This window comes from Nycticebus coucang, chromosome 22 (assembly GCF_027406575.1).
Source record: "Nycticebus coucang isolate mNycCou1 chromosome 22, mNycCou1.pri, whole genome shotgun sequence".
Taxonomy (NCBI): domain Eukaryota; kingdom Metazoa; phylum Chordata; class Mammalia; order Primates; family Lorisidae; genus Nycticebus; species Nycticebus coucang.
The window spans coordinates 20657342-20800100 of NC_069801.1; the positions used below are offsets into that span (position 1 = coordinate 20657342).

The following is a 142759-nucleotide window of genomic DNA, read 5'->3' on the forward strand; positions in this document are numbered from 1 at the left end:
CAGCCTTACCCACGTGAAGCCCTGAGCAATATGAAGATTTAAGAATTTGTTTTTTTCTCTGTTTGTTTTTTAAATTATAGAAGATTCTAATGCTGTCAATTGGTAAATGTTTAGAGTTTAAGGTAAATATCACTCTAACTTGTATAAATACTATAAACTAGCTTTAGATATGCCATTTTTTTAAACATCTTTTTTATAGGGAATTCTGTGGAAGACATATTTTCAAATTTGGAAAAGAAAACAAGGAGTTGTACATGATCAGTGCAACTTAGAAGGATTTCGTCACTTAACTTATCTGCTTTGTGTTGCTGCTAGTTGAGGTACTCAAAAGGCTAAACAGGAGGAACCAACCACCTGAAAGAGACAGCCATGCTTTTGTGGAGCCAGGAAGTGCCGGCGCTGTCTGGGACTTCCCAGGTCACTAATTTTGAAACCCATCAAAGACTGATATCAAGATCAAATTCTAATCTTTCAGTAGCAAGGATCAAAAAGTTGGAAAACTGTATTCTCTTTCTTTCTTTTTGTTTTTTTTGCAGTTTTGGCCAGGGCTGAGTTTGAACCCACTACCTCCAAGCATATGGGGCCAGCACCCTACTCCTTTGAGCCACAGGTGCTGCCCTATATTCTGTTTCTTAATCTAGCACCAGAATTCTGTTGGAGAATTACAATGAAATGGGCTCTAAGTAGGGCTTGCTTTCTTTTCTGATCTATCCAGTTAAGGACATTATTTAATTTGGTACATCTTAGCCATTCATTTTGGCAGGTGGACAGTTATTTCACTTGTTAGAAAGACCAAAGACCTAGCCAGGCGTTGTGGCGGGCACCTGTAGTCCCAGCTACTCGGGAGGCTGAGGCAAGAGAATCGCTTAAGCCCAGGAGTTGGAGGTTGCTGTGAGCTGTGTGAGGCCACGGCACTCTACCGAGGGCCATAAAGTGAGACTCTGTCTCTACAAAAAAAAAAAAGAAAGACCAAAGACCATTCTAAACGCAGAGTCAGATGAATAGGTAGAACAAATATCTCAGGATTCCACATGGCTGTGCTCAGGAGTACTGGGTTTCAAACCAAGCAGGAATCTCTGACATGAGCACCGCTATGTGCGGGAGGCTGAGCTTTAACAACAGACGGTATGGCATAAGTTGTACGTTGTGGACATTGTTGTGCCATTTCGTCTAAACACAGTTGTATAATGTAAGCCCCTAAGTGACCCTGATACACACACAAAAAAAAAGAAGACAAGAGAGAAAGAGGAGACGGAAGAGCATGAAGAGAGGAAAGGCAAGAGCCGGAAAACAGGAGGAAGAGAAGTTAACTTAATTCTCCTATCCTTTAGAGAAGTGTTTTTCAACCTTTTTTAAAATCTCACGGCACACTTGAACCTATAGATAAACTTCCACAGCATACTTAAATTCTGTTAATTAAAGAGTAAAGAACTACATACTTAGTGTGCTTTGAGCTTCTTTTGAAAATAACTTAATTAATGATCCTTAAAAATTTTTGAGGTGGGCTTGGCACCCATAGCTCAGTAGGGCACCAGCACATGCACTGAGAGGGTTTGAGCCTGGCCTGGGCCTGTTAAACAACAAGGACAAGAGCAACCCAAAAACAGCCGGGTGTTGTGGTGGGCGCCTGTAGTCCCAGCTACTTGGGAGGCTAAGGCCAGAGAATTGCTTAAGCCCAAGAGTTTGAGATTGCTGTGAGCTGTGATGTCCCAGTACTTTACCGAGGGCGACACAGTGAGACTCTGTCTCAAAAAAAAAAAAATTTTTTTTTTTTCGTGGTTTTTGGCCGGGGCTGGGTTTGAACCCACCACCTCCGGCATATGGGACCAGCGCCCTACTCCTTGAGCCACAGGCGCCGCCCTCAAAAAAAAAAATTTTTTTTTTTTCGAGGCATATTTAAGATCTTCTCACAGCACACCAGTGTGCCATGGTTGAAAATCAGTACTCTGGGGGGGAAAAAATGACCAAACTATGAACCTGAGTATAAGAGAATTAATACTTGTAATGTTAATAATAATACTTTTTTTTTTTTCAAGACAGAGTCTTACTTTGTCGCCTTGGTAGAGTACTGTGGTGTTATAGCTCATAGCAACCTCAAACTCTTGGGCTCAAGTGATCCTCTTGCCTTAGCTCTAGAGTAGCTGGGATTATAGGCGCCTGTCACAAGGCCTGGCAATTTTTAGAGATGGGGTATTGCTCTCATTTAGGCTGGTCTTGAACTTCTGAGCTCAGGCAATCCACTAGTCTTGGCCTCCCAGAGTGGTAGCATTACATGCATGAGCCACCCCACCCAGCCAATAATAATACCTTTAATAATTATGCCAGTGGTCTCAAAGTACTAAAAAAAATTTATTATTATCCTTGTGCTTGCCAAAATCTCCTTAAGGTCCCATAGAATGGGAATTGCCATTTCTTCAGTTTTCCCTTTTTTTTCTTTGCTTATCAGCTTTCTTGGAAAATGGGAGTTTTTTGTTTTTTTTTTTGACCAGGGCTGGATTTGAACCCACCACCTCCAGCATATGGGGCCGGCGCCCTACTTCTTTGAGCCATAGGCGCCTCCCTGTTTGTCTTTTTTTTTTTTGAGACAGAGCCTCAAGCTGTCACCCTGGGTAAAGTGCCATGGCATCTTAGCTCACAGAAATCTCCAACTCCTGGGCTTAAGCGATTCTCTTGCCTCAGCCTCCCAAGTAGCTGGGATTACAGGCGCCCGCCACAACACCCAGCTATTTTTTTTTTTGATTGCAGCCATCATTGTTGTTTGGCGGGCCCCGGGCTGGAGTTGAACCCGCCAGCTCAGGTGTATGTGGCTGGCGCCTTAGCCACTTGAGCCACAGGCGCCAAGCCTGTCTTTTTTTTTTTTTTTAAGAAATGGGGCTTACTATGTTTCCCAGGCTGGAGTTCTGTGGCTATTCATAGGCGTGATCATAGCGCACTACAGCCTTGAATTCTTGGCCTTAAAGGATCCTCCCCTCAGCCTCCAGAGTAGCCAGAACTCCAGGCATATGACACTGTACTTACTGACAAAATGAGGGATCTTGATTTGAGTATGAGGAACTTATAAATAAATTTTGAATGCAACAGGCCTATACCATTTTGGAAGTATGTTTATCCTTTCGTGTAGACATAGCCTATGATGTACTTTATGGGAGGTCCAAAGGTAGCAGACATACAATGTTTATATCATAGCAAGGCATTATAATTGTAAGAGGATCTCCCATTTATAGTAAACTGAATGAGAGGATTGACATCCCAAATTAAAAAGTGAAAAATTCCAAACTGGTTTCAAAACATCACAGTGAAGAGATGGTCATTTGACTGGGGGGAATCCCTGCTCTGAAGCTTTTCAGCGTACATAGTCCGTATGATTAGATTCTGTGAGTCTATTTGAAATCTTAGCATTGGCTGGGTGTGGTGGCTCATGCCTCTGTAATCCTAGCACTCTAGGAGGCCAAGGGGGGTGGATTGCTTGAGCTCAGGAATTCCAGACCAGCCTGAGCAAGAGTGAGACTCCATCTCTACTAAATAGAAAAAACTAACTGGGTATTGTGTTGGGTGCCTATAGTCCCAGCTACTCTGGCGGCTGAGGTAAGAGGATCTCTTGAGGCCAATAGTTTGAGGTGGCAGTGAGCTATGATGATGCCAGGGCACTCTACCAGAAAGACAGAGTGAGATTCTTCTCAAAAAAATCAAAACCAAAACAAACAAACAAAAAAAAACAACAACAAACTTAGCCATTACAGTTTAAAAATGGAGGGTGGCGCCTGTGGCTTAGTGGGCAGGACGCCGGCCCCATGTACCACGGGTGGAGGGTTCAAACCCAGCCTCGGCCAAACTGCAACAAAAAAATAGCCAGGGGTTGTGGCAGGTGCGTGGAGTCCCAGCTACTTGGGAGGCTGAGCCAAGAGAATTGCCTAAGCCCAGGAGTTGGAGGTTGCTGTGAGCTGTGACTGTACAGCACTCTACTGAGGGCGATAAAGTGAGACTCTGTCTCTACAAAAAAAAAAAAAAATGGATACAACCATTTGAACACCTAACTTAGAATGAGGGTCTAGATCAGCAGTTCTTAACCTGTGGTTCATGACCCTTTTGGGGGTTGAACAACGCTTTCACAGGGGTCGCCTGATATCAGATATTTACATTACAATTCATAACAGTAGCAAAAATTACAGTTACGAAGTAGCAACGAAAATAATTTTATGGTTGGGGGTCACCACAACATGAAGAACTGTATTAAAGGGTCACAGCATTAGGAAGGTTGAGAACCACTGGTCTAGATGCTTGTCTCAAATGTTGAGCTAGCTCTCAAGCTCCATGCTTTGACTAATAGATAGGCCATACTCCTTTAACTCTTGCTTTCCTTTCTTCATCCTCTACTCCCCATTACCTTCAGGAAGAACACCTCTGTAGAGTTTTCATCTTTGCTGTATTCCATTCCTGTATATTCCTTCTCCATGTTTTTGCTCTGTTTCACTTAGTTTGGAAAATGGCAGGGTAGAATACATTTGGTGTAACCTTAATCCTGGCCAGCATCTGTAATCTCTTAAAGAAAAAGTATGTGTGTATATGTGTGCATGTATCTGTTTTCTGGGGTTAAAAATACAGAAGTAAAAAACATTAAAAAAAAAAAAAGAAGTAAAAAACATTAACTAAAGTAGAAAATAAATGTCCCTTATTATCAGGCCTCCTCATATTTTTAGTTGTTAAGAAAATGTTTATTCTGTTGTTCTTGTTAAGTATTTCTCATATTTTGGCATCACACACCAAAACATGATGTCAGAAGTTTGTATGGATGTGTGTGGCAGAGGTAGGGGAGAAGGTTGGTCCAACAGCATAGCATATACAATGGTGAAGAAGTTACTAAATTAGGCTGGGCACGGTGGCTCATGCTTATAACCCCAGCACTCTGGGAGGCCGATGGGTGGGAGAGATCTCCTGAGCTCATGAGTTCAAGACTAGCCTGAGCAAGAGTAAGTCCCCATCTCTACAAATAGCCAGGCATAATCCTAGCACTCTGGGAGGCTTAGGCAGATGGATTGCCTGAGCAATCACAGGTTTGAGACCAGCCTCAGCAAGAGGGAGACCCCATCTCTAAAATTAGCTGGGCCTTGCGGTGGGTGCCTCTAGTCCTAGCTACTTGGGAGACTGAGGCAAGAGAGTTGCTTGAGCCCAAGAGTTTGATGTTGCTATGAGCTATGATGCCTTGGCACTCTACTGAAGGCAACAAAGTGAGACTTGGTCTAAAAAGCAACAACATGTCTGGTAAAAATAGTCAGGCATTGTGGCAGGCACCATAGTCCCAGCTACTTGGGAGGCTGAGGCAAGAGAACCAACCATTTAAGCCCAGGAGATTGAGGTTGCTGTGAGCTATGATGCCGTGGCATTCTACAACAGGTGACAAAGTGGGACTCTGTCTCAAAAAAAAAAAAAAAAGAAAAAGAAAAAGAAAAACTGAGGCAAGCAGTTAGCTTGAGCCTGAGTTGGAGGTTGCTGTGAGCTATGACGCCATACCACTCTACACAGGGCGACAGCTTGAGACTCTGTCTCAAAAAAAAAAAAAGTGATGTCAGTGAATGGTTATGACCCAGTGTGACTGTGACTGCATCTGTTTGTGTTGCGGGGTCTCCTGTGAGTTTTATTGTGGAACTTTAGAAATTTCTACTGCCAAGTAATAGGAATAAATGCAATTTTTATAGCATTAGTAAGCATTCTAGGAGATAGTTAAATCAAGGAACAAGGTACTTAATGAAGTTTATAAATATGGCTTTGCAATGCTTATTAACAATAGTCAGACTATTAATTTCTAGTTGAAAGAATAACATGTTCACAAAATTTCTAAGCCTCAGTAGAAGAAGAATTTTGGTGGATGTTGGGTCAGAACAGCACATGCAACTCAAGGATTGCTAAAGACGAGCAGGTGCATAGGTAAAGGTGTTTCAACATGAAGGGTGAATATAGACGGCATAGCCTTGGTGTACAATAGTTGGTTAAAGTTAAACTTAAGTGGTTTCCTTCTAATCTCTCTGCATTTGGTGACAAATTATGCCAATGATAGATTACTAAAAATCCTCAGTAGGCCAGATTACAACCTCCTGACCTCTAAGCTTTTTCGTTGAGAATATCTTCTTTTCCAAGGCCATGTGTTACCTCAACTCTCCTATGATTCCATCTTGGAAGTACTAGCTACTACTTTATAAAAAAGCAGAGGGTAGGTGTGGAGTCACCTACAATTCTTTTTTTCTAAACACATTGGACTTCTAACTTTAGCTGAGCTAAAAGGGCAAACAAATCAGCCACAAACTCTGGACAGGGTATCCATATTTTTCGGGAGCTATATTGATTGGGGAAATAAATACTTAAATGAGGTCTTGGACTTTGTTCTGAGGTCTGAAGGGAACATTAAAATGTATAAGCTATATCCTGATCTTGGTGTTTGGGAGCAAAAATAGCACCTAATATTGTATGGCACTACGTACTCTTTTTGTTGAAGAGTGTAGTTTGTGGATGGGCTCTATTAATGAAAGCACATTGTGGTGGAGAGAGGTGTGTGTTTCAGTGATTTTTTTTTTTTTCTTTTTTTTTGTAGAGACAGAGTCTTACTGTACCGCCCTCGGTAGAGTGCCATGACGTCACACAACTCACAGCAACCTCCAGCTCTTGGGCTTATGCGATTCTCCTGCCTCAGCCTCCAGAGCAGCTGGGACTACAGGCGCCCGCCACAATGCCCAGCTATTTTTTTGTTGCAGTTTGGCTGGGGCTGAGCTTTAACCCACCACCCTCGGCATATGGGGCTGGCGCCCTACTCACTGGGCCACAGGCGCCGCCCCAGTGATGTTTTTTTAAATGGCCTGCTGGATAGGCTTGATTGGAGCATGCTGGGTTATTTCATTGTCTCCTGTTCTCTCACTCCCACAGCAAGACTGGAAGAGCAAAACACACTGCTATCCAGGCCTTCAATAATCTCTTTGGAGGGGTAGGCCAGTAAGAACCAACTTTCTGATCTCTACCCCCTAACTTCTCAGGTGGCTAACTTCTGAATCCAATTTCAATGCTGTTAAATTTCAAAGAAGAAAGTGATAATGTGGAAAAGTGCCAAAACACACTGTAATTTTTCCTGGCAGCTTTCCCTTGGTGTCATTGGTAAGTTCTGCATTTCACTGGCGTGGAGTGCCATACCACCACTCCTACTACAGTAGTCAGTTCCCTGCCTGACTAATGTTTGGGCCACTTTATGGCAGAAGTAATTTTCTGTCAGGATGGATGGTTTAATCCTATTAAAGCTAGTCAGAATGCTTTCTCTTAGGGGTCATTTCATTTCCTGTCTTATACCTTTTTGTGTTGATTCTTAACACAAAAGATCTAGCATGATCATGCTGAAAGATTCTCTTGAAGTGGCTATGTTGCACAGAACAGGCAGCACATTTGCTTTTTAAGCCATCTATCCTATTTCAAAGGACTGCATGTCTACCTCCCTCCATTTTGTCTGTATTCACACTGTGTTTTTCCTTCTCTTTCCAACTCTCTTCTACAGAACTTGTGTTGGAACAAAAGGCTCCATTCCAGATCCGTTCCAGAGTTGCTGTGAGAAACTTCCCCATGCTGACTCTTTTTCCTATCTCAGTAAAATGGCAGTGTAAGAAAGCTTATACAAGCAAGGGCTGAAAGAAATCTCAACCTAGAATACAGTATTTGATTTTTCCTTTTGATTTTCTTCTCTATCCTCAACTCTCAAAAATTTCCTTTATCATCATTTTATATGTATGAATTTTTCCTACTGCAAAGAACAGAACAAAACAAAAGCAGCCTACATTGATTAACATGGAAAGTCAAAGATAACAGACTTTCTCTGTTCTTGGGCAATAGCAAGAATTTGTATTGATTGGTGACCTTATCTTTTCTTGTTAATATTGTTGGTACTTAGCTTTCTAAATCTAAAAGCAGCTTAGAGTAATAAGTACCAAGTACAAAATAGTTAAGTTTCTCTTTGATCGACTATGAAGTGACTATCAAGCTTCTTTGTATGTTTTTCACATATTATAATTTTTTGTACCGGCTGATGAATACAAACAAATCTTCAGTGAGACTCAGCAGAAATGAGAAATCCAAATTCCTGATCTGCCCAATGGTTTTACAAAACTCCAGTCTCATCTTTTTCTTTTTTAGTATTAGTGTAGTTTTACTCAGTCTTTTCCAAAAACAATAGTTAGCAAGCTCACCAGTGAGAGTAATGAATGAAGAGATGTACCCATTAGAGTGTGAGAGCCTTGGTACCTTTTTCCTCATGTTAGATTGCCCCCTGAGTGTTATGTTTTGTTTGAAACCTGCCATAAACCAGACCAGCCTGAACATTTATTTTATTTTTGATGTTAGTTTTGGGGGAGGTGGTGGTCAGGGTAGTCTTATTTTATTTTGGTACAAAATAAGCTAGTTGACCTATGCCTGAAGCTATTTTTTCATAGCTACTCTTGTGAAAAGTCTCATTCAGAAATTGTTTCTCAAAATACGTTCCTTGTCATTTCTGAAATGTAAATTCCCTCAAATTGCTTATTTTCAGGCTTTGAGATGAGTGGGGAAAGGATCTAGAAAATTCGTTGTTGAGCATTCACCAAGCTTAATGCCTCCTGGCTTGTTCCTTTGAGATTTCTGGGTCCCTGGCAAGCACAATTTTACTGGGAAGAGCTGTTGAGCGCCATTCTGACTCCGCTCCGTTTTTCTCTCCGTGGATCCACTTCGTAGTTTTCAGCTTCCGCCTGGGAGCCGGTAACATAATGAATTGACTCTCGCTTCAATCCACTTTCCTCGCTTAATATGCAGCCCAAAGTTTTGCAGCTCGCTGTCAGATGGTAGTGCTAGACTTTCACACTGATCCCAAAGCCTCCGCTGGGGCTGTTTCTTAACACGGAGTTACAAACTTTAAGAAACAGACAGCTCCTGACGAAAATCCACGCCAGGCTTTGAACTCTGCTTCTGGCTTCCGTCAACTGACATAGTTGCCCTTTTGCTCAAACTCGCAGCTCCAGTTCGCACTCCAGAGAGCTCTGCTGGGTGTCTGCTGCTTTGCCGCGGCGGGAATGTGTGGGGGCAGCCACCCGGTGGCTCCACCGATTTTTTACGCCTTAGTTCAGAACCCAACCCAACCCTCACTAAGGTCCTTGGGCTTAAGCCGTCTTCCCCTACAAGGAGTGGAAGAAAGAACAGAACTCGATCTTTTGTTTGTCGAGTTTCGTTATTTCAGACCTTTAGAGGAAGCAAACAGCGAGGGAGGAAGGGTTGTCCTCCCTGAAGACGTTTCTCTCTCCTAGCAAACCCTCAGGCCTCAGTTCCACATTTTGTAGTTCACTGTGTGAATTTTAATAGATTGTTCCCTTATTCTCGGGCCCAATCCGTGCACACTGTGCAGCTGGATGAAATGAGAGAACATCCTCTGCCATTTTCAGCCCGTTTGCACTGGCAGCCCTGCCCCCCCTTCCTTGGCTGCTCTGCTGCTGGAGTTAATGCGCGTAGAAATTCCGCCCGATCCTCTGGACCGCGGATCCAGTCCGCGTTTGCCACGCGCCGTACTGCCGGGGACGGTGATAAGAACTCTCTTGTGAGGGAGAGCTAACGAGACTTTAGTCCGGTTTCCATGTCAACGATTCAGTCCATATTTGCCATCAGGCTGTTGGTGGCAGAGGCGCTTTCGCGAGGGTAGCGCTGTCCTAGTCCTAGTTCTCTAATCTGCGCCGGGATTCCTGAGCTGCTTGGGTGTGGGGTTAAAAAGCAGGGGCCGTGGGGGAGAAAACTCCACTGAGGGGAGGACCCACGGCCCCAAGCCAGGGTCTCGCTGCTCCGGCCAGCCACGTGCCAGCTCTTCCCCTCCCCCCTTTCCCGTTGCCACTGCCCCTAGGGAAAGCTGGTGAGCCAGTTTCAGAGAAAGTTCCCTCAGCGCAGCAGTCCCAGGGATACTGGTGTGGGGCTCTAACGGTACGGGTGGAAGAGAAACCTAAAGGATTGAAAAAAACCAGAGGGAAAGAAATCACATGTTACCCCCCCAACCCAGGTGCATATATTTTTGTGCACCTCACCTTATTGCTAGATAAAAATGGTGACTGTTTTCAAAACACCGTGCCCACGTGTAGGGAAAGAGATTTTGGCGCTTTCCCTATTTCACAACCATTGAAGAAAGGGGGATGAGAGCTTTCTTTGGAGACAAATCCATTCTGGCTTCCAGATTTTCTCTGGGCTCCAGATTTCCCATTACACCCCAGCTCTGAGAAAAATAGCAGGGTAATTGCATGTAAAAAAATTCCTCATTTGTGTGCAGGACTCAGGACTGTTTGCCAGCTCAGAGGCAGTTTATTAAATAGCCAAGCTCTATTTATGAGGCAGCCTATAATTTGGTTTCTAGGACCTAATGCACCCAGAGAGTTGGTGCCCCTGAGGACTGTTGAGTGAAAAGAGGGCACTGGCCCACACCAGTCAGTGGGATGTTTGTGATAGGCTGGTTTGGTTCTTGGCTGGGAAGGGGGGATAAAGCTGTGGAGTTTTTTTTGGAGGGGGGATGTCACCACTCTTAGAGCAACAGAAAGGTTTTGTCTTTTAGTGTGGATTACTCTGAGTTTTCTTTCTTTCTTTTTTTTTTTTGTTTTTTTTGTAGAGACAGAGTCTCACCTTATCGCCCTCGGTAGAGTGCCGTGGCATCACACAATTCACAGCAACCTCCAACTCCTGGGCTTAAGCGATTCTCTTGCCTCAGCCTCCCGAGTAGCTGGGACTACAGGCGCCCACCACAACGCCCGGCTATTTTTTGGTCGCAGTTTGGCAGGGGCTGGGTTCGAACCCGCCACCCTCGGTATATGGGGCCGGCGCCTTACTGACTGAGCCACAGGCGCCGCCCTACTCTGAGTTTTCTTATGGGTAGAAATTATTTACTGTGATCCAGGACTCTGCAGAGTATGAAGTTCTAAGATTATGACTATGAAGTCTTCATTTATAAAATATGACGGGGGGTGGGGTGGGGAAGATCTGGTGTCTAGGTCTTGGGCCTTTCTCAAGACAGCCTTGGGTCTAGTGAAGAGCTAGAATCCCCTCTGGCTTTCACAGCCTTTCTGAAGTGACAGCCTTCCAAGTCAGCCTAAAGAGGAAAGGCCAGTGGTGGGATTTGGAGATGCCTATAGATCAAGACAATATTGGAGTTTTCTATGCATGCCTTGATCTTTTAAGATAAACCTGGCCTTATAGCCAACTCCAGATCAATCTGGATAAACTTTAAAGACTCTTTACATTGCAGGATAGAAAATATATCTGGGGTGGTGCCTGTGGCTCAAAGGAGTAGGACACTGGTCCCATATGCTGGAGGTGGCAGGTTCAAACCCAGTGCTGGCCAAAAACTGCAAAAAACAAAACAAAACAGAACATATCTGAAGCCTGGGTATGGTGGCTCACCTGTAATCTTAGTATTCGGGAGTGGCACAGGTGGGTGGATCGCCTGATCTCAAGAATTCGAGACCACCTTGAGCTATGATGCCATGGCTCTCTACTGAGGGCCACAAAATGGGCCCTCAAAAAACAAACCACATCTAAGTAGCATGCTTTTTCTTTGTGAACTAGTAGACTGTGCCTTTTCTTTGAGAAAATGATTTCCATTTTCTGCAACCCTCTTCTGCAGTGGTTTGAACACTCAGGTTCCTTCAGTCCCTGAACCTTCTTGGAGACTGGGGCTATTGGTCATCGTGGACTAAGTTCCCAGAAGAAGTGATAATAATGGGTCTTGGGTTCTCCTGTTGGAAGACTGTCTTATGCCCTCAAAGCAGCTTTAGTGGCCACCATTTTCAATCAGTGGTGAGATGACAAGCTTTGATTTCAAATCCGTTTTGATATTCTGATCCCATTGTTGACTTTCACAACTTGACCACCTATATTTTTATGGCTAAGTAGACAGAGGGCAGTTTTGGGACTCCATTTTCTTTTTAAAGCCACCCTCCTCGGCCCTCAGACTTTGAATGACAGGCATTCCCTTCCCTGTCTTTCAATTCTGTAAAATGGGGATAATTAGGACCTCACGTCCCTAGTGCCTTGTGAAGACCTGCTACTGAGGGCAGGCAAGTGGGAAAACGGATAGTCTGAACAATGATCGGTCACTCCTACAGGCTTGCAAAGGGGGTAAAAGGCAGAGCTAGCTCCGCTGGGTATTTAGAGCTGGTTTGCAGAAGGCTTTGAAGAAGAAAGTGCTGTGGAGGTGCTAAGCAGCGGCCAACAGACCAGGCCCGCTGCCAGGGGGTCAGGCCTGGGCCGAGGCGGCCGCGGTTTAGGGCTCAGGCCAATTTTGCAGCCGCGGGTAAAGTTCACGCTGCCAGCTCCCCTCGGAACCACCAGGAGGGGACAGACCAGGATAGGAACGCCGACAGGGAGGCGGCACAGGCTCCGGAGAGGAGCGAGCTCTGGGCCGGGTTTTCTCAGAAGCCTTCGGCGGCGGCGCTGCTGAGCAAAAGCTGCTGAGGGCCTGCCGCCGCCGCGGCTTGTTCTCTCCCCTCCTCCTTTGTGAGGGGAAGGGAGCGAGTCCGTTCCACCGCTGCGCCTGCTCCGCTCTCCACTCCGGGTTTGTCAGGCAGCCGCGACGGCGCTGGGTAAAATGGCAGTGCTGAGCCTCGTGTCGGAGTGAGGGGGACTCGGAGGAGAGTGGGGCGCTCTAGCCGCTCAGTCCCGCCGACTGCTTGGTCGCCTACCCGCTTCCGCGCAGCAGCCTCGGCCGGAGCCGCGGCCGGGGAGGGGAGGCAGGGCGCCTGGCCTGGCCCGCGCCCCGACTCTGCCTCCCGGCGCCCCGGCTGCTGCCGCGCGCCCTCCAGCCCGCCCGACCCGGGTCCCCCTCCCCCCGCTCCCTCCCTCCCCGCCCCCTCCCCCTCGCCTCCCTCCCTCCCTCCCTCCCTCCTCCTTTCTCCGGCAGCAGAAAGCGGAGAGTCACAGCGGGGCCAGGCCCTGGGGAGCGGAGCCTCCACCGCCCCCCTCATTCCCAGGCAAGGGCTTGGGGGGAATGAGCCGGGAGAGCCGGGTCCCGAGCCTACAGAGCCGGGAGCAGCTAAGCCGCCGGCGCCTCGGCCGCCGCCTCCTCCTCCTCCTCCTCCGCCGCCGCCAGCCCGGAGCCTGAGCCGGCGGGGCGGGGGGGAGAGGAGCGAGCGAGCGAGCGCAGCGCAGCAGCGGAGCCCCGCGAGGCCCGCCCGGGCGGGTGGGGAGGGCAGCCCGGGGGACTCGGCCCCGGGGCGGGGTGGGAGGGGGGTAGAAGACGAAGACAGGGCCGGGTCTCTCCGCGGACGAGACAGCGGGGATCATGGCCGCGCAGGTCGCCCCCGCCGCCGCCAGCAGCTTGGGCAACCCGCCGCCGCCGCCCTCGGAGCTGAAGAAAGCCGAGCAGCAGCAGCGGGAGGAGGCGGGGGGCGAGGCGGCAGCAGCAGCGGCCGAGCGCGGGGAAATGAAGGCAGCCGCCGGGCAGGAAAGCGAGGGCCCCTCCGTGGGGCCGCCGCAGCCGCTGGGAAAGGAGCTGCAGGACGGGGCCGAGAGCAATGGGGGTGGCGGCGGCGGAGCCGGCAGCAGCGGCGGGCCCGGCGCGGAGCCGGACCTGAAGAACTCGAACGGGAACGCGGGCCCTAGGCCCGCCCTGAACAATAACCTCACGGAGCCGCCCGGCGGCGGCGGCGGCGGCAGCAGCGATGGGGTGGGGGCGCCTCCTCACTCAGCCGCGGCCGCCTTGCCGCCCCCAGCGTACGGCTTCGGGCAACCTTACGGCCGGAGCCCGTCTGCGGTCGCCGCCGCGGCGGCCGCCGTCTTCCACCAACAACATGGCGGACAACAAAGCCCTGGCCTGGCAGCGCTGCAGAGCGGCGGCGGCGGCGGGGGCCTGGAGCCCTACGCGGGGCCCCAGCAGAACTCGCACGACCACGGCTTCCCCAACCACCAGTACAACTCCTACTACCCTAACCGCAGCGCCTACCCCCCGCCCCCCCAGGCCTACGCGCTGAGCTCCCCGAGAGGTGGCACTCCGGGCTCCGGCGCAGCGGCGGCTGCCGGCTCCAAGCCGCCTCCCTCCTCCAGCGCCTCCGCCTCCTCGTCGTCTTCGTCCTTCGCTCAGCAGCGCTTCGGGGCCATGGGGGGAGGCGGCCCCTCAGCGGCCGGCGGGGGAACCCCCCAGCCTACCGCCACCCCCACCCTCAACCAACTGCTCACATCGCCCAGCTCGGCCCGGGGCTACCAGGGCTACCCCGGGGGCGACTACGGCGGCGGGCCCCAGGACGGGGGCGCAGCTAAAGGCCCGGCGGACATGGCCTCGCAGTGTTGGGGGGCTGCGGCGGCAGCGGCGGCGGCGGCCGTTTCGGGAGGGGCCCAACAAAGGAGCCACCACGCGCCCATGAGCCCCGGGAGCAGCGGCGGCGGGGGGCAGCCGCTCGCCCGGACTCCTCAGGTACACAGTCGAGTGGGGAGGGGGCTGGGACGAGCGTGGTCTTGGGGGTGGGTGGCGGCTGCGGGGAGCGGGCCACAGCCGTGGACTCCCCTCAGCCCCGGGCCCCCAGTGCTGGGGAGCTGCCATTGTCTGGCTCTTCTCTCTTAAAATGGCTGCCTGTCTGCCTTCCTCTCCTTCCCTCTTTCAGCCTTTGTGTCGGGCTTTCCCAGAGGTGTCTGCTCCTCTTCTCCCTCTCCCCTGGCCTCTTCGAACTCCAGGGGTCTTCTGGGGTGTGCAGGCCAGTGTGTGCGGGAAAGGGCAGGCCCAGGGAGGTGGGGTGCTGGGGGTTTAGCTTAGGGGGTAGGCAGTGATAGGAACTTGGGAGTTGAGTGAACATTTCTTTGCTCACTTGCCGCTCCTCTCTGTGTCTTTGCTTTCCTCTAGGCCGCCCCCAGTCTGTGCTTTAAAGGAGGGGCCCCTCGGGCCCGGGGGACCTCGAGGGAGGGCAGGGACCTGTTTGGGGGCAGCTAGAGGCCGTCTGTGGTTCACCCAGGGCAGCCCTGGCCATCTCCTGTCTTGGGCTTCACTGGCCCAGTGGCCTGGGCTTCTCCCTGGAAGTGCTGGTAAACAGCTGAGTGATTGGAGTAGTAAGTGCAGATTGCTTTGGTTTGGGATTTGAATTATGGAGGTAAAATCCTTCTGTCAAAGCCAGGAGACAGTTGGTCTTAGGTTGACATCCTATCTGTGATCTGATTGGCTCCCCATCTCCTGCTCTTGGCCATTTATAATTGCCTCTGATGTAATGGTACAACAATCCTGATGAGCTCATAAACTTTTACACTCTGCTTTTCTGCCAGTGATAACCCAAACCATTGCTGCCACTATCTGCCTTTTATTCCAGAATTGAAATTGGCTGTGACCTTGAGGAGGGAGGTTTAAGCAGCAATACTGTATCAGCAGGAGCAGAGCCCCAGACAGGCTGCCCTTGTTACATTGTGCCTGAAACAAAAGAGGAGGCAATGGCATTTTGCTTGTACCTTGGATTTATTTTGCTTGTTATGTTTTATGCAGCCTGAAATGGATTCTGTGTTGTCAGAACAGTGGCTGAGTTTTTTTTTTTTTCTCTACAATGGGTTTGCTGTTTGTTTTGGTTTTGTGACTTTCCTGATGGTATAAATGACTTCTTTGATGGCTCTGAAGATGCATTTGTCTTGAGTAATTTTGACACTTCGTTTTTCAGAATTGAAATTATTTTACTGGGCTTTTTATTGAGTGGCAAATGTGGAGATCTTTATGGAGGAGAAAACATTTTTGTTTTTCTTTTTTTTTTTTAGAACCAGAGCTTTCTGAGGGAATTTCATATTGGGTTCAAGTGCTCTGTTTTAAGGAAGGTTGGCCTCACTCTTTGTTTACATGTTGAATCTTGTTAACACTTTCTTTTGTTAATTGAACTTTGGAATAGCAGCTTAATTTAAAAGGAAGCTGATGCCTTTCAGAGTCTTGAGAGACTTTCTCATCTTTCTCCCAGAGACTTGATTTGGTGAAATTTATTTTTCCTGGAATGTAAAAAAAGCTAGTTTTCTGTTTTGTCATCAGTCGTTTTAGAGCTTTGAAATAGAGATTGGCCATTTCTTTTCTTTGCATTTTAATATGTGTTCCATTTTTTTCTGTCTTCTAAAAATGTAAAGATACTACCTGGAATGACACTTGGGATTTGCTTAGAAATTGTAACTTTTGTGTACCTTTTTGCACATTCTATTCTATTTTGTTTGCTTTTTGTCCTTCATCATGCACTGTCTTCAGTACTTTGGTCAGGAATATTGGGTATTCTGTGCAGTTACATGTGTTTTCAAAGAAGAGCAAAGCTCTGATCACACAGCCCCCTTCCCCTGTGGCAGTTGTACCTTTGTGCTAGGAGGAGATTTTAGTCCATCACTTAGATGGACTAATTAGCTGTATTCGTCTCCATCCTAGAACTACTTCTCTACTCTTCCATTGAGCTGGGAATTTTGAAAATAGCTGTGTTAGATGATAAGCTTAGAGCTCTGTACCTGATTGCTCATCTTCCATGATGTTCTGCATCTTAGCAGGAAATAGGGGAATGTTAAATTGTTTTTCTAGTGTTGGGAGAAAAAAAATTGTCTTAGAAGACAGCATTCTCTTTTATTCTTTTCTTTTCTTTTTTTTTTCTTCCCAGTCCAAGTTCTCCTCTGATAGAGGTCACCCTTTCATCTCTGGGTCATTCTATAATCTATATCTCCTTCTTAATTCCCTGTTTTGTTTTGGCTGAAAACTATTAGAAGAAATAACTTGGGGTAAGTAAAGGCTCATTCAAAAGCAAAATTGATTTGAATCCTAATGGTTTTGGGTATACTTAGGCAAACTTTAAAGAAAAACACAGAAAACCAACTTTTGCCACATTGATTTATGTTTTCCAGTCATTACATTATTGAGCATTTTCTTTGTGCTAGATAGTATGTCCTGTACTGGGTAAATGATGGGAAAGTAGATACAGTTCCTGTTTAGAAGCTTTTCTGTGCTGCCTTTGGATGAATTTTCTGATCTCTATTAACATCACTAGACCTAGCACTTCACACAACATAGATTCCTATGTAATTTCAGTTCAGTTGCCTATTCCCTGGAGACCCAGGGAAAGGGTTGGTTAGCATTTATGTGGAAGAAACAGTGCAACTTATAGTTTTGTGGGCTTCCTCAGGTATGCAGCAGCATTTCAGGTGCATAGACTTGGTTGTGGATTCCTCTTTGCTACTTGAGGATAAACCTCTTCTCAGACCAGGATGCCCTGCTTTTAAGCATTCTTAAATAATAGGGTCTTGCTTTGCCACCTTTTTTCTCTGACCCAATCTTAGATTAAGGGTATGTTGTGGAGACTTAACACAGCTAAGGTACTAATGTTCTCATTCGATTTTGAGTTTATGAAATAAAGATTAGGTATTGTGGTTATGTCTTTTTCACAGGAGCTGAGAAAATTGCAGCAAACACACTTTTCCTTTATCCCTTTTCATAAGTAGTATTGTGCCTCAAGGTGTTGTATCCTGGTACTGATGAAATAGTTTTAGGCTGCCTATGCACTTGAATTTGATGTAAGGCTTTTTACTTTGGATGCTTTTGGTGGTAATACCTTCAGTTTATCAAGGTAAAAATTGAAATACAATAAGTAGTCCAGGATTAAGTTGGATTTTACTGTAGAAGTTTGGCTGTTTCTGCTATGGAAATATCAAATGATATTTCCGACTCCTGGGAAACAGATACAGGAATCCTGGATTTATTATGGGGATGCCTACTGGCAGAAATTCTGGGCTGGCTGAAATACAGGACTCTTGGAGCTCTCTCAAGTAGGAGGGATCAGGAAAACCACACTGAGATGGCACTTTAGTTGTGGGGGTTTCATGTTTCTCTGCTGTTCATGAGAGGACTGGGGATGATGGGGTTGAGATGGTGGTGTGAGAAAAGAGAAACCAGCCAGAATGAGGATTGGCTTCTTGTACATGGGACCCTGTGAAGACTTTTTAGGTTCTTTCCTTTTTATGTGACACAGAGTAATCATGACAAGCAGTGTCTGCTATAACAAGATGACTTGGATTACTTTAAACATTCTTATGTTGGATTGACTCCTGTAGAATGTGATGTTTACTGTACACCTTTTGCAGAGAGGTCAGTGAAATTTTTAAAAAATGTAGGAATAGCCTAACAAACGGGCAGGGCCCTTTCCTGTTCTGACCCCTTAAAAGGTTTACTGATTGGCTTTAAATCTCAAAATTTAGAAGCAACTAAAGCATGCAAATATGATTAAAATACAGTATTCAAAATAGTTGGAACTGAATAGTTCTTTCTTGCCAATGAACTATGACACCTGGGGCTCTGAAATGGAATCCTGATTCCTTGTAACTTTTTCCTTGTTTGGATGGGTCATTGTCATTACTGATGTACAGTGTATCTTGCATTGATTGCATAGTGATAGAAGGGTGAAGAGCACAGGAATTACAAGAGGAGGAGCGAACAAATTTAGATTCCACATGCAGCTCCACATTAAGCTGTGTGACGTTGGGCAAGTCATTTGCCGTCTGTTTTTCATTTTCTCATCAGTAAAATGAAGTTGGTGATCTGCATGAACTTCTCACTCTGATGCTACACATTCATCTATACTTCGATAACTGGCTTGTTATGAGGGAAGCTTTTTCCTGTCCATTTATCAGGGGTTTTGAGACTATCTTCTTCTGGGCATAAGGATCATATTTTCTCCTGAGGAGTCACAGGAACAAACTCCGAACAGTTGGTTGCCACAGTGGTCTGTGGACCTTTACAGAAAAAGTTCTATCAGACTGTTGCCTCAATACTTAATCTGTTTGTCATTAGTCATGCCACCTGGCTGGTGGTTTTAAAACGCTAAACAGTAATTGAAAAGTTAGGCAGACTTCATTAAAACAAGACAGGAAAAATATTTGCTTCAAGATCCCCAAGAGGCTTTACACTTGGGAGGGTAGGGTGGGGTGAGGAGTGGATATTCATAAATTCAGTGTTAACACTCTACTTATTTTGGGGGGGGTAGGGAGGTTGAGAGGTAGCATTAAGCTCTCTAGACTCCTTTGGTGTTTGGGCAGGTCTAGGTCTGGTTTGGGCAGTTGGTTGTAATCTAAGTGCCTGGACTTGCCCTGTAAGTTTTGCTGAGAGGGAGCAAAAGTTTCTGAGACTGGAAGAGGAAAAGTGTTTCAGGATCAATTTTGTCGATGTATTTGTCTTGTCTTTCCTTCATTTTTTTTTTTTTTTAGATAGAGTCTGATTTTTTCACCCTCGGTAGAGTGTCATGGCATCATAGCTCACAGCAACCTCAAACTCTTGGGCTCAAGTGACCTTTTTGCTTCAGCCTCACCAGTAGCTGGGATTATAGGTGCCCGCCACAACACCTGGCTTTTTTTTGTTTGTTTTTTGCAGTTTTTGGCCAGGGCTGGGTTTGAACCCACCGCCTCCGGCATATGGGGCCTACTCCTTTGAGCCACAGGTGCCGCCCAACGCCTGGCTATTTTTTTTGTTATTGTTGTTGCAGTTCGGCTGGGGCCAGGTTTGAACCCGCCACCCTTGGTATATGGGGCCGGTGCCTTACCGACTGAGCCACAGGCACCGCCCCATTGCCTGGCTATTTTTAAGAGACATGGTCTAGCTCTTGCTTGGGCTGGTCTGGAACTCCTGAGCTCAAGCAGTCTACCCACCTCGAGCCTCCCAGAGAGCTAGGATTACAGGTGTGAGCCACTACACCCAGCGTGTTTGTCTTCTCATACTCCTGTTTTTAAGAACTATGTGGTATGGTTTGCACATAGTCCTGGAAATGCTGTTCTTTTTCTTCTTTAGCACACTGAGTTTCCATTCTTTCTTCTCTGGCTTGGTAGTTTAGAAGTATAATTTAGGCATATTAGAGGTGAACTAGAATGAAGTTTCCCTTTATAAAGGAAGGAAAAAGGTAGAGGGAAAGGTGTTTGGTAATTCTCTGCTTGACATAGCATCTTCTTCATCTCTAAAGGAACCAAATGTTTCAGAGCTTTGTGTAAATACTTGCTGAGCTGTCAATATGTACCCAGGAGGCTTCTGTAGTAAGATGTAAACGGCTCTATAGAATGTTTGACAGGCAAATTAATAAACAGTTTTAGAGCAAAGATAATGCTAGTCTCTACATGTGGTGAAGTAAAATAACATTGGTGAAAAAGACTTGGGGATAAGGAAGATGATAGTGCTGGGGGGCAGGGAGTGTGGAGATAAGAAGAAGTGATCTAAAAAAGATTTAAAGTGGAAAGATGCTGCCCTGGCAGGGAAGCCAATGTGGCCCTGGCTCCTTGGCATGTGGCGCCCTGTTAAAAATCAATTGCAATTTCATAGTGAAAATAAGCAGAAGCTTGGAACAAAGGTTTTGAGTTTCAATAGTAAGGTAAGTATGCTCCAAAAGCTGGTTTATGAGACTTTGAGTTTTAAAGCTTGCTCCTTCAGAAAAGGTTTGTAGTTTGGTGAGATATATATATATATATATATATATATTTTTTTTTTTTTTTTTTGTAGAGACAGAGTCTCACTTTATGGCCCTCGGTAGAGTGCCATGGCATCACACAGCTCACAGCAACCTCCAACTCCTGGGCTTAAGCAATTCTCTTGCCTCAGCCTCCATAGTAGCTGGGACTACAGGTGCCCGCCACAACGCCCAGCTATTTTTTGGTTGCAGTTCACCCGGGGTCGGGTTTGAACCTGCCACCCTCAGTATATGGGGCTGGCGCCTTACCGACTGAGCCACAGGCGCCACCCTGGTGAGATATAGTTTGGGTTGGGTTTGCATTTTTGGAATACCAGAAAGCAGAAAAAAGATAGTGTAACTTCAGTATCATCCTCAGCCTCTGTTTTGCTGTTGATCTGGGGAATATAAACCACTACCCAAGGGCTAAGTTTATTTATATAGTTTCTATTGGACTTTGTTGTATCACTCACATATACATTAAAATTAATATCCTTGGGCGGTGCCTGTGGCTCAAGGAGTAGGGCGCCGGTCCCGTATGTCGGAGGTGGCGGGTTCAAACCAAGCCCTGGCCAAAAAAAAAAAAAAAAATTAATATCCTTAACCCCTGTTCTGGGTCAGTACAAAGTTCAAATGTTAGGGGACTAACTAAATCTTGTTCGAAGGGTTATGTATTTAGAATCTTTTTTTTTTCCTTCTTGAGAGAGTTTTACTCTGTCACTCTGGGTAGGGTGCAGTGGCATCATAGCTCACTGCAACATCAAATTTCTGAGCTCAAGTGATCCTTTTACCTCAACTTCTCAGCATACCACAATGCTGGTTAATTTTTCTATTTTTGATAGAGATGAGGTTTCTTACTCAGGCTGGTCTTTCTTTTTCTGAGACAGAGTCTCATTATGTCACCCTTAGTAGAGTGCTGTGGCGTCACAGCTCATAGCAACCTCCAACTCTTGGGCTTAAGTGATTCTTTTGCCTCAGCCTCCCACGTAGCTGTAACTACAGGTGCCTGCCACAACACCCAGCTATTTTTGTTGTTGTTGTTGCAGTTGTTGTTGTTTAGCTGGCCCGGGCTGGGTTCAAACCCGCCAGCCTCAGTGTATGTGGCCAGCGTTGTAACCACTGTGCTACGGGCTCTGGAACTCAGGCTGGTCTTGAACTCTTGAGCTCAAGGGATCTTCTACCCTGGGCCTCCCAGAATGCTAGGATTACAGGTATAAGCTACCACACCTGACCAGAATCTTTGTTTTTGTAATTGCCATTTTAGGTTTACAAAATATCTGGGTTCCTTCAGTGACACATTCTTTTTATGGAAGGAGTAGAAGAATCTATGACTATTTTAACTGTCTGTCTTGTGGTACTCTACTTTGAGAGCCCTGTGAAGTAACCAGATTTACCTTTTCAAAGTCTCTTCAAAATCAAATTTACAGATTTGATACAAGTTTTCTTCACAAGAAGTGTTTTTTAGACCACAGTCTATAAGTGTCTTTTTTTATCTTAGCACTATGGGGAGGCCAAGGCAGGAGGATTGCTTGAGTTCAGGACTAGCCTGAATAAGAGCAAGACTCATATTGCTACTTTAAAAAAAAAAGAAAGAAAAGCTAAAGAAAAATTAGCTGGGCATGGTGGCGTGTGCCTGTAGTCCCAGCTACTTGGGAGGCTGAGGCAAGAGGATCACTTTGAGCCCAAGAGTTTGAGGTTGCTGTGAGCTGTGGCACCATGGCACTCTACCCAGGGTGACAAAGTGAAACTCTGTCTCAAACAAAACAGAAGGGGAAATATTAGGTTGCCTTTTCATAATGCTACTCTGAGATCCATGGGGTTTATATAATCTGAATTGTACATCTATTCCTGGACCTGTAGTTGTCTCAAGTTTCTAGTGACTTTGAGAATTTGGACGCTGAATCATAAAATTTCTTGAAAAAGAGTTGTTCCAGGGTCTTAGTGTTTCCTGTGGCCATGTAGGGCCTTTGGTACAACCTGCTAATTTCTTGGGTAGTTCAGGGGCTTTTCAGCAGGAATTTTGGGTTTGGAAGGTCATGTCACCTTCAGAGTGCTATAGACAGTGATGTGGTTCAGCTTGGTTGGTGAACCTGGATCTGGTCTGCCCTCCCCTCCCCTCCTTCCTCCTCCTCTCTGCACCCCTCTGACAGAGTCTCACTTTGTTGCCCTCAGTAGAGTGCTGTGGCGTCACAGCTCACAACCTCAAACTCTTGGGCTAAAGCAATTCTCTTGCCTCAACTTCCCAAGTAGCTGGGAATACAGGTGCCTACCACACAGCACCTAGCTATTTTTGCTCTGGCTTAGGCTGGTCTCAAACTTGTGAGCTCAGGTGATCCACCCACCTTGGCCTCCCAGAGAGCTAAGATTACAGGTGTGAGCCACCGCACCTGGCCTTGGAAATTTACTTTCTTGGCAGAGTTAGTTGACCTTTTTTAAACAAAACAGGATTCATGAAGTATCTGTTGGGACTCTTTGGCGGCTGTTATTTCCGAAGAGCTGGGAGCTGTGTTCAATCTGAGTTGCTTGGATGAAACCTTATTTAAGGTTGATGGGTTGGACAGACCTGCACATAGGCAGTTTGCCTATCTGTTCATAGAAATGCCCTTTAATACATTTTTAATTAGATTGGCTATGGGCAAGAAGCTCATAAATGTTGCAAACACATGCTTATTTCTTATGGAGCCTCTGAAATGTAGTGATTTGGATTTCTCTTCATCTACTGGTCCATGTGTGTTTGGGTTTGGCACTTGTCAAGGACCATCAGTGGATGCTTAATAGCTGAGGATATATAGGGTGTTCTGTGCCATGCTATTCCAGTGCTTCTACCTGGAAAAGAAGGATGGATTGCATTGCTCCAGTATAGAACTATGGAGTCTGGAACACACGTTCTGGTTTAGAAATATTGCTCCCGCCTGTAGTCCCAGCTACTCAGGAGGCTGAGGCAAGAAAATCGCCTAAGCCGAAGAGCTGGTGGTTGCTGTGAGCTATGACACTACAGCACTCTACTGAGGGCGACAAAGTGAGACTCTGTCTCAAAAAAAAAAAAAAAAAAAAAAAGAAATATTGCTCCCAACTTTTTTTTTTTTGTAGAGACAGAGTCTCACTTTATGGCCCTCTGTAGAGTGCCGTGACCTCACAGCTCACAGCAACCTCCAACTCCTGGGCTTAAGGTGATTCTCTTGCCTCAGCCTCCCGAGTAGCTGGGACTACAGGCACCCGCCACAACGCCCGGCTATTTTTTGGTTGCAGTTTGGCCAGGGCCGGGTTTGAACCCGCCACCCTCGGTATATGGGGCCGGCGCCTTACCGACTGAGCCATAGGCGCTGCCCCCCAACTTCTTTTTTTGCCTTGTCACAGCATATATACCTTGTCATAGCTCACAACAACTTCAAACTCTTGTACTCAAGAGATCCTCTTGTTTCAGCCTCCCAAGTAGCTGGGACTATAGGCCTCTACCACAACACCTGGCTATTTTTAGAGACGGGGTCTTGCTCTTGCTCAGGCTGGTCTTGAACCTGTCATTTTGGCATTTTACAAATTCAGAATTGGACACAATAGTTAATTTGCCCTGGATTAGGTGATTAGGGGCTTGAGATGAACTTCTTAGCCAGTTGCGGGGTCCTCAAACTGCGGCCCATGGGCCACATGAGGCGGTGTGATGGTATTTATTCCCATTTTGTTTTTTTTACTTCAAAATAAGATATGTGCAGAGTGCATAGGAATTTGTTCATTTTTTTTTTTTAAACTATAGTCCGGCCCTCCAACGGTCTGAGGGACAGTGAACTGGCCCCCTGTTTAAAAAGTTTGAGGACGCCTATTCTAGAGGAATCAAAAGTTAGGGTGAACATTAACTCACCTGCCTTGGGTAGTCACGTTGCCTTTAAATGGATGAAATTAGTTTTTTTACTGAATTAAAAGGGACGTATGAGTGAACTTCAATTTGTTTTTGTTAGTCACTTATTCATAGCTGGAATATTGTCTTGGGACAGGTTGAGTCTTTATTTTCTAGTGGCTTCTGGATTTTCTAAGGGTGGACTGGAATAGGAAGAAGTCTAATGCCAAGAATGCATTCCAACGTGCTGCAGAGTAGGAAATTTGATCCCTAAAATGTTGATTTAGTATTGGTTATGGTACATATTAGAAATCACCCAGTAATCCAGGACAGATTTTTGTCACCCTCCAGAAAGTTATGTTGATATTAAATACTGAGGGGCTTTGGGTAGGGGCTAAGTGCTCTGCAGGCCCCAGGATTGCTTGAATTGCCACCCATGTGAAGGGGAAATGTGCCATGTGCCTTTTTTGTCTCTTGCATTTGGGCTTCCTTATGGCTTTGTTGCTTCTCTGTTCCCAAGTCTGCAATGTTGGATATTAGACTTCCTCCTCCCTTGGCACTGGAACATTCATGATTTTCTGTGGCTTATCACCAGCAGCCAAGATTTTTGTATGCTTTTCTCTCTTAAACTTGTTAGCTTTCAGCTTGCTTGTTTATAGGAATCTCTGTTAAAAGGAACTTAAGTTTCCCCCAAGATCTAGCTCTAGTATGACAGTAGCAGAGGAGTCTGGGTGGTCGGTATGGTAATTAGTCATTTAGAAAAACATTTTCTGTGCGCTTGGTGTTTTTACTTTGTCTCCTGTTTTCCTTGAGGTCACAACATACTTGCCAGGCATGAGTGCATTTGGGTCCAGCTGTTTACTCTCAACTGACTCAAACCTGGTGTACTTTGACTTTAAGGAAAATACAAGTTCACCCATGTGGTAGAGGATTAAAGGCTACATCAGGCTGATGCTTCCTTTTGGAGGAAACACATAATGTCTTTGGGCTCTTCTTACCTAGTGATTTCCCCTCTCTGGAGTAGACCTTACAGCTTTCTGGTGTCCTTAGAGAACAAGTCAGTTGGGCAGAAAAGCTGGGAATTAGTTGATGCTTTATTATTATATCTTCTCTGGCATACATGTCTTTTTCTTTTGCCTTTTGCTCATTCTGTTGTCCTAAGGTGACAGAGTTCACAGACTGGTACAGCATTAGTTCAGGAGTGTAAAACTCTTGGTAATTCAGTTTTGGATAACCTTCTTTTAGTCTCCAGTTTTCTAACATTTTGGTTGTTTATGAATATAGGCTGCCAAAGAGAAGTGTATTACAAAGCATTTGGGGAACAGTTCTATAGTTTATACACAGTATTGTCCTTAGTCAGGAATCCTCACCAGGATTCTGACTTTCACGTTTGCAAGCTGGAGGTGAATATTAACAATAGCTACTGTGCATTAGAGCCCTAACTACGTGCTAAGCACTGTGCTTGGTCCCCTCTTTGAATTTCTTCATTTACTCTTCAAAATTCCATAGAAGGTGGGATATATTATTATTCCTCTCACTTTGCAAACAATGCAATCGAGTAAGAATAAGAAATTTGTGTTGTGGGCAGCACCCATAGCTCAGTGAGTAGGACGCCAGCCACATACACCGAGGCTGGCAGGCTAGAACCTGGCTGGGCCAGCTAAAACAACAATGACAACTGCAGTAACAACAATAACAACAAAATAATAGCCAGGCACTATAGGGAGCGCCTGTAGTCCCAGCTACTTGGGAGGCTAAGGCAAGAGAATCACTTAAGCCCAAGAGTTGGAGGTTGCTGTGAGCTGTGATGCCATGGCACTATGCTGAGGGTGACAGATTGAGACTCCAAAAAAGAAAGAAATTTGTAGTGTGTGTGGTGGCTCACGCCTGTAATCCTAGCATTCTGGGAGGCCAAGGTGGTGGATTGCTTCAGCTGAGGAGTTTGAGCTCAAGAGACCCCATCTTCTAAAAATATCTGGGTATTGGGGTAGAGCCTGTGGCTCAACGGGGTAGGGCACTGGCCCCATACGCTGGAGGTGGTGGGTTCAAACCCAGCCCCCGGCCAAAAACTGCAATAAAAATATCTGGGTATTATAGCAGGTACCTGTAGTCCCAGCTACTTGGGAGGCTGAGGCAAGAGGATGGCTTGAGTCCAAGAGTTTTGGGATTTTTTCCTTTGAGACAGAGTCTCACTTTGTTGCTCTCAGTAGAGTGCTGTGACATCCTAGCTCACAGCAACCTCAAACTGTTGGACTCAAGCCATTCTCTTGCCTTAACCTCCCGAACAGTAGCTGGGACTATATGTGCCTGTACCCAGCTATTTTTAGAGATGAGGTCTCACTCTAGCTCAGGCTGGTCTTGAACCTGTGAGCTCAGGCAATCCACCCACCTGAGCCTCCCAGAGTACTGGGATTATAGGTGTGAGCCACTGAGCCCAAGAATTTGGGATTGCTGCGAGCTATGATACTACACTCTACCAAGAGAGACAAAGTGAGACTCTGTCTCAAAAAAAAAAAAAAAAAAATCACCTTAGGAGCTAAGTGTGGTGGTTGGTTTATGTGCCTGCAGTCCCAGCTAAGTCTGAGGCCAGGGGGATCACTTGAGTCTAGGGGTTGAGTATGGCCTGGGCAACATAGTGATGATCTATCTTTTTTTTTATTTTTATTTTTTGCAGTTTTTGGCCACGGCTGGGTTTGAACCTGCCACCTCCGGCATATGGGGCCAGCACCCTACTCCTTTGAGCCACAGGTGCAGCCCTCTTTTTTATTCTTCTTTGAGACAGGGTCTCACTCTTACCAACCAGGGCTGGAGTGCAGTGGCTCAGTAATAGCTCACTGCATTTTCAAGTGATCCAGGCTTAGCTAGGCCCATAGGTATGCGCCACCGTGCTTGGCTGATACTTAAATTTTTTTTTTTGAGACAGTCTTACTATGTCGCCCTGGGTAGAGTGTCGTAGTGTCGCAGCTCACAGAAATTTCTAACTCTTGGGCTTAAGTGATTCTCTTGCCTCAGCCTCCCAAGTAACTGGGACTGCAGGTGCCCGCCACAACGTCCAGCTATTTTTTGTTGCAGTTGTCACTGTTGTTTAGCTGGCCCACGCCGCTTTCAAAACCTCTAGCCTCTGTGTATGTGGCTGGCGCCATAATCACTGTGCTACGGGTGCTGAGCCTACTTAAATTTTTTTTGTAGAGATAGGTCCTGCTATGTTGCTCATCAAAGTACTAGCCTCAAGTAATCCCCCACCCCCATTCTCTACCTTCCAGGTGTGAGCCACTGCCCCAGCCTGTCTCTTAAAAAAAAAAAAAAAGTTTGGCTCAGCACCTGTAGCACAGTGGTTATGGTGCTAGCTAGCTTACATACACCAAGGCTGCAGGTTCGAACCCAGCCCGGGCCAGCTAACTAACAATGCTAGCTGCAACAAAAAATAGCCTGGTGTTGTGGCGGGCGCCTGAGGCAAGAGAATCACTTAAGCCCAGGAGTTTGAGGTTGCTGTGAGCTGTGATGCACTCTACCGAGGGCAACATAGTGAGACTCTGTCTCAAAACAAAACAAAACATTTGTCCTAGGGAAAATAGCTAGTGAAGGATAGAGTTGAAATTTGAATCAAGATTTGTCTCACAGCTGTAACACTATAAAATACTAATTTTGCTGTTAAAAAATAAATTATTCGAGCATCAAGACTGATTGGGACATTATTTTTGCAATACCCTGAAACTCTTAAATGAGATGAAAGTCCGAAAAGCCTTTAGTTATACTTTGACATCCTACCTAGATCTCCGTCCCATCAGTCCCTTTCATTCTTCAGATTTAGGGCTTTGTTATTTTAGATTTCTGATGAATAGTCATGGCTTGATTTATAGCTGTCTTATGATTTCTAGTGGGGAGAACTGGCAACATGTGGTGTTTAGGCTCCCCCTTAATAAGAGCGCTCTTTGGGGTTGGGATTCAGGCTCTGAGATAGATCTCTTCACTTTGACCTGTATGAGAGTGACTTGCATTATGAAAATATTTGCAGAGTGATTTTATTTTCCAGAAACTGTGAACAATTGCTAGAGAGGCAGGGTTATTGTATCAATTTGCAGTTTGAGAAGGTGAATGAATGCATTAAGTGCTAACGTATCACAGGAGAGTCAACTAACTCTAAAACCTAGTTTTAAAGTTCTCTTAGGCTGTATGACTTTAGACAAGTCGCTTTTCTTTTTTTTTTTTTTTTTTTTTGTAGAGACAGAGTCTCACTGTACCGCCCTCCAGTAGAGTGCCGTGGCGTCACACAGCTCACAGCAACCTCTAACTCTTGGGCTTACGCGATTCTCTTGCCTCAGCCTCCCGAGCAGCTGGGACTACAGGCGCCCGCCACAACGCCCGGCTATTTTTTTGTTGCAGTTTGGCCTGGGCCGGGTTTGAACCCGCCACCCTTGGTATATGGGGCCGGCACCCTGCTCACTGAGCCACAGGCGCCGTCCCAGACAAGTCGCTTTTCTAATTCTGAACTATGTAATGAAGAAAATTATCTACCTTGTAGGCTGTAGTAAATACTGAGTAAGATATGTGAAAATATTATTAGCTTTTCAAATGAAATTCTAATACATGTATTACTCCTCATTGGTAGAGGCCCTGGCTGGATAGAATTTAGTGATTAAAGACAGTGTTGGGCTTGGTGCCCATAGCTCAGTGAGTAGGGTGCCAGCCACATACACTGAGGCTGGTGGGTTCGAGCCCAGGCCCGGCCTGCTAAACAACAACGATAACTGCAACCAAAAAAATAGCCAGGTGTTGTGGCAGGCGCCTGTAGTCCCAGCTACTTGGGACGCTGAGGCAAGAGAATCGCTTAAGCCCAGGAGTTTGAGGTTGCCATGAACTGTGACAATACAGCACTCCTACGGAGTGTGACAAAGTGAGACTCTGTCTCAATAAAAAAATGAATAAATAAAGACAGTATTGGTCTTCACTGAATTAAAAATTATTTAATAGTTCTTAGTGACATCTGAATTATATTAATGCTTTTCAAAAAACATTTTGTTTTTAAAAATATATGTCTATGTTGCCCTGGCGGGAATGGGGGAACTGTGGCCTCAAACTCCTAGGCTCAAGTGATTCTCCTGCCTCAGCTTCCTTAGTAGCTTAGACTACAGGTGCATGCCACCATTCCTGGCTGCTAAACTTTAATGCTTTTTTAAAATCAAAAATCCAAATTTTATCAGGTACTTGTTATTCTGGCTTGAGAGGTAGATTAGTGCAGTCATTTTCAGTGCGGTTCCCCCACCCACCAGCATCAGCATTGCTAGGTCCTGTTTAGAAATGCAAATCCTCAGTGGAGATCTACTGAATCCAAAACTCTAGCAATATGTTTTATTTGTTGTTTTTTTTTTTTTAGATATAGAGTCTCACTTTGTCACCCTTGGTAGAGTGCTATGGCATCACAGCTCACAGCAACCTCAAACTCTTGGGCTTAAGCGATTCTCTTGCCTCAGTCTCTTGAGTAGCTGGGACTACAGGTGCCTGCCACAACGCCCGGCTATTTTTTTGTTGGTAGTTTGGCCGAGGCCGGATTTGAACCCGCCATCCTTGGTATATTGGGCTGGCGCCCTACTCACTGAGCCACAGGCGCTGCCCTCTGGCAATATGTTTTAACAAGCCCTCAGGCAATTTTGATGTACACTGAAGTTTGAGAACTACTGGATTTACGCATTTACTCTCAACTGGGCTACAGAGTATGTTTGAATTACTGGAGCGGCTGCTTCTAAATTATATCCATAGACTGATATTATCTATGTGTGTGCCCCTCCTGTGATAGAAATGTTACTAGATACAGAAAAGGTTAAAAATGGGGGGTTTCTGCTTGGACTGCTATAACAAAGTACTATGAAGTAGGTGGCTTAAAGAACAGACATTTATTCCTCACAACTCTGGAGGATGGGAAGTCCCAAGATCAGGATGCTAGCAGATTTAGTTCTTGGTGTGGGTCCTCCTCCTGGCTTGTAAGCAGCTGTATTTTGTCGTCTTTCTATGTGCTCACATGCCAGTCTCTAAACCCTGATAGAGAGTTGACAGAATTTGGGGGCTCCCAGCCTTTCGTTTCACTCATTTCTCTAAATCTGGAACCATAGTCCTAAAAGTTTGGTAAAAGTGGAAAAGATTATTTTAGGATGTCGAGTGTGATGGTCTCTTAAGTACAATCAATACATTAAACTTTGCTAAGAAAGTGATTCCTTTTTTTTTTTTTTTTTTTTTTAGACAGGGTCTCACAGTGTTGCCTGGGCTAGAGTACAGTGGTGTCATTATAGCTCACTGCAACCTCAAACTCCTGGGCACAAGCCATCCTTCTGCCTCAGCTTCCCAAGTAGCTGGGACTACAGATGCTCGCAGCAATGCCCAGCTAATTTTTTCTGTTTTTAGTAGAGACAGGGTCTCACTCTTTCTTGCTCAGGCTGGTCACAAAGGCCTGAACTAAAGGGATCCTCTCGCCTGGACTTCCCTGGGTGCGAGGACTACAGGCATGAGCCATATGCCTGACCACAAAGTGATTGTTGAGAACGCTACTTAATGGTCAGTGTTGGAGCTCTAATTAAATACCATGATTGTTTGCTGTAGTGCCTCACACCTGTGATCCCAGCAGGGGCAGGAGGATTGCCTGAGGCCAGGAGTTTGAGACCAACCTGGAAGGGAGGAGTCCATTACACACACAGACACACACACACACACACATATGGTGGTGTGCATCTGTAGTCGCAGCTACTGGGGAGGCTGAGGCAGAAGGGATCCTCTGAGCCTAGGAGTTTGAGGGTTCAAACTATGATCATACCTCACTGCATTCTAGCCTGGATGACAGAGGGAGATCCTATCTCTTAAAAAAAAAATAAAAATGCCACTATGTCCCTTCTGTGTATGATGGCCTGAACAGGGCCTTTGGTGATCTGGTGTTCTCTCAATCAGCCATCCTTGTTGACCTTTCTCTCTCTCTCACCCCCCCATTCCTTTGTGGCCAGCTTGAGTTTTGCTGTGAATTCCTTTCCTTGTGTCATTTATGAAGTTCTAGCAAATCTAAGTAGGTTCCTGGCAAGTCCCTCCATTGCTGGAGTGAATGAAGCCTCTATGGAGTAGACAGACATAGGAGCTAAGACCTGGCTCTAGTTGTATGTATGAGTTAATGAATAAGACTTGTGCTTGGTACAAATAGAAGTTATAGAAACGGTTAATAAACATTAAGAGCTCAAAGACAAGTGGAGAACCAGTATTCTGGTTCACTTGGACTTTCTGAAAACCTGATGTGGTTTCTCTAACCCTTCCATTAAAAACAAGTGTCCTACTACCAGACCTCTTTTCATTCTTGCCTGAGAAGTGTAGCTGTGATCCCTGTGACCCTGCGGATGAAGGCAGTGGTTTCAAGGAGGCAGTTTAGTCTGTGATTGGATATTGGTATGCACAGATCAATACTTTAGTAGGAAGTCTTATCTTATATTCTATGTGTGTATGTGGATTTTAAACTCATGTTATTATCCCTTTGCCTTTTAGCTTTATTTTCTCTGTTACTGTCCCCCCCCCCCTTTTTTGTTCTCCTTTGGTGTCTAACTAGTAGAATGCAAAGCTTATGGAAACTTTAGAAACTTTGCCGCACCAGAACTGGTAAAATGTCTTTTAAAATGCTAGAAATGTGATTTAAAAGGACGGGAGATGCAATTTATAACTACTTTCAGATCAATATCATTTCCTTGAAGATTACTAGTACCTCATTTTCCAATTTATTGCCTTTGGTCTGGATACAGATTCTTAGCCATCCTTAATCTGTTTTGGGGGTTCTGTTGGCCTAGGACAGATATGTAACATTCTTCTTTTTCTTTCCGGTTTGTTATTTAAATCCTCTGTTTCCCGAGTGCCACTTTGAATTGGCTTCTTTAAAACTCCAACATAAAACCTCAAGTGTATCTTGGGTTGAAATAGAATCAGATTGAGATAGCAAGGCTTCTGCACCCAGACACATTCACCAAGGGGAAATTCTGTGCCTTAACTAAGATAATCTTAAATGAATATAAGAGCCAAGGTAGACTCAGGAGAGAGGGAGTAGGGAAGAAGAAGGTTAAATGTTGGCTAGATTTTTATAGCTTGGTAGCCATCTGCATATGATTATACTGGCCAGAGCAGCAAATAAAGAGAAGACAGTAAGCTTCTGGAAAGACAGCTAATGACTTTGGTTTAGTTCTTTGTTTTCTGGTATAAATCATGAAGCCAATGTCTCCTATACACAATTGTTAGGACAGTGGTATAGAGGAGGTTGATAATGCCAACATACTTTTGAAGCTTTGAAAAGAGCTAGAGAATTTTTAGGATTCTGGTTTTCCATTCAGGGAATTGCTGACCTTAAAAACTCAAGATCTGGAGGCAATGATAATCTTTTCTTTTCTTTTTTTTTTTCCTTGAGACAAGAGTCTCACTATGTCATCCTCATTAGAGTGCTGTGCGTCACACTGCTCACAGCAACCTAAGACTCTCAGGCTTAAGTGATTCTCTTGCCTTAGCCTCCCAAGTAGCTGGGACTATGGGTGCCCACCACAACGCCCAGCTATTATTTTGTTGTAGTTGTCATTGTTTAGCAGGCCCAGGCTGGGGAACCTGCCAGCCCTGGTGTATGTGGCCAGTGCCCTAACCACTGAGCTATGGGCACCAAGCCAGAGGCACCTATAATCTTGATCAAGGTTGACTCTGTGGTGTGGGCCATTCTTTTTTTTTTTTTTTTTTTTTTTCAGAGACAGAGCCTTATGTTGTCATCCTGGGTAGAGTCACAGCTCACAGCAACCTCCAAGTCCTGGGCTTAAGCTATTCTCTTGCCTCAGCCTCCCAAGTAGCTGGGACTAAAGGCACCTGCCACAATGCCTGGCTAATTTTGGTTGTAGTTGTTACTGTTGTTTCACAGGCTCAGGCTGGATTCCAACCGCCAGCTCTGGCATATGTGGCTGATGCCTTAGCCACTTGAGCTACAGGCGCTGAGCCTGTGGGCCATTCTACTATTTAATTTTACCTGTTACAGTGGACTTAGGGGATCCTAGTGAAAGATTGGTATTTTGGGGAAGTAGTCCAAAGCAACCCTCTAATTAATGAAATAACGGTGTCATTGCTGCTGCTTCTTGCTGTCTTTATCCAAAATATGTAAAATACTTGATTGAATTGATGTAGGGAAGCATGATGACTCAAAAGGAATCCCTGAATGCTTGTAAATTAAGTCCCTACAACTCAGTGATATGTCACAGATACCTTTTTTTGTTTATTTTTTGAGACAGGGTCTCACTATGTTGCTCTCGGTAGAGTGCTATGGCATCACAGCACACAGCAACCTCAAATTTGCTGGGACTACAGGCGCCCGCTACAATGCCCAGCTATTTTTTGTTGTTTTTGTCGTTGTGTAGCAGCCCCGGGCCACGTTTGAACCCCCCATACTCTGTGTATGTGCTGGTGCTCTAACCACTGAGCTACAGGCACCAAGCCTCACAGATACCTTTTTTTTAGTATAGAAGGAAAGACTTTTGCAGAATGTATAACTGTGTATTGGGGAAATTTAGGATCATTTGGTATAACTTATGTAAGACTAGCCTAAGATTGGAGATGGAATTTATAGGTAAAATAAGAATGAGGGATATGAAAGCTTTTTAAAAGAGAAAGCAAATAAGGCTTTGAATTTTGCAGCTAGGGACAGTTTTTTGCCTTTACTTTTATTTACTTTGTTTTTGAGCAAAAACAAATCATCTGCAAATAATTTCCAAATCATGTTTGTTTGTTTATACAGTCTTACTCTGTTGCCCCAGGCTAGAGTACCATGCCGACACCCTAGCTCACAGCAATCTTGTTTCCTGGGTTCATGTGATTGTTCTGCCTCAGCTTCCCTGGTAGCTGTGAGAGGTGGCTGCTATCATGCCTGGCTAGTTTTTTCTATTTTTTTAGAAATGGAGGGGGATGTTGCTTTGGTTGGTCTGTAACTCTTTGGCACAAGGGATCCATGCGACTCAGCCTCCCAGAGTGCTAAAATTACAGATGTGAGCCACAGCACTGGCTGCAAATCATTTTAATATGGAAAACAGCAGAGTCTTTTAGAAACTGTAACATAAGATCGGGTGTGGTGGCTCACGCCTGTAATCCTAGCACTCTGGGAGGCCGAGGTGGGTGAATCACTTGAGTTTAGGAGTTGGAGACTAGCCTGAGTAAGAGCAAGACCACGTCTCTCTAAAAATAGTGGGGTGTTGTAGTACCGGCTACTCCGGAGGCTGAGGCAAGAGAATCGCTTAAGCTGAAGAGTTTGAGGTTGCTGTGAGCTATGATGCCATGGCATTCTACCAATCGCAACAAAGTAAGACTCCCTGCAAAAAAAAGATAAAAAAGAAAGAAAGAAAGAAACTAGAACAGAAAAGCTATGTGTGATTCATAACTGCATTATCTTTATTTATTTTTTATTTTTTTTAGAACAGCATTATCTTTAATGAAAAGTTGTAATGTGTGCTCTGTAAGGTTATACAACCCTTGCCTCTATGTATTTCTTAAGTGTACATATCATTTAATGATAGCTAATGACAAATAAGTAGGGCTGAAAATGTCAAAAGTACTGCCCCATTCAGTTGGGCTTATGGTCCATCCACACCAAGGTCCTTTTCCTAGTAGAAGCACCAGAGAATGGATTGTGGGAGGAGTTAATCTTTTGCTGGTGTCAACCTGTATCACCTCATATAGGATAACAAGGTCTGTACGTTATTTAGATTTTAAATTTTTCAGCATGTACTGGGATATAGTATACCAATTGTTGTCTTTGTATACCATCAAGATTTCCTAGACTTTGATTATATTTCCCACTTATCAGGATTTTTCAGGATGAGAACTTCATAAAGCTCACTTAATTGCTCAGTCATGTTACTAAAATGTTGTCTAATTTTTTTTTTGAGACAGGGTCCCACCCTATGCCCCTGAGCAGAGTGCAGTGGGCGTGGTAGCTCACCACAACCTCAGACTCGGCTGCGGGCACTCGCCATGGCGCCCGCCCGGCTGGGTTTTTCCATTTTTTTCATGAGTCAGGGTCTCACTGTTGCTCAGGCGAGTCTTGAACTCCTGAGCTCAAGCAATTCTCCCTCCTCAGCCTCCCACAGTGCTGGGATTAATTTTTTTTTTTTTTTAAAGACAGTCTCACTTTGTCACCCTCGGTAGAGTGCCGTGGCGTCACAGCTCACAGTAACCTCCAGCTCTTGGGCTTAGGTGATTCTCTTAACTACAGGCGCCCACCACAACACCCGGCTATTTTTTTGTTGCAGTTTGGCCAGGGCTGGGTTTGAACGCTTCACCCTCAGTATGTGGGGCAGGCGCTCTACTCACTGAGCCACAGGTGCCACCCAAAATGTTTAAAGCCTAAATTAAATTGGGCCAGCTATTGTGGTGTGCACCTGTAGTACCAGCTATTCTAGAGCGATAGCAGAATTGACTGGGTGCAGGAGTTTAACAGCAGCATGGGCAGCATAATGAGACCTGTGCCTCTAAACTCTAAAGAAAAATAATTGTTTTGGACTCAACCAATGTTGCCAAAGTCTTATGGCAAAATTATTTTTAAAAACCTCTGTCTACCATGTGCTAGTTGCTTAAATTAATGCAATAAATACTGAGTTTTTACAGTGTATTAGGTATTATGTTGTGAACATAGGATTCATAATTCTTGCTTTCGTGGAGTACTTTCTAGTGAGAAAGAAAGAAATATGTAAGCAAATTGGCTAGGTGCGGTGGTTCACTTCCCTGTAGTCCTAGCATCTGGGAGGTAAAGATCCAGGAGTTTGAGGTTGCTGTGAGGTAGGCTGTGCCACTGCACTCTAACCAGGGCAGCAGAGTGAGACTCTGTCCCCCCCCCAAAAAAAAGCAAATAATCCCAAAAAACTATTATATATAATTACAATCGTAATAAATGCATTAGAAGACAAATACCACTTCCAACCATTTTAATTTTTTTTTTTTTTTGTGACAAGAGTCTTGCTCTGTTGCTCGGAATAGAGTATCATGCATGGCCTCAGCCTGGCTTGCAGCAGCCTCCTCAAACTCCTAGGTTCAAATGATCCTTCTGTCTTAGCCTCCTGAGTAGCAAGAACTATAGGTACCTTCCATGACACCAGGCTAATTTTTTTTTTTTTGAGACAGAAGAGTCTTACTATGTTGCCCTCAGTAGAGTGTGGTAGCGTCATAGCTCACAACAACCTCAAACTCCTGGGCTTAAGCGATTTTCTTGCCTCCGCCTCCCAAGTAGCTGGGACTACAGGCGCTATTTTTTTTGTTGCTGTTGTTGTTGTTTTAGCTGGCCTGGGCCAGGTTCAAACCTGCCAGCGCCCTACCCACCAAGCTACCAGCACCACCCATAATTTTTCTATTTTTTTAAGTAGAGACAGGATCTTGGTCTTAGCTCAGGCTGGTCACAAACTCTTGAACTCAGGTGATCCTCCTGCCCCAGCCTCTCAGAGTGCTAGGATTATAGGCATAAGCCACTGCACCTGGCCTAAAATAGATCTTTGTTTATGCTTACCTTGGCTAGTGGGTGGCTTTGTACTGTTGGGCTCTTGGCGATGGGTATTGCTCCCCAGGTGATAAATGCTGTAGCACTACAAAGTTGTTGTGACAACCAAAAAAGGCTCTTTCATACATTTATTTCCAAATACTTCTCAGTGGTTGATATTGCCCCAGTTGAAAACTATTGGCTGTACTGTCAGGATTCTTGGAAGGAGCTATTGAACAAATTCCTCTGAGAGAACAGACCAAAAGTAGGTGGTACTTGAGACTTGGACTGGCCAACTCTTTTGGTGTTCGACTTAATGTGCTCATGTTTTTTAAGTAAGTATTTTGAAACTGTGCTTTCAATCCCATTCTGCCTTTTTCTGCCTTTCTCTCTCTCTCTTTTTTTTTTTTGAGACAGGGTCATTTTGTGGTCCTCTGTAGAGTGTTATGTTGACATAGCTCACAGCAACCTCAAAGTCTCAACTGATTCTCTTGCTTCAGCCTCTTGAGTAGCTGGGACAACAGGTGTCTGCCACAACACCTGGCTATTTTTTCTTTTTCTTTTCTTTCTTTTTTTTTTCCAGAGCTGGTGTCTTGCTCTTGCTCAGAGTGGTCTCAAACTCCTGAGCTCAGGCAATATGCTACCTTGGGCCTCCCAGAGTGGGAATATTATAGGTGTGAGACACCACACCCAGCTATGCCTTTTCTCCTATTAAGAATGGAGAAAGGTGACTCAGCACCCGTAGTTCAGTGGGTAGGGCACTGGCCATATACACTGAGGCTGGCTGGTTCAAACCTGGCCTGGGCCTGCTAAACAACAATGACAACTGCAACAAAAAAAAATAGCTGGGCATTGTGGCCGTTACCTGTAGTCCCAGCTACTTGGGAGGCTGAGGCAAGAGAATCGCTTAACCCCAAGAGTTTGAGGTTGCTGTGAGTTGTGACACCACCACACTCTAGGCACTCTACCAAGGGCAACACAGTGAGACTCTTGTCTCAAAAAAAACAAAAAATACAAAAAGAATGGAGAAAGGAAAGTAATGTCTGTTGTGTGTGTGCATTGTGGAGTGGCATTTTTTTTTTTTTTTTAGATAGACTCTCATTTTGTCATCCTTGGTAGACTTGGTAGAGTACAGTGGCATCATAGCTCCCAGCAACCTCAAACTACTGGGCTCAAGAGATCCTCTTGTCTCAGCCTCCCAAATGGCTGGGACTATAGGCACCCGCCGCAACTCCTGGCTATTTTTCTTTTTCTTTCTTTTTTTTTTTTTTTTGAGATGGGGTCTTTCTATTGCTCAGGAGGATGGAGTAGCACTGTTAGCAAACATTTCACATATTTATCATTTGAATTGTCTTGTAGGTTAAGCCATTGTAGGTTTTTGGTTGGTTGTTTTTTTTTTGGTAGAGACAGAGTCTCACCTTATCGCCCTTGGTAGAGTGCCATGGCATCACACAGCTCACAGCAACCTCCCAACTCCAGGGCCCAGGCGATTCTCCTGCCTCAGCCTCCTGAGCACCTGGGACCACAGGTGCCCGCCACAACACCCAGCTATTTTTTTGTTGCAGTTTGGCCGGGGCCGGGTTTGAACCCGCCACCCTCGGTCCGGCGCCCTACCCTCTGAGCCACAGGCGCCGCCCTGTTTGTTTTGTTTTTTAAAGACAAAGTCTCACTGTCACTGGTTATACAGTGCCATGACTTCAGCCTATCTCACTGCAACCTCAAACTCTTGGGCTCAAGCAAACCTTCTGCCTTAGCCTCCCTAGTGGCTGGGACCACAGGGGTGTGCCACCATGCTAATTTTTGTATTTTTAGTAGAGATGGGGTCTTGCTTTGCCCAGGCTGGTCTCTAACTCCTGGGTTCAAGTGATTTTCCTACCTCAGCTTCCTAGGGTGCTGGGATTATATTTACAAATACTATGCCCACCTGTTAATTATTTATTTATTTATTATTTCTTTAGAAACAGAGTCTCACCTTGTTGCCCTTGGTAGAGTGCTGTGGAGTCACAACTTATAGCAACCTCCAGCTCTTGGGCTTAGGCGATTCTCTTGCCTCAGCCTCCCGAGTAGCTGGGACTACAGGCACTCACCACAACACCCGGCTATTATTTGTTGTTGTTGTAGTCTGACCAGGGCCGGGTTTGAACCTACCACCCTCGGTATATGGGGCCGGCGCCCTACTTACTGAGCCACAGGAGCCGCCCTATTTTATTTTTTATTCGTAGAGACAGAGTCTCATTTTATCGCACTCAGTAGAGTGCTGTAGCGTCACAGTTCACAGCAACCTCCAGCTCTTGGGCTTAGGTGATTCTCTTGCCTCAGCCTCCCAAGTAGCTGGGACTACAGGCGCCTGCCACAACGCCCGGCTATTTTTTTTTTTTTTTGTAGAGACAGAGTCTCACTGTACCGCCCTGCCGTGGCGTCACACGGCTCACAGCAACCTCCAACTCTCAGGCTTACGCGATTCTCTTGCCTCAGCCTCCTGAGCAGCTGGGACTACAGGCGCCCGCCACAACGCCCGGCTATTTTTTTGTTGCAGTTTGGCCGGGGCTGGGTCCGAACCCGCCACCCTCGGCATATGGGGCCGGCGCCCTACTCACTGAGCCACAGGCGCCGCCCAACGCCCGGCTATTTTTTTGTTGCAGTTTGGCCAGGGCCAGGTTCAAATCTGCCACCCTCAGTATATGGGGCTGGCACCCAACCCACTGAACCAAGGTGCGGCCCTATTTATTTTTTAATTTTTATTTTTTATTATTTTTTTTTGAGACAGCCTCAAGCTGTTGCCCTGGGTAGAGTGCTGTGGCATCACAGCTCACAGCAGCCTCCAATTCCTGGGCTCAAGTGATTCTCCTGCCTCCGCCTCCCAAGTAGCCGGGACTACAGGCGCCTGCCACAACACCTGGGTATTTTTTAGTTGCAACTGTCATTGTTGTTTGGCGGCCTGGCTAGATGCGAACCCGCCAGCTCAGGTGTATGTGGCTGGTGCCTTAGCCGCTTGAGCCACAGGCACCGAGCCTGTTAAACAGCTTTTACCGTTTTTTGGCCAGGGCTGGGTTTGAACCCACCACCTTCGGTATATGGGGCTGGCGCCCTACTCCTTTGAGCCACAGGTGCCACCCTGTTAAACAGCTTTTAATCCTTACTTTGCAGGTAGTTCTGGTGCCAAGGGATGAATTGACTTTCTTAAAGTTGTGTCAAAGTCTGTAGTTTTTTCTTTTTTAAGAAAATAGAACCTTAATTCATTTGATTGTCAGGTAGCCTCTAGTTGATCACTTTGGATTCTGGTCTTTTATGTATGGACAGACCTTAATTGTTTTGGTTTTTGAGCTTTATTGCTAGAAATTTAGGACTTGTTTAGGATGATAATAGTAACATTCTGAGTGCTAGAGTATACAGCAGTGAATATACACAAACTTAATCATACCTCCTGGAATCTATATTCTAGTCTCAGGTGTAGACATTATTATTTTTTTATTATTATTATTTTTTATTAAATCATAGCTGTGTACATTAGTATGATCATGGGGCACCATACACTTGGTTCATAGACCGTTTGACACATTTTCATCACACTAGTTAACATAGCTTTCCTGGCATTTTCTTAGTTATTTTGCTAAGACCTTTACATTCCACATTTACTAAGATTCACATAGGTGTAGACATTAGACAATATTTTATTTATTTATTTATTTATTTATTTTGAGACAGAGTCTCACTATGTCACCCTCGGTAGAATGCCATGGCATCACAGCTCACAGCAACCTCAAACTCTTGGACTTAAGCAATTCTCTTGCTTCAGCCTCCCAAGTAGCTAGGACTACAGGCACCTGCCACAACACCCAGCTATTTTTTGTTGCAGTTGTCATTGTTGTTTAGTAGGAGGCTCGAGCCTGCCAGCCTCGGTGTATGTGGCCAGTGCCATACTCACTGAGCTATGGGCGCTGAGCCTAGACAATACTTTAAATAATTAAACCATGTACTATGTTAGTGAAATGGGCTTAGGAAGAAAAATCAGGGATCAAGTATAGGAGAACAGGTTTAAAATATTAGATGGGTTCACCTGGGAAGGCTACACTGAAGTGATATTTGATATGATAGCTGGGAGAAGAAAGAAAGACTGTTCCAGGTAGAGGGATCTGTGAATAGCTGATTTGAAGAACAGTGGCTTTTGTTTGTACTAACTCATTTCATGCAACCCTGATGTTATTCGTATTTTGCTAATGGAGAACCTGAGAGAAAGAAGTTGAAGACAATGTAGGGGTGGAGCTTTTAAACCACTGCCTATGACTGGCCTCGTACAGTAGTACTACTCCCTTATTCATGGAAGGGATACGTTTCAAGATCTCCAGTGGATGACTGAAACAATGGATAGTATAGAACTATATACACACACACCCCATGTCTCTTGGTAAATGTGGGGGATTGGTTTCAGGACCTCCAAGGATACCAAAATCTGTGGGTGCTCAAGTCCCTTATATAAGACGGCATAGTATTTTCATATAAGCCACGTACTGCCTCCTGAACACTTTAAATCATCTATAGATTACTTATAATACCTTATACAATGAAATTACTATGTGAATAGTTGTTATACTAATTTAGGGAATAATGACAAGAAAAAAAGTCTGTTCATGATCCATACAGATACAGTAATTGTAGGCCCAACTATATTTTTGATCCATGGTTGGTTCATTCTGTTGTGGAAATCATGGATACAGAGGGCCAGCAGGACTATGTGTTTTCCTATCCACACATACCTATGATAAAGTTAAATTTATAAATTAAGCATAGTAAAAGATTAACAACAATAACTAATGAGAAAGAAAACATACATGAATGTGTGCTTAGTTTCTCACCCAAAATATCTTGTTGTATGTAATATTTTGAGGCCTCAGTTGACCATGGGTAACTAAAACCTTAGGAAATGAAATCTTGGATAAGGAGGTACTGCTATAAATCCAAAGCATTTCTGGTTAGCATGAATATGAGGATAGGAATTACAAGGCCTTTAGAGTTTCTCTTTCTTTCCTATAGCCCCTATTCCTTTCCTACTTTACAGTGTGAAAATTTGTTTTGCAAACAGATCTCTACTTTTCTGCAACTTATATTCTAAGTCAGGGTACAGATAGTAAACAGGAGAAATAAGCAAAGCATAGATAGATACATGCTCAGGTGAACAGGAAAATTAGAGACCAAGTATGGGAATTTGGAGAAACTTGGCTTTGACTGAAAATGCTGCTTGTTTGGGAATCTGAGTCACATTTTGGGTTTTTCTCCATTGGCCAAGCACTGCCCTCTTCAGACCATTGTTTGGCTAACAAACATGCCTCTCAATGCTAGTGTCACTCTGTGCTGGAGATGGGCGGAGCTTTGGAGAAAAGCCATGTAGTCCAAATACTCCCAGACTGGACATAAGCTTCTCTTGAAATTAAAAATACAGATTCCTGCCCTAACTTTAGACCTGCTCATTGAGAATCTGAAGGTCAGGATTGGTTTGAGTAGTTGAGGAGGTTGAGGTGTAACCTGGTTGTCTTGACCACTTCCCATAGGAAGTTGGTTTGAGAACTTGGATCGGAATTCAGGTGTTTACCTCTCAGTTTAGTCAGTACTGCTTCCACCCAGGTGGTACTGGGGCTTCAGTCTTGAGATAGAAAATTATCAAGAGGATGTGTAATTTTATCAGATGGCATTTTGGTTTCTGTTTGATGGTCTTCTTGGGGCCTTTCCATTGCTTTTTATATCTTTGGGTTTTGAGCGGTACCTGAAGAATTCTTCCCAAAGAAGTTGTTTAGCTTCTTTAGAGGCTTCCTATAATTTGTTGGAAATAAGGAGAAATTGGTTAGCTGCCTTGGTTTTACAAAAAAGTGATCTTCATCGTTTTAGGAAGAGCATTTTCTCTGTAAAAGGTGGCTAGCAAAAGTGCTGTGGATGAAGAGAAGGACTTTATCATTTGTTGGGGGGAACTCATTAATTTGGTGCTCTAGCTGCTTTATTTTTGAGGGGCTCTCTCTGGAACCAAAGAAGAAGTAAAGAAATACCAGCCACCTGCTTGTGGTTTTTCTGGCATTCCTCTTTTAGGTGGACAGCTGTGAGGTGGTTAACTATGGTTGGCTCTCATAGTCTGATTGAGTTTTGCTAGATGATTCGATGGCTCTTCCCCTTTTGGTCTCCTTTTTCTAACCTTAGTGATTTTCTCTTGATCTTACAGAGCACAGTAGCCTATGTGTCTCTGAACCAGGGAGAGAACAAATCCTTTTGTCTTGGTTTGTATCAGTTTGAGATAGTGTGAGTTGGAAGGTCCAGAGTCTGCTGTCTGGTTACAGACCTTTATTGGGGGTTTGTTCAGACTGGTGCTTCAGATGGTATCTTTGAAATGGCTTTTAGTCTGCAAAGGAGAACATACCCAGATTTTCTAGAATGGTCTCTTTCTGTAAACAGAATAGAGTAGATAGAACTACTTCTCATTGACTTTGGATTATTTTTATGCAGTTTGGAAACTTAGAGAAGCTTGAAAGAATTTTTTTAAAAAGCTCTTTTTGGGGTGTGGTAGTTGCAAACCAGTTGTTGGTGATTCCTTTCTCACCAGAGGCAGATGATCCGTTTGTTTAGAACTTTAATTAACTAGAACTAGAATAAAGGAATTGTGAAGTAGAAAACTGGGGTGTGTTTCCCGGATTCTGAATAAAGAGAAACATAAGCTGAGTGGGTTTGATTGCCTGGGTCAGGTGTTGGTATAATCTGATGAGCTATTATCCTGTCACCAATTTAGCTTAAGGAAATCTTTAGTGATGTCTCTGGTGAACCAAATAGGTTAGGAATTTCTTATTGTCCTAGGTCACGTAAACAGTCACTTTTCCCCTTGGTTTAAAAGTAAAACAAATTGAGGGCGGTGCCTGAGGCTCAGTGAGCAGGGCGCTGGCCCCATATACAGAGGGTGGCAGGTTCAAACCCAGCCCCAGGCAAACTGCAACAAAAAAATAGCCGGGCATTGTGGCGGCTGTAGTCCCAGCTACTCGGGAGGCTGAGGCAGGAGAATCGCCTAAGCCCAGGAGTTGGAGGTTGCTGTGAGCTGTGTGACGCCATGGCACTCTACCGAGGGCAATAAAGTGAAACTCTGTCTCTAAAAAAAAAAAGTAAAACAAACTGAAAATAGTTTCCTTATTTTAGGCATGGTCTGGGGGTAGAACTAACAGGTTTTGGGGCAGTTTCTCCTCAGGTGGGGGAGGGTTTTTTGACCAGTCCTTAATGCCATGAGGTACTGGGTAAGCAAGGGGAAAAAAAGAAAGGATAAGGGGTCATTAGTTACAGATGTCTGTGGTTGGGGAAAGAAGGTCAGTAAGAATGATTTATGCTGGTTGGCTCTTGTGTACTAGGGTACCAAAGGTTAGTTCTTTTCTGTGGAAGCATACTCTGTCCTAGGTATCCCTCCTAATAAGATCTGAGAGAGCCACGTGGAGCTGGCAGGAATCTGAAAGCTGTTGGTTGGGAGCAGCTTTAACTTTTATACTTGTCCTGCCTAGAATGCTTCTTAACAGGGGAGGGTCCCATACTGGAAGTGGATCAACAGCTGCCGGCCGCCCCTGGAATCACAGGAAGCGGAGGCCGGGTGTCTTTGTATAGGAGCTCTGCAGCCAGACAATAGTTTGTGCTGGCGGGGCCATGTGGCGAGTCACGTGACCTGGGGCTGTTTTCTGCTGGGGTCCTTACCCATCTGTTCTCTCGGCTCTTTCTGGGTTATCAGGCGCCAGTCCAAGTCCTCCCAGGCAGCCAGCTTCATGGCCAGAGATTACGAGCACTAACCTTCCTGGCAGGGGCGGTGTGGCTTCCAGTTTATGCAGATTAGCCATGTGTTTCTCACTTGAAGGCGTTCCACAGGAAAAGCCTTTTCCTGTGTTTGGCTCTCAGTGGGCGGTTCCCAGCTTACTGTACTGGGACTCAGCAAGCAGCAGGCATGCACGAGAGGGATCACAGTACACTGGCCCCCCTCTCCCATTCCACCTCCAATGCTACGTCACCACAACACAACCACTTGCGCTCTCATACTGTTGGTGTCATTCATTCGGTGCCAAGATTGCTTTAAAAAATTCCCTTGGCCCCAGTTCAAACAGGAGTACAGCTGGGATGTGTTAGATTTTAGGCAGTCTGCCCTCAATTTGAGATGAGTTATAAATAGCAGTGCCGACTTCCTTAACTACCGCTCTCTGAGGTAAAATGCAGGTTAATTACTGTGGGAATCAATTAGGGGGTTCTTTTGGTTAAAGAGCCAGGGATGCATTTTTTTATTGTTATTATTAAAAGTCGTACAACAGATCTGGCCAGGAATAAATTGAAAGCACAAGGAGTAAAAAATAATATTTAAATGTCCAAAATCCAAGATTATGGCTGTAGGTTTACACTGGCCCCAACTAATTGGTGTTCAGGATGATGGAACGAGTGGTGGTCAAGACTTCTCCTTTCTGGATGGACATATTTTTGGCAGCCCCTGGCCGATCCCTTTCTATTCTTATTATTGCTAATCCTTGGCACTGTTGAGTACTAAATTTGGTTCCTTAGGGTTGCTGCCTGGTCACTTCCTTTCTGTATCTTTGGATTGAAAGTGGAGCTCTCCTCAGTTGGACTTTTAAGAAAATTATGAAGTTTCTCTTTCTTGGTGCCCCTGCCATGTACTGTGGTATATTCTGGTGAATGGTATAGCTCTCTGCTTAGAAGTTTTGAGTTCTTAGCCCTGCCCTGTCTTTTCTGAATCATAGTCAGATAAAGAAATTGTAGCTATTTTTAATCTGCATTTCATAAAGTTGGTTACTTCTAGTTTATATGACATTTAACCCAGATCCATCTTAAAAGTCTAGTTTGTTATAGCTACCAACCTCTGAGGGGTCATTAAGGCTTTCCTTGGCGCAGTAAGTTGTAAGAGAGTCCAGTTGCCAACTAGTCTGGAGGGTCTTGTTATTCTATTTGCTTGGAGCAGGGGAACTCTATATGAAAGTGGTAAGTCAACCACCTGCTTTTTCTGAATATATTAAGCAGGACAAGCCTTCTAGGCATCCTTGCCTTTGATGCCCCTAACCTGAATCTTTTGATGCATTTCATTTGGCAGGCAATTTATAACATGGCCAGTGATCTGGAAAGAGATAAGTGGTGGATGGAGATGAGGAGTTTTCTTATGGCTACTCCTTTTTTATTTTTTATGAATGCAGGAGAGTATATGGGGGGGGGGCTGACTTCGCTGATCAAGGGGTAGCATTTTCCTCTCAATTATGTGTCTCTGTGGCAGAGCCTTTGCTTTTGAAGTGTAATCACAGTAATCTACTCCTGTGGTTTCCCATTGAAAGGATTTCCTCTCTGTCTTTCCCAAAGTGGAATCTCTGGGTCTTTACAGCTAGGGTTTGGTGTTTCCCATCCCCTGCCTTATGCCTGCAGAGTGCTGATACTGGCTTTTCTATCTTGCATGTAGTAGAGATTTTTCTGGTCTGAAATTGCTACTTTCTAATAAAACTTATTAGTGGAGGGCGGCGCCTGTGGCTCAGTGAGTAAGGTGCCGGCCCCATATGCCGAGGGTGGCAGGTTTGAACCCGGCCCCAGCCAAACTGCAACCAAAAAATAGCCGGGCACTGTGACGGGAGGCTGAGGCAAGAGAATCGCGTAAGCCCAAGAGCTAGAGGTTGCTGTGAGTCCTGTGACATCATGGCACTCTACCAAGGGCGGTAAAGGGAGACTCTGTCTCTACAAAAAAAAAAACAAACAAAAACTAATTAGTGGAGATTTAAGGCCTCTTCTCGGTTATAAGAGACTGGAAGATGGTATAAGTACAAATCACAGATTTTGTAGTTTTAAATGTTAGAGGTATGAGTTAGGTTCCTACCCACCTCTCCTTTTTTTTTTTTTGAGACAGAGTCTCAAACTGTCACCCTGGGTAGAGTACTGTGGCGTCACAGCTCACAGCAACCTCCAACTCTTGGGCTTAAGCGCTTCTCTTGCTTCAGCCTCCCAAGCAGCTACACCACCTTCCCTTCTGATATGAGCAGATGTCTAACTCTGATGTAAGACCAGAGTAATCTGATTGTTTGAACTGAATATATTTTAGTTTGCCAAATAAGCTGTATACTTCTGTTATATTGATGATAAGCCATTGGGAAAGGAAGGGAGTCAGATATCTGGTGACCAAAAAAAAGAAATGTCTTTAATTTATTTTTAGAATAAGAATTTCTGGCTCGGTGCCTGTGGCTCAAGTGGCTAAGGCGCCAGCCACATACACCTTAGGTGGCAGGTTCGAATCTAGCCCAGGCCCACCAAACAACAATGACGGCTGCAACCATAAAATTGCCGGGCTTTGTGGCAGGCAACTGTAATCCCAGCTACTTGGGAGGCAGAGGCAGGAGAATCGCTTGAGCCCAGGAGTTAGAGGTTGCTGTGAGCTGTGATGCCATGGCGCTCTACCCAGGGTGACAGATTGAGGCTGTGTCTCAAAAAAAAAAAAAAAAGAAAGAATAAGAATTTCTTTGACATGCATTTATGTTTGGTCTGTAGGAGATTTCCTAAAGTTGAGCTCGACATTCCTTGAACCCTTTATAAGTCCCTATGTAAGTAGCTATACTTACTTGGAAGCACAGGCTTCCTGATATGAGAGAGGAAAAGGTGACTTGTCTTTAGACTTTTTTTTTTGTAGAGACAGAGTCTCACTTTATGGCTCTCGGTAGAGTGCCATGGCATCACACAGCTCACAGCAACCTGCAACTCCTGGGCTTAAGCAATTCTCTTGCGTCAGCCTCCCGAGTAGCTGGGACTACAGGCGCCCACCACAATGCCCAGCTATTTTTTGGTTGCAGTTCAGCCGGAGCTGGGCTTGAACCCACCACCCTCGGTATATGGGGCTGGCGCCTTACCGACTGAGCCACAGGCGCCGCCCATCTTTAGACTTTTTTTTAAGCAGTGTGTTTGGGGATGCCCATACAGTTTTGAAATCTTCCTTGGTGTAGGATGGTACATAAGGTTATTCTGAAAAAACCATGCTTGTTTTCCCTTGACTGTTCTCATCATCCTCTCTTTCTTTCTTTTTACTTTTTTTTTGAGACACAGTCTCACTATGTCGCCCTTGGTAGAGTGCTGTCGTGTCACAGCTCACAGCAACCTCCAACTTTTGGGGGCTTAAACGATTCTCTTGCCTCAGCCTCCCAAGTAGCAGAGACTACAGGTGCCCGCCACAACGCCTGACTATTTTTTGGCTGTACGTGTCATTGTTGTTTGGCAGGCCTGGGCTGGATTCGAACCTGCCAGCTCCAGTGTATGTGGCTGGTGCCCTAGCCACTTGAGCTACAGGTGCCAAGCCACTCTCTTCTCTTTTAGTTCAATCCAAATTTTTTTCTACCCTCACAGTTAACCTGTCTTAGTGTTAACTGGTACATACCCCTGGCCTTATGGCTGTATGGTTTGATCTGGTTTTTCTCCTCCCACAGTGTCCCCTACCTATTTGCACATTTGCAATAAGATGACACTGGGTGACACCTGTGGCTCAGTGGGTAGGGCGCCGGGCCCCATATACCGAGGGTGGGGGTTCAAACCCAGCCCCAGCCAAACTGCAACAAAAAAATAGCTGGGTGTTGTGGTGGACGCCTGTAGTCCCAGCTACTAAGGAGGCTGAGGCAAGAGAATTGCCTAACCCCAGGAATTAGAGGTTGCTCTGAGCTGTGCACCACGGCACTCTACTGAGAGTGACAAAGTGAGACTCTGTCTCAAAAAAAAAAAAGATGGCATTGAGCACTGAGTAGTTACTGAGGCCTAGGTATTTGGTATTGGGTATTTGGGGAACTTTGAAGTAAAATACCTGAAATTTAACTTTCTAGAACTTAAGCCTTGAGAGATGCAATCAGTTGGAATAGTTACCTACAACTACATGTTAAATCTGAGGATGCTAACTGAATTTACAGTAGGACTTTTTTTTTTTTTTTTTTTTATTGTCGGGGATTCATTGAGGGTATAATAAGCCAGGTTACACTGATTGCAATTGTTAGGTAAAGTCCCTCTTGCAATCCTGTCTTGCCCCCATAAAGTGTGACACACACCAAGGCCCCACCCCCCTTCCTCCTTACAGTAGGACATTTTAAAACATGAGAAATCAGGGCGGCACCTGTTGCTCAGAGGGGTAGGGTGCCGGCCCCCTATGCCAGAGGTGGCGAATTCAAACCCAGCCCTGGCCAAAGACTGGGGGAAAAAAAAAAAACAAAAACCATGAGAAATCTTGGCTTTGTGCCTGTGGCTCAAGTGGCTAAGGTGCCAGCCACATACACCTGAGCTGGTGGGTTCGAATCCAGCCCGGGCTGCCAAACAACGACGGCTACAACCAAAAAATAGCCGGGCATTATGGCAGGCGTCTGTAGTCCCAGCTACTTGGAAGGCGGAAGCAGGAGAATTGCCTGAGCCCAGGAGTTGGAGGTTGCTGTGAGCTGTGATGCTATGGCACTCTACCAAGGGCAACAAAGTGAAACTCTGTCTCAAAAAAACAAACAAAAAAAGAAACAAAAACCATGAGAAATCAAAATGTGCGGAAGATGTAGGAAGAGGCTTTGTGTTGAAAGATCAAGTTTCTGCTATTAGAGCCACTGTGGACAGGAGAGCAGGGCTAGATGCCATTGTATAGAGCTGAGAATATACATTATGTGAGGAATCTTGAAGTGAGACAGAAAAAATATGGTGAACTGGACCACATTTTAGAGGGCTTTGGAGCCAGGTAAAAGCATTATTTATAAAAAAAAAAAAAGCATTATTTATTATTATTGATAATAACTACCATTTATTGGACATTTAAATACTAGGTACTATGTGAAATATGTTATGTGCTTTTTAGGTAAAGAACTGGTGTGTTCAAGGTAGGATGGTGAGAGTTAGGATTTGAGACCAAGTCTAAATTACTACACTCTGCTCTTTCTATGTAATAATACAGGGTGTCCCAAAAGTCACCCTTAAAGTTGCCATGCATAGGGAAAATGGGAAATTGTATTTAAATGTACCTTTATTTATAAAATAAAGAATATTTACAAAATATTCTGTATGTGTTGGCCATCTCTTTGTAAAATTGTATGTATTAAAACTTACTGGGTAGCTTTTGGGATACCATGTACTATATAAGATTTAGTAGGCAAAAAGTTTAGAGCTATTATTGAGCAGTTAGTGATTAAAGTGATTGGGAACATTGCTCTAGAACTGCTCTAATATGATAGCCACTAGCCACATGTCATTATGTGAATTTAAATTAATTAAATGTAAATAAAAATTGAGTTCCTCAGTCATATTTCAAGTACTTAATAGTTACACATAGCAGAAAATGTTATTGGACAGTGATTCTTTAGATCACTGGTTCTCAGCTAATACAGTACATATATCAGAATCATTCAAGGATCTTAGGGCAAGAGGAGGAGCCCAAGCCCTTCCAGACCCACTAATTGGAATCTCTAGGGAGAGGTCTAGGCATTTGTGAAGCTTCACAGAAAATTCCAATCTGCAGCCCTAGTTAATAGCTACTGCTCTAGAAGCTCCATGGTAACTATGGTAATGACTGCCCCTCATGTTGTGGGGAGACTGAGACTGACAGAGATACCCAGAGCGGGCTGGTCTCTGTTCAACAAACATAGGCTCTTCATTTGGTGGCCACATGGACGGCAGCTGTGGTCTGGGATAAGATGCGAACACTGGGGTGATTTGAAGAATGGTGGGTGGTGTAAGCCCCTGAGCTCTTTACAAGAGAGAACAGTGATTTTTTTTTTTTTTAATTTTTAAATTTTATTTATTTTTTGAGAAGAGTTTCACTTTGTCGCCCTCGGTAGAGTGCCATGGCGCTTTAGCTCACAGCAACCTCAAACTCTTGGGCTCAAGCCATTATCTTGCCTCAGCCTCCCGAGTAGCTGAACTATGAGTGCCTGCCACAACACCAGGCTATTTTTAGATACTGTGCCCAGCCTGTTTCTTTTTTTGTTTGTTTAGTTTAGTTTGTTTTTGTTTTTGGCTCCATTGCCAGGTATATTGGGGAAGACCACATGGCTAAATATCAGCTCTCTAGTCTAATTGTTTTTAAGTAGTCCTGAAAGAATCCATGTAGCTCCAAAATTATGATTGGAAACATTATTGGAGCTTTGGATATAGATGTGGGACTTGAGGCAAAGGTTGTTAAAATTGTTGGAAACCTCAATAATTATATAGATGTGTAAGGATGATTTGGGACACAGTATTGCTATGATTCTCCACTGTTTAGAGATGTGGGGGAGAAGTACTCTCATCATCACTATTACCTTTTTCGCTAAGGTTTCAGCTGTATCCCAAAGAGAACTCTGTCCTTTTTTTCCTCTTGATACTTAGAAAAACATCCCCTTTTCCTTCATGAAAGCCCTACTTCCTCTATTATAAAACACTTGGTAGTATTCTTAAAAATAGGGCGCCGGTCCCACATGCCGGAGGTGGCAGGTTCAAACCTACCCCGGCCAAAAAAAAAAAAGAAAATATATATATATATATATATATTTGGCCAGGCGTGGTGGCTCATGCCTGTAATCCTAACACTCTGGGAGGCCAAAGTGAGTGGATTGCTTGAGCTCACAAGTTCGAGGCCAACTTGTGCAAAAGCAAGACCCCCATCTCTACTAAAAATAGAAAAACTGGCTCAGCGCCTGCGGTTTAGTGGTTAGGGTGCCAGTCACATACACCAGGGTTGGTGGGTTTGAACCCAGCCCTGGCCTTCTAAACAATAATGACACCTGTTGCGTGAAGGCAACAACAACGACAAAAAATAGCTGGGCGTTGTGACAGGCACGTAGTCCCAGCTACTTGGGAGTCTGAGGGAAGAGAATCACTTGATTCCAAGAGTTCTATGTTGCTGTACGCTGTGATGCCACAGCACTCTGAGGGCAACATAGTGATACTCTGTCTTAAAAATATATATATTTGGGGCAGTGCCTGTGGCTCAAGGAGTATGGCGCCAGTCCCATATGCCGGAGGTGGCAGGTTCAAACCTAGCCCCAGCCAAAAACCACACACACACACACACACACACACACACAAAAATATATATATATATATTTGAATAGAACCAGTTGTTCGGGTTTCCCCATTCCTTATTTTGAAGGTTTTGTGGTTATTCAAGGTCTTAATTTGTCTCAAGTTAACAGAACTAGAGATATCCTTAGGGATAACCCAAATCGGTGGTTTTTAAAAAAATTGGTCCCTGGACCAGCAGCATCAGTATCACCTGGTAACTTGTTACAAATACTTATGCTAAATCCCACCCCACTGAATCAGACTCTTGGGTGAAGAAGGTTCCCAGGCGTCTATGTTTTAACAAGCCCTGTGGGTAATTTTGATGAATGCTAAAATTAACCATTGAATTCCTTCATTTTGAGAGTTAATGATATTTAGGCTCAGAGTTTTAGTATCTATCCCCTAGCCTCAATTTAAGTAAGACTTAGTTTCTTCAACTTGGGTTCTTGTGTTATCTAAAAGGTTCCTGGGAAAACCCCCTTCCCTCCATACTACCAGTAGATACACGTAAATATCTGTTGCAGGGAAAATTGTGCTGGAGTCCTGTCCTGTGTAGATACAATAGGGTAAAGACATGTCAAAAAGTAAATGAGCTGATCCCAGCTACTTGGGAGGCTTAGGCAGGAGGATCACTTGAACTCAGGAATTTAAGGTTGCTATATGTCCTAGGTTGATGCCATGGCACGCTAACCTGGGCAACAGAGTGAGACTCCAAAAAGACAGTAGAGTTGATTGAACCTGTTGCTCCAGAAAGAGCTAAAAAGAAAGCTATGTTTATATCAGATACCTATGACTTACACTTTGAGCTTTTATTATTGGTGCTATGCTATACCTCTATCTTCTTGTTCTTTAAAGAGACAAAAGTTATATCTTTATATCCTCAGACTCTTTAATAAACGAGATGAACTTTTCAGTCAAGATGAACAAGGCCCTAAATTCAGAGTTACTATTCTCTCAGCTGTTGTAACTTACTTAACCTCATGGCTAATTCAGAAGAAAGTGTATATTTAACTGCTTGTGCCATGGTGCAAACAGACTACAGATGTGTAAAGAAAAAAAATTCCACTCTTGGAAGAACAGAAACATCTGGATGTTTGTGTTATTTGAATTCCCAGCCATCATATTAAAGCATTAGTTTTGGTATTGTTGAACAAGGTCACAGCAATGTGTGGCAGCACTGTCTTCTCCCAACTGAAGGGCATTTGTTCTGATTTTCTGTACTGCAAAATGCATATACTAATTGCTCCACACCTGGCCTGTCCCTTGGATCTCAAGCAGTACCACTCTTACAAAGCAGTTGTTAGCTTTCACAAACAGGTGGTATTATCATTTTCCATATGATGAAATCAAGGTTCTGAGGAGGTTTAATTCACTTACTTGAAGGTTACTTGCTCTGTCCCATGATATTTTTCATAGTAATTGGTTTCCTTTGTGGCATACAGACTCAAAAAATCTATATTCTTGAGTTGTATATTCATATTGGCCAGAGGCCATCAAAGCTTCAGGTTAATAAATTCCTCTTTATTTTGTAGCCATCCAGTCCAATGGATCAGATGGGCAAGATGAGACCTCAGCCATATGGCGGCACTAACCCATACTCGCAGCAACAGGGACCTCCGTCAGGACCGCAGCAAGGACATGGGTACCCAGGGCAGCCATATGGGTCCCAGACCCCGCAGCGGTACCCGATGACCATGCAGGGCCGGACACAGAGTGCCATGGGCGGCGGCCTCTCTTATGCACAGCAGGTAGATGGTGACTGATTTACTTGATCCTTATTGCTGTCCAGGATCTTGTCTGTGAGCTCTAGAATCAGAATATGTCCTTGGCTTCCAACCCTCTTGACAGGAGCATAAGCCAGCTGACTCAGTTAGTTCCCATATGCTACTAACAAGGCCAAAGTTGTGGGCACCATCCCATGTATGCTCCAAGGAAAACTGCTCTTTGGCCGCAGGCAGAACATGTCTGTTTTTTTCTCTTGACCTGCCTAGACTGCTTATACCCACTTAGTGGTGATCTGAAGGAGATGGGATGAAAGGGGGTGGCTTCGCACCTATCCACCCACTGCTACTGAGGAGAAAACTATTCACAATCTGTGCCCTGGGGACAGAAGAGACCTTTGTGTTTTTTAAGGCCATCAGCATATCAACTGTCCGTTTCAAAATGAATATTTAAGAGGGACTGGAAGTAGAAAAAAGAGGGAAGATTGAAAGATACTAAATGTTAAGATGTCTCCTCCTCTCCTTTTGTCTGGCCATCTATACCATTATCCTTTTTTCTTCTTCTTTTTTTCTTTTTTTTTTAGCCATTCTTCTTAGAAGAGCATGTACCATTATTTTTTTATTGTCACTTTTTATGTTGACAGAATTTGCTACTGTTTATATTTGAGTGATATTTCATCCTGAAAATGGATGGAATGGAGGAACAGAATATAAAACCTGACTTCTAAGACTTTAAAACAAAATATACTTTTTAATATAGAAAATGGGACTTTTTTTTCCAATGAGAAAATAGAGGAAAGATGACTAATGTGTGTGTGCTGTGAGTGTGTTGTCATTTGGGGTTTTTGCATGCTTATCAAATATATTCAAGTGCCTAAAATGGTGCCTGGTATAAGTAAACAAGTAGGCCCTCATATATATATATATATATATATATATTTTTTTTTTTTTGTAGAGACAGAGTTTCACTTTATTGCCCTCGGTAGAGTGCCATGGCGTCACACGGCTCACAGCAACCTCCAACTCCTGGGCTTAGGTGATTCTCCTGCCTCAGCCCCCCGAGTAGCTGGGACTACAGGCGCCTGCCACAACGCCCGGCTATTTTTTTGTTGCAGTTTGGCCGGGACTGGGTTTGAACCCGCCACCGTCGCATATAGGGCCGGCGCCCTACTCACTGAGCCACAGGCGCTGCCCATATATTTTTAATTGAAGACTAAATGAGAGAACCAAAGTTAACTTAGTGATTTGCACATTGTCTGGATTACTGAACCCTAGATTTTCAGTTAGCTGAGCCAGTCTACTATTAAAGATACGTAAATTCCTAACACTTCCAGGGCTATCCAGCACTGTGGGTCACATATGGTTTATGTGAGGACTATTTTGCTTATCTGTGGTGGCAGATTTAATGAAAATTATACACAGACCTTTTTTTTTTTTTTTTTTTGGCTCATCTTTCATTAATATTTGTGTGTTTAATGTGTGGCCCCAAGCTACTCTTCTTCCAATGTGGCCCAGAGAACCAAAGGTTAGATGCCTCTGGTAGGCTACGATAAAAAGAGTAGGCTCATTGGTGAAAACAGCTACTCTTAAACTCCTGTAAGTTACCCAGATATTAAATAGTGTAAATTTTCCATGGATGAATGTAATCCTCTTGTAAATAAGCCAACTAATTCAGCTTAACCATCCTTCCTGACAGTTTAGATAGGGATGGTAGAGAAACCCTGGGTTTTCTCAGTGTGAGACTAGGCTTGCCTGCTTTCTGTACTCATCCTCAGGGCATAGCTTCTGATAGATGTTTCACCTTTATTCCAGGAAAATCAGTGTTTAAAGTATCTTTTCCTTTCCTACAGATTCCTCCTTATGGACAACAAGGCCCCAGTGGGTATGGTCAGCAGGGCCAGACTCCATATTACAACCAGCAAAGTCCTCACCCCCAGCAGCAGCAGCCACCATATTCCCAGCAACCACCATCCCAGACCCCTCATGCCCAACCTTCATATCAACAGCAGCCACAGTCTCAGCCACCACAGCTTCAGTCCTCTCAGCCTCCATACTCTCAGCAGCCATCTCAGCCTCCACATCAGCAGTCTCCGACCCCATATCCCTCCCAGCAGTCCACGACACAGCAGCACCCCCAGAGCCAGCCCCCCTACTCACAGCCACAGGCACAGTCTCCCTACCAGCAGCAGCAACCCCAGCAGCCAGCACCCTCGACACTTTCCCAGCAGGCTGCCTATCCTCAGCCCCAGTCTCAGCAGTCCCAGTCAACTGCCTATTCCCAGCAGCGCTTCCCTCCACCACAGGTAAGATGCTCCTACCTCATGCCCTTCCCTGTGTGTTTCCACAACCAGCCTGGGAGGTGGTGTCATGAGAACTTTGCCATATAAAGTGGTTCTCTAATGTGCATTTAAATTGTAGGGAAACATGCTAACTGGATTGATTGAACTAATAAAGATAGAACCTTTAAAGAACTATAGCTCTCCTTAATGATGAAGAAATAGGCCAGTGGAAAGTTGCATAGACAGATAAGAAATTAAGTAGGACTGTCTTTTTTATTTTTAAACCAGCATATCAGAACTTGAGCATCCAAGTGAGTTTGGCCTTTTCTCAAAACAGTCACTTTTTGAGAGGCTTGTATGCTGATTGCCATGCCATTCTGCTATTACTCAAAATATTTGGATCCTTTTTTTTTTTTTTTTTTAAGAGAGACAGGGTCTCACTTTATGGCCCTCGGTAGAGTGCCATGGCCTCACACAGCTCACAGCAACCTCCAACTCCTGGGCTTAAGCGATTCTCTTGCCTCAGCCAAAATAGCCAACTTTTTTTTTTTTTTTTTTTTTTTTTGGCCGGGGCTGGGTTTGAACCCGCCACCTCCGGCATATAGGACCGGCGCCCTACCCGCTGAGCCACAGGCGCCGCCCAATATTTGGATCCTTTCATTTGAAATTGCCATCAGAGCTGGTATCACATTATTTGTGATGGCAAACCTTGTTTTTTGAAGATCAATTTGATTTTGGGAAATAGCAAAAATTTATCTGGAACTATGTCTAGTGAACAAGATGTAGGTATTGAAGCCTTCAAATAGCAATTTGGGCCTTATTCTTTTTTTTTTTTTTTTTTTCCTGAGGTAGAGTCTCTGCCTTCGCCCTTGGTAGAGTGCTGTGGCATTACAGCTCACAGCAACCTCAAACTCCTGGGCCCAAGCAATTCTCTTGCCTCAGCCTCCCAAGTAGCTGGGACTATAGGCGCCTGCCACAACACCCAGCTGTTTTTTGGCCCAGGCTCGATTCGAACCTGCTAGCTTCTGTGTATGTGGCTAGCGCCCTAGCCGACTGAGCTACGAGCACCAAGCGTGGGCCTTATTCTTTATAGAGCAAAAAAGAGGAGAAACGACTGAGTAATGATAGGGTCCACTAAAGATTTTGATCATTTGCGGCATCATTGGAATAAACATCTCATCCCTAAGTGATGTCTTTGAAGGACACAGTATTATTTTCATGCAGAGGTTCTAGCTTGTTTTTAAAACTGGAGGCCAGGATGGGAGGCGCCTGTGGCTCAAAGGACTAGAGCGCCAGCCCCATATGCCAGAGGTGGTGGGTTCAAACCCAGCCCCGGCCAGAAACTGCAAAAACAAACAAACAAACAAACAAAAAACTGGAGGCCAGGCATAGGGAGTCTCATACCTGTAATCTCAGCACTTGGGGAGACCAAGGGAAAGATAGCCAGAGGCCAGGAGTTTGAGACCAGCCTGGGCAACACAGTGAGACCCCACCTCTACAAAATATTAAATAATTAGTCCCAGCTGCTTGGGAGGCTCAAGTAAGAGGATCACTTGAATATGGCAGTTGGTGGTTCTAGTGAGCTGTGTTTATGCCACTGTACTCCAGCCAGGGCAACAGAGCAAGAAACTCACAAAAAAATTGAATTAATTGTCTTGGCTCCTGTAGGCTCAGCAGCTAGGGCCCCAGCCACATGCACTGGAACTGGCGGGTTTGAACCCATCCCGGGCCTGCCAGACTGCAATGGCAACTACAACAACAAATAGCTGGGCATTGTGGCAGGTGCCTGTAGTCCTAGCTACTTGGGAGGCTGAGGCAAAAGAATTGCTTAAGCCCAAGAGTTTGAGGTTGCTGTGAGCTGTGACGCCATAGCACTCTACCAGGGGTGACAAAGTGAGGCTCTTGTCTTCAAAAAAAAAAAAAAAAAATGTAATTAATTAATTGGTCTCATTTCTTGATAGGCATAACGTACAATTAATCAGATATTAGCATATAACCACAAGAAATAGCTCTCTGTGGGTAATATCATGTATAGCAATAAAATATACAACACGGCCCTGCACAGTGGCTCGCGCCTGTAATTCTAGCACTCTGGGAGGCCAAGGTGGGTGGATTGCTTGAGCTCACAGGTTTGAGACCAGCCTGAGCAAGAGTGAGACCTTGTCTCTAAAAATAGCCAGGTGTTGTGGTGGGCATCTATAGTCCCAGCTACTTGGGAGGCTAAGGCAAGAGAATCACTTGAACCCCAAAATCTGAGGTTGCTGTGAGCTATGATGCCACAGCACACTAGTGGGGGCAAGAAAGTGAGACAGATGCCACAAATGAACAAAAAAGGGGGGGAGGGAGCGCAGCGCCTATGCCTCAAAAGAGTAGGGCACCAGCCCCATATACAGGAGGTGGAGGGTTCAAACCTAGCCTTGGCCAAAAAAAAAAAGTGCAAAAAAAGGCGGGGTTTGGGGGGGAGAAACAGTTCCATCAGAATAGAAAGACTCTATTATGGACATTCTTGTCCTTTTTTCCCTTTTTTTTTTTTTTAAAGAGACAGGATCTTGCTTTGTTGCCCAGGCTGAGGTGCAATAAGCCAGTTATTTACTGTAACTTCAAATTCCTGGGCTCAAGCAGTCTTCCTGCCTCAGCCCCCTGAGTGACTGGGAGTACAGAGGCATGTTACCACACCCAACTTTTTTTTTTTTGAAATAGATAGGAGTCTCTCTATGTTGCTCTCAGGCTGATCATGAAAGACATTCTTAAGAGCCACAACTTATTTATTTATTTATTTTTCAGAGACAGAGTCTCACTTTGTCACCCTCTGTAGAGTGCTATGACATCATAGCTTACAGCGACCTCAAACTTTTGGGCTTAAGCAATTCTCTTGCCTCAGCCTCTCAAGTAGCTGGGACTATAGGTGCCCGCTACAACACTCAGCTTTTTTGTTGTTGTTGTTGTTGTTGTTGTCGTCGTCGTCATTGTTGTTTGGCAGGCCCAGGCTGGGTTCGAACCCCTCAGCCCCGGTGCATGTGGCTGGTGCTCTAGCTGCTGAGCTACAGGTGCTGAGCCAAGGTCCACAACTTTTATTTTTCTGATTTCAGATAACATTGTTCACAATTGGGCTTTCTCTTGCGCCCAACTTGTCTTGCAGGAGAGAGTCCCATACATAGCTCTTTTACCATGAAGTTTATCAATACCAGGTCCTCACAACTTTTGTTTTTCTTATTTTAGGAGCTATCTCAAGATTCATTTGGGTCTCAGGCATCCTCAGCCCCCTCAATGACCTCCAGTAAGGGAGGACAAGAAGATATGAACCTGAACCTTCAGTCAAGACCCTCCAGCTTGCCTGTGAGTATTTCTGCTACCCTCTCAGAAGTGATAGGGGCAGATAGGAAACCAAAGAAAATTAGTTTCTGCTTGGATGTTGTGGTGGTATTGATCTAAATGAAAAATAATTAGTTGAATTCAGGTTCAAAATTCTGAGTAGGTGCCAGGCGCGATGGCTCATGCCTATAATCCTAGCACTCTGGGAGGCCGAGGCAGATGGATTGCCTTAGGTCATGAGTTCGAGACCAGCCTGAGCAAAAGCAGGACCCCCACCTCTACTAAAAATAGAAAAACTGAGGCAAGAGGATCGCTTGAGCCTAAGAGTTGGATGTTGCTGTGAGCTATAACGCTACAGCACTCTACCCAGGGTGACAGCTTGAGACTCTTGTCTCAAAAAAAAAAATTCTGATTAGGCATTTAAAGACCGACTTGTAAAATATCTATTCTGTGTACCTGACCAGGAATAGGTTTGTGATCTGTTTAGAGTCTGTCATTTTTTTTGTTTTTAAAGCTTGGACTCCTAGGCATGAACTCATGAAGGACAGTGGAGATGGAGATGTTAGAAGCACTGCTCTTCATCAAAGTTGAGAAAAGTCTGTTTCTTGACTTTATTCTTAAAAAACTCTTTGGGTGGCACCTGTGGCTCAGCGGGTAGGGTGCCAGCCCCATATACCGAGGGTGGTGGGTTCAAACCCAGCCCTGGCTAAACTGCAACAACAACAAAAAAATAGCTGGCCGTTGTGATGGGTGCCTGTAGTCCTAGCTACTTGGGAGGCTGAGGCAAGAGAATCGCCTAAGCCCGGCAGTTGGAGGTTGCTGTGAGCTATGTGATGCCACAGCACTCTACCGAGGGTGATAAAGTGAGACTCTTTTCTCTATTTAAAAAAAAAAAAAAAAAAGGTTTATACTCTTTAAGGGTTTAAATTTTAGGTTTTTGGCTTAGTGTTTACCTAGGAGGTAGGTAAACAGTAAGCAGTTTTGCTGGTAGTGGTTTGTATGAATAGTTGCTTTTTGTAGTGTGCTTGATGCCCAGATGCTTGATTATGGAATCGGGGGCTTATTTATGAAATGGACTGAGCATATCCTGAGAAAGTCTGATGATTAAGAGCTTGGGCTCTGGAACCAGAAGTTCCCAAATCAGCATCTTGATTCTGCCACTAACTCTCTAACTTGGGAAAAGTCACTTAACCTCTGTGCCTCAGTTTTCACATCTGTAAAATGAACCTAAAAATACCCACTTCGTGGGGTGATGATTAACATTAAATAAGTTAATAGAGCAAGCACAGGCATTGGCACATTATAGGTACTTCATAAACATCAGACTTTATAATCATTATCTCAAGGGGTGTATCTCGGGGGACTGTGCTTGATACTGGAAAGACAGTTAACATCAACTATTGTAGGCTGGTTCTGGGAACATTTATCCTTAGTCTTAACTCTGCAAGCCACTCAGCCTCTGAAAATTAATCTGTTGGGCACACAAATAAAATAGGCTATTCTGAAATCTAGTAAGACGGTAGGTAACAAACCCTTCATTACAGATCCTGCTTCAGTTAGGAAATGGAAATTTAGCCACACATACCCAGATAACGGCTTTTTAAAATTTTGATTCCACTCGGATGTGAAGCCTGTTTCTTCATTTATTCTGACTTCGGAGTAAATGGTTTAAGTAATAGGTAGAAGATCTTTACCATAAAGCCTCCCCTGAAGGTGTCTGAGTTATAACCTTAGTAGGGCAAGATCTGTAGAGTCCTTAGTACCTGGTGTTCAGGCTTCCAAGGCCTGGATGAAGAGTCACTCTGTTAAATAGGACTTCTGTGACTTGACTTTCTCATCTGAGGAACTAGGGGGAGGAAGTGTCTGAATAAAGCGATCACTCTTTGTTCCCTTCTCATTAGTGTCTGTTGCAATCCTTTTCTGCATCCTGAACTTCACGGGAATGTGCTTTTTAACCTGATTCAGTCAGAAATGTATAACCACTCCCTCATCATCTATGATCTGTGGCTAAGTCGGGGTGAGGTGTTATTATGTCAAGAACCCAATCGGTGGATTTCTGTCAGTGCTGTAAGTTGCTTCCCTTCAAAAAGTTTTTGCTTGCTTCTGGTAACCTTTCGATAGGACTGTATTTGGTATTTTTCAGTCCTGAGAAGGCTCATATGCGAAGATCCTGCATGTATTCTAAGGGTTGGGAATCTAAGAGCTTCTGATTTGACCTACTGAAGTGAAAGTATTGGCAGCATTTTAGGCCTAGGGGAGGATTGTTCCTGGGAAGCCTGTTGAAAAGAACATTCCCAAGTTTAGACTTCTGCTAAAGATTCATCCAAATGGGTCATTTGTTCTGTGGTAGGAGCTCCATGTGGGAGGAGAGCTGGCTAGGTTATTGGCATCTTGTATTTTCAAATTGCTTTTTATCCCTTTGCTAGTTGGACAAGAAATAAAGAGTGATTATTCTTTGAAATTTTGATTTTATACCAGTTTGCCTACTCAAGTTAGGAAACACATCTGAAGAAATGAGAAGTCACATTCCCTACAAGGACTCTCTCCTTTCTTAACCAGCTGCGTTAAAAGATCCCTAAGTTGGGTGGCGCCTGTGGCTCAGTCGGTAAGGCGCCGGCCCCATATACTGAGGGTGGCGGGTTCAAGCCCAGCCCCGGCCAAACTGCAACCAAAAAATAGCCGGGTGTTGTGGCCGGCGCCTGTAGTCCCAGCTACTCGGGAGGCTGAGGCAAGAGAATCGCTTAAGCCCAGGAGTTGGAGGTTGCTGTGAGCTGTGTGAGGCCACGGCACTCTACCGAGGGCCATAAAGTGAGACTCTGTCTCTACCAAAAAAAAAAAAAAAAAGATCCCTAAGTTTGCCTATGTATTTCTTCACTAAAAAGGTGATTATGGGGCACCTACTAGTGTTTGGTACTAGAGCAGATTCTAGGCTGATGAGAGAGCAGCCCCTGCAGTTTCCCATTGTCCTCTTTGCTTAACCATTATGATTGTTACCTTGATTAATGAAAACATTAAATTTTGAGGAGTTTTTGCTTAACTATTAATGTCAAACTATTTAGCTACTATTATCCTGAACATGTATCAGGATACATGTGTTTTTTTTGTGTGTGTGTGTGTGTTTTTTTTTTTTTTTTTAATTGTTGGGGATTCATTGAGGGTACAATAAGCCAGTTACACTGATTGCAATTGTTAGGTAAAGTCCCTCTTGCAATCATGTCTTGCCCCCATAAAGTGTGACACACACTAAGGCCCCACCCTCCTCCCTCCATCCTTCTTGAGGGATACATGTTTTTAAAGGTCTTGATTATTTTTCCATTAATCTTAGAATAAAATCCAAAATCCTTAATATTACCCAGGCATTAGAGACACAGGTTGCTACTCCCCCTTCACGCACACACTTTTTTTTTTTTGAGACAGAGTTTCACTATGTCGCCCTTAGTAGAGTGCTGTGACATGGCAGCTCAGAGCAACCTCAAACCAAACTCTTGCGCTTAAGCGATTCTCTTCCCTCAGCCTCCCAAGTAGCTGGGTCTACAAGCACCAGCCACAACACCTGGCTATTTTTTTATTGTGGTTGTCATTGTTGTTTGGCAGGCCAGGGCCAAGTTGGAACCTGCCAGCCCCAGTGTATGTGGCTGGCACCCTAGCCGCTGAGCTATAAGCGCCAAGCCACAGACTTTTTTTTTTTTTTTTTTTTAAAGAGACAGAGTCTAACTTTATCGCCCTTGGTAGAGTGCCATGACATCACACAGCTCACAGCAGCCTCCAACTCCTGGGCTTAGGTGATTCTCTTGCCTCAGCCTCCTGAGTACTGGGACTACAGGTGCCCGCTGCAACGCCCAGCTATTTTTTTGTTGCAGTTTGGCTGGGGCTGGGTTTGAACCCACCACCCTCGGTATATGGGGCCAGTACCCTACCCATTTTTTTATTCAGTAGATCTGGAGTAAGTTGTATGGATGTGTATTTCTAACAAGTTTTTTGATGATTCTGGTGCTACCGGACCAGAGACGGCACTTTGAAAACCTCTGCTTTATCCTTCTTTTCTTTGCCTTGTTCTTGGCTTTCTTTAAGTTTCTCTAAAGTATTTTTGCTTTCATACCTTTGCACATACTCTTGCCTTTGTCTTTTACTTTCCCCCAACTCTTCCTATTCATTTTTCAGACTACATCTTACAGATCATTTCTTTACAAAACTCCTAATCAAGATTCAGCTTAAATAACTTCTATGATGACTTGACTGATTAAAGACAGTTTTTATCTTAAAACGCCTGCAATATTTAAGACATACAAAAAGGTACATAGAAGTTGGACATGGTGGTGCGTACCTATAGTCCCAGCGTCTAGGAAGGACAAAGCAAGGGGATCACTCGAGCCCAGGAGTTTGAAGCTATAGTGAGCTATGATTGTGCCATTGCACTCTAGTCTGAACAATGCAGTGTCTGAGTACCTATCTTTAAAAACCAAACTTTGCTAACACAGGTTACATGGCTTATGGGATGACTTCTCTCTCTCCTTACCCAGAGAAGAACTATCCTATATTTGAGGTTTCTTTGTTCCATGTTGACAGAGCATTTTACTGATGTCTCTACTTACTTGAATGGTAAGCTCCAAAAGGGTGGGAACTGTATTCTTGACTTCTGTGTCCCCATGATGTGATGCCCAAGGCGAGTGGTTGTCTACTATGGCTGCATGTTAGAATAACCTGGGGGAGTGAATTATTTTAAAAAAAAACAGTGTCCCAGACTGGGCACAGTAGCTCATGCCTGTAATCCTAGCACTCTGGAAAGCTGAGGCAGGAGGATTGCTTGAGCTCAGGAGTTCAAGACCAGCCTGATTAAGAGTAAGAGCCTTTCTTTACTAAAAGTAGAAAAATTAGCCAGGTCTGGTGCATGCCTGTAGACCCAGCTACTTTGGAGGTTGAGGCAGGAGGATCACTTAAACCCAGGAATTGGAGGTTACAATGAGCTATGATGATGCCACTGCACTCTACCTGGGGCAATAGAGTGAGACTCTGTCTCCAAAAATAAAAAATAAAATAAAAACTGCCAGGCATAGTAGCTCACACCTGTAATACCAGCACTGTGGGAGGCCAAGGAGGGAGAATTTGCTTGAGCTCAGAAATTCAAGACTTGCCTGAGTGAGAGTGAGTCCCCGACTCCTAAAAAAAAAAAAAAAAAAATGGAAAAACCCAGCCAGGCGCTTTGGCGAGCACCTGTAATCCCAGTGGCTTCCAGAGGCTGAGGCAGCGGGATGACCACAGCCCGAGTCTTAGATTTCAGTGAGCTATGATGCCATTGCACTCTGCTCAGGACATAGGGTGGGACTCTTATCTCAACAACAACAAAAAAAGTTATAAAATAAAATATAAACTAACATCCAAGTTCTCAGAGTTCTGATTTGTTTGATGTCGGTTGGGGCTTGGGCATTGGTATGATTAGAAGCTGTCCCAGGTGTTTGTCATTGGCCAGTGGACTAAAATTTCTTTGCTATAGTAGACTCTTAGCATCTATACTTGTCAGTGCTTACTTCAAATGTAATTTAAATTACTTATTTAATGCAAGCTCAGTGGGAGCTGATTTGTTGTCTTGCTTATTGCTACCATAGTATCTGCTACACAGTAGGTTCCAGCTCATTGGACAAATGAACCTGAGCAGATTCCTTACAGTGCTCATTCAGGTGCTAGGTAGAATGGCTCATGCCTGTAATCCTAGCACTCTGGGAGGCCGAAACAGATAGATTGCTTGAGCTCAGGAGTTTGAGACCAGCCTGAGCAAGAGACAGACCTCATTTCTACTAAAAATAGAAAAACTGAGGCAAGAGGATCTCTTGAGCCCAAGAGTTTAAGGTTGCTATGAGCTATGATGATGCTACAGCACTCCACCCAAGGCCACAGAGTGAGACTCTGTCTCAAACAAACAATGTTCATTTCAGGGAGTATACATTTGATAAGGGATAGCTTGACAGATTATTGTTTCCACTGCTGGGCAAAGCAGGTATCACAGATTATTATGGGAAGGCCTAAACTCCATTTTAAAGGATAGATTAATTTATTTGTGCCTATTGATGATGACCTCAAGAAGTGAGATTAGGGTTTGTCATCTGTCTTGCACTGTATCTACCACTTCACCTTATGTTAAGAAGGTTCTTGTAAGGAATGGGTGAGCAAATCGCTAGATGCTTCATTGAGTCCTTAATTTTCTACAATTGGGGGTAAAATCTTTAAAGAAACTTATCTGAAAATTGGTATTTGACTTTTTATTATAGTCCTTTTTGAGACTGACATGGAGTTGTATCTTTAAATCTTCTAAATCAATGATTCACCCAAGTGTATGTGGATTCCCTGGAATGATGAACGCTTTCCTAATTTTTCTCTTGGAGGTGCATTTGTAAATTTACATTTTGGTCTTGAAATCATACCTGGTATAGAGTGATGGAAAATGGGTATAGAATTGAAAGCCCTGATCTGGAGAGGTTAGCTTAGTGCTTCTCAAACATTAGCATGCATTAAGAATCACCTGGAAGTTAATCAAAACAGATTACTGAGTTCTACCTTAGATTCTGATTCAGAAGGTGTGGGTTGGGACTCAAGAATTTGCATTTGTAATAAGTTCTCAAGTGGTACAGATGCTGCCAGTTCAGAAAACCACAACTGGAATAACATCTCTAAACAGCTCTCTAAAAGGGTAAGAAAAATTTTATTTGACTTGGAATCAACAGTGGTAACTTGAACAATAGTGATGATTTATACTATAATTTGCCTTTTTTTTTTTTAATTTCAGATTAATGATATAGGGGTACAGTTATGTTTGCATTTGTTAGGTAGAGTCCAAGTTGTAGTTGAGCCCTTCATCCGGGAGGTGTGCCATATACCCTTACATTGTGCCCATTAGGTGATAGCACACCAAATCTCCCTCCTACCTTCTCTCCTCTCCCCTCCATTTGCATGTAGTTGTGTTTTTCTCTCCTGTAGGAGTGTAGTTATTCATCTATTGGTTTAATATTAGTATTGAATACATTGGGTACTTCTTCATTTTTGTTATAGTTTAGGAGGATGTTCTCCAAATACATCCAGGTAAATACAAAAGATTTAAAGATTTCATCTTTTTTATGGCTGAATAGTATTCCATGGCATACATATATTACAGTTTGTTTATCATTCATGAATTGATGGGCACTTGGGTTGATTCCACCTCTTGGCAATTGTGAATTGAACTGTGGTAAGCATTCTTTTTTTTTTTTTTTTTTTTTGAGACATAGTCTCACTTTGTTGCCCTCAGAGTGTTGTGGCATCACAGCTCACGGCAACCTCCAGCTCTTGGCCTTAGGCAATTCTCTTGCTTCAGCCTCCCGAATAGTTGGGATTACAGGTGCCTGCCACAATGCTCAGGTATTTTTTGTTGCAGTTTGGCCAGGGCTGGGTTCGAACCCGTCACCCTCATTATATGGGGCCGGCACCCTACTCACTGAGCCACAGGCGCTGCTTTGTGGTGAATATTCTGTTTGTAAATGTCCTTATGGTAAATAACTTATTTTCTTCTGGGTAGGTATCTGTTAATGGGATTGTAAGATCAAATGGAAGGTCTACTTTCAGCTCTTTGAGGACTCTCCATACTTCTTTTGAAGGAGGCTGCTCTAGTGTGCAGTCTCACCAATAGTGTAAAAGTATTCCTTTCTCTTCACAACCATGCCAAGATCTGCAGCTTTGGGACTTTGTGATGTGGGCTAGTCTGTCTGGGGTTAAGTGATATCTCAAGGTGGTTTTGATATGCATTTCTCTGATGATTAGAGAAGATGAGCATTTTTTCTTGGATGTAAAAGACTGAAATTGGACTTGCACCTCTCACTACTTAAAAAAAATTAACTCGTGGCTCAGCACCCATAGCACAGTGGTTACAGTGTTGGCCACATACCCCGAGGCTGGTGGGTTCGAACCCAGCCTGGGCCAGCTAAACAGCAATGGCAACTGCAACCAAAAAGAAGCCGGGTGTTGTGGCAGGCACCTGTAGTCCCAACTACGTGGGAGGCTGAGGCAAGAGAATCACTTTAGCCCAAAAGTCTGAGGTTGCTGTGAGCTGTGACACCATGGCACTCTACCAAGCGTAGCACAGTGAGACTCTGTCTCAAAAAATAATAATAACTCATGATGAATAAAAGATAGAAATCTGACATGAAATGATAGAAACTCTAGAGGAAAGTGTGGGGGAAACTCTTGATTATATTGGCCTTGGGAAAGATTTTGTGAAGAAGATTCCATCGGCAATTGCAGCAACAACAAAAATAAATAAATAGGACTTAAGCAAATAGCTTTTGTACAGCTGAGGACACAAAGCAAACAGCCAACTTTCAGAATGGGAAAAGATGTTTGCATATTATGAATCTGACAAAGGGCTGATAATCAGAATCTCTCTAGAGATTCAAACTAATCAACAAAAAAATATAGTCTGACTCTCGATCTAGAGTACAGGTAGTGGGTTAAGAATGGTGGAGGAAAAAGAAACTTAGAAGAAGCAAGGTTGCATTATAGCTGGGCCTCAGTGCACTTTATTAATGAGTTAGGGGAGCCCTTGTACTGCCAGTGCCACTGTGGGAGTTCTTCTGTGCTGTATGGTGCTCCTCACTTGATCCCTTCCATTACTGGGGCCACACTTAGTTGGTCACCAAATCCTCAGAAATGGCTTTTGAATCTGGTTTCCCCTCTTTTTCACTGCCTTTCCCCTCCAGATCCCTGTTTTATCTTACCTGTTATCTTGCCATAGACTTCTGACATGTTTTTCTCCCCTTTTCTTTCCAAACCTGGTCATGGTACATTACTGCTTTAACATCTCTGGCTAACTCCTATTTAGAAGTTTAAGTCCAAAGCATGACATACAAATTCCTTTGTAATCTGGAAAATAAGGATATTTAATAAGTAAATAAGTAAAATGTAGGTACGCTCCTTATCTTTTTTTTTTTTTTTTTCATGGTTTTTGGCCGAGGCTGGATTTGAACCCACCACCTCCAGCATATGGGACTGGCGCCCTATCCCTTTGAGCCACAGGCGCCGCCCAGTACGCTCCTTATCAATGGAATAAAACTTGGCACACTTTTTGCTATGAGTGTCTATATAGAAGGTGTCAAAAAGGCGTTTTACAAGGGTTAAACTTGAATGACTTGAGAAGTCATTTGAACTCTTTTAAGTCTGTGATTCTGAATATAACAGGGGTGTTGTCCTCAGGGATCTTCCTGTTTAATTAGTAAAAATAGGTAGACATAAGGAAAAGAACATTTGCCTGAATGTTAATAATGAGCATTGTCTGAGTTTGGGGAAGTCTGTGATCCATTTACCTCTAAGCATTAGAGGGATGATGTCATGAAAGAAGTTTGGTTTTATTTGAGTGACTGTAAAGGAAAAGTCCAGCATAAGCAGAGGCCATGGGAGAATGGGGATGAGCGTATAGGTGGTATTTGGGAGCTGGTTAAGCTTCCTGGGGTGAGAGGTAATAGGAAGGAAAGGTAGATCACAGGGATTGGATCCCTGGGGTCCTAAGTAAACCAATTGGATCTGGTCTTGCAGGCTTATAGATAGGTAGTTAGGTCAATAACATAATAAAACTAATGTTTTACAAAAATGATTCATCAATGTGTGATAAGATTTGAAAAAAGGAATGTCTGAGAGTGGCACCCGTAGCTCAGTGGGTAGGGCGTCAGCCACATACACCAAGGCTGACAGGTTCGAACCTGGCCCTGGTCAGCTAAGATCAACAATGACAACTGCAACCAAAAAATAGCCAGGCATTGTGGCGGGTGCCTGTAGTCTCAGCCCTATAATTGGAGGTTGCTGTGAACTGTGACACCACGGCCCTCTACCGAGGGCAACATAGTGAGACTCCATCTCAAAAAAGAAAAGGAAAGCCTGAAAGCAAAAGAATGAGTTAAATTGTTGAATTAATTCTGGCAAGAGGTATGGAGTTCTCCCTCTTCTATCTCATTTGCATAGCCACCTAGCCACATGTGAAACATGCAGGAGAGAATATAGAACTGAGAATAAGTACATTCTACTGGGTGGAATATTTGATCTTGATTGATCTTCAAATGAGTGGCGGGAAGAGGAAATCTCACTGATAGGAATAGAAAGGGAAACTCATTTTTGAGGAGAAGTTAAGTTCACTTTTATTTTGTGGAATATGATATAGTAAGATGTCCAAAAACAAATGCCTAATTATTTGCTGGAGATAATATGCTGAAACCTGCGTAAGAACTGAGTCCAGATAAGAACCATGGAATGAAATGTAGGGTAAGCCTCCCAGGCTGTGGAGTGTAGAGAGAGGAGCCAGATGCAGCCCTGGACAGTACCTGAAGTCATCAGGTAGAAGCAGCCAATAGGAGGTAGAGAGATTGTTGAAAGACCAGCATTGAATAATATTTCTGGAAGTCAAGGGGTGGGAGGGAGATGTCCACATTAAATGTATATTTCAAGGAAAATAGGTAGTTGGATTTGTCATGAAGCATTTTATTGGGATCCTTTTAGATAAGGAAAGAGATTTCTGAGGATGTGAGGAAAGAAAATGAACAAGAGGAAGGAAAAGAGTACTCTCAGAAGGCACTAGAAAAAAGAGGAGGTGGCAGAATCAGTCAGTACAAGTCCCTTAGCTTCATCTCAAAACCCACATGTTTATAAGGCAGATAGAAGGGTGACCAGGGAAAATGCTGGGAGAATATTAGAGGATAAGCAGGTACCTCTTTCTGGAGTTGTAAGAAAAAATAATCAAAGGCATCCACTGGACTAGTTTCTAAGGATTACTTGTACCCTTGGTTGAAAAAGTTTTTTTTTTGTTGTTGTTGTTTTTTGAGACAGAGTCTTACTTTGTTGCCCTGGGTAGAGTGCCATATCGTCATAGCTCACAGCAATCTCAAACTCTTGGGCTCAAGTGATCCTCTTGCCTCAGCCTCCTGAGTAGCTGGGACTACAGGTGCCCACCACAACCCCCAGCTATTTTTTTTTTTTTTTTTTGTAGAGACAGAGTCTCACTTTACTGCCCTCGGTAGAGTGCCGTGGCGTCACATGGCTCACAGCAACCTCCAGCTCTTGGGCTTATGTGATTCTCTTGCCTCAGCCTCCCGAGTAGCTGGGACTACAGGCGCCCGCCACAACGCCCGGCTATTTTTTTGTTGTTGCAGTTTGGCCAGGGCTGGGTTTGAACCCACCACCCTCGGTATATGGGGCCGGCGCCCTACTCACTGAGCCACAGGCGCCGCCCCCCAGCTATTTTTTTTAGACATGGGGGTCTCACTCTACCTCAGGCTGGTCTTGAACTCAAGAGCTCAGGCGATCCACCCCACCCACCTCGGCCTCCCAGAGTACGAGGATTACAGGTGTGAGCCACTGCGCCTGGCTGAAAAAAGATACTTAGAGGCTGCTATTGAAGATCTGGGTTATACGTACTTCCTCTGCTTAGGCAGGAGTGGATGTTATTGATGCTGGGAGGGACATGGAGGATAGGGTAATGTCTCTCAAACAGGCACCCGCCACAATGGGTTTCTGAGCCATTGTTTAGGTTTCACTTAACAACATAATTATTACTACTCATATTTTACTTCTGTGATTTCCTCAGACTTTCAGAAAAAAATTTTTTTTTTTTAAAGAGACAGTCTCAGTTTGTCGCCCTTGGTAGAGTGCTGTGGCGTCACAGCTCACAAGGAACTTCCAACTCCTGAGCTTAGGTGATTCTCTTGCCTCAGCCTCCTAAGTTCCTGGAACCGCAAGTGCCGCCACAATGCCTGGCTATTTTTTTTTTTTTGCAGTTTGGCCAGGGCCGGGTTCGAACCTGCCACCCTCAGTATATGGGGCCCGTTCCCTACTCACTGAGCCACAGGTACGGCCCAAACTCTCAGAATTTGGAGTTAGAGTGGTTTGGAAAGAGGAAATGAGAGGGAGCTATGCTGTTCTTGTAGAATCCAAATTGTAGAGGGAAAGGAGCTACAGTCAACCCCAGTTAGCCTGGAAGGACAGGAATTGAAACATACTGAGCACCCACTCCTGTGTTACATATGAAAAACTGAGAGTCAGAATCAAGATTTGAATTTAGCTCTGATATTTCAGATGAAATAATTCCTCTAGCATTTTAACAAGTCAGTATAGGATGACTTGGTATGAACAATCTGATCCTCTCTTCATTTTTAGACAAAAGCCTCAACTCTTTGTCATTTAACATTTATTTGACTTGTCCTAAAGGAAGAAATATATTAATTTCCATTTCACTTTTGTTTTCTCAGACCTTGTGACAAAGGCACAAATGAGTTGTGAAAAGGGAAGGGGGTGGCCAAACCTATAGGATCTGCTTAGAGGAATTAACCAACTGGAGAATCACCTCAAACTGTGGATAGTCTACTAGAGTTTGGTTATTTGGTTCCTGTGTTGAATGGGAGCAAGCCTTGCTCTGTGCTTTTCTTTCTTTTTTTTTTAAGAGACAGAGTTCTGCTTTGTTGCCCTTGGTAAAGTGCTGTGGCATTACAGCTCACAGCAACCTCCAGCTCTTGGGTTTAGGTGATTCTCTTGCCTCAGCCTCCCGAGTAGCTGGGACTACAGGCGCCCGCCTATTTTTTGTTGCAATTTGGCCAGGGCTGGGTTCGAACTTGCCACCCTTGGTATATGGGGCCAGTGCCCTACTCACTGAGCCGCAGGCGCCACCCTGTGCTTTTCTTCTTAGAACATACTATCCTAGTTAATGCTTACTTAATTTAAATTGTGGTCTATTGTCCAGCAGCACCAATACCACCTAGGAGTTGCTAGAAATGCAGATTTTCAGGCCCCATTCCAAGATCTAACTCTGTTACCAAGATCCCTGAGCTATTTGTTATGTCTAATGGTTTAGAAGCACAGTGTTAAACCCTAAGAGGCAAGACTAAAATTTTTTAATGAAATACCAAGCTAGAGACTTTGGAATACAGTATTTTACTTACTGTGTCTCTTAAGATTTAAATAATCTCCAAGTGTGGGAGATAGCTACCAATTGTTTTGTGGGTATTTCCTGGCTCTGCCTATGGTCCAGAGCCCATAGTGGAGCCTTCCATAACTCCAGTGTACCTCTGCAGCCTCATGCAGCTGTTCCTCTGTACCTTAAGCTGCTCACAACCAACTCCTGGTCTCTTGCTTAAGATACTCCTCTCTTTCTTTTTTTTTTTTTTTTGTAGAGACAGAGTCTCACTTTATGGCCCTTGGTAGAGTGCCGTGGCCTCACACAGCTCACAGCAACCTCCAACTCCTGGGCTTAAGCGATTCTCTTGCCTCAGCCTCCCGAGTAGCTGGGACTACAGGCGCCCGCCACAACGCCCGGCTATTTTTTGGTTGCAGTTTGGCCGGGGCCGGGTTTGAACCCGCCACCCTCGGTATATGGGGCCAGCGCCCTACGGACTGAGCCACAGGCGCCGCCCCCTCTCTTTTTTTTTTTTTTTTTTTTTTTTTGTGTGTGTGTGTGGTTTTTGGCCAGGGCTGGGTTTGAACCCACCATCTCCGGCATATGGGACTGGCGCCCTACTCCTTGAGCCACAGGCACCACCCGATACTCTCCTCTTTCTAATAGCCAGCAAACATCTACTTGAGTTTCAAAATCTAGGTGAAGTACCTTCTTTAGGACTTCTTCCCCATTTTCTTCATATTGTTGTAGTCTTATGCTGGTACCCCTGGTTGAGCACTGTATATATCTGACATAGGCTGACATTCAGTAAACATTTCTTGAATAGCCCCTAGGTTCTTGCTAACTAGCTGAGCTTGAGGCCAGCATTTTGTTGTCTGGGTTTATTGAGAGGAATGACAGAAATTCTCTGAATGCTTAAAAATTGGAATGTATGAACAATTTTAGTTATACAGTTTCTGTTTCTTTTATTATTTCATGGTACAAGGAGAGAGGGCCAGCAGTCCTTGCCTACGTTTTTGATGGTTTATTTTCAAAGGAATACCAACTGCCACTAGCAATTTTGATAACCAGAGAGGCTAGCCCATTGTGATATTGGTGACCTGTTTTCTTTATAGCTGACTGTGTGTCTGTGCTTGCTTCCCTTGAATTTGTAGCCCAGGTATTTTCACCAAGTCTTGAAAAGGAAATCCCCACCCCCTCTGTCATATTTGCTTGGATGGCTAAGAGTAACATGTGCACCGTGCTCTGTGCATGTAGTCATCCATTCTCTAGAACGCTAGTTCTCTGACAGGACTGACCAATCCTATTCTCCATCTTAGTCATGCTGCTCCAGCCCTGGTATTGCCTGGTGCCTGCTGGAGCCTGTGCTGCTTGCAGCAGATTACCCTATGCTTGTTCCTGGGCCCATTTCCTGTTTCTATTCTAGTCACTTATGGCTCAGCTTCCTGCCTGTGTGTCTCACACAGATTCCTCTTGCTGGAACCTTTTGTTTTCTTCAGAATAAGCTCGGTCTGAAAAGCAGTTGAGCCTTACTTCTAGTATGAAGGTTCCTGGAGTCATGTTAGTCCTACAAAGGACTGGAGGGAAGGAAGTGCCACCTCCCTGCCAAGCATACCATTTGAATTTGACCTTGTTTTTCAGTTTGTCCCCAGCTTTGCTACAGGAAGCTATAGACCAGAAATTGGTATTAAGAGATAAGTTGGGCCAGGGCCAGGCTTGGTAGCTCACGCCTATAATCCTAGCACTCTGGGAGGCCGAGGCAGGTGAATTGCCTGAGCTGAGGAGTTTGAGAACAGCCTGAGCAAGAGCAAAACTCCCATTTCTACTAAAAATAGAAAGAAAACTAGCTGGCCATTGTGGCAAGTGCCTATAGTTCCAGCTACTCAGGAGGCTAAGGCAAGAGGACCTCTTGAGCCCAAGAGTTCGAGATTGCTGTGAGCTATGACATCATGGCACTCTACCCCAGGGGTAACAGAGTGAGACTCTGTCTCAGAAAAGAAGAAAAGAGGTTAAGTTGGGCCAAACTTGCCCTCACTCCACTAGCCACATGGGGGTCAGAACTGGTATAACTAGTATGCCCTGGCTCTTTTGTACCATAAACGTATTTCCTGCTGCTAAGGAAGACATTCGGTACTCTTGTCTAGCTCAAGCTTTCCTGAAGCCCAGATGATACTTATATTGGGTTGGGCAGGTAATGCCGTCCACAGCAGAATAACAGCCTGCAGAGAACATAGAGATGGAAAAGAAAGCATGTGCTGACTCAACCTTCCATTCTGTGTGAGCAATTCATATCTTACCCACCCAATCCTCCTTCACACACACATACTCGAAGCTTAGGGTAAGAGAAAGTGCAAGGAAGGAGGTTATTCTGGACAAACATGTTTAAAAGTTTAGGCTCCCCCTCCGGAACACACACACTTTTCTTTAGAAAAACCATTAGCTTAGCAGAGAATATGCCTTATGAGCAAACCTGTTCTGTCTCCTTTACAGCTGCTCTTTGGGAATCATTTGATAATAGATAAAGTTAGAGGTTTCTATACGGAACCCTAGGCCTAGGTATATTTAATGGAGAGGGATTTAATTTAGAGAATTAGGGGTTATAAAATCTTTGGAAGAAATGAAGAACCCTGCTGTAGACTTGGCCTAAAGAAATGGGATCCAGATTTGACCAACCGGAAGAACTTCTGCCTCTTAGCCACTATTAGACTGATTGCTCTTAAATCATGCCCATAAACCTGTGATCCAGAGATCAGTACCCTGAAATCAAGAAGCAGTAGCTGCTGCTGCAAACAGCACCTAGTTAATTAGAGAATAGAACCAAAATGCTCCTGTACAAACAAGTGAAGGAGACAAATATGGTCTCTGCTATACTTCAGTCGTATCTCCACTTCTAATTAGCAGAACCTGAGTTGTATCCAAAACCCATCTGTAAGGGATTCTTGGAAATTTAGTGGGGTTTTTTGTTTGTTTTTTAATTTACAAAGAACAGAATTTATTTTCTCAAAGGGAAATTTAGTTTTTAAGCTTTTTAACCTCTACAATTAAGGAAAGAGAATGGAGACAGCATGAGATAGTACAAAGAATATTCCCAACACTAACATTCCCATCCCCCATCTTCCCTTCTGCTCCTCACTTTACACATGAGGAACCTAAGGCCCAGAAAGGATAGAAGACTTGCCCAACATTCTTCAGTAAATAAGAATATTGCCTTCCCTTTTAGTCCAGTGTTTTTACTGTTAGGACCAACTGAGGCAAAGGATCAACAAAAAGATCATTTTTTGTTTTGTTTTTTGTGGAGGGTTGTTTGGTGTGTGTGTGAAGAGAGAGGAGAGAGAGAGAGACACGGGTCTTTTTCTCAAGCTGGAATGCAGTGAGTGGCATGATCACAGCTCATCACAACCTACAACTTCAGGCTTAAGCGAGCCTCCTGCATCAGCCTCCAAAGTAACTGAGACTATAGGTACATTCAACCATGCCTGGCTCGTTTTTTAATTTTTTTCTTAGAGACAGGGTCTTGCTATGTTTGTTGCCCAGGCTGGTCTTGAACTCCTAGCCTCAAGCAATCCTCCCACCTCAGCCTCTTAAAGTGTTAGAATTACAGGTGTGAGCCATTGTGGCTGACCTGTTACTACTTTTCTGACCTTCTGCAGAGCTGACTGGAATATTAACTCAGTAAAGCACATGCTCTGGCTTTTGCTGTTGTCCTGCAGAAAAGACCAACCAAAAATCAGAAAACCAGCCCCTAGTTGTATGGCCAAACTGTTCTAGAAGTCCATCCTTGGGGGCCTTGGGCCTTTGAATAAGAAATAAGTCTCCCTAGAAATGCTGTCTTTACAGAAACTTCTAGGACCCCCTAACCCAAGGCAAGAATCTTTGCCTTCAGACCTGGCCCAGTGAGGAAGACCTGTAGTTGTAGAGATTATGTTACCATACTTAATAAATCAAATAAAACTAGCTCTATTGTCTTTGTTTCATGTTTCTAAGATATTTGTGTTCTACCTGAAAGGTATGGTGAAACTGGTGTGTGTTCTAGTATTGTCCCTTTAGGTTTGAATGCTTGGTCTCTTGATCCATCCACTTCCATTGCCTCAACTTATTTCATCATCTTCTCATCTGGTATCAGTATAGAATTGGCTAGCATTGTGACATAAGCTCTGGTTGCCATGAGGTGGAGCTCACCTCCAAGCTACTAGCTTCCATCCCATTTTACCTTTTGGCAGGAAGCTGAGAAGCTGTGTCTTGGTGAAGGTGGAAACTAGGAATTGAAGGCTCAATCTTAAGAGTCAGGGAACTTGTCCCTTAAGGCTAGCTTGATGTGGAGAAATATCGAATGCTGTTTACTGAGAAGGGTAAAGGTAATTTCCTGACATTTGGGGGAAGTAAGGAGAGAAACCAAGTTTCATATAGAAGGGATCAGTGTTCAGAGGAACTGTCATCAAGAATATTTGGGTTTTTATCCCTCAGCTTCTACTTCTAAAACTTGAATATGCTCTCCTGTGTTCAGGGTTGTTCTCGTGGTTTTAAAGGCCTTTGGGTTGATGGCTGTCTTTTCTGGTTTAAGATTCTGTTCATTCCTCTCTCTCAGATCTGTTTGTTCTAGAACCCTTACTCCCAAATATTTGGAATTTATCTAGACCAATAGGTCATGGTAGGGAAGGCCACTGACAAATACAAATTTATTTACTTATTTATTTTGAGACAGAGTCTCACTTGTGTTGCCCTGGGTAGAGTGCTGTGGCGTCATAGCTCACAGAAACCTCAAACTCTTGGGCTTAAGTGATTCTCTTGCCTCAGCCTCCCAAGTAGCTGGGACTACAGGTGCCCGCCACAACACCTGGCTATTTTTTGGTTGTAGTTGTCCTTGTTGTTTGGCAGGCCCAGTCTGGATTTGAACCTGCCAGCTCCCTTGTATGTGGCTGGTGCCCTAGCGGCTTGAGCTACAGGCGCCGAGCTGACAAATACAAATTTGGAACTTCAGCCCCATGGAGGCCATCCAACTAGTGTTGTCCAACTTGTAGCTTATGGGCTACATGTGGGTTATGTGAGAATTTTGCTTATTTGTGGTGGCAGATATTATGAAAATTATATATAGGCCTTTTTTTGGTTTTCACTCATCAGCCTTTGTTAGTGTTTGTGTATTTAATACGTGTCCCAAGACAACTTTTCTTCCAACGTGGTGCAGAGAAGTTAAATGGTTGGACACCCCTATGCGATGACATAGTGTCATTCTGAGGAACAGCCAGTCTGGCTATAGCGAGAGAAGGCTAAGGCAACACCCCTCCTTGTTAGACTTATTATACCCATAACTCCTTGCTTTTCTGTCTTCCTTTCCTTTCATTCCTCCCTTTTCCTGGCCTCTTTTTTCAAGTTCCGGGATTACAGCTGATGGTCATGATGGAACAAACTCTGTGTAATTGGCCTTCCTAACAGGGAATGCTTGACTTTGAGAAAGTAGGGGGTTCCTACCTTCTTTGCCTTTTCTACTTTACAGTGCTCTTGTTTCCTGCTGAGATTAGAACAACCCTATTCCATAAATATGCACTGCTCTTGGCTGCCCTAACTTAGGCCCAGCTCTGACCCAGTTTCATTTTTTTCAGATTTAAGTCTATTAACTAGTGACCCTCAAAATACTCTGTGTATTTTTGGCCAAGAGGTGGTTACTGACTGGGTAAGACAGTGAGAAGCCTTTGGGGGCCAGAGTGTCTATGTGTGGGAGCTGGTTAGGCAGGTGACATGGTGTCATGCAGACCTATAGAGGCTGAGACAAACTGGAGATCAGGGTTTCAACCAATTAGCGAGAATTCTCATTAGCCCCATGAGAATTCCAGAATCTTCTAATACTTTTTGTTTTGTTTTTAGAAATTGGAGGCCTAGGGCGGCGCCTGTGGCTCAGTGGGTAAGGCGCCAGCCCCATATACCAAGGGTGGCGGGTTCAAACCCAGCCCTGGCTGAACTGCAACAAAAAATACCCGGGTGTTGTGGCGGCGCCTGTAGTCCCAGCTACTCGGGAGGCTGAGGCAAGAGAATCGCTTAAGCCCAGGAGTTGGAGGTTGCTGTGAGCTGTGTGATGCCATGGCACTCTACTGAGGGCGATAAAGTGAGACTCTGTCTCTACAAAAAAAAAAAAAAAGAAATTGGAGGCCTAGATCTATTTTTTGTTAATTGGAAAGAAAATATATTTAATGTGTGCATGGGGAGAATCACAGTGATTGCCCTGAAGCTTATGTTTATGTAAAATCTTCCAATTTTTAGATTAGTCTGTATGGGACGAACTGAAAGGTTCTCTAGGGCCCCTGGGTCTATCCCTGAAGCTTCCTTTTTTTTGGTTAGAAATGGGGTCTTGATATGTTGCCCAGGCTGGTCCAAAACTCCTGGCCTTAAGCAGTATTCCTATCTCAGCTTCCTGAGTAGTTGGGATTAAGGCAAGCCACCATGCCTGGCCCTGGAGCTTCTGGTTGAAACTTCCCCACGTAGTTTTGGCTCTTTTTCTCTTCCATTTACTTCTTTGGAGCTGGTACCTAGAATTTCTTCGGGGTGGAGTACAGCTCTGGGGACTACCATCTCATCTATCCATTGCCAGCTCTCACTGTGTTTGTTGTTTTACTGGTTTGAGGGGCATGCATAGGAAAGATGTTGAGCAAAGCACTCCATGTGATTAAACCTCTGGCCGAGCAGATCTGTGGGAGTAGAATATCGACCTTTGAAAAATCAATGGCTGCTGCAGTAGCCCAGCTGCTGTTTGCAGGGGTTCCCACCACAAGAATGCAAGCAGCCCTGGAGTCTTTCTTCTCCCCCTTTTCCACTTCAGCAGTGCCCTCAGCCTCTGCTCAAAGGGTCGGACCAACCTCAAGAGAGTTTGCTGAGGTGGGTTAGAACAGCACGTTCTTGTATTTTTGCAATTAGATTGAAATTTCTCCAGTGACAGAGCCCGGCCTCCCAACAGCCTTCTTTCTCCAGACATTCTTTCCCTGCACTGCTGCAATTCTAGCAACAGCTCCTAGCCATTTCCATGGCCTGTTTGTGATTTTACGTCTCAGTTTTAAAAAGGAGAGTCAGATCCCTTGATGCCACCACCCAAGAATTCTCCATTGGGAAGGTCTAGAATTCAGGTTCCAAGTTAGGATGGAAGAATGGAAATTAAGAGGGAGGACTAATAAAGATTAAGTCTAAAAGAGGATGCTTTTGAGTAGATAATTGAGCAACATTAATCAAGCATCTTGGGGGTATTTTTGTTTTGTTTGTTTGTTTTTTGAGGCAGAGTCTTACTTTGTTGTCCACTGTAGAGTGCTATAGCATCACAGCTCACAGCAACCTCCAGCTCTTGGGCTTAGGCGATTCTCTTGCCTCAGTCTCCCAAGTAGCTGGGACTACAGGCACCTGCCACAATGCTGGGCTATTTTTTGTTGCAGTTTGGTTGGGCGGGTTCGAATCCGCCACCCTAGGTATATATGGGACCAGCACCCTACTCACTGAGCCACAGGTGCCGCCCCCAAGCATCTTGTTTTTTGTGTGCCTGGCATTTTTTTGTTAACTGAGAGCTTTAGCAAGCTTTGGTTCCACACACAAGTGTAGAAAAAAGTTAGATACAGTACAGTGATATCAGTCTAACACTGAGTATAGAGTAACCTCAAAGAAACTCTGGACCCTGCCTGTAGGGTGGAGAGCTATGACTAGGAAAGTTGGCCTGTGGCCTAGGTTTAAAGTAGATGGTTTAACAGAATGGCTAGCAGATCTTTCCTGGGGGTACAGAGGCTTCTGATTGCTCCACTGTCACCACAAAGTTGTTCTCATCTTTTAAATTCCCAAGACTAAAAACAATTTTAGGGCCGGGTATGGTGGATCACGCCTATAATCCCAGCACTCTGAGAGACCAAGGCAGATGGATTGTCTGAGCTCAGGATTTCCAGATCAGCCTGAGCAAGAACGAGACCCTGTCTCTTAAACAAACAAACAAAAAAAAAAGGTTCAGCTCAGCGCCTATAGCTCAAGCGGCTAAAGCGTCAGCCACATACACCAGAGATGGCAGGTTCATCAGCCTGGCCCCGCCAAACAATGACAATTGCAACCAAAAAATAGCCAGGCGTTGTGGCTGACCCCTGTAGTCCCAGCTACTTGGGAGACTGAGGCACGAGAATCGCTTCAGCTCTGGAGTTGGAGGTTGTTGTAAGCTGTGATGCTATGGCACTCTACCCAGGGCGACAGCTTGAGGCTTTGTCTCAAAAAAAAAAAAAAAAAAAAGGTTCAGCACACATAGCTCAGTGAGTAGGGTGTCAGCCACATACACCGAAGCTGGCGGGTTTGAGCCCAGCCCAGGCCTGCTAAACAGCAATGACAACTGCAACCAAAAAAATAGCCAGGCATTGTGGCGGGTGCCTGTAGTCCCAGCTCCATGGGAGGCTGAGGCAAGAGAATCGCTTAAGCCCAAGAGTTTGAGGTTCCTGTGAGCTGTGATGTCACAGCACTCTACCGAGGGCAACGTAGTAAGACTCTGTCTCAAGCGCCGGCCCCATATACTGAGGGTGGTGGATTCAAACCCGGCCCTGGCCAGGTAAAACCACAGTGGCAACTGCAACAAAAAATAGCCGGGCATTGCGGCGGGCGCCTATAGTCCCAGGTACTCAAGCGACTAAGGCAAGAGAGTAGTTTGAGCCAAAGAGTTGGAGGTTGCTGTGAGCTGTGACACCATGGCACTTTCCCCAGCATGACTGAGTGAAACTCTGTCTCAAAAAAAGAAAACCAATTTTAGTTTATTGTTATTACCCCTGTACTAAACCTTTAAGCAATTTGTCCTCTTACCTAGTTCTACTTTTTGGTGGCTCTTTTGCCCCATTGTTGGATCTTGTCTACAGCCAGGGGATTGAATCTTGCTTGGCTTTTGCCTTCGGAAAGGACCCTTTCCATCTTATAACTTGGAGAATGGGGCTACTAAACAAGACCCAGTTGTCTAGAAGCGTAGATGTGGGGCTGGGCGAGGACTGAGAGTTGTTTCCCTAGATTCTATCTAACTCACCCTCCCCCTATCCTTCTGTCCTCTCATATATTAAGTACCCCTCTGAAAACCCAAGGGCGAGAAAAAGTACTATAGCTTTTAATTTAGCATAGGAAAAGCATAATTTAATAAGTTTATAGGTGTATGGGCTGACTTGGAATAAATTATGAAAGTTAAAGGAAAAGTTGTTAGGAAAGAGGGGAATACATAGCACTTAGAGAATCTGGATTGAGTCATTCCTTTTGCAAAGGAGCCTAAGTGAAGCCTTATGAGGGTAGCAGTCCAGAGTCAGATAGCTAATCATTTAGCATGTCTGGAGATAGGTTGTTGCCTTACCTCTCTTAAAGTATGAATCCCAGCTTTTTTTTTTTTTTTTTTTTTTTTTAATCTTTTTTTTTTTTTTTGTAGAGACAGAGTCTCACTTTCTGGCCCTCGGTAGAGTGCCGTGGCCTCACACAGCTCACAGCAACCTCCAACTCCTGGGCTTAAGCGATTCTCTTGCCTCAGCCTCCCGAGTAGCTGGGACTACAGGCACCTGCCACAACGCCCGGCTATTTTTTGGTTGCAGTTTGGCCGGGGCTGGGTTTGAACCCGCCACCCTCGGTATATGGGGCTGGCGCCTTACCGACTGAGCCACAGGCGCCGCCCTGAATCTCAGCTTTTGATAGTGTCAAGCTCTACCTTATAGATAGAATGGAGAGTAATATGGATTTTAACTCTAGTTCTTCTTGTTTAATAGCTCTCTTTCCCTGGGCAAGTTGTTTACCATCAGAGCCTGCTTCTTGTTAAAGTGAGGTGATAACTACATTAGTTAGGAGATGATTGTGAAAATATATTTATAAATATGAGTCGGTGTCACTCACCTTAGGTTTAGAATGTAGTAGACACATTCATGTCAATTCTGCTTCCTTTCAAAAGGAAGGTATAGGACAGGCATAGTGGCTCACTCCTGTGATTTTAGCAGTTTGGGAGACCAACGTGGGAGGATTGCTTGAGGCCAGGAACTTGAGACCAATCTGAGCAACAAAGTGAGACCCCCCCCCCAATCTCTTAAAAAAAAAAAATTAGCTGAGTGTGGTACATGCGCCTGTAGGCTGAGGTGGGAGAATTACTGGAACCCAGAAGTTTGAGGTTGCATTGAACTAAGGTGATGCCACTGCATTGCAGCCTAGAAAACAGAGTGACATCTTATCTCAAAGAAAAGGATGGAGAGGCTCAGCGCCTATGGCTCAAGCGCTAAGGCGCCAGCCACATACACCTAAGCTGGTGGGTTCGAATCCAGCCCAGCCTGCCAAACAACAATGACGGCTGCAACCAAAAAATATCTGGACATTGTGGAGGGTGCCTGTAGTCCCAGCTACATAGGAGGCGGAGGCAGGAGAATCACTTGAGCCCAGGAGTTGGAGGTTGCTGTGATCTATGATGCCACGGCACTCTACCTAGGGTGACAGCTTGAGGCTGTGTCTTAATAAAAAGGATGGAGATATAAAGGGACTTGTTTGTTTTTTTTTGTTGTTGTTTGTTTGTTTTAAAGAGAGTCTCACTATGTCACCCTCAGTAGAGTACTGTGGCATCACAGCTCACAGCAACCTCAAACTCAAACTCAACCTCAAACTCTTGGGCTTAAGTGATTCTCTTGCCTCAGCCTCCCAAGGAGCTGGGACTACAGGCACCCACCACAATGGCCAGCTATTTTGTTGTTGTTGCAGTTGTCGTTGTTGGGCAGACCAGGGCCAGGCTCGACATGCCAGCCTCAATGTATATGGCTGGCACCCTACTCAACTGAGCTACAGGCGCCAATCCAAGGGACTGGCTTTATTAACTTTATTCCAACCTTCTTTCAATTTGGAAATGTGATCTCCCAGAGCTTTCTTTATGAATTTTTGTAACATACACACGCATAGACACATATATATATATACACACACACATATATACAGAGGGTGCCAAAAAAATGTATACACATTTTAAAAAAGGAAGAGACTGTATTAAAATTGTAACATTCTAGTCATATTTGACTTTTACAATTACAAGAGCTACAAGATACAGCATACAAAATAACAAACTTTATTGGTGTATATTATTACAATTTTTAATAGTTTTTTCCTTTCTTAAAATGTATATACATCAACTTGCATAGATTTGGAGAACACTCTCCTAAGTAAAGTATCATAGGAAAGGAAAAACAACCATTACATGTGCTCAATACTAAGTTGAAACTAGTAGATTAACAACTACATGAGAGAAAAACTCAAATTAAATTCAAGAAGCGGGAAGGAGGAAGAGGGTTCAGCAGGTTTCCACCGCAAGGGAACCATGCATAGGTATATGGCACACTTTCTGAGTGAAGGAAACAATTCAGACTTAACCTTACAGATGCAAACAATGTAACCTAATCATTTGTGCCCTCATATTAATATGAATTTTTTTTTAAGCAGTAGTGTTCCAAGCAAGATCTCTTTAGAGCAATCACTTGAAATCATGGGTAAATTAAGAAACCTTTTTGGTGAGAGTTCTAGCCAATGGCTGCTTCCATGTTGCTCTCTTGAGATTTTCCAGGGTTCCCAGGAACTTTAATCTCTACAGTTGGACTCCATTATCACCAGCTAGCCTTCCCCACACCCATCCTCTTCTGAAAATCAAAAGTAACTCTCTCATCCCAAAATCTTCTGTGGGCTCCTCCTGTCTTATGAAATATAAAAAATTAATGTTATAAAAAAGCAGGCATTTTATTTAAAATCTCCATCTCTGTTTTAATAAATGTATTCCACAGATAAATATTACGTTTTCTAGGGGAAAAATTGTGAATACTTTTTTTGGCACCCTCTGTATGTATATGGTTTCCTCTTTTTTTTTTTTAGACAGTCTCACTTTGTTGCCCTCGGTACAGTGCTCTAGCATCATAGCTCACAGCAACCTCAAAGGGCTCAAGTGATTCTCTTGCCTCAGCCTCCCAAGTAGCTGGGAGTACAGGCTCCTGCCACAACACCCAGCTATTTTTAGAGATTGGGTCTTGCTCAGGCTAGTCTCAAACCTGTGAGCTCAGGCAATCAACTCTCCTCATCCTCCCAGAGTGTTAGGATTACAGGTGGGAGCCACCATGCCTGCCATGATTTCCTCTTGAAGGTGGGCCCCTAAAAAGCATTCTGAAGACAAGAGTCTAACCCAGCAGTTCTCAACCTGTGGGTTGACTCCTTTATAACAATGAAAATACATCGTGGCATTATGAAGGTTGAGAACCACTGGCTTTCTCTGCTGTGTATTACCCACCAGGCAAACAGAAGGTACCACGAAGAAATGTAAGAATGAACCATTATCCCCAGAACAATAGCCTATTGTAAAAAAAGAGAAGAGGACTTCGATGGGGGAGTCTCTTCCTATGTGGTCATTTCTAGGATACATACCAAGTTTTTGGAAATTTAGTGGTGGGGAGGTAGGAAATAGATTTTTCTGAACCTTTCCTGGAACAGTTTCTGCTGTGAGGACAGTCCCAGGAAGTGGTGCTTAGTCCTAAACTATAAGGATAGTGCCAAGTTCTACATCTTTTCTTCCGCTTCCTTACCACATGCTTAAGTCTGACCTGGAAGTACCACTATGGGTAAGAGGCAGGCAGCCAGTTCTGTGTGTTGATTTGTTCTTGGCATTTCAGCCAACACCAGTTAGCCTGCTCTCTAGGCATACAGGGCAGTTAATCTGTTGGACTGAGACCACTTCTTGGAACAGCAGTGCAGGAGTTCTGTAACCTTGGATTCCCTAATAGTCTGGGGCAGGTCAGATTGCCCTTCCTTACATTTATAGCAAAGATTGAAAAGAATAAAGAAAGCCTACACTGAAACTATTGTATTGAAAACATTTTTAGAAATGTTTGCTAGAGAATATACTCTTCTACCCTCAACAAATTGTGTCGCTTAAAGAAGGTTTTAAGAAAAACCAAATCGGGCGGCGCCTGTGGCTCAGTCGGTAGGGCGCCGGCCCCATATACCGAGGGTGGCGGGTTCAAACCCGGCCCCGGCCAAACTGCAACCAAAAAATAGCCGGGCGTTGTGGCGGGCGCCTGTAGTTCCAGCTACTCGGGAGGCTGAGGCAAGAGAATCGCTTAAGCCCAGGAGTTGGAGGTTGCTGTGAGCTGTGTGAGGCCACGGCACTCTACCGAGGGCCATAAAGTGAGACTCTGTCTCTACAAAAACAAAAAAAAAGAAAAACAAATCTTCCCCAAATTTATTTGGTTTAAGTAATTAATGTTGTCTTTGTTCTTTTTCCTTGGAGTTTGTTAAAGCTCTTGCCTCCTTTCCTATCTTTTCCTTTTCTTCAAGGCATACGTTGCCCAATCTTTTCTGTGTTCTTCAGGATTTCCTCCCATTCTCCAGCATGGGAGTAGTGGCAGGTGGGGGGGTGGGGACTGGCAAATTGCTAGTGTATATATATTTGGTCATTTGGGACTTTTTGTTGTTGTTGTTCATGGATATGGATTGTCATTTAAGTGGGTATGGCTGAGTTACAACAGCCCACATACACTTAACACACACCACACACTTACCACAAGCATGTGTTGAAGATTTATCTGGTTCTTTAAATGGGTGGTTTACCTGCCATAATCAGCACAACTCAGCAAAAGCTTTTCACAACTAAATTGATGTAGGAGCTCCATCTGGGGTGTCTCAAGGATTCAGCCCATTTTATGGGAAAACCTGGAATCTCAGCATTGCCATGAGCCCATTCTTTATGCTTGCCTATTGCCATTATTTAATCTGTTCAGCAAAATGAACTGAAGTCATCCTCATGCAGCTTTTTTGGGAGATCGTTTAAGTCTCCCTTTTCTAACCCTAATCTGGTACCTTCCTACTAGAAAATGTACCTCATCAGGCAGCCAATTCATATTAGAACTTGCAATTTTTCCTATGAGAGCACTACCACCTCCCCCACTCTCCTTGAATGAGGTATGGACTGTGATTTCAGGCATGATTTTGTTACGGTGTGAAGAGAAGGTGTTAGCTGCTGAGTTCTGTTTGTCAGCAGAGCCTGACAAACTCATGCTGGCATTCAGTAGGGCTGGGCATCCAATCACAGCTGGAACAGTTATCGTCATGGAGTCCCTGTGGGCTTCCTCTATCAGGTCACATCCCAAAATAACATTGGGCAGTATTTCAAGTGAAGAAATGAAGGCTTTCGGGGCCGTAGCCAGCCTGGAGTGTGAGATTCTATGTGAAATAGTTGGACCTGCTCCAGTGTTTTTGATCTGCATGGCAGATGAGCAGTAAATGCATGAAACACGTTGGAAACACGTGAGGAAATTCTCTTGGCCCTGCTGCTTCCTTGGAACTGGCAGGGCAGTGAGGGGGCTGATCTTCACCGCCCATCTCTCAACAGGATTATACTTGGAGGAGAGCAAACCTGGGAAAAGAGATCTTTCCACTAAAGAGATACTACTACAATCCTTCAGTAGTCCTCATAGAAGGATGCCCGTTAGGTGGGCCCTTTGGGGAGAACTGCGAACCTCAGAGCCTCCTAAAATGCCAAAGGCAACCTCCACCAGGGAAACTAGGGACTTGGATTGAGTGGACTTTTTCTTTTTTTTATTTTATTTTATTTTATTTATTTATTTATTTTTGCAGTTTTTGGCCGGGGCTGGGTTTGAACCCACCACCTCCGGCATATGGAGCCGGTGCCCTACTCCTTTGAGCCACAGGCGCCGCCCTGAGTGGACTTTTTCTTTATGTAAAGTGTGTTATAGAAAACTGAACTTGTTAGGCACATTGAGATCTGACTCAACAATCAGACATCCGGCTTTTTGTGGAACAGAAGACCTGAAAAACTGGCTTTTTGTAGGGTAGAAAGCAGAGGTGTGTCCTGTGTAATAAAAGGACTTGGAGTTCAGAGCAGTATCTGTTTATGTAGATAGAGGGGGTAGATGTCTTTTGGAGACTTCTGCCCTTACCACTCCCTCTCATTCCCTCCAACCCCAAATTTACTGTGATTAGCCAGTAGGACTGGTAGGTATATCTTAGATTTTTATATTGCTTATATGCTAGTCTCTGATTCTAGAGCAGTGTTTTTCAACCTTTTTTATCTCACAGCACACTTGAACCTGTAGCTAAACTTCCATGGCACACTTAAATTATGTTAGTAAAAAAAAAAAAGAATATACTTACTTTGCTTTGAACTTCTTTCAAAAATAATGGTCTTTAAAATTTTTTGCCACACACCTAAGATCCTCTCACAGCACACTAACCTGCCATAGCACTGTTGAATATCACTGTTCTAGAATATTCCAGCTAGTCATTTGTTTGGCCTTACAATGCTGGGGGCTGTCCCTGGGCTGTCAACAAACTCATATTTGCCCAACTCTCTGTCTCTCATTGTATAAGTGAGAAAACTGAATCCCAGCTTGCTACCAGCTTACCCAAGGTTACAACCTGTATGTACTAAAAGCTGGTCCTTAGTCTCCTGACTCAAAGGCATGGTAGTTTTCCTCAGTTTATACAGTATCATAGCATAGTGGAGAGAGAAAAAGAGAGCATAAAGCAGAGCCCTTGGGGCCCAGAAGACTGGGATTCAAAGCCTGGTTTCTACCACTTACTTGCTAGATGACTTGGGCATCCCAATCTCTTTGGACATCAGCTTCCTTATCTTCAAAATGATAGTGATAGTAGTATCTATAACCAAGAATTACATAAAATTAAGTAACTCTACAAAGTGCCTGGCACATATTAGATACTCCAATGGCAGCTGTTGTTAGTATTAATAACAGATATTAGTAGTAGATGATTTGTCCCTTTGTATGCTAACATTCTGGTGCTTAAAATTATTTTAAACCAACTACTTTGATGCTGTCCAATTGCCATCTAATGAAAATGACAGTTTGAGAGATCGGTGTCAAATCAACCAAATCAGAGAGAGTAGAAAATTAATGCTGCTTCCTTCCCTAGTATTATTCAGTGCTCAAGTATCCCAACCCATGTGGGCTGCTGTTGACAGTGGTTTTTTTTAGCACCTTTTCTCCAAGGAGCCCAGGGCACTGTACCAAAACTGTGCCTCTGTCACTCTAGATGAAGTAGAAGCTCTTTGTTAACCACAGATGCCTTTAGGGTCCTGATACCCCAGCTGCAAAGGCTGCAAGGATTTTCTTAGGCTTCTGGGATCCCTGCACTGGACTAGGGCATTCTTCTTGTGGATCTGTGGTGAGCCTGTTTTGTTTTGTTTGTATTAGACAGAGCCTCAAGCTGTAACCCTGAGTAGAGTGCTGTGGCTTCACAGCTCACAGCAACCTCCAACTCTTGGGCTCAAGCGATTTTCCTGCCTCTGCCTCCCAAGTAGGTGGGACTACAGGCGCCTGCCACAATGCCCGGCTATTTTTTGGTTGCAGCCATCGTTGTTAGGCAGGCCCGGGCTGGATTCAAACCCACCAGCTCAGGTGCATGTGGCTGGCGTCTTAGCTGCTTGAGCCACAGGCGCCGAGCCTTGGTGAGCCTGTTTTTTAACAGAAGTGAGATTGAAGGAATTTCATTAGTCCTTGCTCTGATCTGTCAGCAGTGGTTGCTGGGTTTTGGTATTTCATTTTATTTTGTTTTGTTTGTTTGGCTTTGGTTTTTCCCCCCTCAATTCTTTAGTAGGTCTCTGAAGATGTACCAAATTGAACAGGGTTTCCTTTTCTGAAGGCAACAGGACAGCCAAGGGGGCTTTGGCCTTATCTATAATATCTGAAATGTTTTTACCTTGAGAGTGTTCATGTTTTATTTGTACAAAGATATTCAAAACAAAACACTTAATTTTTCAACGCCATTTGAACAAAACTAAGTTCTTGTCTGATGGGTGGACCCTTGATTCCTATTCTGTTCTATTCTGAAATTCACAGATTTCTTTTTCCTATAAGCAAGTGGCTCTTGTTACCAGAAGCTGGCAGCTTGATAAGGAATAGAGACTGTGGGGTAGGTGGGGCATGAGGAAACCTTTAGGTCTCTACAACAGAGCACTCGGCTGTGGGTTCTGTTACAGATTATAGGATCTAACAGGTACATTTTGAGGCCTTTGCTACAGAGTCTACACAATTGGCTCCTTTTGTTATCTTGTTGCCTCTAGGAATTAGTTCTCCTTGGTACAGAGACCAAGGTGTCCCTGGTATAACTTAACCCTCAAAACAGAAATGTACTCTCCCTCTTGGGATGAACCCAGGGTTCTTTATAGCTTCAGAAACTTTAGTCCTTTGAGAAGGAAGATGTCCTTTCCCGTTACCTAGAGGTTGGCATTTTGAGTTCTCTTCTACATGGTAACTAATTCTCTTTGTATTTTCAAAGTGTGCTATGGTCCAGCAGATCTACCTATCAACAAAACTAGTATTTTCTGACATCGCAGCAGGAGACCTGGACACAGACACCAATGCACACCTACTTACCTGCCTTGCCCTCAGAGCAAACTTTATTTCTTTGGAACTCAGCAGAAATACTCATATCCTGGAGAAGTAGCCAAATGGTCCAACCAGCTTGGATGCTTCAGGGAGATCCTCTTACCTCCAATGTGATTGTGAGATTCTAAGGGCATAGTCACTTTGTTTTATTTTGTTGTTGTTGTTGTTTTAGAGACAGAGTCTCAAACTGTCGCCCTGGGTAGAGTGCTGTGGCGTCACAGCTCACAGCAACCTCAAATTCCTGGGCCTAAGCGATTCTCTTGCCTCAGCCTCCCAAGTAACTGGGACTACAGGCGCCCACCACAACGCCCAGCTATTTTTTGGCCCTGGCTGGATTTGAACCTGCCGGCACCAGTGTATGTGGCTGGCCCTCTAGGCACTGAGCTATAGATGCTAAGCTGTGCTTTTGTATTTTTTTAAAATCTTTTTTTTTTTTTTTCTTTTTTTAGCTTTTTATTATTTAGCAGGCCTAGGCCAGGTTTGAACCTACCACCACTGCTATGTGGGGCCAGCGCTTTAACCGCTGAGCCAGCCTCCCCCCCCCACACACACACATAGTCACTTTGAACTGAACTGATCTTTCCAAGGTGAGCTTATTTGTGTGAATAGGAATAGGCTCAAATCAGGCCAACTTAGATCTCCTTCTTTAGATGTGTTTCTTTAAGAGAACTCTTTTCCTTCCTTCCTTCCTTCTTCTCTTCCTCCCTCCCTGTTGCTTTGGCTATAGAACAGTTGTGCCATCACAGCTCACTACAGCCTCAAATTCCTGGGCTCAAGCAATCCTCCTGCCTCAGCCTCCCAAGTAGCTAGAACACTACTGTTCATCATCACACCTGGCTAATTTTTATATTCTTTGTACACATGGGATTTTACTTGCTGTGTTGCTCAGGCAGGCCTTGAACTCCTGACCTCAAGTAATCATCCCCTTGCAGCCTCCCAAAGTTCTGGGATTACAGAGAGCCACTGCACCCAGCCAGAACTCCACTACTAGGGTTTTTTTTTGTTTGTTTGTTTTGTTTTGTTTTTGTTTGTTTTTTGGCCAGGGCTGGATTTGAACTCGCCACCTCCAGCATATGGGACCAGCGCCCTACTCCTTGAGCCACAGGTGCCGCCCCACTACTAGGGTTTTTTATCCTTTCTTTAGCATTTAGTTCCCAGCTGAAGTGGTATTGCTAGAGCATGAATATGGGGCAAGTAAGGTTGGGAATGCCTTTCTTGGGGTGAATATTTTTTATATTGAGTTCTCTGTTTGCTAATACTGGAGTTTTGTTGACCTACAGTGAACTTTTTCTTTGAGGCAGAATCTCACTCTGTCATTTGGGATAGAGTGCAGTGGCATTATTGTAGCTCACTGTAATCTCAGACTCCTAGGCTGAGGTGGATCCTGCTGCCTCAGCCTCTCAAGTAGCTGGAATTACAGGTGAGTGCCACTATGTCTGGTTAATTTTTTCCGTATTTTTGTAGAAACCAGAGTCTTCCTCTTGCTCATGATGGTCTTAAACAGTTAGCCTTAAGCAACCCTCCCATCTTGGCCTCCCAGAATGCTAAGATTACAGGTGAGAGCCACCTCACCCACCTAAAGGAACTCTTTACTTATTAATTCAAGAAAAGTAAAGTCTCTGCTACTTGGGAGGCTGAGGCAAGAGAATCACTTAAGCCCAAGAGTTTGAGGTTGCTGAGAGCTGTGACACCACGGCATTCTACCACGGGCAACATAGTGAGACCCTGTCTCAAAAAAAAAAAAAGAAAAGTAAAGCCTACAACCAAGCTCTCTTTAAAAAACTTGGGTGGCTCCTGTGGTTCAGTTAGTAGGGCGCTGGCCCCATATACCGACAGTGGCAGGTTCGAATCTGGCCCCTGCCTGGCCAAACTGCAGCAAAAATAGCCAGGCATTATGGGGGGCACCTGTAGTCTCAGCTACTCGGGAGACGGAGGCAAGAGAATCGCTTAAGCCCAAGAGTTTGAGGTTGCTGTGAGCTGTAACTCTACAGTACTCTACCAAGGGCAAAAAAGTGTCTCTGTCTCTTAAAAAAAAAAAAGGAAAAGAAAAACTTAAAGCTAGGGGGAAAGCTGAATTTGTTCAATTGGCAGATGTTTGTTTATCCATGTTGTTGACTGGGTGTTAGGAATACGGTCCCAGAGGGCAGTGCCTGTGTCTCAAGGAGTAGGGCGCTGGCCTCATATGCCAGAGGTGGTAGGTTCAAACCTGGCCCTGGCCAAAAAAAAAAAAAAAAAAAGGAATACGGTCCCAGAGCTTCTTGGCGGTTAAGAAATTCTTTCCCCGGAGCGGCGCCTGTGGCTCAAGGAGTAGGGCGCTGGTCCCATCTGCCGGAGGTGGCGGGTTCAAACCTAGCCCCGGCCAAAAAGAAAATAAAAAAAAAACCAAAAAATAAAAATTAAAAAAAAAATTGTTTCCCCATGCAATGTATCCCTTTGTCATCTCCTACCCCTGTGTTGCAAAGCATGGTAGCTTGGAGTGAATCTTCAGTAAATGGAAGTTACGATAATCTATATTAAAAATCTGTAATCATGGCTCGGCACCTGTGGCTCAAGCAGCTAAGATGCCAGCCACATAACACCTGAGCTAACAGGTTCGAATCCAGCCCGGGCTGCCAAACAACAATGATGGCTGCAACCAAAAAATAGCTGGGCATTGTGGTGGGTTCCTGTAATCCCAGCTACTTGGGAGGCGGAGGCAGGAGAATCTCTTGAGCCCAGGAGTTAGAGGTTTCTGTGAGCTGTGATGCCACGGTCCTCTACCCAGGGCAACAGCTTGAAGCTCTGTTTCAAAAAAAAAATAAAAATCTGTAATCATATATATACACACACACACACTAGAAGGAGAGAGGGATCTGAAAATGTTGCCCAAACTTACTAATATTTTTTTGTAACTTCTTGTGTCATCCTGGCAGCATTTTGTAAAATTTCCCTGTTGGAAAAAAACTAAAATTTCACTGAAATGGCTGCTTTCTTTTAACTATAGAATTAGGCCTGGGAAAGAATTCGAAAGTACTTAATCTGTTTCTGAGAGCATAAAATAGGGGTCAGCAAGCACAGGTAGGTTTTTATACAGTTTCATAACACAGTCTCACCCATTTCTTTACATACCGTCTGAGATTATTATTGTACTATAGTGGCAAAGTTAAATAGTTTTGACAAAAAGTGTATGTATGACCCATCAAGTCTAAGATAGTTTCTCCCTAGTCCTTAACAGAGTTTGCCATATATAAGCTATAGTATCATGACTAAATAATGTATGCAGTGTGTTTGCTCTTGGTTATTTAAGGAAAATGCTAAACAAGCAGTATCATTCAAAGAAGAATCTTTCTGCCTAATATTACTAATCCATGTTCTTATATGTATATTCCAGGATCTGTCTGGTTCAATAGATGATCTCCCCATGGGGACAGAAGGAGCTCTGAGCCCTGGAGTGAGCACATCAGGGATTTCCAGCAGCCAAGGAGAGCAGAGTAATCCAGCTCAGTCTCCATTCTCTCCTCATACCTCCCCTCACCTGCCCGGCATCCGAGGCCCCTCCCCATCCCCTGTTGGCTCTCCTGCCAGTGTTGCTCAATCTCGCTCAGGACCACTCTCGCCTGCTGCAGTGCCAGGTACCCTAAAGTGCTGGGCTTTGGGGAGAGGGAAAGGTGTTTGGCTTCAGTGTTATTAAGAAACCCCAGTCTTTGGGGGCAGCGCCTGTAGCTTTAGGGCACCGGCCCCATATACCAAGGGTGGCAGGTTCAAACCCGGTCCCAGCCAAACTGCAACAAAAAAATAGCCGGGTGTTGTGGCGAGCGCCTGTGGTCCCAGCTACTCAGGAGGCTGAGGCAAGAGAATCGCCTAAGCCCAGGAGTTTGAGGTTGCTGTGAGCTGTGTGACGCCACGGCACCTCTACAGAGGGCAATAAAGTGAGACTCTGTCTCTACAAAAAAAAAAAAAGAAAGAAAGAAGGAAACCCCAGTCTTCTACCAGCGGAGAAAGCACCTTTGGCTCATGTCTGCATAGTTTCCCCTTAGCATTTGAAGAAGGAAGATGTGAACTCCTTGGCTGGATCTCTCTGTATGATCTGTATGAGATACTGAGATGCTTAGCTTCTCCATGATCCATTTCCAGTTCAGACTTATCCTCCTAGCTAAAATTCCCAGCCTTAGCCATAATTTGCTCATCTTTCTTTGTCTGGAGCAGGCAACCAGATGCCACCTCGGCCACCCAGTGGCCAGTCGGACAACATCATGCATCCTTCCATGAACCAATCAAGCATTGCCCAAGATCGAGGTGAGGGCCTAGGCTTTAGGGAGGGATGGGGGCTAAGGCAGACATTTGAGTATACAGTAGCTTTTAGAGAAGCTAAAAGCTTCTATAACTGTGAAGCTTAGGATAATCTCAGTATCAAATCATTTTTACATTTTTTAAGTTGACATATAATAATTATATGTATTTGTGGGGTACATAGTGATGTTTCAATACATATAATGTGTATAGTGGTCTTATCAGGGTAATTAGCAAATCCATCATCTAAAATATTTATTAATTTCTTTCTTTAGAACCTACTAGCAAATTGTGAAATTAGAGTAGGCTTAACCATGTGTTGATGTCTCAAATTGTGTTCCCTGAGAGTCATTCATTTCTCAGTGTTTGTGTTATAGATTCTCTCCTACATTATGGTTCATCTGGTCAGCAATTGCTGAAAATTCAGCATTAAGTCATTAAATCATTCACCATTTTGATTTTTATCATTGCTCTTTGTCTTTTCAAACCTCCATTTTGTAGAAACAGTTGGCATGACCTGTTTAATGGCTTATTTGACTTCGAATGTGCCTAAAAGGGCACATGACTATATGGCATACCAGATAGTAGAGACATGCATGACGCTGCTAAATAAAAAGTAGATGAGACCAGGTGCAGTGGCTCACACTTGTAATCCTAGCATCTGGGAACCTAAGATGCTGGATTACTTGAGCTCATGAGTTCAAGACCATCCTTAGCAAAAAGCAAGACACTGTCTCTACTAAAAACAGAAAAACTAGCTAAGCATTGTGTCAGGTGCCTGTAGTCCCAGCTACTTGGGGCAAGGGGATCGTCTGAGCCTAAGATTTTGAGGTTATTGTGAAGTAGGATGCCATGGCATTCTACCTAGGGCACAGAGTGATACTCTGTCTTAAAAAAAAAAAAAAAAAGAACGTAAGTGGTAACATCCCAGAATAAGAGGGTGGGTTCATTTCTTCCCATTGTACCAAGCTAATAACTTGTATGGATACTATCCACAAATAGGTTATATGCAGAGGAACCCTCAGATGCCCCAGTACAGTTCCCCCCAGCCCAGCTCAGCCTTATCTCCACGTCAGCCTTCTGGAGGACAGATGCACACAGGCATGGGCTCCTACCAGCAGAACTCCATGGGAAGTTATGGTCCCCAGGGGGGTCAGTATGGCCCACAAGGTGAGTATACTTTACCCAGTTGGGAGTAGATAGAGATTAGAGAACAGTTCCTTGTCTGATACACTGCCATCTGGGTTGTAAGAATAGAACTCAAATCTACCCAGCCTAGGTCCTGAAGTAGGGCAGGGCGGGGTTCCATCTTATCTCCACTTACTCTGTTACCAAGGGAAAGTCTTTTATTTTCCCTGAGCCTTGGTTTCATCTATAAAAATGGAGTTATGGGCCTGATATGGTGGCTCTCACCTGTAATCTCAGCACTTTGGGAGGCCAAGGTGGGAGAATGACTTGAGGCTAGGAGTTTGAGACTAGACCCTGTGCAACATAGAGAAGTCCCTGTCTCTACCAAAAAAGATTTTTTTAAATTAACTAAGCCTGGTAGTAAGAACTATAGTCCCAGCTACTAGGGAGGCTGGAGCGGGAAGAGCACTTGATTCTGGGAATCGGAGGTTGCAGCGAACTGGGAATTGTACCACTGCATTCCAACCTGGGTGACAAAGTGAGACTCTGTCTGTTTTTTGTTTTATTTAAAGTAGATTCAGTATTTAGACACTGTTTAATGAATAAATTCCTAATAGAATAGCTCTTCGCTCAGAATTAGCCATAGATCTAAAACTGCTATCTTACACAGAGCATGGGATAGAAAGCAAGATGAGGGCGGCGCCTGTGGTTCAGTCGGTAAGGCGCCGGCCCCATATACCCAGGGTGGCGGGTTCAAACCCAGCCCCGGCGAACTGCAACCAAAAAATGGCCGGGCGTTGTGGCAGGCGCCTGTAGTCCCAGCTACTCGGGAGGCTGAGGCAAGAGAATTGCTTAAGCCCAGGAGTTGGAGGTTGCTGTGAGCTGTGTGATGCCACGGCACTCTACCGAGGGCCATAAAGTGAGACTCTGTCTCTACAAAAAAAAAGAAAAAAAAAAAAAAAAGAAAGCAAGATGAATGTGTAAAAAGGGTTCCTCAGGGAATGGAAGGGCCTGGATAGTAGCAAAGACAGCCTTGCTGTGTGCTGCCTTTAAGGTGAGAGGACACCTGAACTGCCTTTACATGCTCCTAATCTCCCCTTTTGTATTTTTCCCTCATGGAGGTAAAGGTTGCTGTGTAGTTAATGACTTTTCTGACTAAGATATTGAATAATTGGCTTGGCGCCTATGGCTCAAGCAGCTAAGGCACCAGCCACATACACCTGAACTGGTGGGTTCGAATCCAGCCCAGGCCCACCAAACAACAATGACGGCTGCAACCAAAAAATAGCCGGGCGTTGTGGCGAGTGCCTGTAATCTCAACTACTTGGGACATGGAGGCAGGAGAATCACTTGAGCCCAGGAGTTGGAGGTTGCTGTGAGCTGTGATGCCATGGCACTCTACCCAGGGCTACAGCTTGAGGCTCTGTCTCAAAAAACAAAAAAAAAAGATATTGAATAATTGGGCTGGGCACAATGGCTCACCCCTATACTCCTAGCACTCAGGGAGGCTGAGGTGGGTGGATTGCTTGAGCTCAGGAGTTTGAGACTAGCCTGAGCAAAAGGGAGACCCCGTCTCTACTAAAAATAGAAAACCTGAGGCAAGAGGATCACTTGAGCCCAGGAGTTGAAGGTTGCTATAAGCTATGAAGCCATGGCATTCTACCCAGGGCAGCAGCTTGAGACTCTGACTGACTCAAAAAAAAAAAAAAAGAGAGAGAGGGAACGATATTGAATAATTACCATTGTTTGGAATTACATAATTGGGACATACTAGTGAGTTACTTGTGAGTCACTAAGCTTCTGTGTCTTCTCTCCCCCTCCTTAGGAAGCTACCCTAGGCAGCCAAACTATAATGCCTTGCCCAACGCCACCTACCCCAGTGCTGGCATGGCTGGAAGCATAAATCCCATGGGTGCTGGAAGTCAGATGCATGGGCAGCCTGGCATCCCACCTTATGGCACACTTCCTCCTGGGAGAATGAGTCACGCCTCCATGGGCAACCGGCCTTATGGCCCTAACATGGCCAATATGCCACCTCAGGTTGGGTCAGGGATGTGTCCCCCACCAGGGGGCATGAACCGGAAAACTCAAGAAACTGCTGTCGCCATGCATGTTGCTGCCAACTCTATCCAAAACAGGTAAAGCCTGGGAAGTGTCAATGCAAAAAATTCTAATATAGAGCCATTGAAAACATTGAAATGTCTCTGGACCTAAACTAGGAGTTGAGATATGTATATATTATTCAGGTCATGTGTAAATTCATTTACATAGTAAATTCATTTCATATAGTAAATATACATTTTATTGAGAGTTCTTTAGAAAGCAAGGTTTTCTTGGGTGGCGCCTGTGGCTCAAGGAGTAGGGCACCGGTCCCATATGCCGGAGGTAGCAGGTTCAAACCCAGCCCCGGCCAAAAACCACAAAAAAAAAAAAACAAGGTTTTCTTAACAGTGAAAAACACAACAAAAGTGTTGTTTTTTAAACATCTTAGATTGCTATGAAATTTCAAATGACCAAATATTATATGTAAAGAATTTTATAGTCTGGGCAGGGTAGCTCATGCCTGTAATCTTAGCACTCTAGGAGGCCAAGGCAGGTGGTTTGCCTGAGCTCACACGTTCTAGACCAGCCTGAACCAGAGCAAGACCTCATCTCTAAAAATAGCCAGACATCATTGTGGGCACCTATGGTCCCAGCTACTCAGGAGGCTGAGGCAAGGGAATTGCTTTAGCCCAAGAGTCTGAGGTTGCTGTTCTGTGACGCCACGGCACTCTGCTGGGGGTGACAAAATAAGACTCTGTCCCAGAAAAAAATTTTTAAAAAAGAATTCTATAAAGAACGTGTTATTTTGATTAATAAAATAATTCCTCTTTTTTTTTTTTTTTTTTTTTTTTTTTTGGCCGGGGCTGGGCCTGAACCCACAACCTCCAGCATATGGGACCGGCGCCCTACTCCTTGAGCCACAGGCGCCACCCCTAAAATAATTCCTCTGAGTAGGTGGTTGTACTTCTATCAGTCAACTTTCTTTGTTTTCCAAAAGGATTCTTAATGATACACATGACCTAAATCTGTGGTATGGGAAACAGAGGTAGAGTTGTGTTCGCTGTTTCTCCTGCTGCTTTATATGGTCCTGTGTGCTAAAGTGCGAAGGCTCATGTGATTAAGTTTAATGACTTCAAGATTTGTCTTTTTTTCTTTGGGCATGGACTTACGAATATGATTCCGTATTCACATGAAGACTTAGTGAAGTCTCCATTTCTGCACCCTGTTGCCCACCATTTTTTTTACACCACTTGGTCTTGTCTGGTATTCTTTTTTATTTTTATTTTTTTTTGGAGACGGAGTCTCACTATGTTGCCCTCAGTAGAGTGCTGTGGCGTCACATCTCACAGCAACCTCTAACTCTTGGGCTTAAGCAATCTCTTGCCTCAGCTTCCTGAGTAGCTGCAACTACAGGCACCCACCACAATGCCTGGCTATTTTTCTTTTGTTGCAGTTGTCATTGTTGTTTAGCTGGTCCAGGCTGGGTTCAAACTCACCAGCCTTGGTATATGTGGCTTGTGCCGTAACCACTGTGTTACGGGTGCCGAGCCAATGCCCGGTATTCTTAAAATAAATTTTATTAGGTCGGGCATGGTGGCTCACACCTTGTAATCCTTGCACTATGGGAGGCCAAGGCAGGTGGATTGCCTGAGCTCAGGGGTTCAAGACCACCCTGAGCAAGAGTGAGACCTTGTCTCTAAAAATAGCCAGGCGTTGTGTGGGGGTCTGTAGTCCCAGCTACTCAGGAGGCTGAGGCAAGGGCATTGCTCAAGCCCCAAGAGTTGGAGCTTGCTGTGAGCTACGACGCTATGGCACTCTACTGAGGGCAACAAAGTGAAACTCTGCCTCAAAAATAAATAAATAAATAAATTTTATTGAGCTATTGATGAAACTAGGTAGAACAGAGTGGTCAACCATAAAGAAGTGTGTCCGGCAGAACTTCAGAATGATGGAAGTACAGAGTTTGCATCAGGAAAGAATAGAAAGCCATCTCTAGGTGCTCTGTTGATGTGTCAGTTCTAGTCTGGTTTGAGTTTGATATGACAAAGAGTATTGAGTTTGATATGACAAATGAGTATTTCTTTGAGGCCTTTGCCATAGAAAGGGGCCTTAAGGGGCCAGGTGCAATGGCTCATGCCTGTAATCCCAGCACTCTGGGAGGCCGAGGTGATTGGTTTGCCTGAGCTCACAGGTTCAAGACCAGCATGAGCAAGAGCGAGACCCCCATCTCTAAAAATAGCAGGGCTTTGTGTCAGGCGCCTATAGTCACAGCTACTTGAGAGGCTGAGGCAAGAGAATCGCTTGAGCCCAAGAATTTGAGGTTGCTGTGAGCTGTGCTGCCACAGCATTCTACCAAGGGTGACAAAAATGAGACTCTGTCTCAAAAAAAAAAGGGGGGGGGAGGCCTTAAATGGAGGTGACTTTGATTAAGGAAGGTGGTACTTACAAGACATAGTAGGGGGGCAGCACCTGTGGCTCAGTGAGTAGGGCGCCGGCCCCATATACCAAGGGTGGTGGGTTCAAACCCAGCCTGGCCAAACTGCAACAAAAAAACAGCCAGGTGGGGCAGCACCTATGGCTCAAAGGAGTAGGGTGCCGACCCTATATGCTGGAGGTGGCGGGTTCAAATCCAGCCCCTGCCAAAAACTGCAAAAAAACAACAATAACAAAACAGGCAGTGTTGTGGCAGATGCATATACTCCCAGCTACTCAGTAGGCTGAAGCAAGAGAATCACCTAAGCCCAGGAGTTGGAGGTTGCTACAAGCTGTGATATCACGGCACTCTACCCAGGGCGACAAAGTGAGACTCTGTCTCTTAAAAAAAAAAAAAAAAGGACAAAATAAGGCTCTTCTTCAAAGAGTATACACCTTAAAATTGAGCTATTTTCCATGTAGAGGTTGAACCCTCTTAAAACCTTTTGTGGGAGATAAAAGATAAGAATATCTAGATGTTTCATAGTTCTAGTTTGGTAGATTCATAAAATTTTTTCTTTTAAGCCTAAGTAGTCAACCCTATTTAGCTCAAGTCCAAATCTGAAAGCTCACAGTTTCTAACCCTTTCTTTCTTTACCTCTTCTCAGGCCACCAGGCTACCCCAATATGAATCAAGGGGGCATGATGGGAACTGGACCTCCCTATGGGCAAGGGATTAATAGTATGGCTGGCATGATCAACCCTCAGGGACCCCCATATTCCATGGGTGGAACCATGGCCAACAATTCTGCAGGTAAGTTATAGTCATTGTTTATCCCACAGGTTTCTTCGAGTGTAATCTTTGGCTACTTTTTGGCCTATGATGCCCACTATTTTTAAAGTAAATCTTACTGAGCTGTTGATGAATCTGGTAGAACTTAAGAATGATGGCCAGACAGAGTTTGCATTAGGCTCATCAGGAAAGAATGCAAATCTAGGATTTCAAACTCCTGCCTGAAATCCCAGCACTTTGGGAAGCCAAGACAGGAGGATCACTTGATCCCAAGAGTTCAAAACCACCCTGAGCGGGCGGCGCCTGTGGCTCAGTGAGTAGGGCGCCGGCCCCATATGCTGAGGGTGGCGGGTTCAAACCCAGCCCCGGCCAAACTGCAACAAAGAAAATAGCCGGGCATTGTGGCGGGCACCTGTAGTCCCAGCTGCTGGGAGGCTGAGGCAGGAGAATCGCGTAAGCCCAAGAGTTAGAGGTTGCTGTGAGCCGTGTGACGCCACCGCACTCTACCCGAGGGCGGTACAGTGAGACTCTGTCTCTACAAAAAAAAAAAAAAAAACCACCCTGAGCAACATAATGAGACCCTGTCTTTACAAAGGGTGGTATGTGCCTGTAGCAGCTACCCTGGAGACTGTGGCAAGAGGATTGCTTGGTTTGATACAGTGGCTCACACCTATAATCCTAGCACTCTGGGAGGCTGAGGTGGGTGGGGTGGATCGCCTGAGCTCTTGAGTTCAAGACCAGCCTGAGCCAAAGTGAGACCTCCTCTCTAAAAATCACCGAGCATTGTGGTAGGCAGCTGTAGTTCCAGCTTCTTAGGAGGCTGAGGCAAGAGAATCGCTGGATCCTAAGAGTTTGAGGTTGCTGTGAGCTGTGATGCCATAGCACTCAACTGAGGGTGACAAAGTGAGACTCTCAAAAAAAAAAAAAAAGAGAGAGAAAGGATTGTTTGAGCCCAGGAGTTTGAGGCTGTAGTGATCTATGATCATATCACTGCATTCCAGCCTGAGTAATAGACAAGACCCTGTCTCCTAAAAAGGAAAAAATAAGAGTGATTCTTTTTTTTCCTGTGTAGCTTGCCATAGTGTCAAAGCTCACAGCAACCTGTAATTCTTGGGCCCAAATGATCCTCTTTCCTTTGTTTTTCTATTTTTAGTAAAGATAGGGTCTTGCTTTTGCTTAGGCTGGTCTTGAATTCGTGAGCTCAAGCAATCCACCTGCCTCAGCCTCCCAGAGTGCTAAGATTACAGGTGTGAGCCACCTTACCTGGCCAAAAAGAGTGATCTTCACATCACAGCTAAACTTTTTGGTCTTGAAGTTTTTTTTCTCTTTTTACAGGGATGGCAGCCAGCCCAGAAATGATGGGCCTTGGGGATGTCAAGTTAACTCCAGCCACCAAAATGAACAACAAGGCAGATGGGACACCTAAGACAGAATCCAAATCCAAGGTAATGGTTTTTGCCTGGAATCATCTCAATTTTGTGTACTATCCTTTTCATTGATAAGAAAGAAAAATAAAAGAAAGTGGTAAGATTCTAGCCTTTTATGACACTAGATAGTCTCTGTAAAAGCTGCTGTTGACCCTTCTTACCATGAAGGGTCCCAGAATAATGGCACATTGGATTAGGTTTGAATTAGCCTAAGGGATCCTGACAGATGTGTGTATTCTCACAGCTGTAAGTTATCGAAGAAATGCCAGATCCTGCAGTATAGAATTCTCTCTACTATATGGTGCCCTCTGTGAAACTGTGCCTCCTATGCTGTACTCAAGCATTGACAGATGGGGTGTGTCATGGGCAACTAGCTGTTCTTCTCTTCCTCAGCCTTACTCATAACAGGAATGGTTGGTGCCCTGTGTTCTGTAAAGGAAGAGATAAGATTGATGAGACTTGGGTCCTGGGCCTCCCTGTAGATTGGTTCTGGGCATGCTGTCTGGTAGCCTTGAAACCTGCTCAGCATTTGGGTCATTTGAAACATTTCTGGCCTTAGCCATCCCTCACTTTCCCTATCCATATAAGGAGGGGAAATGTAAATCACAGCTGCTATCTCCTGTGGATCTTCACCTCTGGCTCCCAAGCCCTTCTGGCCATCCTCTTGTCTTGGACAGGATGATATCCAAAGCTCTTCAGCCACATGAGACACCCTTCCTTTCTTGCAAGGAGAAAGAATTTCTTTTCATTTTAATCTATCCCATTGCCTCAAGATCATGTTTTGAGTTTCTCAAGTTCACTAAAATATAGTACCTAAGTGTGTTCTGACTCCTGGGTAGTAGTGTAGGAGTAGTATTGACTTTGATGTCAGATGGACAAGGGTTTAACACTCAATGCTGCCACTTAAAGGCTGTGAGATCTTAGGCTTTGCTTCCTTGTGCCTTCTTCTTTATCTTTAAAAATGAGCATAATTTATAATAATACAGTCAATGTTAGCGTCCATCCTTTGCAGGAAAAATGTCTAGCTCCCTTTTGGCCCTTCAGCCTTGTGAAGGCAGGGCAGGTATTAGTTACCACCCCAGGGTAAGAAGCTTTACCACACTGCCCTCATCAAGAGACTTCTGAGACCCTTAGCATAGGCCTTGAATCTGACCCATTCCTATGAATTTTGATCTGAACCTTCCAGAAATCCAGTTCTTCTACTACGACCAATGAGAAGATCACCAAGTTGTATGAGTTGGGTGGTGAGCCTGAGAGGAAGATGTGGGTAGACCGTTATCTGGCCTTCACAGAGGAGAAGGCCATGGGCATGACAAATCTGCCTGCTGTCGGTAGGAAACCTCTGGACCTCTATCGCCTCTATGTGTCTGTGAAGGAGATTGGTGGATTGACTCAGGTGAGTGAGTGCCTGACACTTGACTTCCCCTGTGGTTTCAATAAACTCCTCCTCTTTTGGCTTAGTGCCTATAGCTCAAGTGGCTAAGGCGCCAGCCACATACACCAAACTGGTGGGTTCGAATCCAGCCCAGGCCTACCAAACAATGACAACTACAACCAAAAAATAGCTGGGCGTTGTGGTGGGCGCCTGTAGTCTTTTCTACTTGGGAGGCTGAGGCAAGAGAATCGCTTAACCTAGGAGTTTGAGGTTACTGTGAGCTGTGATGCCACAGCACTCTACCCAGGGCTACAGTTTGAGGTTCTGTCTCAAAAAAAAAATAAATAAATAAACTCATGTGGTACCATGCATCCCACAGGACATCACCCTCTCCTGCTTTCTGAGTCACATAGAGAACACAGGTCTTACAAGATAAGACAAAGGCAGGAGGCTGAGACCTTCGAGTATGAGGTATTAACACTAAGTTTACAATGTATCTAGACTCCCAAAGACAGAGAAAGTCTGTGGGCATTCTTATTTCATAAGAGGCAATTTGGCATAGTAGCAAAGGTAGGATTTGGAGAAATAAGCCTAGTTTTGATCCTGTCTTAGCCACTTATAACATATGTGAACATAATCAAGGTATTGAATTTAGTTTACTTATTTGTAAACTAGGAACAGTGTGTGTCCTGCTAGACTTTCAAAAGTTCGTAATAATATAAACATAAAACTTTTCATGTTTCTGCCACGTAAATTGGTCTGCAAGATGGTAGGGACAACCAGGACAGTTGTTGATTTTCTCATTTCTGGAAGCTTCCCAATAGGGAAAGGATTTCAGAAGCTGTTTAAAAGAGGTGGTAAGAAATTATGTGTTTATTCTGTATAGAAGACTTAAGTGAATTTCCTAATCCTTGCTGAAAACCTCCAAATTGGATGTCACCCAGAGCTTACACCTACCCTGGTACCTTACAATTTTGTTTTAGATTCAGCCCAGGAGTCAGACAGGTGAAGCAGCACTGACAGCACAGTGTGCCTTGTAGATTTTCCTTCTGTGTATGTTCTGTAGTCACCAGACCAGAAGCCTGCTGTTGGATTAGTTTGTGGCTGAGCTCAGAGGGAGGTGTGGTGAGGAGTGTTATTCTAACCCCTTTTAAATCAGAAGAGGAAAACAGCTGTCACCAGCAGAAAAGAAAGCGATTGGAATGAAGCCAACCAACAGTCAGTTATGAATTCCTTCTCCCTTCAGGCTTTATTCCCCTCCCCCACAAAGGAAAACAAAACAAAACACGTGTATACTGCCATATAACTGGCGTGGGAAGCATAGCCACAGAAGGCTTCTGAGGTGACCCTGGGCTTATTCCTGCTTTTCTCTCTGATACTTATAGCCAGGCCTTTCTTGCTTGGGGAAGGGTGCATTGGGTTAGGATTGGGTGGGCTTCTGGACTCACTAATCCTAGGATGAGGCACAGAAGGAAACCTAAGGCCTAGGCTTGTTTTCCGGTTTGCAAAAGGATGTAAACCTTTTAGACACTGCTTCATATTGAACTCTAAAGACAGTGAGAATTCAGAGGCAAAAGAGTGCCATTATAGGCTCGGCCCCTATGGCTCAAGCTGCTAAGGCGCCAGCCACATACACCTGAGCTGGTGGGTTCGAATCCAGCCTGGGCCCACCAAATAGCCAGGCGTTGTGGTGGGCGCCTATAGTCCCAGCTACTTGGGAGGCGGAGGCAGGAGAATTGCTTGAGCCCACGAGTTGGAGGTTGCTGTGAGCTGTGATGCCATGGCACTCTACCCAGGGCGACAGCTTGAGGCTCTGTCTCTAAAAAGGAGGGACCGGGCACAGTGGCTCATGCCTGTAATCCTAGCGCTCTGGGAGGCCGAGGCAGGTGGATTGCCTGAGCTCACAGGTTTGAGACTAGCCTGAGCCAAAGTAAGACCTCATCTCTAAAAATAGCTGGGCATTGTGGCAGGTACCTGTAGTCTAAGCTACCCGGGAGGCTGAGGCAAAAATCGCTTTAGCACGAGCGTCTGAGGTTGCTGTGAGCTATGACACCATGGTACTCTATGGAGGGTGACAAAATGAGACTTGTCTCAAAAAAAAAAAAATAGTCTATGAAAGGTCCAAGAAGGCAAAAGATGAGTCTTTACGTTCTTCTAGAGGATTCATAGGGTTTAGGTGGAGGGAGGAGCCATTCTAATAGACTGGCCCAGATGGCGTGGAGGAGGGAGAAAGTCTGAAATACCCTCCACCAAGGTCATATCTAACCATATAGACTCAGTTCAGGTGTTAAGTGCCCGAGGTCACCTCCCCTCCATCTAGGCTGTCTCCCTCTGTGCTTCCTTAAACTCTGCTCTCTGACATCACAAATACTATGCCAACAAGTATCACAACCTATTGAACTTCCTTGTGGATTAGGACTAGAAAACCCTTGTTCCCAGCCCATGGAGGTACAGGCTTACCAAATGGTAGATGAATAAGTATAAGAACCCATGAAAAAGGAGACCTACCTGCCTAAGCCAGAAAGACTAATTTAGAGAGCAGTTGGGGAATCGTCTTGGTCAATGTGCCCTGAAGCTGAGAGGAGACAGCTCTGTAGGCTGGCTCCTAGGAATGTACAAAAGAAGTCATAAGGATGGTCGCGGTGGCTCAGGCCTGTGATCCTAGCACTCTGGGAGATCAAGGCAGGATTGCCTGAGCTAGAGCAAAATCCCATCTCTAAAAGTAGCCAGGTGTTATGGTGGGCACCTGTAGTCCCAGCTACTCCAGAGGCTGAGGCAAGAGGATTGCTCAAGCCCAAGAGTTTGAGATTGCTGTGAACTATGACACCACAGCACTCTACCAAGGGTGTCAACCTGAGAGTCTGTCTCCAAAAAAAAAAAAAGTCATGAGGTCTTCATCATCTCTGTATCCTGGAGATAGTGACTGGTGAGGGAAAAGATCCTATAGTTATATGTCCTTCAGATGCAGGGGAGCCACAGCACAAGAATGTCAAATTTGCAAGGAGCCTCACACTGGGGAAAAAAAAAATCTATATAAAAACTCCCAGTTTGAAAAAATAAGTTAAGTGGGGTAGTCATTGATATTACCTAACACAAGAGACTCCATTTTATAAAATGTTAATTTTTTTTTTTTTTGTAGTTTTTTTGGCCGGGGCAGGGTTTGAACCTGCCACCTCCTGCATATGGGGCCGGCACCCTACTCCTTTGAGCCACAGGTGCCGCCCTTAAAATGTTAATTTTTATTAGTGCATTTAAAAGAGGATTAGGATCTGCAGGTGATATGCATGCTGTTTTTCAGCAGTATACTTGTGTAAGGAAAAATCAGGCTCTCTGAACTCTTTTCTGATAGGAATATGAGATTTGCCTCATCTTGAATAAGCAGGCTCTGATAGTTGCAGTGAAGCATCCTGAGGGTAAAATGAAGCCAGCTACAGATTTAACATTTAACATTCCTCGTGGGCTATCCCCCAACCAGGATTAACTTTACGATTACCTAAGAATGGTGATTATCACAAGAGATGAGTACTTTCCTGCCTGATGAGGTTTGAGGAATATGAGCAGGAAAACTAGGTGGAAGATATACCTTGACTCTTACGGTTGGTTATACAGGTCAACAAGAACAAAAAATGGCGAGAACTTGCGACCAACCTGAATGTAGGCACATCAAGCAGTGCTGCCAGCTCCTTAAAAAAGCAGTACATCCAGTGTCTCTATGCCTTCGAATGCAAGATTGAACGGGGAGAAGACCCTCCTCCAGACATCTTTGCAGCTGCTGATTCCAAGAAGTCCCAGCCCAAGATCCAGCCTCCCTCTCCTGGTAAGGATGGGGTGGGAAACCCCACCAAGGCAGGAGACCTGTTACCCTGCTTTCTTATTCAGTGGTGCCTGCCTTCTCCAGGGTAGCAGAGGAGATGCCATGTGAATGTGTGCTCTGCCATGCCCCTACTAGGTTAGCTGATTAAAAAGTGGGCCGTGGTGACCCCCTTGGCCAGTACTCTATAGCAGCCCGTAATGGTTTTTCTGGATTTTGTTTTTTTATTTTTGATTTTTTAAGAGCTAGAGTCTGTCACCCAGGCTGGAGTGCCATAGTGTGATCTTAGAACACTGCAACCTTGGACTCCTGGGCTCAAGCAATCCTCTTGCCTCAGCCTCTTAAGTAGCTAGGACTAGAGACAGGGTCTCACTATACTGCCCAGGTTGGTCTGGAACTCCTGGCCTTAAGCAATCCTCCCAGTTCAGCTTCCCAAAGGCCTGGGATTATAGACGTGAGCTACCAAGCCAAGCCCAGCCCTTAAATTTTAATTTTTGTTGTGCACCTGGCATCCTGCCAAATGTTTGTAAACTGGTAAGTGGGAGGACATACGTGTAGGAGAAAACTGACAAATCACAGCAAGGCAGGGCCATCTGGGAGCTTTGGCCCACTGATGTCAGCACCTTAGAATGCAGCTCAGACTATAGCCTTGAATTCCCCAGGGAGCTGAGATGGTAATGAATGAGAGGGGGGGTAGAGAGGGGATATGAATGGAACTCTCTGATGGGAGTGCCTCTGCCCACCCTTCTTTCTAAGAGGAGGCTGGGGCCTTAGGATAGCCTGGGAGGGAAGAAGGCCAGGGCGCCTGGAAGGTGGGTGTAAACACATATGCCCTGGTGTTGACCTCTGAGGGTATAATGAGTGCTTGAGATGACTCATTCGCTGGGGAGGCCTCAGCAGTGGATATCTGCTGCTGGGAATGGTAACTAATGGAAACGTTAATTACTGGTAGTTGTGCATCAGCTTAGAGTAACATTTGAACCTGAGCCATGACATAGTGCTAGATTCTTAAGTATAGGACCTTCTCGTCTCCTGGAGTTAGCCTACTGGTTTGGCAAAATGGACCTTCCTCACCCTGGATTTGGGGGCTCTCACTGGGAGTTTGTGCATCAGCACGACAGGGTTTAGTACGTTAGACAAGGTCCTTGGAGAAGTAAAGAGAAATAGCCAGGGACACTGACAATGACTTGAGAAATCACCAGCGTGATGTCATGGCCACATCACTCCTCTTCTCTGCATATAAAATAAAAATAAGAAGCAGGCTCGGCGCCTGTAGCTCAAGCGGCTAAGGTACCAGCCACATACACCAGAGCTGGTAGGTTGGAATCCAGCCTGGGCCTACCAAACAACTACAACAATCCAGCCTGGGCCTACCAAACAATGACAACTACAACCCCCCACCCCCAAAAAAATAGCCGGGCGTTGTGGTGGGTGCCTGTAGTTCCAGCTACTTGGGAGGATAAGGCAAGAGAATCACTTAAACCCAGGAGTTGGAGATTGGTGTGAGCTGTGATGCCATGGCACTCTACCCAGGGTGACAGCTTAAGGCTCTGTCTCAAAAAAAAGCAGCTGAACTCTCAAATTCCCTTCATTAGGAACTGGCCTTGTAGATCCCCTGCTGAAAAGGGCAATGAAGGTTTTAAAAGCCTTAGAAAGATCTTTTCCAAAGAGATTCTGGGGCATTTGTGTATTTCCATGAGAATTGAACACTTCTTCCAAGCACACTGCTCACCCTGCATCTCTGTCCACAGCCGGATCAGGATCTATGCAGGGGCCACAGACTCCTCAGTCAACCAGCAGTTCCATGGCAGAAGGAGGAGACCTGAAGCCACCAACTCCAGCATCCACACCACACAGTCAGATCCCCCCCTTGCCAGGCATGAGGTAAGGCCAGGAGCAGGGACAGATGGGTTGGGGCACCTGGAGTTAAGTGCGTGGGAACTCCTGTGCAGCCCAAGCCAGTGACTCCTATGTGTCCTTTGTTATATATTAGAGGAATTGTTCTGTTTGGGGGTTAATTGGTTTTCCTCACTCTGGAGCAGGAGCAATTCAGTTGGGATCCAGGATGCCTTTCCTGATGGAAGTGACTCCACATTCCAGAAGCGGAATTCCATGACTCCAAACCCTGGGTACCAGCCCAGTATGAATACCTCTGACATGATGGGGCGCATGTCCTACGAGCCAAATAAGGATCCTTATGGCAGCATGAGGAAAGGTGACCAACTGCTGTCCCTTATGCCCTTGAAGATAAGGCCAGGGAAATAGGGGGATATCTTAGAGTGGCTTAGAGTTCTTGTGGAGCTATCCTCGAGATAAATCATTTCCTGACTTAATTGTCTGACCGTATTTACCCCTCTTAATCCCTACCTCTTTTCTTCTTTTTTTCCTTATTTTTTTTTTTTTTCTCTTTTTAAGACAGTCTCACTCTATCACCTTGGCTATATTGCCGTGGCATCACTCTAGCTCGTAGCAACCTCAAGCTCCTGGGGTCAAGTGATCCTGCCTTAGCCTCCTGAGCCCAAGCTGGGACTACAGGCCTCTACCACAACACCTGGCAAACTTTTCCGTTTTTAGTAGAGACAGGGTCTCGAACTCAGGCTGGTCTGGAACTCCTAACCTCAAACGATCCATGCACCTCGGCTTATCAGAGTGCTAGGTTACAGGCATGAGCCACCACCACACCTGGCTCCTCCCTTCTTTCTTATCTCCCTTTACCTGGCTTCTCCTTGTCACCCCTTAACAGGTACATGCTTTTACAAGTTGAGGCCTCTTATTTATTTATTTTGAGACAGAGTCTCACTTTCTTGCCCCGGTACAGTGCTATGGTGTCATACCTCACAGCAACCTCAAACTCTTGGGCTCAAGTGATCTTCTTGTCTCAGCCTCCCAAGTAACTGGGACTACAGGTGCCTTCCACAATGCCCAGCTATTTTTTTTTAGAGACAGGGTCTTGGTCTTGCTCAGGCTGGTCTTGAACCTGTGAGCTCAGGGCAGTCCACCCACCTCAGCTTCCCAGAGTTCTAGGATTATAGGTGTGAACCACCATGTCTGGCCAGGGAGCTTCTTTTCCTTCTGTTTTGAACCTGTAAGGAAAACAATGGGATCAAACCCATTACTCTGAAGAGGGTCTACGTCTTTGGAACACGCAAAATATAGATTATTCAGCCTGCTGCCTGCTGACTTACAATTTGCTCACAGCCTGCCTTTCTGCACTCAGCTCCTGGGGGTGATCCCTTCATGTCCTCAGGACAGGGTCCCAACGGCGGGATGGGTGACCCCTATAGCCGTGCTGCCGGCCCTGGACTAGGAAATGTGGCGATGGGACCACGACAGCACTATCCCTATGGAGGTCCTTATGACAGAGTGAGGTAAGCATGACCCCTGTTCCTGTCCATCCCTAGCACCCCACTGCTATAGTGCACTCAATCTTTCTCTCCGTTTTTCTTTAGGACGGAGCCTGGAATAGGGCCTGAGGGAAACATGGGCACTGGGGCCCCGCAGCCTAATCTCATGCCTTCCAACCCAGACTCGGGGATGTATTCTCCTAGCCGCTATCCTCCGCAGCAACAGCAGCAGCAACGGTGAGCAAAGCCTGGTCTTGGTGCTGCTGTAAATATGCTTTGCCATTTCCCACACTGATCCTCTGTTTCTCTCCCTTCTATAGACATGATTCCTATGGCAATCAGTTCTCCACCCAAGGCACCCCTTCCAGCAGCCCCTTCCCTAGCCAGCAGACCACAATGTATCAGCAGCAGCAGCAGCAGGTGAGGAAGGTACCTGGGAAGGAACCGGCATGTAGATTCCCCTTGAAAGCTAGTTAGCTAATGTGTTAAAATCTGAATTCACCTTAGATATTTTGGTGGTGGTCTCTCACACAGCTAGCCAGTTTTGCCTGGAGAGCCAAGTCCTCAATCTCTTCACTGTTCGGAGTCTATAGTCTCCCTAGTTCTCCAAAAGGATAGAAATAGACCTTATTTTGACTTTTGAGGTTTTGTACGTTTTTCTGCTTAGAACAAGGGAGAGCCAGAGCAAGACTGGTGGTTGCTTTCAGAAACAACTTCAAAGGATAACATTTTACACGATTCCTTGGAGTCTATATCCTCTCTTCTAGAGAGGTAGAATTAAACCAGGCATGTTTCTGATTATAGCCATCTTGGCATCTGTGGACTTTGTCCCTGAGTGCAGAATATTAACTTTACCTCTGCTTGTCTCTATCTTAGAATTACAAGCGGCCGATGGATGGCGCATACGGCCCTCCTGCCAAGCGACATGAAGGGGACATGTACAGTGTGCCGTACAGCACTGGGCAGGGGCAGCCTCAGCAGCAACAGCTGCCCCCAGCCCAGCCCCAGCCTGCCAGCCAGCAACAAGCTGCCCAGCCTTCCCCTCAGCAAGATGTATACAACCAGTATGGCAATGCCTATTCTGCCACTGCCACTGCTGCTACTGAGCGCCGACCAACAGGCGGCCCCCAGAACCAATTTCCATTCCAGTTTGGCCGAGACCGTGTCTCTGCACCCCCTGGCTCCAGTGCCCAGCAAAACATGCCACCACAAATGATGGGTGGCCCCTTACAGCCATCAGCTGAAGTTTCTCAACAGAGCACCATGTGGCAGGGGCGCAATGACATGACCTATAATTATGCCAACAGGCAGAGCACGGGCTCTGCTCCCCAGGGCCCCACCTATCATGGTGTGAACCGAACAGATGAAATGCTGCACACAGATCAGAGGGCCAACCACGAAGGCCCGTGGCCTTCCCACGGCACACGCCAGCCCCCCTATGGTCCCTCTGCCCCTGTACCTCCTATGACGAGGCCCCCTCCATCTAACTACCAGCCCCCACCAAGCATGCAGAATCACATTCCTCAGGTATCCAGCCCCGCTCCCCTTCCCCGGCCAATGGAGAACCGCACCTCTCCTAGCAAGTCTCCATTCCTGCACTCTGGGATGAAAATGCAGAAGGCAGGTCCTCCAGTACCTGCCTCGCACATAGCGCCTGCCCCTGTGCAGCCCCCCATGATTCGACGGGACATCACTTTCCCACCTGGCTCTGTTGAAGCCACACAGCCTGTGTTGAAGCAAAGGAGGCGGCTCACGATGAAAGACATTGGTAAGGAGACTTTCCTAAGTGGGTTGCCTTAACTGCCCCTTTCTATCCTGTCCATTGTTCCCTCCATCTCACATTCTGGATTAAATTAAATCTGGTCCAGTGTTGACTAAAATAGCACCAAAGGGCATTGGGTAAGGAAGAAATAAGCTATCAGGTTTTGCTTCAAAGCATTGCCATACAGTGAATGTCTTAGACAGCTGAGAACCCATGAGGGGCAGGTGTGTGTCATCTCCTAGATAGGAACTGCCTCCTACCTTGTATTATCTTCGTAGTAGCCTGTCTGACGGGGCAGCTCAGGGAGGCAACCTGGGTTTGGTGGGTGGACGACATGGAGGTTTATTTCAGGAACCCCGGAGGCATGGCGGGTAATGATGTCCCTCAAGTCTGGGCTCCTGGCGGAGAGCACATGGGCATTAGACACCATTAACATCCTGCTATATGATGACAACAGCATCATGACCTTCAACCTCAGTCAGGTGAGTACAGGTGGATTAAGAAGATTGAGAGGGCCTGGGATCTTTTTTATATAAGACAGTAATAGGCCTAGCACAGTAGCATACACCTGTAGTTCTAGTGCTTTGGGAGGCTGAGGCAGGAGGATCTCTCAAACCCAAGATTTTGAGGCTACAGTGTGCTACGATTGTGTGTTACACTCTAGCCTGGGCAACACCCTGTCTCAAAAAATAAAGAGGGAGGTACCTGTGGCTCAGTGAGTAGGGCACCGGCCCCATATACTGAGGGTGGTGAGTTCAAACCCAGCCCGGGCCAAACTGCATCAAAAAATAACCAGGCATTGTGGCTGGCACCTGTAGTCCCAGCTGCTCAGGAGGCTGAGGCAAGAAAATTGCCTAAGCCCAAAAGCTGGAGGTTGCTGTGAGCTGTGTGACACTACGGCACTCTACTGTGGGCGATAAAGTGAGACTCTGTCTCTAAAAAAATAAAAAATAAAGAACTGCGGTGCAAATTCCATTGATGTGAGTACACCATATTTTCTGGACTACCAAGAACAACCTGTGGTCTTAATTAGTGAACAGAACAATTCTTTCCATTTTCCCTTTTTTTTACTATAAATAGGAGAGGTTTTCATTGATCTGTTTCCTTAGATGTAAAATCAGTGGGATGTTTGGTTAGTGATCCTCTTGCAAAGCTGACTGTCTAGACCTACCCCCTACAGGGTGTGCACATTGTGATTTCCCAGTAGCTGGGAAGAGCTTGGGCTTTACCATCTTACTCTCTTGTCATCCTTAGTACCTACCAATCCATCTCTCAAGGAGCTGACTAGGAGGACATTGTTATTAATAGTTACCAATTATTATGCCCTTACTTTGTGTCAGGTCCTTGTTTTTTGTTTGTTTTTAATAAATCATAGGACGGCGCCTATGGCTCAAAAGGATTAGGGCACCAGCCCCATATACCAGAGGGGGTGTATTCAAACCTGGCCCAAGCCAAAAACTGCAAAAAAAAAATAATAATAATAAACACATAGATCATGTATACATTAATGCATTTATGGGATACAGTGTGCTGATTTCATATAGAATTAGGAATGCTTACATCACACTGGTTAATATATACCTTATCTCGTTTACTTAATTTTTTTTTTTTGGTTTTTTGGCCGGGGCTGGGTTTGAACCTACCACCTCCGGCATATGGGACTGGCACCCTGCTCCTTGAGCCACAGGCGCCACCCCTTGTTTACTTAATTATTGTGTTAAGACATTTATGCTCTATATTTAATAGATCTGACATGTACCCTTGCAATATGCACCATAGCCGTGATCCCACAGTTCACCCTCCCTTTATCTGACCTCTCCCTTCCCCTTCCACTCCCCCTCCTCCCTCCTTTAGCCAGGTCCTTAATATTTGTTAAATGTCATCCTTATAACATCTGTCAGAGACAGAAGATATAGCCATTTAGAGATATCAGAGTCTTATCATTGCCCAGGCTCACACCACTGTCAGCAGAATCTGCCTGATTCCAAAGACTGATTTTGTTTCCATTGCTCAATATTGCCTCTCGTGAGAAAGGAAAGGAAGGGGCCAGGCACAGTGGCCCACACCTGTAATCCACCGCTCTAGGAGGCCAAGGCAGGTGGATTGCCTGACCTCACAAGTTTAAGACCAGCCTGAGCAAGGGCGAGACCCCATCTCTAAAAATAGCTGGGTGTTGTGACAAGCACCTGTAGTCCTAGCAATTTGGAAGGCTGAGGCAAGAAGATGACTTGTGCCCAAGAGTTTGAGGTTGCTGTGAGATATGATGCCACAGTACTCTACCTGGGGCAAGAAAGTGAGACCGTAAAAAAAAAAAAAAAAAAAAAAAAGAATATGGGGTGCCTGTGGCTCAGTGGGTAGGGCGCCTGCCCCATATACCGATGGTGGCACGTTCAAACCCGGCCTGGCCAGCTAAAACAGCAATGAGAATTGCAACAAAAAATAGCCGGGTGTTATAGTGGGCGCCTGTAGTCCTAGCTACTTGGGAGACTGAGGCAAGAGAATCCCTTAAGCCCAAGAGTTGAAGGTTGCTGTGAGCTATGACGTCACAGCACTCTACTGAGAGCGACAAAGTGAGACTCTGTCTCAAAAATAAAATAAAACAAGAAAGAAAAGGAATGGGCGGTGCCTGTGGCTCAAAGGGGTAGGGTGCCGGTCCCATATGCCAGAGGTGGCAGGTTCAAACCCAGCCCTGGCCAAAAACCACACACACACACACACAAAAAAAATTTTTTTTGAAGAAAGAAAAGGAACAAATTTTCATAGAGCAATTTCCATATGCTAGGCATTTAGACCTCAGACCCTGTAAAGTTTAGGAATTTCCATTATTTCCTGCAACTAGTCCTTGGTAAAACCCCAATTCAAACCTATATCTAATTCTATAGCCCATATTTTTTTCCATTCTGCTGTACTATACCAAAGATTAATCTGACTGGAGAGTGGTGTTTCCTTTTAGAGGTAAATAAATACCCTATGCCGCAATCCAAGCTGGAATTTGGGTTTCCTTAACATCATCTTACACCATTGTTTGAAGAACTAAATCTTCATCATATTCGTTATGGTGCAAGATTCATTGGAAGTCTAGCCTCCTGGGATGTCGGGGAGCTTGGAGAAGGGAGCAGATGAACATCTGTCCACGTTATATTCTCTTCTCTAAACTTGTGTTGGGTCATCCTACCATGCCTAAGCTTGGGCTCCACTAGAGAGTGGATATAGAGAGAGAGTGTTCTAAGAGAGATAGTGGCAGTGACCACCAGGAAACTGGTGGGGTGGAGGAAAAGCAGAAGATTGCTTGGGAAAGAGGAGGCTGAGAGATGATGGGTAAGGCCCTGATGGGTGAGGTACAAAGCTGTTTGTTAGTGTTCCCATCATGCTGGAGGCAGATTTAGTGAAGGTAAGTTGGGCACAAGAGAGAACCTTGTGCTGGGCATAGGAGAGATGAAGATAAACAATTTGTTCTTTGGAAGACTTTTGGAAAAAGTGCAATTCTGTCTCTCCCATGTGATACAGATAAATGTCCTAGAAGGAAAGCAGGGGTTTTTAGAAAAGTTTGGGAGAGCTCTCAAGTCAAGGATTCCCTTCTTAGATTACTTTTCTTCCTTAATTTATTTTCTATACTTTCTCTTTTTAGCTCCCAGGATTGCTAGAGCTCCTTGTGGAATATTTCCGACGATGCCTGATCGAGATCTTTGGCATTTTAAAGGAATATGAGGTGGGTGACCCAGGACAGAGAACACTACTGGACCCTGGGAGATTCAACAAAGTGTCTAGTCCAGCCCCCATGGAGGGGGAAGAAGATGAAGAACTTCTAGGTCCTAAACTTGAGGAGGAAGAAGAGGAAGTAGTTGAAAATGATGAGGAGATAGCCTTTTCAGGCAAGGACAAGTCAGCTTCAGAGAGTAGTGAGGAGAAGCTGATCAGTAAATTTGATAAGCTTCCAGTAAAGATCGTACAGAAGAATGACCCATTTGTGGTGGACTGCTCAGATAAGCTTGGGCGAGTGCAAGAGTTTGACAGTGGTCTGCTGCATTGGCGGATTGGTGGGGGGGACACGACTGAGCATATCCAGACCCACTTTGAGAGCAGGAAAGAGCTACTGCCTTCCCGGCCACATGTATCCTGCCCACCAGCTCCCCGGAAACATGTTACAACAGCAGAGGGTTTGCCAGGGACAATAGAACAGGAGGGCCCCCCACCTGATGGCCCTCCGGAAAAACGGATCACAGCCACTATGGATGACATGTTGTCTACTCGGTCGAGCACATTGACCGAGGAGGGACCTAAGAGTGCAGAGGCCACCAAGGAGAGCAGTAAGTTTCCATTTGGCATTAGCCCAGCACAGAGCCACCGGAACATCAAGATCTTAGAGGATGAACCCCACAGTAAGGATGAGACCCCACTGTGTACCCTTCTGGACTGGCAGGATTCTCTTGCCAAGCGCTGTGTCTGTGTGTCCAATACTATCCGAAGCCTGTCATTTGTGCCAGGCAACGACTTTGAGATGTCCAAACACCCAGGGCTGCTGCTCATCCTAGGCAAGCTGATCCTGCTGCACCACAAGCACCCAGAACGGAAGCAGGCACCACTAACTTACGAGAAGGAGGAGGAACAGGACCAAGGGGTGAGCTGCAACAAAGTGGAGTGGTGGTGGGACTGCTTGGAGATGCTCCGGGAAAACACCTTGGTCACACTTGCCAATATCTCGGGGCAGTTGGACCTCTCTCCTTACCCTGAGAGCATTTGCCTGCCTGTCCTGGACGGACTCCTACACTGGGCAGTTTGCCCTTCAGCTGAAGCCCAGGACCCCTTCTCCACCCTGGGCCCCAACGCCGTCCTCTCCCCCCAGAGACTGGTCTTGGAAACCCTCAGCAAACTCAGCATCCAGGACAATAATGTGGACCTGATTCTGGCCACACCCCCTTTCAGCCGCCTGGAGAAGTTGTATAGCACCATGGTGCGCTTCCTCAGTGACCGAAAGAACCCAGTGTGCCGGGAGATGGCTGTGGTACTGCTGGCCAACCTGGCGCAAGGGGACAGCCTGGCAGCCCGTGCCATTGCAGTACAGAAGGGCAGCATCGGCAACCTCCTGGGCTTTCTAGAAGACAGCCTTGCTGCCACACAGTTCCAGCAGAGCCAGGCCAGCCTCCTCCACATGCAGAACCCGCCCTTTGAGCCAACTAGTGTGGACATGATGCGGCGGGCTGCCCGTGCACTGCTTGCCCTGGCCAAGGTGGATGAGAACCACTCAGAGTTTACTCTGTACGAGTCACGGCTGTTGGACATCTCGGTATCACCATTGATGAACTCATTGGTTTCACAAGTCATTTGTGATGTACTGTTTTTGATTGGCCAGTCATGACAGCCGTGGGACACCTCCCCCCCGTGTGTGTGTGCGTGTGTGGAGAACGTAGAAACTGACTGTTGCCCTTTATTTATGCAAAACCACCTCAGAATCCAGTTTACCCTGTGCTATCCAGCTTCTCCCTTGGGAAAAAAGTCTCTCCTGTTTCTTTCCTCCTTCCACCCCCATCCCACCTTACACCTTTCTGTTCCTTGTCCTTACCTTACTCCCCTCAGGATCCCAACCTGTTTGAAAAGACAAAGCTCTGCCTACATAGAAGACTTTTTTATTTTAACCAAAGTTACTGTTGTTTACAGTGAGTTTGGGGAAAAAAATAAAATAAAAATGGCTTTCCCGGTCCTTGCATCAGCGGGATGCCACGTTTCATAACTGTTTTTAATGGTATAAAAAAAAAAAGGAAAAAATACAAAAAAAAAAAACTCTGAAGGACAAAAAAGGTGACTGCTGAACTGTGTGTGGTTTATTGTTGTACATTCACAATCTTGCAGGAGCCAAGAAGTTCGCAGTTGTGAACAGACCCTGTTCACTGGAGAGGCCTGTGCAGTAGAGTGTAGACCCTTTCATGTACTGTACTGTACACCTGATACTGTAAACATACTGTAATAATAATGTCTCACATGGAAACAAGAGAAAACGCTGGGTCAGCAGCAAGCTGTAGTTTTTAAAAATGTTTTTAGTTATATGTTGAGGAGAAAAAAAAAGGCTTTTCCCCCAAAGTATCATGTGTGAACCTACAACACCCTGACCTCTTTCTCTCCTCCTTGATTGTATGAATAACCCTGAGATCACCTCTTAGAACTGGTTTTAACCTTTAGCTGCAGCCGTTGCGCTGCCACGTGTGTATATATATGACGTTGTACATTGCACATACCCTTGAATCCCCACAGTTTGGTCCCCTTCCCAGCTACCCCTTTATAGTATGACGAGTTAACAAGTTGGTGACCTGCACAAAGCGAGACACAGCTATTTAATCTCTTGCCAGACATCGCCCCTCTTGGCGCGATGCTGTACAGGTCTCTGTAAAAAGTCCTTGCTGTCTCAGCAGCCAATCAACTTATAGTTTATTTTTTTCTGGGTTTTTGTTTTGTTTTGTTTTCTTTCTAATCGAGGTGTGAAAAAGTTCTAGGTTCAGTTGAGTTCTGATGAAGAAACACAATTGAGATTTTTTCAGTGATAAAATCTGCATATTTGTATTTCAACAATGTAGCTAAAACTTGATGTAAATTCCTCCTTTTTTTCCTTTTTTGGCTTAATGAATATCATTTATTCAGTATGAAATCTTTATACTATATGTTCCACGTGTTAAGAATAAATGTACATTAAATCTTGGTAAGACTTTTGTGAGGCTTTTTATTATTTTCAAACTAAAAGCTTGGGCTCGGCACCTGTAGCTCAGCAGCTAGGAGCGCAAGCCACATCCACCGGAGTGGCAGGTTCAAATTCAGCCCAGGCCTGCCAAACAACGACTACAACCAAAAAAACAGCCGGACGTTGTGGCAGGTGCCTGTAGTCCCAGCTACTCGGGAGGCTTAGGCAATAGAATCGCTTAAGCCCAAGAGTTTGAAGTTGCTTTGAGCTGTGATACGACGGCACTCTACTAAGGGTGACAAAGTGAGACTATCTTTAAAAAAAAAAAACAAAAACCCTAAACTAAAAGCTTGGCCTTTAGGAGGGAGTGCAGGGCGGGGGACTAATCCTGTTCTTACAAACTTCCCATAGTGTGCTCTCTCACCTAAATTATTTCTTTACCATATTCTACTTTAATCTCTACAGTGTACTTCCCATGATTTAGTCTGCAAGAAGGAAGTTCTAGGCATAAAAAGCATGTTACTGCTTGAAATAAAGTAGGTTTAAATAACGATTTGAAAGAGACAAGGTCTTGCTCTGTTGCCCAAGCTAGAGTACAGTGGCACAAACATAGCTCACTACATCCTCAAAGTCCTCCTAGGTTTCAAATGATTGTCCCACCCTTAACCTCTCAAAGTATTAGTATTATTGACGTTAGCCACTATTTCCAGCCCTGGCTAGAAATTTTTAGTAAGACACCCATTCATCTGAAGGCAGCCTCCAACTTAATCACATATATTCCAGATTGGCTTTTATCACTGACTCTATACTAGAGCATTCCTTCATTTCCACATCCAGTCTATTAGTGGTTTTTTCTTTTTTTTTTTTGAGACAGAGTCTCAAGCTATTGCCCTGGATAGAATGCTATGGTGTCATAGCTCACAACAACCTCCATCTCTTGGGCTCAATTGATCTTCTTGCCTCAGTTTTTCTATTTTAAGTAGAGATGGGAGTCTCAATTTTGCTCAAGCTGGTCTCTTAACTCATGAGCTCAAGCTATCCACCCGCCTTGGCCTCCCAGAGCATTCCCAGAGCATTAAGATTACAAGCATGATGGCGGGCACCTGTAGTCCCAGCTACTTGGGAGGCTGAGGCAAGAGAATCGCTTAAGCCCAGGAGTTGGAGGTTGCTGTGAGCTATGCGATGCCATGGCACTCTACCTAGGGCCATAAAGTGAAACTCTGTCTCTACAAAAAAAAAAAAAAAAAAAGATTACAAGCATGAGCTCCCATGCCCGGCCTTTCTGTTAGCTAAAAGTAATCCTTGGCTCGACACCTACGGCTTAAGCGGCTAAGGTGCCAGGCACATACACCTGAGCTGGCGGGTTTGAATCCAGCCCAGGCCCGCCAAACAACGACGGCTGCAACCAAAAAATAGCCAGGCGTTGGCGGCGCCTGTGGCTCAGTGAGTAGGGCGCCGGCCCCATATGCCGAGGGTGGCGGGTTCAAGCCCGGCCCCAGCCAAACTGCAACAAAAAAATAGCTGGGCATTGTGGCGGGCGCCTGTAGTCCCAGCTGCTTGGGAGGCTGAGGCAAGAGAATCACGTAAGCCCGAGAGTTAGAGGTTGCTGTGAGCTGTGTGACGCCACGGCACTCTACCGAGGGCGGTACAGTGAGACTCTGTCTCTACAAAAAAAAAAAAAAAAAAATAGCCAGGCGTTGTGGCAGGCGCGCAGTCCCAGCTACTTGGGAGATGGAGGCAGGAGAATCACTTGAGCCCAGGAGCTGGAGGTTGCTGTGAGCTATGAAGCCACAGCACTACCCAGGGCGACACCTTGAGGCTCTGTCTCATAAAAAAAAAAAGAAAAAAAAGCCTCAATCTAGCCATCACCACTATAGTTCAAGATAGTAATACTATGGCTCGAAGCCTATAGCTCAGTGGCTATGGCCCCAGCCACATACACCAGAGCTGGTGGATTGGAATCCAGCCCAGGCTGCCAAACAACAATGACAATTACAACCAAAAAATAGCCAAGTTTTGTGGCGGGTGCCTGTAGTCCGAGCTACTTGGTAGGCTGAGGCAAGAGAATTGCTTAAGCCCAAAGAATTTGAGGTTGCTGTGAGCTGTGACGCCACAGCACTCTACCCAGGGCTACATAGTGAGACTGTGTCAAAAAAAATAGTAATACTATGATATCTATTTTGGATTTTTGAAATACCTTCAAAGCGACCTCCCTGCTTCTGCTTTGCCTGGCTGAACCTATTCTTAATATAGCAACCAAAATGATCCCTATAAAACATTAAGTTAAAAAAAAAAAAAAAAAAAAAAAACATTAAGTTAGGCAGCACCTGCAACAAAAAATAGCTGGAGGTTGTGGCAGGCGCCTTTAGTCCCAGCTACTTGGGAGGCAAGATAATCGCTTAAGCCTAGGAGTTTGAGGTTACTGTGAGCTGTGACACCATAGCACTCTACTCAGGACAACAGCTTGAGAGACTGTCTCAAAAAAACAAACAAAAAAATTAGACCAACCTCCTTCAGTGCTTTTCCTTCAGAAGTCCAGATACTTTACAATGGCCTGCAAGCCCCTCAGTTACCTCACCCCTGCCTTTCTGGCACTTTCTTTCCCATTCTTCACTTTGCTCTACAGGGCTGTTTCCATGTTAAACTTTTTTGTACTTTCTGTTCCCTTTGCCTGGAACTCTCTTCATCAGATAGCTGCATGGCTCAAGTCCTCATCTCCAGGGCTTTGTTCAAATGTCATACAACTAAGGCTTTCCCTGGCCACGTTAACTTAAAATAGCAGTCTCTGCTCCCCTGCTTCACTGCCCTTCTCTCCCTTTTTTTATTTATTTATTTATTTATTTTTTTCTGAGATGGTATCACTCTGTTGCCCTAGGTCATATCTCACAGCAACCTCAAACTCCTGGGCTCAAGCGATTCACTTACCTCAGCCTCTCAAGTAACTGGGACTACAGGTGCCTGCCACAACACCTGGCTATAGAGACAAGGTCTTGCTCTTGCTCAGGCTGGTCTGAGCTCAGGCAATCCACCCACCTTGACCTCCCAGAGTACTAGGATTACAGGCGTGAGACACGGAGCGGGCTCCCAGCCTCAGCCTCACTTTTCTTTTTTTTTGACACAGAGCCTCAAGCTGTCACCCTGGGTAGAGTGCTGTGATATCACAGCTCACAGCAACCTCCAACTCTTGGGCTCAAGCGATTCTCCTGCTTCTGCCTCCCAATAGCTGGGACTACAGGTGCCCACCACAACACCCAGCTATTTTTTGGTTGCAGCCATCATTGTTGATTGGCGGGCAGGGGCTGGATTTGAACCCCCCAGCTCAGGCGTATATGGCTGGCGCCCTAGCTGCTTGAGGCACAGGTGCCGAGCCAGCCTTGCTTTTCTTAACAGCACTTGTTACCACCAAGCCCATTGTATACTGTACTGTCAGCTTTTACTGGAATGTAAACCCTGGGGCAGGGGTTGGGAGGATGTGTTTTGTTCACTGATGTGTCCCTGTCCTGACACACAGCCTTGCACATAGTACCTCCTTAAGTAGTTTTCTTTTTTTTTTTGAAACAGAGTCTGACTTTCTCGCCCTTGGTAGAGTGCCATGGCGTATAGCTCATAGCAACCTCAAACTTGGGCTCAAGGGATCCTCTTGCCTCAGTTTTTCATTTTTAGTAGAGATAGGGGTCTCACTCTTGCTTAAGCTGGTCTTGAACTCATGAGCTCAAGCTACGAGGCACCCCCTCACACCCACCCCACATCTCCCAGAGTGCTAGGATTACAGGCATGAGCTACCTCGCCTGGCCCTTAAGTAGTTTTTGAATGAAATGGTGGATGTTGAGCGGTGCCTGTGGCTCAGTTGGTAAGGCGCCGACCCCATATACTGAGGGTGGCGGGTTCAAACCTGGCCCCAGCCAAACTGCAACCAAAAAAAATAGCCGGGCGTTGTGGCGGGCGCCTGTAGTCCCGGCTGCTCGGGAGGCTGAGGCAGGAGAATCGCTTAAGCCCAGAGTTGGAGGTTGCTGTGAGCTGTGTGAGGCCACGGCACTCTACCGAGGGCCATAAAGTGAGACTCTGTCTCTACAAAAAAAAAAGAAATGGTGGATGTTGACCAGATGGAGATGTTTTTATGAGGTTAATGTCACAAAATATAGTTTCTCTGTTCATCTCCTTCCTTAGAGAAACAATGAAAAAACCACAAGTTCAGGTTTCTCTGCAGAAATCAGAAGCAATAACAGAAAATGCTATTATCATGGACACTTAAAAGTGAAACTATTATTGTGACATGGTTTCTATTGAGTACCTACTTGTATGATGGACACAGCACATCATGAATAATCCTACAAAAGTCCTATGCCTGTGAGGTTAGGATTCTGGCTCCTATTTTACAGTTTGGGAAAGAAGCTGAGAAAAGTGAAAGACTTGTCTCTTTTTTTTTTTGAGACAGAGTCTATGTCACCCTCAGTAGAGTGCTGTCGCGTAACAGCTCACAGCAACCTCCAACTCTTAGACTTAAGCGATTCTCTTGCCTCAGCCTCCCAAGTAGTTGGGACTACAGGTGTCCACCACAACACCTGGCTATTTTTTTGTTGCAGTTGTTTAGCTGGCCTGGGGTGGGTTCAAACCAGCCACCTTTGGTGTACGTGGCTGGCGCTGTAACCACTGTGGTATGGTTGCTGAGCTGAAAGACTTAAGTTTATACACCAAGCAAGATCTACCTCTCTCGGGCGGCACCTGTGGCTCAAAGAGTAGGGCGCAGGTCCCATATGCCAGAGGTAGTGGGTTCAAACCCAGCCTTGGCCAAAAAACAAAAAAAAAAAAAAAATCTACCTCTCTCTAAGGCCCATCCTCTTCCCAATACACCACACTATACTTCTTTCCTGGATGAGAGGCTAACTAGAAGTAACTAGAGCCCCCATGGGGCTCAGCGAGCAAGATTTGTTTTTATTGTATTTAGCACAAGGTAAAATTGTCCAAGAAGTGTTCGTCAAATAAAATGTGGCTATTATAGGAATGAATAATTAGTATTTCTCTACTGAGAGAAAAAAACCTTTATCAACCAAGATGCCTTTCTAGGACTCCTCTGGAAAAAAACTAAATGGCAAGCTTTTCATATTTACATTTTGGTAAGCAATATTGCTAGTGGCTATTTTTGCCCTGGGCCTCTTTGAGTTCCATTTTCTAGTCTAGAAAGTGCATTTCTGGGCTGTGCATAGAGCATTACCTAGGAGTTCAGTTTCCTGGGTTCCTTTCATTTGCTCTCCTGCAATGCCGGGGGCGCCTAGCCTAGTCTCCAGTTTCTGGCTGGAGTTACCATGGGCCAAGAGAACTGCTAGCCACTGAGCTGTGAGTAATTTGCTTTTGAGAAGTAAATAGAACCTCGCCAGTAGAGAACCCAGGGGTGTGGCCAGTAGTTCTTTTCCCAGCTCCTCCCTCCCCACCCCCTAAATGACCTTAACCTTCTTTCATAGCTGGAGAGCAGCCAAGTCTAGCCTAAACAATATTCTCAACTTCACTGGCTCTTTTGCCTTGCAGCCACTGCCTCCCCCAAGTGGCTACCGCCTTCCCAATAGGCCTCTCAGTATGGTCAAGGTTTTCTAACTACCAAAAGGCAAACTGAAGGAAGGGTGAAAAATAACTAGTGTCCATGGGCTCTAAAGGATCAGTGTTTGGCTCCTGTGTTTGGAGGCAAGGCCAGGGTCTTTGTCCCGGGGTGGATGGGCAACATAAAGCAATCTGGCAAAGGCCAAAAAAGGATGATTTTGGTAAATTAGATCTGCTTTGTGTCATCCCAGGTGTCAGGATGGATTTAAATGTCACCCAGCATCCTAGGAAACTACCAAGGAATGCTCTTTTATCCACAGCAAAAAGAAGTGCCATAAAATTCTGGTAAGGCACAGCTGCAGGTCATCACATGAATTAGCCCTGCCTGTTAATAGCTGATAGTGACAGAGGGCATAGTGGCACAAGCCTGTTGTCCTAGATACTCAAGAGGCTGAGGAAAGAGGGTCACTTGAGGCCAGGAGTTTCTTTTTTTTTTTTTTCTTGGCAGGCACTGGGTTTGAACCCACCACCTCCGGTATAGGGGGCTGGTGCCCTACTCCTTTGAGCCATAGGCGCTGCCCCGAGGCCAGGAGTTTCAAGTTATAGTATGGCATGATTTCACCTGTGAATAGCCACTGAACACCAGCCTGGGCAACATAGTCAGACCCCATCTCTAAAGAAATAAATTTTAAAATAAAAAAATAGGTGGCGCCTGTAGCTCAAGCGGCTAAGGCGCCAGCCACATACACCAGAGCTGGCGGGTTCGAATCCGGCCTGGGCCTGCCAAACAATGACAACTACAACCAAAAAAAACAAAAAAAAACAAAAAAAAACAGGCGTTACGGTGGGCGCCTGTAGTCCCAGCTACTCAGGAGGCTGAGGCAAGAGGATTGCTTAAGCCCAGGAGTTGGGCTTAAGCTAGGGAGTTACTGTGAGCTATGACACCATGGCACTCTACCAAGGGCGATAGCTTGAGGCTCTGTCTCAAAAAAAAAAAAATGATATAGCCGGGCGTTGTGGCGGGCGCCTGTAGTCCCAGCTACTCGGGAAGCTGAGGCAAGAGAATCGCTTGAGCCCAGGAGTTGGAGGTTGCTGTGAGCTGTGTGAAGCCACGGCACTCTACCGAGGGCCATAAAGTGAGACTCTGTCTCTACAAAAAAAAAAAAAAAAAAAAAATGATAATAGGGGCGGCACCTGTGGCTCAGTGAGCAGGGCGCGGGCCCCAAATGCTGAGGGTGGCGGGTTCAAACCCAGCCCTGGCCAAACTGCAACAAAAAAATAGCCGGGCGTTGTGGTGGGCACCTGTAGTCCCAGCTACTCAGGAGGCTGAGGCAGGAGAATCGCCTAGCCCAGGAGTTGGAGGTTGCTGTGAGCTATGTGACGCCACGGCACTCTACCGAGGGCAATAAAGTGAAACTCTACAAAAAAAAAAAAATGATAATAATAATTTGGGCTCAGTGGCTCCTGTTGTTGTCCAGCTATTCTGGAGACTGAGGACATAATATAATTTGAACCCAGTAGTTCAAGGCCAGACTGGGCAACATAATGAGACTCTGTCTCTTTAAAAATACATATATTGATAAATATTTTGATTCTTCTAAGAGAACACTAAAAAAAATTTGATAGGGACAAGAACCAGAAGCCAGTGTAGTCATTTTTGCCCCACAATGGCATGGCCTCACAGCCAATATCCCACATCAGGGTCAGCTACTCCAATTCCATAGGATTGGGGCCATGAAAAGTTGAATGTCTGGAAACTGAACTGCTAAGATTAGATATATTGTATACTGGACTGTCCCTCTGCCTAGCCTGGGGCTAAGGCCACCTCCAGATGTGGATGCAGGTCAAGGCAAGGCAGCAATAGAGAGAAATAAGTAGTTAATGCTTCAGGGAGGTGAATAGTCCATGAGAACTATCTAACTTCCTTCTCTACACCTTTGGGGGGGAAATCACTTGCTCTTTTTTGTTTAGTGAGTTAGAATAGCCCATCTTTATTGGGCACTGTATCCAAGTACTATAATTACTGTGAGGCAGATATTATAATCCCCATGAAGGTAAGCCCTGTGTCTGTCTTGCTCATTGGGGCATCCTCATCCCTTCATACTAGGCGTTCCTCTATAGTTGAATAAATCAGATAAGACAGGACTCTAGGGGTGGTGCCTGTGGCTTAAAGGAGTAGGGCGCCAGCCCCATATACCAGAAGTGGTGGGTTCAAACCTGGCTCTGGCCAAAAACTGCAAAAAAAAAAAAAGACAGGACTCTAGTGGAGGAAAGAGTAGGCAGAAGCTGCTAAGACCTTCTCTTTTTATTGTTTTTTTGAGACAGACATCTTACTTTGTTGCCCTTGGTAGAGTGCTATGGCGTCACAGCTCACAGCAACCTCAAACTCTTGGGCTTAAGTGATTCTCTCACCTCAGCCTCCCAAGTAGCTGGGACTACAGGTGCCCACCACATTGCTCAGCTATTTTTTTTGTTGTTGTTGTTGCAGCTGTCATTGTTGTTTAGTTGTTAGGGTTGGGTTTGAAACTGCCAGCCTTGGTGTATGTGGCCAGAGCCATACCCACTGAGCTACAGACGCCACCCAGGAGCTGCTAAGACTTGGTATACCCTACGTAGGACTCTTAACAGAGCACGCAAAGACTCTTAGATATGTGGAAAAAAGGAAAAGAGGGAAGGAGATAAATTTCTGAAAGATTAAAATAGTCTGGAGCAGACCTGTTATGGTGGCTCATGCCTATAACCCTAGCACTTTGGGAGGCCAAGGCAGGTGCAGCAACTGAGTTCAGGAGTTCGAAACCAGCCTGAGCTAGAGTGAAACCCTCAGATCTACTCAAAATAGAAAAACTAGTATGGCATTGTGGTGGGCACCTGTAGTCCCAGCTACTCAGGAGGCTGAGGCAAGAGGATCTCTTGAGCCCAAGAGCTCGAGGTTGCTGTAAGCTGTGACGCTATAGCACTCTATCCAAGAGTGACAGAGTGAGACGGTGTCTTAAAGTAAAAGTAAAAATAAAGGGTGGCTCAAGGAGTAGGGAACCGGCCCCATATACCGGGGCATAGTGACAGAGGGCATAGTGGCACAGGCCTGTTGTCCTAGATACTCAAGAGGCTGAGGAAAGAGGGTCACTTGAGGCCAGGAGTTTCTTTTTTTTGGCAGTTTTTGTTTTGTTTTGTTTTTGGCTGGGGCTGGGTTTGAACCCACAACTCCAGTATATGGGACCGGCACCCTACTCCTTTGAGCCACGGGCACCGCTCCCAGGCCAGGAGTTTCAAGTTATAGTATGGCACGATTTCACCTGTGAATAGCCACTGAACACCAGCCTGGGCAACATAGTCAGACCCTGTCTCTAAAAAAATAAATTCCAAAATAAAAAAATAGGGTAGCTCAAGCAGCAGTGGCAGGTTCGAGCCTGGCCCTAGCCAAAACTACCATAAATAAATAAATATAAACCAGTGTGGACCAGTAGCAAAAACCAGCCAAGGAAACTGGAGACCTGAATTCATGATCCATCTTTGCCACTAGCTGTGTAACTTCAGGCCAGTCACTTCCCCTTTGTGATCCTTAGTTCCCTCATCCATAAAATAATAGGAATCCCATTGAACAAATTGGATTAGTCATCAGATTTTCTTTTTTCTGAGACAGAGTCTTTCTCTTTTGCCCAGGTTAGAATGCCATGGTGTCGGCCTAGCTCCTAGCAACTTCAAATTCCTGGGCTCCACCAATTCTCCTGCCTCTCAAATAGCTGGGACTACAGGCACCCACCACAACGCCTGGCTAATTTTTCTATTTTTAGTAGAAATTGGGTCTCACTATTGCTGAGGTTGGTCTCAAACTCCTCAAATCAAGCAATCTTCCCACCTTGGCTTCCCAGAGTGCTAGGATTACAGGCGTGAGCCACCAAACCTGTCATTCTAACCACTGGGAATACATTGATGAACAAAGCCCCTGCTCTTCTATTGCATCTAAAGAGGGAAATAGACATTGACTCGAATGAAATTCATGGACAGGACAAGCAGATGATGTTAAATACTATGAAGAAAACTGAAAAGAGTGAGGGTATAATACAGGGCAGTGGTGTGGCTGGGTAATCAGGGAGAGCCTCTCTGAGTATGGGACATCTTTGCTGAGCCCCAAATACAGCTGGCTGCCAAGAGGGTGTTGTCTGGTGGAAGAATAGTTCAAGCAGGGCAAATGAAAAATAGCAAGAACAGATGCAGGCAAGTTTAAGGAATAGAAGTGATGTAACCTCTTAAAGTCTAAAACTCTAGAAATGGTGATGCATTGCTTGCATTGTTTAGGTTAAGATTTGTATATGAAATTGTTTCTCAGCAGTATGGGATATTCGCTTCTTAATAGAAGTGGCTTGGGAGGTGTGGAGTCTTTCTGGAGCCCTGAGATGTGGCTGTGTCTCACTTGCTTTCCACAGTTCTGGTAGCTCAGCGGCCTCCCTGTGTAGATGCAGGCTCCATTTTAGCTGCAGACTCTACAGGCAGACTGGAGAGGGCTGCCTCCTGCACTCCTCTCAGCCTTAGAGCCCCAGAGCCCCCTCCCATGCCACCTAGTCTTCTTCCCACCTCAAGAGCCAGGGAACCAGGGCTTTGAGAGCACAAGATTCAGCTTCCTTGTTTTCCTGTCAGCTTGGGAGGCAGAAAATGAAACAGGAAACAGAACGGAAGAGGAGGGGGTTGGGTAGCAGAGAAAGAAAGGAAAGAGAAATTGCAGGAAAGTAGAGCTTAAGATCTGGACCAAAGTTCTACCTTCACAATGTGAGAGTCTGAGCTTTTAGAAAACATTCCAACTTGTCACAAGAGATCCCTGGCCTTTTACAAATAGATTTTTGAGGGAATCCAGCACGAACAGAGAGAACCCTAGAATGCCTTTTTGCCCTGTGATTTACAGATTAATGACAGTTCATCTCTGTTTTTGCAGAGGGCTGCTTGGAACTGTGGACTTTCAGATTCAAGTCACAATGTCAGGCCCCAGTCACAAGTGTGCCCAGAGGCTTTTTTCACTCACAGGCCTCTAGCCTGAAAACAAGTGGGAGTCACTGAAAATCCTGGGGGAATTCTAAACTCCGTTTTTTCCCCCTTCTCCAACACACGACCAAATGCAATTTGTACACTATCTACTTCATACATAACAAGTATCAAATATCTGAAGACACTTTAGGTCTCAGGGTGTGAAATGTGTTATAAAGAATGAAAAGAGACAGTCCCAGGCGCCCACAGAACTGATGCAGGCCCGTCTGCTTTGCCTGGAGAGGTAGCAACCCTCTCTTTGTTTCCACCCACATTAGTAGCTGTTGCAGAAGATAAACCCCTTCCTCAGCCAGGGCTGCGGCCTGAGGCCAACCCAGACCCCAGCAGGGCAGATAACTGAAACCACAGAAGGCTTTGGAATCCTGAGAAACGAGAAATCCACCAACGGAGAAGGATTAATTATCTGTTTCCTTTAAGGAAGGTGCAAAGTTGTTCTAACAGTTTCCGTTACAGGGGTACCAACTGGTCGCTCCCCCTAATAGACGGTTTTGTTGAGTTAGCTTCTTTCTTCTTCTTTTTTGGCCCCACTTCCTGTAAGAGAAACTGCTTGAGTGAGGGAGGTGAAAGGAGTCCTGGGGGGTGTTCTGAGGTTTTCCTCACCCTCCTCATTAGCCACTGAGGTGGGGCTGAGGACTGAAGTAGGACAGAAGGTCCCTCATCGCCAGGGGAGGGGAAAATCAGGGGGATCCCCTTTCTTCACACCCAGGACATAGGGTGCCACTGCTGGCCACAGAAACCCCAAGGCGGCTTTCCTTTGACTACTCAAAGAACGTCTGTTGTATGCCAGGCCCAGTGCTAAGCTGTTGCCTGATGGCAAGGAAAGCGCCGCTCTGGCTTCGGCGAAGAATCCGCGCGCGGATCAGCTCCCAGCCAAGAGAGCCTTGGCCCACGTCGGAACTCAGTGAACGTCGGAGGGATGGAACCAAGGCCAGAGCAGCTGCCCGGCGCTCTAACAGAAGGCGAGGGGCAGGGGGCGAGCGTTGGAGGAGGGTGAAGTGCGAAAGAGAACTCTTTAGGTGTCAGCAAGGTTGGGAAGATGCTACGCCGCGAGGCGCCGAACCACGGTCCACTCTCCCCGCACGCCCGGGGCCAACATGGCCGCTACAGAAGGAGGCGGGGCGGCTCTGGGTCCGGGTAGGGGCGGGGCGGGGCCACCGTCGGCGGAGCAAGCACGCAGGCGCGGGCCGCGCGGGCCCCGGATGGAAGAGCCGAGGTTCGGGTCCAGCCGGGGTGGTCGGGACGGATAGGCGCCGAGGCTCTGGTGGCAGCTTGGGACCCCTGGCGTTCTGGGAGGAGGGAAGCTGTCAAACCGAGAGGCTAAGGCCGGGAGCAAGCAGGGAGCCCCGCCCCTCCGTCATAGCGGCTTCGGGCGCCGCCTCTTCCTTTTCAGCCGCCTACCCTCACCAGCTTCCGGCGCTGTGGCCGGGCCGGGATGCGTAAGCTCCCTAGGGAGTTACCTCGGGGCTGTATGACCTCTAGGGTGTAGGTCGATACCTGGTGCCTGGTAGGGACTGTGTCCAGGAGGAGCCGGCCAGAACGGACTTCAGACGCGGCTGCTCTGGCAGAGGTCGGCGTCTGGTTCGGGACGACCCGCTAGGCCTTTTGCCCTAAGAACCACGGGTCAGAGCAACTTATCCAAAGCGTGGAGGATGTTAGTCTTACTCAGAGGCTCCAAGGCTCCAATTCAGGTTTTTCCAAATTCTCAGGGCCCACCTACCCTAAGCACGTTCTGTCGTTGGAGCAAGTGCTGGGCTAAGCTTTGGGAGACCTGGGTCATAATCCTGGCCAGGGAAGAAACGGTGCAGACCCTTTGGCCTGGTTACAGACTGGTACCAAGAGGCTTCAGAAGCAAGAAATAGGACACCTTTAAGTAAACTTGGGTGTGTCACTTGACCCCTGTGAGCCTCAGTTTCCACATCCATAAAATGGCGATGGTACTTATACTGGTTTTACATTCTCTAATGAGGTCTGTGGGGCCTATTTATCTCATGGGAAAATAAGAGTGAAACTAGCTGATCCGAAAGTGTCTTGCCAGTTAAGAGTCTGTGATTTGGCAAAAGGGTTTTTGGGAAGTGAAGCTGATAATTAGCTGAGAGGGAGGGAGAATTGACTTTGTTTTTACTTGGTTTACCTGTGAGCTAAAAGTGGGCGACAAATGGTAGGGGTCGCTAATGCTGGATCTTAACTCTGGACAGAGGAAAGGAAGAATGCAACCTTGGTTAAGAGGCAGAGATGGATTAAGTGGTTTTCTGTTCCCAGCGTCTCTTCTGTATGTGGGTGGAAAGCCAATGAAGGGGAAAAAAGTGAATTCACCCTAGGATAGGGAATGGTAGCCGTGTGAAGGTGGGTGTGCCTGTTTCTGTGATTTCTCTCGATTCAGCGACTCATACTTTGGAAATATTGGATAGATTCACAAACTACCGCTGCTTTCTGGGGTTTTCAGAAGCTTGCCTTTGAACTTAATTTTCGTGAGCAAACCGGTGTGGAGTTGGCGGCCCCTCCCTTCCTCCAGGGCCCCTGGAGATGGAGTAGGCAGCAGGCGCCCCCTGGTGCTGTTCAAGTAGTACTACTGTTGCTGTTAGCCAACCTTCCTTTCTGAGGAAATTTTATTTTCCTGTGGCTTTTGTGACTTTATTGTCTTCCACTTAACATAGGAGGAATACTTGGGGCAGTGATTTTATATTTAGAATCAGTGAACTGGTGATTCTGCATCTTGTCCCTGCCACTTCCATTCATTCAGAACATAGGTTTGAGTATGCCTATTTGTATGTGGCTCTAGGGATAATAGTTGTGATATGAAACCCTTGCCCTCACCAACAACTAAAATAAGTTTTAGCAATAAATACGACAGGGCAGAGAGGGTAATAAAACCATATTTTGATAATTAGTCTAGTGAGGACCAGAGAATTCTAGAAACACACACAATTCTAGAAACAAGTGATAAAAAAAAGATTTGATGGGGCAGCGCCTGTGGCTCAGTGAGTAGGGCGCCAGCCCCATATGCCGAGGGTGGCGGGTTCAAACCCAGCCCAGGCCAAACTGCAACAAAAAAATAGCCGGGCGTTGTGGCAGGTGCCTGTAGTCCCAGCTGCTCAGGAGGCTGAGGCAAGAGAATTGCGTAAGGCCAGGAGTTAGAGGTTGCTGTGAGCTGTGATATCATGGCACTCTACCTGAGGGCGGTACAGTGAGACTCTGTCTCTACAAAAAAAGAAAAGGTTTGATGGGTATTAACCAGATAACAAAGAAGAGTCTTCAGTCCTTCTTATTACAGTATTCAGTTTAAATATTTTTTTCCTGTGGTCATATTTCTTCATCCCAAATAGATGAGCTGCCTCTGATGCTCTCACTCTACTTTCAGATTTCCTAGGCTGGTGTTTGAAAGTTCTGTAGAAACCATTGTCCAAGGAATTTTTTTTTTTTTTTTTAATCTTTAAGGCTTGGCGCCCGTGGCTCAAGTGGCTAAGGCACCAGCCACATACATCTGAGCTGGCGGGTTCGAATCCAGCCCGGGCTTGCCAAACAAAACAACAATGACGGCTGCAACCAAAAAATAGCCAGGCTTTGTGGCGGGCGCCTGTAGTCCCAGCTACTTGGGAGGCGGAGACAGGAGTCTGCTTGAGCCCAGGAGTTTAAGGTTGCTGTGAGCTATGATGCCACAGCACTCTACCCAGGGCGACAGCTTGAGGCTGTGTCTCAAAAAAAAAAAAAATCCTTAAAAGTGCATTCTTTACCTCAGATTGGCTTTGCAGTTGTTTATACATTACTGCCATTCCAACAAAGAGATGGAAATAACAGTTTTCTCCATCCCTAGTAGTTGACTCTCTTCACCGAAAGTTTGTTTCAGCAGTGTGAGCTGACTGAAGTCCTGCTGAGTAGTGTTGTTTTCTTTTTTTTTTCTTCTCCACTTAATTTAACAGACCAGCTGAACACACATCAGAGAACTAAGCTGGAGTGTGTAGTCATTATGGTCTTCAAGTACAGTTTTATAACTTTTGGGACTCTGGTTTGGGTCCTAGTTTATTATTCTGGGCAAGAGGAAAAGGCACACACTAAGTAATAGCAACCACAACATATATTTAAGTAGTACTTCACACTTTAGTTCATTTTACCATCATGACAGTTTTTTAGTTTTTAGTTTTTTTTTTATTTGAGACAGTCTCACTATGTTGCCCTCAGTAGAGTGCTATGGTGTTACAGCTCACGGCAACTTCAAACTCTTGGGCTTAAGCGATTCTCTTGCCTTAGCCTCCAAAGTAGCTGGGATTACAGGTGCCTGCCACAATGCCTGGCTATTTTTTTTGTTGTTGTTATAGTTGTCGTTGTTTTAGCTGGCCTGGGCTGGGTTCGAACACTCCAGCCTCGGTGTATGTGACCGGTACCCTACCCACTGAGCTACAGGAGCTGCCCATCATGCCAGTTTTGTGAAATGGTAAAAAAAAAAAAAAAAAGATGGACTGGTCACATATTTTACATAAAGAACTAAGGTTCTGAGCTACTGAAGAGAACTTGTGACTGAGTCAGAACTTGAACCCAGGTCTTTAGTTCCTGCATAGAAGTACTCAATAGGCTTTTAAAGATTTTCTTTGAGCTTAGCTTTCTTTGTATGGAACTTTCTCAAGAAAGATACAGTGCTTCAGAGTGACACCTAGTGAACATTTCTGCCCTCAAGATGCTTTTCCCTCACCTGGGAAGTCAGGTGATTAAGTTTGCCATAGTAATAATGAAGGGGGCAGTTCTTACGAAGATTTCCTTCAAGAATTTGCTTTCAACCCATGTATAACATTTTCCTCCTTGGGTTTTAGAATTTAGAAGCCTAAGGAACTCAGTCCTGAATTCCTGGTGATGAGAGGATGTGGCCCCTGGACCCATCCAGGAAGGAGGTGCTGAGATTTGCAGTCAGCTGCCGTGTTCTGACTCTGGTGCTACAGGTCAGTTCTTTGATCTTTTGTCCTGAATGTGCCATTACTACATGACTGGGCTAGGTAGGAAGAAGCATTCGCATTGCCATCCCATCTCCCTGGTATGCTCCTCCATGTATGTGGAACCATAGAGACATGGACTTTACAGATGAAAAGTGGGCAGGAATCTTAGAAACAGTCTGTTAACCCCTTGTTTTACACACGAAGCAATAGAGACCCAGAAATGATTTCCATAAAGCCACATAGCAGAAAAGGGCCAGAGTCAGACCCCTTGTTTCCTAACTCCTGAGCCCGTGGTCTTTCTAACAGACTGTAATGTTCTGTACCCAGAGATACTTTTAGGGTGTCACAGCTCAAACCATTGCCAGGGTCCCCTCAGGAAACTGAGCACTGTGTCACTCAGTTGAGTGGGACAGAGGTGGCAATGTGCCAAACCTGAGATCATCTGTATATTATACTCACTCATCAGTAATGGCTCCTCTTACCCCAGGCACCTCCCTTTGCTACCTCACTTACATACAACCCTCAATTTGCTGCCTCAAGGTTGTCTTTGCTACATATTTTATTAAAATATCCAGTGCCAGCCAGGTGCAGGGGCTCACACCTGTAATCCTAGCACTCTGGGAAGCCGAAGTGGATGGATAGCTTAAACTCACAAGTTCAAGACCAGCCTGAGCAAAAGCATGACCCCATCTCTACTAATATAGAAAAACTGAAGCAAGAGGATCCCTTGAGCCTAAGTGTTGGAAGTTGCTGTGAACTATGAAGCCACGGCACTCTACTTAGGGCAAGAGCTTGAGACTCTTGTCTCAAAAAAAAAAAAAAAAAAAAAAGTCCAGTGCTCAGTGCTTAATAAGTAGGTCTTCACCTTAGTAAATGTTTGTAAGTGAATGAATGTTGTTAAAATGTACGTCAACACACTAAGGATGTTATATTAACATAATTATGTGTACCTTTTATCACAGCAACATAGTCTGAGGCTCATAGCTGGTTCTTTTACAGAAACCTTCCTTCTCTCCTCCCCCACTATCTGAGGCATAGCAGGCTCTGTTGGGTTCCAGAATTAGTTAAACATGTCCTCAATCCGGAGGGTAAGGCTGTTATCTCTGACTGTCACTCCTGTCCCATTTGTTTTCACTGTTTGAAATGGCCTGATAAGGAAACTGACCAAGAAGGGAAAGAGCCTTAAAAATAGAGCTGTGGGGCGGCACCTGTGGCTCAGTGAGTAGGGTGCCGTCCCCATATACCAAGGGTGGCGGGTTCAAACCCAGCCCCGGCCAAACTGCAACAAAAAAATAGCCGGACGTTGTGGCGGGCGCCTGTAGTCACAGCTGCTTGGGAGGCTGAGGCAAGAGAATCATGTAAGCCCAAGAGCTGGAGGTTGCTGTGAGCCGTGTGACGCCACGGCACTCTACCGAGGGCAGTAAAGTGAGACTCTGTCTCTACCCAAAAAAAAAAAAACCTAAAAAAAAAAATAGAGCTGTGTTCCTGTTACCAGGCTGGGGAGACTGAGTCATGGCTCTGAACCAACATAACTGAGCTATTGGAGGAACAAAAGGAGCAATATTGCAAATCAGTATCTGGGATAAGTATCTAGGATAGCCAGGACAGCTGGGTTCTAATTCAGGTGGTTTTGGAAACAGTGTGTTTGCTCTCTGCAGTTCATTCACCCACCAACATTTTTTTTTTTTGAGAGAGTGTCAAGCTGTCACCCTGGGTAGAGTGTGTGGTGTCATAGCTCACAGCAACCTCCAACTCTTAGGCTCGAGCGATCCTCTTGCCTCAGTTTTTCTATTTTTTTTTTTTTTTTTTGTAGAGACAGAGTCTCACTCTAAGGCCCTCGGTAGAGTGCCGTGGCCTCACACAGCTCACAGCAACCTCCAGCTCCTGGGCTTAAGTGATTCTCTTGCCTCAGCCTCCCGAGTAGCTGGGACTACAGGCGCCCACCACAACGCCCGGCTATTTTTTTGTTGCAGTTTGGCCGGGGCTGGGTTTGAACCCGCCACCCTCGGCATATGGGGCCGGCATATGGGGCCGGCACCCTACTCACTGAGCCACAGGCGCCGTCCCAGTTTTTCTATTTTTTTTTTTTTTTTTGTAGAGACAGAGTCTCACTTTCTGGCCCTCGGTAGAGTGCCGTGGCCTCACACAGCTCACAGCAACCTCCAACTCCTGGGCTTAAGCGATTCTCTTGCCTCAGCCTCCCAGTAGCTGGGACTACAGGCACCCGCCACAACGCCCGGCTATTTTTTGGCTGCAGTTTGGCCGGGGCCGGGTTTGAACCCGCCACCCTCGGTATATGGGGCCGGCGCCTTACTGACTGAGCCACAGGCGCCGCCCTTTTCTATTTTTTTTAATAGAGACGGGGTTCTCACTCTTGCTCAGGCTGGTCTCGAAGTCATGAGCTCAGGCAGTCCACCTGCCTTGGCCTCAGAGTGCTAGGATTACAGGTGTGAGCCACCATGTTTGGCTTTTTGTTTGTTTGGTTTTTTGAGACATAGTCTTATTTTGTCATCCTGGGTAGAGTGTTGTGGCGTCATAGCTCACAGCAATCTCAAACTCCTGGGCTTAAGTGATTCTCTTCCCTCAGTCTCCCAAGTAACTGGGACTAGAGGCAGCCACCACAACATATAGTTATTTTTATTTTATTTTTATTTTTTTTGCAGTTCTTGGCCAGGGCTGGCTTTGAACCTGCCACCTCTGGCATATGGGGCCGTCGCCTTACCCCTTTGAGCCACAGGCGCCGCCCCACCTAGTTATTTATTTATTTATTTATTTTGTAGAGTCTCACTGTATCACCCTCGGGTAGAGTGCCGTGGCGTCACACGGCTCACAGCAACCTCTAACTCTTGGGCTTACGCGATTCTGTTGCCTCAGCCTCCCTAGCAGCTGGGACTACAGGCGCCCGCCACAACGCCCGGCTATTTTTTTGTTGCAGTTTGGCCGGGGCTAGGTTTGAACCCGCCACCCTCGGCATATGGGGCCGGCGCCCTACTCACCGAGCCACAGGCGCCGCCCCCACCTAGTTATTTTTAGAGACGAGGTCTCCAACCTTTGAGCTCAGATAATCCATCTGCTTTGGCCTCCCAAATGCTGGGATTACAGGTGTGAGCCACCTCGCCTGGCATTTTTTTTTTTTTCTTTTGAGACAGAGTCTCACTACGTCACCCTTGGTAGAGTGCTGTAGCAACACAGCTCACAGCAGCTTCAAACTCTTGGGCTCAAACGGTTCTTTTGCCTCAGCCTCCCAACTAGCTGGGACTACAGGCGCCCGCCTCAATGCCTGGCTATTTTTTTTTTTTTTTTGTAGAGACAGAGTCTCACTTTATGGCCCTCGGTAGAGTGCCATGGCATCACACAGCTCACAGCAACCTCCAACTCCTGGGCTTAAGCGATTCTCTTGCCTCAGCCTCCCAAGTAGCTGGGACTACAGGCGCCTGCCACAATGCCCAGCTATTTTTTGGTTGCAGTTCACCGGGGCCGGGTTTGAACCCGCCACCCTCGGTATATGGGGCCGGCGCCTTACCAACTGAGCCACAGGCGCCGCCCGCCTGGCTATTTTTTGGTTGCAGTTGTCATTGTTGGCTTAGCAGGCCGGGCTGGGTTTGAACCTACCACCCTAGATGTATGTGGCCAGTGCCCTGCCGGCTGAGCTTTGGGTACCTTGTTTGTTTTTTTTGAGACAGAGTCTCAGTCACCCTGGGTTGTATGTTGTGGCATCATAGCTCACAGCAGCCTCAAACTCTTGAGCACAAGCAATCCTCTTGCCTCAGCCTCCCAAGTAGCTGGAACTATAGGCACCTGCTGCAACTCTCAGTTATTTTTTAGAGAAAGGGTCTCATTCATGCTCAGGCTGGTCTCAAACTTGTGAGCTAAAGCAATCCACCTGCCTCGGCCTCCCAGAGTGCTGGGATTACAGGCGTGAGCCACTGTACCCAGCCCCTAAGTAGTCTTTTTTTTTTTTTTTTTTTGCAGTTTTTGGCTGGGGCCATGTTTGAACCCACTGCCCCCGGTATATGGGGCCGGCAGCACCCTATTCCTTAAGCCACAAGCGCTGCCCATAACAATCTTTTGTAATTGAAGATCACTAATCCAAGTCAGTCCTTCATGCTACCTAACAATCTTAGTGTATTTTCCTAGACCAGTCACTCTCCCATTCTCTCAAAAGTTTTTTGCACATGAGAATCACCTGGAGTGGCTGGGCTTGGTGGCTCACACCTGTAATCCTAGTACTCTGGGAGGCAGAGAAGGGTAGATTGCCTAAACTCACAAGCTCAAGACCAGCCTGAGCAAGAGTGAGACCCCATCTCTATTAAAAATGGAAAAACTAGGGCGGTACCATATGCCGAGGGTGACAGGTTCAAACCCAGCCTCGGCCAAACTGCAACCAAAAAAAAAAAAATAGCCGGGTGTTGTGGCGGGCGCTTGTAGTCCCAGCTACTTGGGAGGCTGAGGCAAGAGAATCGCTTAAGCCCAGGAGTTGGAGGTTGCTGTGAGCTGTGTGAGGCCACGGCACTCTACCGAGGGCCATAAAGTGAGACTCTGTCTCTACAAAAAAAAAAATGGAAAAACTAGCTGCATGTTGTGGCACATGCGTGTAGTTCCAGCTACTTGGGAGTCTGAGGCAAGAGGATCACTTGAGCCCAAGAGTTTGAGGTTGCTGTGAGCTATGATGCCACAGCTGTGAATCCCAGGCCAACAGAGTGAGACTGTCTCAAAAAAAAAAAAAAAAAATTCCCAAGAGAATCTTTAAAAGAAAATCCCAACGTCCAGGCTATCTCCCATACCTTTAAATCATTAATTACGGGAGAGGGACCTAGACATCAGAAGTTTTGGAAATGCCCTGGGTGATTCTAGTGCACAGCCTATTTGGAGAACAAGGGTCGTAGATAACTTATATTGCACATTTTCCTCCTTCCTCAAATCTCTTTAACACCTTTTCCCCAAGACTCACTTTCAATCAGTAACTTGCTTTCCTGAATGAAAACTCAGAGGGAAAGAAGATAACATTAGAAGAGACCTTCCACATGCTCCCCCAACATTCATCAGCCTAGGTCTGCACCTCTGTGCTTTCAATACCAAAGGTGGGATGAACTGTTAGTCTTCCTTGCAGAGTTAGCTCCTCCACCTATGTCACAGGTTCCATCCATTTTTGTCTGCCTAGTAATCCTCCCCTCTCTTTCCTGCACATTCAGGGGTTTCCTTTTCACTGGATATTTCCATTAGCATACAAACCCTTAAAATTTTTTTATCTTTATCTCATATTGTTATGCACTTACTACCCCCATTTCTTCGCTCCCTTTACAACAAAACTCAAAACCATTGTACTATCTCCAGTTTCCTTTCTCTCATTCTGTTGAGAATCAACAGGAGTGGCTTCTCTCTCCTCCATTCCATTGAAATAGCTCTTGTCAAAGTCACCAGTGACCTTCACGTTGCTAAATCCAGTGGTCTGTTTTCAGTTCCCATCTATTTTTTTTTTTTTCAGACAGAGTCTCATTATGTCACCCTCGGTAAAGTGCTGTGGTATCTCAGCTCATAGCAACTTCAAATTCTTTGGCCTTAAGCTATTCTCTTGCCTCAGCCTTCCAAGCAGCTGGGACTACAGGCACCCACCACAATGCCCAGCTATTTTTTTTGTTGTCGTTGTCATCGTTTTAGCAGACCTGGCTGGGTTCGAACCCACCAGCCCCGGTGTATATGGCTGGCACCCTAGCCACTGAGCTACAGGTGCCTTGCCTTCAGTTCCCATTTAAGTTGACCTACCTGCAGCATTTAACAGAGTTGGTCATTCCTTTTCTTTACTTGATTCTGAGATACCATGCTCCTGGTTTTCCCCCTATTTCACTGACTATGCCTTCTTTATCTTCATTGTTGGATCTTCATTCTCCTTTTCACTTCTAAATGTTGACTCTATCTGGATGTCCTCTTTAGGAGATCTCATTCAGTCACCTTTAAATACCATCCCTATACTTATAACTTCTAAATTTCTATTTCTAGTCCTGATCTCTCTTTAACCTACAGACTCCTTTAGCTCACTGTGTAGTTGACTTCTGCACTAGAGTATCCAGCTTACACTTAACTAGTCCCAAACTGAACTCCTGATTCTCCCACAAGTCTGTTATTCTTCATTTTATTAAATGGCAATTCTTTTCTTTCAGTTACTCAAACAACATTCTGGTTTTTCTTTACCCCACAGGCCGTCTTTAATGCTGTGATCCCAGATCACCATGCAGAAGCTTTCTCTCCTCCTCGCCTGGCCCCTTCAGGCTCTGTGGACCAACTTGTGGAAGGTCTCCTAGGGGGTCTGTCTCGCTGGGATGCTGAACACTTCCTGTTCATTGCTGAGCATGGGTACCTATATGAGCACAACTTTGCCTTCTTTCCTGGTTTTCCCTTGTCCCTGCTTATGGTGACTGAACTGCTGAGACCCTTGCGGGGGTTCCTGAGCCTCCGGAGTTGCCTGCTGATTTCAGTAGCGTTGCTCAATTCCTTGTTCTCTGTGCTGGCAGCAGTCGCACTTCATGACCTAGGTTGTCTGGTTTTGCACTGTCCCCACCAGGCCTTTTATGCAGCACTGCTCTTCTGCCTCAGCCCTGCCAATGTCTTCCTGGCAGCTGGTTACTCAGAAGCTTTGTTTGCCCTCCTGACATTCAGTGCCATGGGGCAGCTGGAGAGGGGCCGAGTCTGGACTAGTGGATTCCTCTTTGCCCTTGCCACTGGTGTACGCTCCAATGGGCTAGTCAGTGTTGGCTTCCTTATGCATTCTCAGTGTCAAGGCTTTTTCTGTTCTCTTACAGTGCTGAATCCCCTGAGACAGTTCTTAAAGCTGATCATCTCTCTGTTTCTGTCAGTGCTTACACTTGGCCTTCCCTTTGCCCTCTTTCAGTATTATGCCTACACCCTATTCTGTCTGCCCAGCTTGGCTCACCCCATTCCTGACCCCTTGGTACAGTTAGCTATGGACAAGGGCTACCGGATTGCAGAGGGAAATAAGCCACCTTGGTGCTCCTGGGACCTTCCTGTGATATATAGCTATATCCAGGATGTCTATTGGAATGTTGGCTTTTTGAAATACTATGAGCTCAGACAGGTGCCAAATTTTCTGTTGGCTACACCAGTGGCTATACTGGTTGCCTGGGCAACTTGGACATATGTGACCACCCACCCTTGGCTCTGCCTTACACTTGGGCTGCAAAGGAGCAAGAGCAGTAAGACCCCAGAAAAGCCTGATCCTGGATTCCTCAGTCCTCAAGTGTTTGTGTACCTGATCCACGCTGCAGTGTTGCTGCTGTTTGGAGGTCTGTGCATGCATGTTCAGGTGAGATGGATTCCTGGCTGGGAAAAAGATGTGAGTACAGTCAAAACCTCTTGGCCATGGACAGGGAAGACAGCTAACTTCTCCCATTTGCATAACTCTTACCTAATTTATTCATTCAACAACTATTTGGGGATGCTCTTTGTGCCAGATCCCAGGTCAGACCTGTGAGGATGGAACATGAGTAAGATAAAATGCTATGGCTGGGTACAATAGCTCACACATATAATCCCAGCTCTTGGGAGGCCAAGGCGGGTGGATTGCCTGAGCTCACAGGTTCCAGACCAGCCTGAGCCAGAGCGAGACATCATCTCTTAAAAATAGCTGGGCATTGGAGCGGCGCCTGTGGCTCAGTGAGTAGGGCACCAGCCCCATATGCCGAGGGTGGCGGGTTCAAGCCCAGCCCCAGCCAAACTGCAACAAAACAAAAAAATAGCTGGGCATTGTGGCAGGCGCCTGTAGTCCCAGCTGCTCGGGAGGCTGAGGCAAGAGAATCGCGTAAGCCCAAGAGTTAGAGGTTGCTGTGAGCTGTGTGACGCCACGGCACTTTACCGGAGGGAGGGCGGTACAGTGAGACTCTGTCTCTACAAAAAAAAAAATAGCTGGGCATTGTGACGGGTGTCTGTAGTCCCAGCTACTTGGGAGGCTGAGGCAAGAGAATCGCTTAAGCCCAGAAGTTCGAGGTTGCTGTGAGCTGTGACGCTACAGCACTCTACCAAGGGTGACAAAGTGAGACTTTGTGTCTCAAAAAAAAAAAAAAAAAGATAAATACTGTCCTAGTGGGTCTTATGGTATAAGTAGGGAGACAGACATTCAACTGGTAAAATAATTTTTTATTTTTTTATACCTTTTTTTTTTTTTTGAGACAGAGCCTCAAGCTCTCCCCCTGGGTAGAGTGCTGTGGCATCACAGCTCACAGCAACCTCCAACTCCTGGGCTCAAGCGATCCTCTTGTCTCTGCCTCCCAAGTAGCTGGGACTACAGGCGCCTACCATAGCACTTGGCTATTCTTTGGTTGCAGCCATCATTGTTGTTGGGTGGGCCCGGGCTGGTTTTGAACCTTCCAGCTCAGGTGTATGTGGCTGGCACCTTAGCCGTTTGAGCCACAGGCGCCGAGCCCCCTTTTTTAAATTTTTATTTATTTTTATTTTTTGAGACAAGAGCCTCAAACTGTCACCCTGGGTAGAGTGCCATGGCATCAAAGGTAACAGCAACCTCCTGAGCTCAAGTGATTCTCTTGCCTCAGCCTCCCAAGTAGCTGGGACTATAGGCGCCCGCCACAATGCTTGGCTATTTTTTGGTTGTAGTTGTTGTTTGGCAGGCCTGGGCTGGATTCGAACCCACCAGCTCAGGTGTATGTGGCTGGTGCCTTAGCCGCTTGAGCTACAGGTGCCAAGCCTTAACTGGTAAAATTATAGTACAGTGGGATGGAAGGAAGGTTATTGTTTTGAGATGGTAAAAAAAAAAAAAAAGCTCAGGTAAAGTGTTGTGGAACCAAAGAGGAAGAAGTAGCTAACTCACTGGAGGAGGAATTGAGCAAAGCATCATATTTAAGCTGG

At 45.3% G+C, this 142759-nt stretch overlaps 2 protein-coding genes across 14 annotated transcripts in view; both read left to right on the forward strand.

Moving 5' to 3' along the window:
- Window positions 1-13226: 13226 nt before the first annotated feature.
- ARID1A (AT-rich interaction domain 1A) lies at window positions 13227-118419 on the forward strand. Of its 2 annotated transcripts, none has more exons than XM_053577036.1 (20): window positions 13227-14428; window positions 53302-53517; window positions 55341-55793; window positions 58989-59105; window positions 92734-92974; window positions 93549-93638; window positions 94635-94802; window positions 96586-96898; window positions 99884-100029; window positions 101344-101453; window positions 102622-102831; window positions 106420-106627; window positions 108373-108505; window positions 108661-108836; window positions 109839-109989; window positions 110071-110202; window positions 110286-110385; window positions 110842-111733; window positions 112079-112209; window positions 115356-118419. In XM_053577036.1, exons 1-20 carry the CDS (start codon window positions 13301-13303, stop codon window positions 117081-117083), a joined length of 6843 nt encoding a protein of 2280 aa, XP_053433011.1. In that variant the 5' UTR covers window positions 13227-13300; the 3' UTR covers window positions 117084-118419. The 2 variants fall into 2 exon arrangements, with proteins under 2 accessions (XP_053433011.1, XP_053433012.1); XM_053577037.1 differs by having other exon boundaries at window positions 108664-108836.
- An 11693-nt stretch (window positions 118420-130112) lies between these two features.
- PIGV (phosphatidylinositol glycan anchor biosynthesis class V) overlaps window positions 130113-142759 on the forward strand; it is a 14357-nt gene continuing 1710 nt past the window's right edge. Inside the window, exons 1-4 of one of the 12 annotated variants that reach the window (XM_053577062.1) lie at window positions 130186-130224; window positions 133583-133659; window positions 133773-133891; window positions 140082-141203. In XM_053577062.1, the coding sequence (XP_053433037.1) occupies window positions 133814-133891; window positions 140082-141203 (1200 nt within the window). In that variant the 5' untranslated portion in view covers window positions 130186-130224; window positions 133583-133659; window positions 133773-133813. The other 11 variants (XM_053577061.1, XM_053577059.1, XM_053577064.1 and 8 more) reach the window with 11 other exon arrangements.

Excerpts from the sequence above, each read along its gene's own strand:
- ARID1A (XM_053577036.1), top strand. The coding sequence starts at position 13,301 with ATGGCCGCGCAGGTCGCCCCCGCCGCCGCCAGCAGCTTGGGCAACCCG. Across the intron at positions 59,106-92,733 it reads CAAGACCCTCCAGCTTGCCT|GATCTGTCTGGTTCAATAGA; the intron begins GTGAGTATTTCT and ends TGTATATTCCAG. Across the intron at positions 110,203-110,285 it reads CAGCAACAGCAGCAGCAACG|ACATGATTCCTATGGCAATC; the intron begins GTGAGCAAAGCC and ends TCCCTTCTATAG.